Genomic DNA, 122,892 nt, shown 5'->3' on the forward strand with positions numbered 1-122,892 from the left:
TAGAAAGTTACTACGGCGAAGAAGTGACGAAGTCAAGTGGGGTCTTGTTTAGATGCACTCAAAATGTTATAATTTTTACACTCTCTCTCCATCACATCAATTTTAGGACCCATGCATGGAGCAGTAAATGTATGTAAAAAAATAACTAATTGCACAGTTTAATTGTACATCACGAGACGGATCTTTTAAGCCTAATTAGTCCATGATTAGATAAAATTTATCAAATACAAACGAAAACGCTACAGTTCCAAATGTTATAAAGATTTGCAATCTAAACGGGGCCTGGGTCAATAATTCAATGGAGATTTTCCATGGGAGATTCCATCCGATGGACCCTCCTCCCAGCTTCACTCCAAGAAGTCCCTTGTGGAATTGATTGAGGCGAGTACCAGTGCGCCGGTGGGCCAAGCATAATGAGCAGGGCACCGTCCAACTATTTCACCCCTCAACCCCTCAGGAATCATGACTCGGGGGAGGCAGGATTCATCAGGAAGCAAAGCACACGCACCTGCACCATGCCTGTAAATTCAGCACCGCGGCCAGTGCTCATCTTTAAATTCACCGTCAGTAATTAAAATCACCGCTAGAAAGAAGAAACAACTGACAGAACGTACACGTACAGAGCAGAAATTCAACGGGCAGTTCAGTTGTCTTTTTTGTACGATGACTTTTGTACTGAACATCTACGATGACTTCTGTATCCTGGCTGCTGATGGTGAACTCTCTGACTGATGAGAACGCTGTACCTGCGTGAATAATGCCAGCTCTTAGCTTTAAAACAGTGCTTGCGGACAATTAGGGCACCGAGCTGTTTTTGTCAAAAGCTGTAGTAATTGTACCTATGACGATTTACCAAGCCGGCTGAACGAACAATACACAAACCTAGCACTCTTTCAACCTCTGACCAACAAAGAAAGCTTCCTATCTCTATCTCTTCTCTATCTCTATATATACTACTAAACAGAGGCTAAAGGTGACCTTTTTTTCGTCTACACCCTGGTGCGACCCTGTCGTCCCCGTTTTCGTCCAGCCTCGGATGATCGCAGATCGACCGATCCTCTTCCCGTGCGATCTGACCCCTCCAGACCCTCCCCCGACCGGATTCAGATCGTCTTACGTTGGCCGCAGCGACGTATGCCTGCAGTCGCACACATCGGACCGTCCATTCGCATCCAATAGTGAGACGCTCCGCGCTTCCAAATAGCAGGCCATGCGGCTAGTCCAGCCCACCAGTCCACCACCAGAGCACAAGCATTTTCTTTTAAAAAAGAGAGCACACACGCACGTCCCATGGGCGACTACTCCACCGGCAACTCGTCGTTTTCCTCCGCCGCCGCCTTGGTCATCGATCGACCCTAAGGTGCTGGTACCTGCGAGGTCACGCATCTGCCTTCCTCGCCTCCTCCCCACCTCGGCACTCAGGCAGTGGCGTGCCAGGTGCTGCCGATGAGCCGGTCCCTAGGCAGGTGCTTCTAGGGGAGTTTCCTGCCTTGCTCGTTGCCAGCACGGTCGCCGGCCGTTCGCCTGCCGCCGACCTTGTGCTCAAGCCACATCACTTTTCCTACGCTTATCGAGGTGGAGCCCCTGATTTGCGAGCTTCAGTTGCACTTTGCACCCCCACAATTTGAGCAATTTTTAGGTTGCAATTAAGCAATTTTTAGCAGGCTGCAATTAGAGCAATTTTCAGCATAAGTGTTTGAACTGGGAATAACAAGATGCCATGCATGAGGTGGTCGTGCTTGGATTGTTGAATACTTATGTTTGTGTACCTTTTTCTAATCTCAAAGCCCTTTTGACCTTTCCATAGGTAACCCAAAACATCCAAACCTCTTCTATGGTACCAAATTCCATGCCAAGGTGAGGCAAAGCAAACCCTTCCTACAAGAAAAAAAATGATTTTGTGGTAAACTGAACAACTAAAATAGAGTCTCTCTCTTCATGAAGAAAAATAAATCAATCATTATATTACATACCTATTTTCATCCATCTCAAATATGCAGATTTTATTTTCATGCAGATTCCTTCAATCAAGTTCAACACATCTAGGAAGGGCAAAGCCAACTAAATTAGAACACTAACAAATCTAAGTACAGAGAAAGGTTCAGAAGTATATAGTATCTTATCTATTTCTCGGATTAAGCACGAGCAGTTGAGAAGCAAGCGATCGCCAACGCATCGATCCCTCGCAGCTCCAATTCTTTACGTAAAACAGCCGGTCCCGCCAAAAGACTGAGCGGCCGCGCCAAAATAGACCTGGACGTCGCAGGTCATCACGTGCATAACAGGCCGTGCCCATGGCCCACGGGCCAGCGCAGGGTGGAGCGCCTAGAATATCTTGGTCCGTTGGATGCCAGCCAACGGCATTGATTCATCGACTGTAGGCATACGTCGCTGCCGCCGATGCCAGACGATCTGAATTCCCCCGACCCTCCTCCCGCCCCGCACGCCTCCCTCTCCCTCGCTACAGCCCGCCGCCTTCCCCCTCGCTCCGCCCCGACGCCCTCCCCACCCTGTCGCGCTGCCGTCCCGCCATCCCGCCGCCGCCTCCTCGCGCGGGCGGACGGGGACCTTCTCACGGCGGCGAATGGGGGCACCAACACCTCCGCAGGTGAAGGGGGCGGCGGGTTTGGAGGCGTGCTCGCTGGTTCCCGAAACCCTAACCCTAGCCGCCGCGCAGCAGAGCAGCTGCGATACCACGTCCGACTCCAGGATCCCCGTTGCGCGCGGTCGCCTCCCCCACACCAGTCTCCTCGGCGCGCGCCCTGAGCGCCGCCCAGCGCGCTTCAGGTCAACGACGCGCGGAGCGGCACCCGGGCCGTCCCTGTCGTGTGGTGCCGCGCGCCGTCCGGCCCGTCTCCGCAGCGCGGGATGCTGCCGCGCGGGATGCGGAACGGCCGCCGCCGGGCCACGATGCCTCGCGGATCGACGCTGCATCACGCACCAATCCTGAAGGTGCCGGGTAGGAGTTTTCTCCGCGCTACCGCCAGAGCTCGTGCACCGTGCGCTCGCGCCCTCGTGCACCTCCGACGTCGCGGCAGGCAGCCGCGCGTGGCGGGACGCGCTGCGGCCGCTCCGGGAGGCCGTGGCGCTGCACGCGTTCGGCCGTCGCGTCAAGCGCGGCCCCGTGGTGGGAGCCGCCGCTCGCGGGGGCGGGGGCGGGGGCGGGGGCGGAGGGCGTATCGAGACGGAGAGGCATCGCGCGCTGGGACTGTTCCGGCAGGTGGCGAGGCTGGGCTCCGCGGCGGTGATGGTGGACGCCGGGCTGATGGGCTGGGAGGAGGGGTAGCGGGAGGAGGCCGCGGAGTACTACTGGAGCGCGGCGGAGCCTGGGCACCCTGTCGGGATGTGCAACCTTGGGGTCTCATACCTTGAAGGTACCGTGGATTTGGCTCAGTGTAATTAGCTTTCTCTTGGAGACTTGTTCTCGGTGGTTGTTGAAAGATTTGGAATTCAGGGCGGATATGGCTTGTTTACAATTGTCTTGTATTCAATGCGCATTATCAGTTTTGTTCCCAGAGCAGTTGGAATCATTCAATATTTTAGGGGAATGAAGCTTTGTCTGTGCTCTGTCGCATTTGTCTCTTGCGATTCATTGTTTAGGCCCAACTCAAGCTTACTCAAGCTTGTTATTCCTTTGTTAGCAACCAATTGTCTTGTTTGTTCCAAGGAATTGCACCTGATATTGCTGCCAAATATTTCTGCAGCTGATCCACCTAAGGCTGAGCAAGCCATCCGATGGTTTTATCCATCTGCATCAGCAGGCAATGCTCGTGCTCAATACAACCTAGGCCTTTGCTTGCAGAACGGGAAAGAGATCAAGCGTAATCAGAAGGAAGCTGTAAGATACCTCTGCTCTGTTGCACACCCGCAGTTTGAAAACTCTTCCTATAAGAGAAATATTCTGGTTATCTAAACGCACTCAATTGTTGAACCACCTAGGCAATCCATTGTTACAGTACCTTATGCACACATCTCTTACTAACATCCCTTATTTTTGTGCAATATTATCTGTTGCAGGGTCTTGTTCTAGCTACTGTTTTTCTCTGGATGCTGACAAAAACTTGATATTACTTGCTGGCTGATCTACTTTTATTCCCCTAAGTCCCTATCAATCTGCTTCAACTTGCTACTTAGTGCTGTCCATAATATGTAAATATGTGGCTTGCTGTAGTTTATTTCGTGTTTGTTGAAAGATGAATCACAGTGTGTCCTGGCCTGCCACTGAAGATCTCGCTCTGCAACTTCCTCTCCGATCAGATGCTTCATTCACCCATTGCCCTAGGGCATCAAAGCCATGGAGTCGCGAAAGGACAGCATCGCGACTGCCAAGTCCACAGCGGCAGCCGATCCATCCCCAAGCACAACGCAGGTGAGTCACGCTGATTTCTCATATTCTGATCCCACCAACCTGCCCCTTGCCCCCTTCCCCTTCCCATCTATCCAAGCCATATATGCACTTTTGTATGTGTGGTAGCAAGTGTGCATTCATCCCCATCTTGCTTTTCTATTTGCCTTCTGAGAAGACTTGCCATTAGCTCTACAAATATACTCCTATCCACTGAACTTTCTCAGTTTGTCATTGTTTATGTGTGTACAATTTGCATGTCTATATTATTATCTTGATTCCTCTTACATTTTTCTCAGGTTGTTCCCAAGTAGTTAATTTTTTTTACGGGTAGTTCCCAAGTAGTTAAGTGTAGGTACTACGCTTATAGTCTTGGTGCAACTCTGGATCGGAAGTAAACACACCGATCATATGTTGCTAGGTTCAAACAAAAGGGAATGCGCATACTATTTGCTGTTCAATTACTGAGTTGAGCAGTATAGAAAAAACTAATGAATTTCTTCAGCATTTTGTTTCAGTTATTCTATTTTCTGCATTCTGTTTACTGATAATGCATCGTGGCACTATTCCAATGGATCTCTGAATCGATATTCAATTTTCTAGTTTTGTATATTTTAGATCGAGATTTATTCAGAAGTCAGGACATCGAATCTGTAGCCACACGTCCTTTCCCAGCGCACTCTCCCCCGATCCATGTGAACAACCGTAGCACCAGCCACCACTCTGCCTCTCACCATCTCTGGTAACTGGTCAAACCGAAGATGAGTTTGTTGTCGTCTATGTTAGTTTAGCCAATTACCGTATAAAGCAGTACCACATACTATATTCTGTCGAGCCTCTGCACACGCCGCCATCGTGCATGGCGCGTGGTCTATGTCGCTGGCTTTGGAGTAGTACCTGCAGATACTACGGCATGCTTGTAACTGGCCTTAATCTTGTAGCACTTTATTTCCCACCCAGATGCTCTGAATCCGTGCAGCTCTGAATTCGAATTCGTCCAACTCTGAATTAGCGACAATGTGGGGAAATTTACTAGCTAAGTAGCACTAACCATAGGTTAGCATACAATTCTTGGGTTTAGCATCCTCAAGACCGATAGCATTCTTGACATATCAGGGTGATGATTCAAAGCCATTATTATACCCGTCTTATATCATGAAAAGGGCTATTGAATTCAGAGTGTGCATTATTCTTTCCAATGGCAAACTGATTCAATGTTCAATAGTATATTGTTGTTTTCCAGAATCACATTCGTGTAGTGTAGTGGTCCTGATGGTATAGCTATTGTCTCCTTTTTCACATACCTTTGTGACTTTGAGACTGATTTCTGATTCTTGTATAAATGAAGGCACAGATGTATGATTGATCAATTCGGAGGCACGACACATACAAAGCTGTGGCAGTAACAAATCCTAAATTAAAGGACACTAGGTAGGAAAGGATCACCAGCCATCCCAGGTATAGTTCACCAAGGTACACTAATAAGCTAGGTTTTACTTCACTAGCCTTCCTAGGTTTTAATTCACCCATGAGATTGGCCATAATTTTTGACAATCAAGTTGTGCTATGGTGTCTCCAAGAAATCCAATTCTGATAGCAGTAAGACTCTGGGAATAAGGGCAAAAGATTGGAAAGGATGTGCATAGTGCAGCAGTAATATGGCAGAGTATAGTTGGGTTCATTTCTTTTTTGTATCAAATGGTTAGTGATCTTTTTTCTTCTGGTGAAACGTTAGTGATCTTCAGTTACCTCAATGTTAAGTTTACATGCATTTTTTCATTTTGTGTTTCAAAAGGATTAGGTAATAAGTGTTCGTGTAATGATGTTCTGCGTAAGTAGCATTTGCTTGCTAGAAAAAACATACGTCGTCCTTTGATACGATGAATGTTTGCTTTAAGAGTTCTCCCATCACTATGGCTACTATTTAGAATAATATATGATTTGACATGGTGCGATTCTATATATATTTTTACCTTAGCTTATTAGGAACCACAATCTTTAAATAGTACTTGAAGCTAATAACAAGTTGAAATATTTTTAGGGGAAAGCAAACCAATTAAGACCTAGGTGTTTTGGCCTGCTCCGACATCCAACTTTTGTTATGCCATGGTAATATTCTTCGAGCCTAACGAGTCGGCGGCAGGAGGCAGTGATGCATGCTAGCACGAAAAATTATTGTTTATATGATTGCGTGTGGAATGTTCTATCAGTAGGCTTGTCAGTTGTCACCACCTTTCTGGCACATCAACAAGCAAAACATCAGTTGGTGAGTAATGGCAACGTTTGTGCATACATGATTAGTCTTTAGGCTTCTTAGCTTAGAAGCTACTACCTTCAAGACGTGTCATGTTTACCCACTAGCAAAATCTCTTCCTGTGTGTTTTGCAGTATGAACCGATGAATCGAACAATCCTACCGCAGGATTCCACTGCTTTTTTTTTTCTGCGTGTCAAGTGCTAACACAAAATTCACCATTAGCCGACTTTGTGCCGATGTAGATTTTGATTTTTGGCCATGGAGAATCCAAAGCAAAAGAGGTCAGAGACTTTTCAATCGTGTCTATAAAATGTATGCAAAATTGGGCCTCTAAAGACACACAAGCCCACACCTTTGCTGGCCATCCGCCTTGCTATTGGGCCTCAATTGTGCCCAACTGCTCGTGACAAGAGGCCCATGTTGACTCAGCACCATCCACGGCCCGTGAAACGTGTCGCAGGTTGTTTTCGCTGGCAGCTGGCAGCCATCTATAAGACAGAGGGCTGGCTCCACGAACCCTAAACCCACCATTCTTATTTTCTCCGCCGCCGCCGCATCTGCTACGCCTCGTCATAGCTGAATTTCTCTTCATTTTTCTTCTCTCCTGTTGCTCTCTCTTTCGGATCTAGTTTCTGGTATATTGCTATCGAGTTTGTTCGATTTGTTCTTCATGAAATTTGCTTGTCTTTCTCGGTAGGAAGATTCATTCCTCTCTGATTTTTTCCGCTCACGATTTGAGTGCGAGAGATCAGGCTCTATATTATGAGTCAACAGCAGGCGCCGTTCGATGGCGTCCTGACTGCCGCATGGAGCCCAGATTGATGCCAGGAAAAGACTGTTTGGAGATCCATCTTCTTAGTTCCAAGCCACAATACCTGGTGACACCGCGACATAAAAACTCGCCCAAATGATCAATTTTATTGTTAAAAACCAATTTTTTTGGTTCGCTTGTGAGAGCGCATCCGGATTTGGATATGATCTTTGTGCTGGACTGCAGGGTTTGTTACTGGGACGGCATTGTTAGACGAACGGGTGCCGTCTTCTTTCACCATGGACGAAACGCCCTTTGCAAGGTGCCCAGATAAACGCCCATACACGATTGGGTGGGGCCATAGTTTCGATTGCCTCATCCAAATTAAATGCGGCAACAGTTTCCATTGCAGCGTCTCTTTTTGTTGACAGCTCTATTTTGATTTTCCCCCTATTTGTGGCAGCTCTGTTCTGATTTGTGGTGTTCTCCTGATTTTGCCCCAGTAGTTTTTTATTCGAGGTGACTTCATTCTCGTAGGCTCTTCCCATGACTGAATTAGTTAGCAGATGAACCACAGTCGTGAGACTGGACGGAATGTTAAACAGATAAAATACAGTGGTGAAAGAATGGACAGAATGTAGGGTCATTTAGAGCCTGATTGGTTTGGTTCCTAACTTTGCCTTGCTAAAGTTTTGGTTGGAATCTAAAAAAAGTAGGCCACCTCACAAAGCACTTTGACAAAATTTTGGCAAAAAAACTCTTAAAGCACTTGCCAAGATTTTGGCAAAAAACTCTTGCCAATATTTTAGTCTGCCTTAGTTTTGGCAAGGCAAATTTTAGAATCAAACCATTCAGGCTCTTAATTGTCACCGTGTATAACCACACGCTCACTCCACGATGATACAAATTTGTTTCCACTTACCACGCAAGGATAGCAAATAGTCAATTATTCTAATGTTGGAGATAGCATAAATAAGCTGAAACTTGGATAAATATGAAATGAATATGGTCATAATTTGAATTGTGAATGTTGATGTCACTATGAAATCTTGTGAAAATTTCATGTAATCGACATAAGTGTTGTTAAATGGAAAAGCATCATACTGAAGTAATTTGACATGATCACACAACATTCCATATTTATCTGTACACGTCCACCGGTTCATTCCAGTACAAGGTTGAGAGGAAATTGACACAACATGTAACACAAGGGCGGATACACTACACTATCTGCAGGGTCACAGGACGAGTTTTGATCTAAACTCCAAGCCAGTGACACTACTTCAGATGGGCGGGATGTTTGAAAATGAAAAGCCCTTGTAACCTTTGTATGCATAGTACGCGATTCGTGTGTAGTAGAACCCAGGGATGAACATCACAATACCTAGAATCATAAAGAAGATTCCTATTCCAAGAAAGAAAAAACAGTCAGTTTAGGTAAACGAAGAACAAGCCCTGGCATTCAAGCAAAACATATCTAGATTGATGAAGTTCATGACTGTTGTCCCATGAAAGCTACTGAAACAGTTCACATTGCATCAGAAGGCAAACTCTCGAGTTTCCACACATACATCACGACTTGTTACAATTATAGATATATGATGCATCAGATTCCTAGGATGAACTCAAAACCTACATTTGCGCATACTAGAGGCAAACATAAGCAATGTCTATAGCTCTCAATTATTGTCAATAAATTTCACATAAGTGCATCCATATGAAACCATACCATTAAATCTTTGTTGCTTCAACAATTTGTTTTATGGATCATTTGACTACAGGTTCAAAAGCACTTGATCCGGAGATGGCTTGTTATATATATGTAATCTAAACCTCGTGTAGCTTCTAATACAAATAATTTCAGAACCTGATAGGTAGATAAGCACCTGCATTTTCCTACAGTGGACACATAACAGTTCACCCAATTGCCATCCAGTCAACTAAGGCATGGCACCTACCCCCCAGATGTAAGCATCCAACCAAATCGGTAGTATCCTAATGGATAGTAAATAACTAGGAAACTAATCAAAACATTATCTCTTTGTCCTGTATCCTCACCGTACTTGCGCAAGCTAGGGACAGAAACGATCAAATTACTCTGTTGAATTGGCACCAGAAACACAAAGACCACTAATGGCGAGCAACCCGACTGTAGTAAACTAAGCCAATTTCTTGAACCCGAGGCACTTAAATTAAACACTTAAGCTAAAATCCCCCAGAGATCTGGTAACAATCAAGCGAATTCCAGGCACATCAAGCACCTCACGGGTGCACGGAGGAAGGAAACCTAAGCTGCTCGCATCGAGACGAGAGAGAAGTGGGGAGCGGAAGAGCAAAGGGGGGCGCGGCGGCCTGAGACTCACCGTGCGCGCGGTCCCCTCCGACCTGGTTGGCGGCCATGAACAGGCCCCCGACGGCGCCGAGCGCCCCGAAGGCGAGGAGCGCGGCGGCGAAGGCGATCTCCTTGACGGGCGCCCCGCGCGGGCCCCCGACGGCGCCGCCGATGAGGTCGTCCTCGTCGGAGATGGAGAAGGTGTGGTCCACGTACGCCATGCCCCCGGCCGGCGCGCGAAACCCTAGGCTGGGCGGGGAGCGAAGGTTCTGGAGCTGTGTTGTTTAGGTTGCGGGCGGGGCTGGATGAGTCCGGCTGCGAAAAATGAAAGCGGTGGCGAGCACGGGTAGGAAAGGAAGGCCTGCGACTTTGGGGAGGGGAGAGAGAGAGAGAGAGAGAGAGAGCCTCGGGTGGGTCGCTTTACGCTACGCAATTCCGCTGCTGGGGCTCGCGGATTTAGATTTGGTCAACCTCGGCTGCATCGACGACGGGCCGGGGCGACTGATGATGGGCTTATGTTGGGCCGTGTGACCTTTGCTTTCGAAGGAATTGGTGGTTCATTTTCTTCATCTGTTTCTGCGCACAATCACATAGCCCAAAGCATTGGTGGTTCATTCGTTTCTGGGCTCAGCTATATAGCCCAGTCGCACACTGAAGAAGCTTAGAGTCGGGCGGAGTGGCTGGGCGTGTCTCCAGCCCACGAGAAATCAGGTCGACACTTTTGTGAGGTCTTTGCTAATGAAATGCTACTCGTATAGCCATCTGTGATTTTTCATACACACACTCAAGCTTCAAAGGGCACGCATGGAAAGCCTCTTCAGTTAGGCCCTTCATTTGCGCCATGATGCGCAGCAATTGTTGACTCCCACTAGACCACTACGCTCAAAGTGCGTCCTACTACATGACGTAGCCAGTAGAGGGTATAGGAAGTTCCATTTTCCAGCTTCCATGCCTCACACAAGCCTCTGGCTTCTGGGGGTTGAATTCTCATCTTCGCCGTAGTACTAACTGGCACCTCCTTTGTGCGTGGAGGGAGGAAACAGATGCCAGCGTCGTCATTATTGGAGTTACAAGGTGGGGAAGGGCATAATTAAAAAGCGAGCTCTCTCTTTTGTGGCCAAGAAAAAGAGGTTGACAGGAGCCGGTAAGAAAAGGGGCCTAGGCCGAAAAGAGAATTGCCTTTTACTTATTACCCAAAGGCGTAAATGTTTCGCAGTATATAAACATTACGCATGCAATGGTGGGGGACATACGTGCATGGATACACCAGTCTCTGTCCAATATTATCAGTACGTCCTTGTTGCTGGCCATGGAAAAAAAATATTTAGTACACATATAAATATGTGTGGATCCACGTAGTAGTACGTGTGCCCCACCACTAAGCAATGTGCAGAGGGAGAAGAAGGTGCAGCGCAGCCTCGAGGTGGAGGAGGAACATCATTTATCACGTAGCTGCACCGGCCATTATGCCTGCCGTCGATCCATGGAGATCGTCGATCTCATTCATGTAGCCATGGACAGTCACTTCCACCTGCATGGAGCCAGAGGCACTGCTGTCACTAGCTCTGACAGCTCAGGAAATGGTACGAGTACCCATTTTGTGCTGCTGATGAAAGGGCGTGTCGTGAAACTAACTTCACTGCAAGTAAGCACGGAGCACCGATCAGTACGTGTCAGTGATCTATCTTTCTAGAAGAAAATTTTCTCTTGAAACTTTAGCAAAAATGGGCTACCGTATACACTTTATTATCCATTTCTTTTCAAAAGGAAAGCATCCTATGCTTCGAACACTGGTGCTGCGGATCGGAACGTACAGCATTGTATACATCTAGGTCCAAACTTACTTTCGAGAATGTCCTTTGGCATTTGGCAACACGCGTGCTCGCATACAAAATACTTTTGTTTCTATATGCATGAGCTGCTTATTGTGCGAGTACTGGGTACGTAGTCAGCTGTCGATCTTGAGACGCGTGTAAACTTTATTCTACATACCTTTAATACACAAGATGTGCATCTCTCCAAAAAAAAAATTGCTAGTTATTGATAAAATTAGCAACTAGAAATGCCGTAATCGAACAGTAATGTAGAGGGTGGAATTTTGTATGGCTCGTACTCTACTTCAGTTTAACTTCTCCAAGTATTTGGAGGGTGATGCAATGCTACACCTACAACTTACCATCTGTGCTTTTTATTTGCCACAAACTTTCTTAGGTTTTACAAAATGAACACGTATATATGATGGACTTTCACTACCAACCAAGCTGAACTTTCTGCCAGATGCTTTTTCCAGAAAATGCAGCAGCAGCAGCACTAGCAGTAGAGCACAGACAGAATCATTGAATCCCCTGCAGAAGTGGGCCCACGGAATTCAGATCTGAGTGGCATTAACCGCCTTTTCTCTCCAGATCTATTCTCCTGCCCCCTCTGTGAATTGCCCTGCCCCTGCTCATGCATGCATCCCTTTTTAGGTATCAAAAGGACCATGGCAATTGGCAAGAGGACACCCTTTGGAAGCTCTGCCAGGCCCCTTCCCTCTCCAGCCATTACCTGCAAATTCTTCCTTGTTCCCTCCTCTTCTCTCTCATCTAGAAACTAAACCATCATGCTTAATTGATACCATCATGCTTAATTGATATGGACTAATCAACTTTATTAAAACTTAGAAGAGAGACACAAGAGTCAATAAATCTGTCAACACAAAACACAAGAGATTTCAGTTGGTTGATCTCAAAATTAATGGCCTTGACTTGGTTTTTTTATAAAAAAACTTAAATTACTATACCTGGCCTTGCAATAAGCTCAAGGCTCAAGAACCATGTCACAGAAGTAACGTGTCATAGCAAGAAATGAATTCAACTAATCACAGAATGATGACTAGGAGAGCCAATACACAGCAGAATCATATGTCTCTAAGTCCATCTCTTATCAAATATCATCATGAACTTGATGAACTACTAGCTTTAGTAGGAGCCAGAAGTTGGGTCAGCAACAATACATATACAATTGTGTGGTCATTCAAACCCCAACTTAAACTAGACTGAATTGAAGTGAGCTAATAATAAGCTAGAGTAGCTGCATGCTAAGCTAAACTAGACATGCATGCTGTGGTCATCGCTTCAGCTCTCCCTGGCGAGCCAAGAACTGCATGGGCAGTGCTATAGCCAGGGCGCCATGGACGACCTCAATGCATCTGCATGTGCACCTATAGTACTACTCGAACAATGCAGCTGCGATAAAGGAAGCTCCGCGCGTCCGTCAGCCCACGACGTGCACGCGGATCTTCTTGCTTGCTGGCGGCGACGTCGTCGGGCACGGCACCGACGCGGCGGGCCGGGCGACGAACACCGCGGCGAGGACGTCCTGGGGCACGGAAATAATCCACCGCACAGGCGCGGGTCGCAGTGCAGCCGGTCCGCAGCGATGGCCGCGGCGCTGCAGCTTCCTTATCCTGGCTGCCGGTGCCGGCCTCGGCTTCCTCGGCGCCGGCGGGCACACCAACGGCGCCGGAAGCACGCTAGCCGCCAGCGTCGGCGTGGAGAACCCATCAATCACGGCATTGTCGCCGCCGTCGCCCAGACTCGCCGCCGCCGCCACTGTCCGTATCGGCGGGAGCTGGCTGGGCAGCAGCTCGAGCTCGAGCCCCATCAATTAACTAGCCGAGGAAAATAGTGTGGTGGAGTGATCGATCGATGGCAGTGGCGTGGCGGTGGCAGCAAGCAAGAAAGAAGCACGGTAGGGTTGCGCGAGTGGCACTTAAGTAGACGAGAAGCGAAGAGAGAGGGAGCAGGCGTGGAGGGGAGGAGGGATGGCGGTGATGATGGCGGCGATCGAGGAGTGAGAAGCGGCAGTAAAGGGGGAGAGAACAGAATTATATTGCGCGAGGGCAGCCTGCACCCTGCGAGGCGAAAGGCGCTTGATGAGAGAGAGAGAGAGAGAGAGAGAGAGAGAGAGAGAGAGAGAGAGAGAGAGAGAGAGAGAGAGAGAGAAAGAGTGAGTTTGTGATGCGAATGATCGCGAGAGGAACGAAAGCAGGGGTGGATGAACTGAAGGAAGCTCGAATTTTACCCTCTTTCGAGGCGACTGGATTCAGACTAGCTATGCCTCTGAATTGGCGGCTTGGCGCGGTAGGAAAGGAAAAAAAAAAGGCTTCTCGAGCTGATCAGTTTGGCATGCAGTTCTTCACTGACCAGATTACCAAGTGCTATCATTACTACTGGAGACCGCACCTTTGCCGAGTGCAAAAATTTTCGCCGAGACTATTTCGTCGGGCACTCGATGAATAAGACCTTTGCCGAGTGCCGCACTCGGCAAAAAGAAACACTCGGCGAACAATAGATTTGCCGAGTGTCAAGCGCTCGGCAAATAATAACACTAGGCAAAATCTATTTTGCCTAGTGCCCTACGCTTGGCAAAGACAGATACTCGGCAAAGCTCCATCAGCTGCGAACGACAACAAACGGCCGTTAGCTTTGCCAGTGTCGGTATCACGGACACTCGGCAAATGTGTGATTTGCCGAGCGCTTTTTCTGAGCACTCAGCAAAACATATCTATTTTTTTCTTTTTCCACCCAAACTTTTTCTGTTGTGATTCTAGATTATCTTGAACTACATATGCAAGTTTGGCACATTACTCGAATTGTTTGCTATATTTAGTCAATTTATTTTATTTGATTGAATTTCTTGGAATAATTCAAATTTGAATTGCAAGTCATTCAAAGAGTGAAAATAAATGAATCAAAAAATGATATTTATATTATTGAGCCTACTTCAACACCATATCCATGAACAGACAAGAATTTCAAACATCTCATATTCACCAAGCATGACCACAAACTTGGGATCCGGTTGTTTTTAAATTGTATAAAAAGCAAATTTGGTCAGAAAATCATGAAACTTGCCCAGATGTAAGGATATCATATGTGGAGGCTGTGATAAAAATTTGGCTAGGTTTCGTAAAAGTTTGTCAGTTACGATGCTTAACACCTAGTTGGCCTTCACATGAAATTATGAAACTTATTTGGACATGTTTCGGTTTGTAAGTATCGTATGTTACAACTTTCACGAAACTTTATCAAATTTTTTATCACAGCCTCCACATATGATATCATGACATCTGGGCAAGTTTCATGATTTTCTGACCAAATTTGCTTTTTATACAATTTAAAAACAACCAGACCCCAAGTTTGTGGTCATGCTTCGTGAACATGAGATGTTTGAAATTCTTATCTGTTCATGGATAAGGTGTCGAAGTAGGCTCAATAATATGAATATCATTTTTCGATTCATTTTTTTCCACTCTTTGAATAACTTGCAATTCAAATTTGAATTATTCCAAGAAATTCAATCAAATAAAATAAATTGACTAAATATAGCAAATAATTCGAGTAACGTGCCAAACTTGCATATATAGTTCAAGATAATCTAGAATCACAACAGAAAAAGTTTGGGTGAAAAAAGGAAAAATAAATAAATATATTTTGCCGAGTGTCACGGAATAGCGCTCGGCAAATATTGTCTTTGCCGAGTATCCAGTTCGTGGACACTCGGCAAAGGTTGTCACATTTCAACAGTTCATGCTGATTCGTTGAAAAATAAAAAAAATAGAAAACTTTGCCGACTGCCCGTGAGCGGGCACTCGACAAAGGGTTCTTTGCCGAGTGGCCGAGTTTTAGCACTGGGCAAAGATCCCTTTTGCGAGTGCCTGTGATCTGGCACTCGGCAAAGGATCTTTTATTCCTTCACAGGCTACCCAAACACTTGTGCACTTCGTCGGCTCTTTCATTCCTTTCCTCACCCAGCTCCTCGCCGCCGCGTCCCGGCCGCCGCCGCCCCGGCCCCGAGAACTGTGAAGCAGGTTAGTGCGTACTGAATAATTAGAATATCTACATAAGTCTTTCTTGAAATATGGCATGAATGCATATAACTTTTCTTTATGATAGCGTAGTCAATTATAAATTTGGAATAATATAGCTTTTTTGAGTTATATAGTATCAGATTTTGAAACAATTTGATACCTACAAAATACAAATAGTTCTAGTGTCCAATTGTAGATCATCAATACTATACTAGAATAATCATTTAGAAAAATCTACAACGGATTCTTCCCCAGCACATATATAGGTTAGTTGTATCCTCTGGTTAGTTGTATCCTCTGCCTAGCAGCCTTGGGTTGCGATTGTGTCACTTTATTTTGTTCATGAAAACTTGTATCATATGCAATTAATATTATTCTCAGCTATATATGTTTAGGGGATGGAAGACTGTGAGTGGATGTACAGTGGCTGCTTAGGTCAAGGTCAGGTCACCGATGAATGGATCGACAAGACCGATGCTTTCTTGGAACGGGCGTTTGGCGAAGCTGCTAAAGGAGCGGCGTTTGATGATGCCTGGTGTACCACACTATCAAGGCAACCGCAGCCTCAGCGGATACGCCGAAGTATGGGTACGCGAATTTATTTATTTAATCTAACACTCAATTATGCATGATTTCTAATTGTTTTGCTGGTTTTCTCGCAGTCGTCGTCACAGGGTGGCCAGCCTTGCTCCCTCTTCAAAACATTTGCTATGGCCCACAAGGGCAAGATGACGTTCGATGTCAACTACAACTCGGAGGACGGGCCCGAGGCATACAGCAACGCGACCGCCCACAACCGCCTCAGTGAGTACATATCGATGGCAAGGGAAGTCCATAGTCCAGATTATGATCGGACCACCGAGGACCTTGACTGTGAAGTCGTCATGAGGGTCGGAGGAGGTAAGAAGCATGGGCGGTACTGGATTGCCGACGGCGCAATCGACTCGTCCTCTACTCCTACTCTATTTCATATTAGAGCAAGGAGCACCAGCGCGAGCCCAGCCATACGACCTCGGCAGGACACTTCACAGCACCGGATACAGGCACTCCAGGTTATTATTTCTTTATATGTCGTTTATTGATTATTATAGATCTTTTCTTTGCATTATTGTAATATTGGGGTGAAAATTTTGCAGGACCAGGTAGAAGAAGAGAGGAGGCTATGTGTGGACTTGGAGGCGAGGATGAGGGCCGAGCGGCTGGCCGAGCAGCAGAGGATGAGGGAGATTCTTGCATACATGGAGAGCCTTGGCGCCGCAACGGGTGTTGCTCCGCCAGCTTCATTGTTTTCTCCACCTCGACCTCCACCTCCACCTCCACCTCCTGATCCGTTTTCTACTCCTGTGAGTATGGATATGTTTTAGTCATGTATGATCGTCATTTTTCTTGTCTCACACATGTAATCTCTTCTACTTTGTGCAGAATTAATCGTCGGCCTCAAATCATCCTCATGTTTCTCCAAATCAATCTAGTTGGCCAACTTGGTGATAGTTTTTGAAATCAGTCAAATGATCCTTTGTTGTGAACTTGTTGTAATCAGTGGTTTTGAGAACTGTTTGTGAACTTTATGAATTTGTCCGTTGAACTCTTGTAAAACTATTTTGCATTGCTTGTTAACTTCGTCGTTAAACTCTTGTAAAACTTGTGGTCGATCAGCTTGTTTGATGCATTTGTGTAGCTATTGTGAACTTGTAAAACTATTGTGTGAGGCTTCCCAACCGGGGAGGGAGAGAAAATAGACGTTTCCAAAAAAAATTTATACCTTTGCCGAGTGCCTCTCACGCGGCACTCGGCAAATAAATCTCTTTGCCGAGTGTCACTCCACCAGCACTTGGCAAAGAGGATACGCTTTGCCGAGTGTCACTACACCAGCACTCGGCAAAGAGCATACACTTTGCCGAGTGCTGACCTAGGACACTCGGCAAAGAGCATACACTTTGCCGTGTGCTTCTCTCAGGCACTCAGCAAACGTCCGTCACCGTTTCTTCCGCCGTCACGTCCATTTTATTTGCCGAGAGCAGGATTAGGCACTCGGCAAAGTCTTTAATTTGCCGAGTGCCCGACAAAAAACACTCGGCAAAGAGGCATTTGCCGACCCTTTCTTTGCCGTTTCCTCTTTGCCGAGTGCAACACTCGGCAAAGTGTTTGCCGAGTGTTTATGTTGTTTTGCCGAGTGTGTTAGACACTCGACAAACGAGGCTTCTCCCGTAGTGCATGCTCCTGCAGGCATGTACGTCAGCTCAGCTCAAGTGCTTACCACCATTATCGAAACCGCCTGGAAAGATCAGATCACACGATTAAATTTTGACGGCCTTAATGGTGACTGTAGCTGATCGCTATTAGTCAACAGTCATATTTCTGACAATTGGTCTCTTTCAACGACACGAACCGGCGATGGCCGGCTGGTGACCTCGCAGTGAACCCTGTGCCACGGGGTCTTCCCATCCGAACGCAGTTGCGAATCCAGAAAATATATATAAAAATATATAAAAAGAGATATCTCTTCTTTCTTCTTCCTTCCTCTATCTTCTTCTTCCTCCCCTTCTTCTTCATTCTTCCTTCCAAAAAATAGAGAGAAACTTCTAGAGGGTATCCATTGATCTGAGAAAAATAGAGGGGCTTGATCCCTCCTAACCTCCCTTACATCCGCTCCCTGGCCGGACAGATAATTTTCACTAGAAGGCAACGAGAGCATTGTTTATTTTTTGCATTGTACAACAAACCGGTAAAAGCAAGGACTGAAAGGTAACGAACATTTTAGTCTTTTTGCATCTTAGCTAGTGTGGTATATTAGCAGCAGGTAGCTAGCTATTATTTCACCTCCCAAGAAAATAAAAATATCAGCAGGTAATTAATTATCGTTCAAACATTGGATTCGATGGTGTATACAGTTCAATTTGGATATAAAAGAATACGGCAGCCCTCCATACCGCGGTGCTCATCGACCCGGCCGACACATTGAATGGTATCTGGCCGCTGTTCTGCAAGCTGCCAACGCCATGTCCGGCAGCGAGCCGTCGTACGTGCAGTGCTCACGAGCACGTGTAATATGATATCCAACATTCACCATCGTCCGAGCAGTGCCAAGCTCGCCGGGCCCCTGTGGCCCGCCTGAATGTGGATGGCGATCGAGACGAGACGAGGCACAGGCGCACGGCAGCATCGGGCCGTACGGGGGCGATCCTGAATTCCTGGCGGGGTCGCCTAGCTCGTGCGCGCGCGCGTCGCTAGACGCCACCCCACCGGGTGCGCGTCGGCACCCTGCGCGCATGCAGCATCCGATGGCCGGCCGGGGCGGCGCGCGGCGCGTGTTCGTGCGCGCGCGTCTCGTCGCCTGCCAACCTGAAACTCTGAACCGATCGATGCGTCTCCGATCCTCCCCTTGTCGTCACGTCACCGCGCCGCCGTGACTACGTGCGTGCGCTGGCTCGATGGCTTCGAACGCCCTCCGAGTTTCGGCCGTCGCGTCGCGGCGGCTAGCGCGCGAGCAAAAGGTTAGCTGCGCCTGCGATGCGTACGTGCATGGGTGGCGCTACGTTGTCTCGGTCCATGGATGCGTCTAACGCCCCTCATAAATTCCCTCTTTGTCCGTGCGTGGAGGTACAGACTGAGACGGCAGCGTGCATCATGGTTCGGGACCAGATGAGTATCCACTGTGAACCGAGCAGAGGATCGGAAGTGACTAGTAGTGAGGAACAAACTACTGCGGCAAGTTGCTCCTGCATGGCTGCGAGCCTGCCTGCCTGCCTGCAACCAGTCCTTACGGGCGGGCGGAGGACAGGACCAACAGATTTAAAACGTATTCGTCTGAACCTACTACAAGGTTTACACGACCTTCCGGAAACTAAATCAAAAGAAACCTACTACAGATAGAAATTCGTCTGAACCATACCCCCTCACGTGTTTCATTTTTGCTTATCAGTTTATCTCTGGCTCATTGAATGGGATATTTTACGTTAAAAAAAATGCGCTATTTTGCTATTGTACTGCCGTTGCAGAGTAGTGACGGTACGTTCTGACTCCGCCCCTCTGGCAGCTGCTCCAACAGCCTGATGCATGCCTACATGGTTCCCTCCTCCCTGGTTCCTTCACCCGCAGGCTGCAGCAGCTCCATGACGATGGATGGCAGAAAGCCTGCATGCATGTTCAGAGTTCTTTCGCCAGGGTGCAAACATGTCCGTACGCAGGCAGGCACGCCACAGCCCACAAGCAGCATCCGGAGGGATGCGAGATCCAAGGCCCATGGATCTTGTTAAGTAGTAGTAATTAGTACTACCGTGCTATCAGTACTCCATTTCAGTGAGCTAACCAAGGTTAGATGCAATAGGGATATCATAGGATCCCCTCTTAAGTCGTACCCTAATCTCCCTCGCCAGTTCCCATTAGCTCTCCGCTGCTCCCGCTAATGAAAGGCGACCGGGCATCTCGTCCAGGGAAGAAGGGAAAAGCAAGCATCATGATTTCTGTGGTGGGGGGAAGCATGGGCACTATGCCCATGTGCCCTACTTATTGGCTCCGGGACATGCTTAGGCGCGTCCCCCCGTAAACAAATCGAGAGGCAATTTGCACACAATGCATGCCTTGCCTCGTTGCTTTTTGCAAAGGCCTCGTTTGATATTTCGACCACTCAATCAAGCTTTGTGATAGAATAGAACCCTTCTGCTAAGTTGCACGTATCCAGCTGAAAGCTGATTCTGAAAGAATTAAATGAGAATGGCTTGCTGGGAATCTGCATTATAGTACTGCGAGGATACAAGTCTAGGACTTGCAAGGACAGCACGGCCACGACTGTCAATGAAAACTCTTGGATGTATAAAACTGGCAAAGGAGACATGCAGGAAAACATCATGCTAAAGGAGCTCTTTAAGCTGCGACTCCGGAAAAAGGCTTGGGAATTTGGATGGCCGTACCTTGTGCTTACGGCTAATCATAATATCGTGCAAAAATTTGGGTGCCCTGTGTTCTGAATGATGCCCGACAATAGGATTTGTTGATCTCAGAACACCATTTGTGCTTTCCATAAAAAGGAACTGCTAAACGAATCGCAGCCAGAACATGCACACTGCAATTCATCAAAAAATAAAAGTGTGCGCAGCCAATAGCAAATCAGCCAATGTACATTGCGAAAGTCAAATCTTTCAACCGCACCCAAGTAGCATTCAGATATCAGACTTTACACCGAACACCAATATCCGGTTAGACAAAATGTTCTACTACTTGGCAACTAAAACCAATAGGGAACCAAGCTACACTCCCCTGTTTATAGGGACTTCCCCAGATCAAAACATTCTAAGACTTCTGGCACAACTTGCGCAATTAACTACAGAAGTACTGAACTTTGTTAGGCTAAGACATATTTTGTTTACATTGACTTCAACTCTAGATCATGACCCAGCGACAATGTAGCATTGCCTTGATCGCTGACCACAGCCTCAGAATTTATAGCCAGGGATCAAGGTAGCATGGTTAGAAGAAATCAGCACACAAAATTAATCAACACCATCTATGTGCAGCAACACTATATTTCAGCACTAGATAAATCTGAACACTTGCCCAAGCAGCTTCACACCTGTGATTCTGATCTTCTCTCATCCTGTCCCTGTTGTGCTGCTCCCTCGTCACCTGGACATGACGAGATCCAAACCCAACACAAATAACTCCATTTCAATAAACAAGTAACATAAAGAAGCCAACTGCAGTTGGTGCAGATGAACCATATTTTCAATATCTCACAAAAAAGAAAAAGAGCAGGTGAGATCCTTACGTTTGGGCCAACACCTTAGAATGAGATCCTTCAATTGAGTCTTTGGAACTGGAATGAATTTTCCAACAAAAGCCAAGGGCCAACTGCATGACCAGGCAGTAGTTAATTACAAGCAAGCTACAGTCAATCTTCTATGACACCCATCAAAAATAAATTCCCAGCATTTTTAACAAACTGCTTGGAGATAAACAATTCTAAAGTAGACTGTTGAGAGAAAATTAAGAAACTAAAATGCCTGAAGTCACTGGAGGCTGTGGATCAGGTCAATAGTGCCATTTGTGAGAATAAGAATGAGAAAAATCTAGTGGAGTCCCGACGTGCACCTTCGAATCATAGCTACAGACTGACCAGATCATAACAATTCACAAGAGGGGCAAAGGCATCAGATCACACATCAACATAGCAAAAACCACCAGCAACACTAGCTTAGGCTAAAATGTATCTGATTAAAGTTCAGGAGTAGGATGCCTGATTTTGCATATCAGGTACTGGGATGGACTTTGCTCAAAAGTTCAGGAGGTTATCTAGACTTTCTTCCAAAAAATTATTCAGGAAGCATAACTCATCCCTACAACACAATGATGGTTCTTAAAGTGGAAAAGTATCCAAATGTATCTTACCTTACAAAAGCAATAACTACAGAAACAAGCCAAAGCTCCCAATTCAGTCTCACAGTCGATGTAAATTTCCCAAGGAACTCAATAATTATCACCTGATATAAAAATGACATGCCAGTCAAATGCTATATCCTTAACCTAAAATTTAAAATTTACAGATACATTTACATAAAATCCTTTCTTACCTGCATCACAATGGTTATAGTCACTACTCCCAAGAAAAGATGATTTCTTGAAACTCCACTAAAGATGTTCAGCTCTTCTGGTTTACGAGAATTGAACTCATTAAACACCTATTGGAAAACGTGAAAAGTCAATGTTTTGTCAATTCCCAAAATGGCTTACACGTATGCTAACAATTACTAACATTTTATATTCCTTGCTTCAAACGGAGGGAAAAAGTTACATTCGTAATGTAACTTCAAGGTTATGAATATGCCTTCAAATTGAGTAAAAGAGAAAGCAAAATTAGTTACCTGACATAAGACAAATGTATTGAATATAACTGTATTTTTCACTTTACTGGAGTGTTCTAATGTGTCTTGAGTCAAATGCAAAAGATTCCGCCCCCTGAAGTTGAGGGTAAGAAGAACAGCAACTTGAAAGACAGCCTGCGGTTACACAAATGTCGGTATCTAATAAAAAAGTAGCTCAGTAACAGTTCAAAGTAGCATATGGCAGGACCTTAATACCTGAATAAACAAGTTTCTCCACATGATATTAGTCACAAGAGGTTCTCTGCATCAAATTCACATGAATTTTAGCCATTTAAGCATGTATAACAATTTTGTCAACAAGCAATTGTGAAAAGAAATGGCCGGATCCTTTAGTTTAACTTAAAATTTGGAATGCAAATGATCCAAAGAAACACTATTTCTTGGTGCTGCTTTCACCAGGAAATTACATTTTCAATGCCAGCACAATCTTGCCTTAAGACATGCCAAGCTGAATGGTGAAGTTCAGGGAAAGGTTACACAGCCCCTGATAAACCAGTAACAAGTAATCAACTAAAAAATAAGAGTGGCAAATATGTACCAACAGTAAACACAGAATACTTACTACTTCCATTACAGAAATACATAACATAAAAAAAAAACTCGATCAACCTTGGAGGAACTAAGTGGCATTGTAAAAAGTGATATAAGGTCCAGTTTACTATCCCTAACCAACTCACTTTCTCCACTTCACCCCATGAACGAAAATTTAGATTGAATTCACTCAACCAAGCTATTTCAATCGGTCGAATTTACAACCTAATTAGATTTGTCCCCATTTTCCCCTGCGCACAAGGTGGATTGTAAATTCAAATTTTGTGAGGTGATTGTCTGATAGAGGACATGATAGTCTATGTTAGAAAATACTTCAAGAATTTTCCATCACTTCATGCAACTTTGTATCTATAGGGTTAATTTATAATTAGATGTTCCTAACCTTTAAAATATAATCATGAAAAAATCTTAATGAAGTGTTAATCGTTTTTTCAGCTTGGTAGAAACTTTGATAGGCCAACAATTTTCTTCTGTCTTATGAATCATTCAGTACCTTTCTGGGTAAAAGTGGGTTACTAAACCTAATGTTGGACCAAAAATACAAAGCAATAATCTTTCTTTTTGACCCAAAAAGCAATAATCTTGAACATGTGCAGACCACACCTTACAAACTGATTCAAGTATCCAATAACCTTTATTAGCAGAAGAGAGTTATGAGATCCACAATTATGTCACTGTAGGTTGATTATTGAAGATTTTAGACATAAAAGGTTTACTGCTAAGTGCTAACCAAATAAAAGACAATATTTACAGAAGAATAATGTAGAGATACAGATCTTTTTACAGATAATGTTTCAAGAGCAAGCGACCTACCTCCGTCCAACAGGTGGCCGCCTCATAAGTTGATCCGTTGGTGGTTCAGTAGCCAATGCAAGAGCACCAAGTGTGTCCATGATGAGATTAACCCAGAGAAGCTGTACCCGAAACAGAAGGAAGCAAATATTTGTTGATGTCCAACTCAAATAAAAGCTTAATACTTCAACTACACTTCTGTTCATTAACAATTTGATTTGGCCAATGTCAAGTTGGCTATATTATTTTTGCAGTGCTGATCCTTGACATTTCCTTGTACATAATTTTCGGAAAATTATGGGCTTTACATGGCATTACTCAAAAAGAAATTATGTTATAATATTTATGACATCGCATTTGTGCACACAACTTTAAAAGTTACCTTTGGATTATGTTCCTCTAACAAATTCTTGTTTACACATATACCTCTTATTTCACCAAGTCAAAGAACACCACAATAAACTAGCAGGATTTGGTTCACAATAGTAGCACAAAATGGAGAGCAACTAGACTAGACTAAGTGTACAATGCTAGCAATTACATACTAAAGTACAATCCTTTCATTTCGTTCAGGAAACTGGAAATTGGGGAAAGTGGGCACAGCAAGACTAAGTTAACTAATCTCTAAGTATTCAAACTTGGGTACCAGCTAAAATATCAATATGAATGGCACTAAATATATTATTTGGTATAGCAGAAATGATAAGGAAAGCATACTGCAGATGTTTATACAAACCTGAACAGCATTTAGAGGAACATTTCCTGAGGAAACGGCAGCAACAACATTTATGACAAGAGCTGCAACATTTACAGTGAGCTGGAACTGAATAAACTTTTGGATATTTGCATAAACGGAGCGGCCCCACCGGACTACCTAGAATATAAAACGTGAAGAACATTTAAGGCAATCATTGTATTAGGTGCAGATTAAGAAGATAGTTAGATTCTACAAACTTTCCTAACCTTCACAACAGAAGAAAAATTATCATCTAGAATAATTATGTCTGAGCTCTCTTTAGCTACTTCTGTTCCTTGGATGCCCATAGCAAGACCAATATCTGCCTGAAAAGGGGAACAATGATAGGTTGAAGGGGTGAAAAACGAAGAAAGAAACCTCATCACGTTAGTAGGACCAAATAGTGCAGAATACCATCACATGCATGGCTCATTATTTTATTCATTCAAAATATGAACTCTCAATTTGAATGTACCTCATGCAATGCAGGAGCATCATTTGTTCCATCACCAGTAACAGCAACAACATGGCCTCTTTTCTTAAGAGCCTTTACTAGGAGAAGTTTGTCGTTAGGAGAAGATCGTGCCATCACCTGCAGTGCATTGAAATATGGTTAGTCCCAGTAGAACAGTCAAGTCAACAGTAAGAGCACATATTGAATAATATAAAGTATGTACATGATGAAATAAAGAGTCAGAAATGCCTCGACAAATTCAGCTAAAGATAACCAAAAGATGTCAAAGTTTTGTATCACTTGTTTCAAATTTTCATATTTCTATCTACCATTAACAGTTGCGCATGAGACAAACAGAATTATAGAACATAGGATATCTACCTATGCATCAGAAGTTAGGAATAGGGGCATTAGCAGTTAAATTAGAGAAACAATGGCAACCACAAGAAGCAAGATTTGCAATGAGAAAAACACCGCACTCAAATATCCTTGAATCTGATCTTGAAGTTTAGAAAGTTGTGGATTAGTCGATAAGATAAAGGCAATAAACCAAAACTAAAATATGTTGCATAGTATAAAATACATATTAGTAATATACATAACTACGAATGACAAGGAAAATGTGTTGAATTAAACTATGCAACATGATATCAACTATATAAACAATAGGCCCAGACCTTTTTGTTCAACCAAAACAGACAATAAGGTAAGGCTAAGACAACATGCACAAAATATTAACATCTCAGAATGATGAATCAACCGAAAACCCTAAAACATGTCCTTACATTGATAAACTAGGGACATGTCCCTAATTCATATATATTGTTTTAAGCACAAATGATGGATGTGGTCTTACAGAAATCTTCTCGGCAACATCCTCCCTTTCAGTATCATTGTAAGCACGGAAAACTCTTCCCTCTATTATAGCTTGTGCAGATGCATCAGAGTCCTCAAGTATTCCACACTCAAGTGCTATTGCTCTAGCTGTCTTCAGATTATCTCCAGTTACCATCCGTACCTAGCATAAGTCATGCTAGAGTCAATGAGCAGGCACTCTAGTACGTAGAAGAAATTTTAGGAAAAGTTAATAGGGCCAAAATTTATGTGCCTTCACAACCACTAAAGACAAATAAACAGCTTGAGTTTCTTTGGAAGATTCACTTTATCATTTTGAGTTGAATCTCAAAAATTTAAAAAATGGAATTATCAAACATCAAACTAAGCTGCCCGGTAAAAAGAATGCAAATTCATGAAAATTGTAATGAAATCTTAAGTTTATGGAACTTAAATACATCTAAAATTTTATTTTTTGACATGGGTATTATATGATTAATAATATTTAATAATGAAACATTTTGCAAGAAATCACAGCACACTAATTTTCTGAGACAAATATGGCTTGTATTCTTTCTAACAATCCCCATGCCCCTATAGGCATGAACGCAACACACATGCACACCTTTACACCAGCCTTTTTGCACAATTCAACAGCCTCTCTTACTTCAGGGCGGCAAGGATCCTGCAAATAAAAGGGGTAACTCAGCAACAAGCAGGGAACTACTAGAGCTAGAATACGCAACATAATTTACCATTTGCAAATTCTTGAACATATACCTTCATCCCTGCAATTCCAATAAGAGTCAGGTCATTATCTGGCAGTTGCCAGTTGATTCTTTGTTCCTCACTTGGAACATCCTCCAGATCAAGATTTCTATAAGCAAAAGCAATACATCTAAGACTTTGCTCAGCCATATCTTCAATAAATTTCCTGAGTTGATTAACCTGAAAGGTGAAAGTGGAGATGAGAACTTTCAAAATACATCTTCTGTTCTCGAAAACTGACATTCTAGCTTTCTTATGTCGCTTCTGAGATGATTTTTACCATATTTTCCTTATGTATCCCCAACCCCTCCTATTTACTATAATGGAGTAGCTTAAAAATCATCCCAAGAGCAATAAGTAACCTGACAAAGGCTCTGCATGAAGGTACTGCAGTATTCTATATGTGCGCATAGGTTGTTGTACATGTGCAAGATCCAAGAATGACATCTATTTAGGGATGGAGGTGGAAAATTTGGAAAGGGGCCAGTGTTTCTACCTTATCAGGTGTCATTTCATGAATTGAGCCATCCGCGCCAATCCAACTTGTGCATAAGGCAAGAACAATTTCAGCCGCTCCTTTCCAGTGTACATGAACATCCGAATCACTCTGAAAATGGCACATGAACAAGTTTACTGCTCCCTTCAGTAGAAATTAAGTACCTCTGCGAATGCTTCGAGTCAAGATAATTCAAATTGGCCAACAATATATTGAGTACTAGATCTTCAATATGAAAAATTATACAAGTACATTTGTCTCAAGAATACTTCCACGTGACATATTATTAAGCTTTACAAATTATTACAACATAAATTGTCCGCCAAATTTATTTTTTTTTCCTCCCCCCAAACAACGCTTTTGATCAAAGGGCACATAACATAGCATTAAACAACACTTTAAGATCATGTAAAATAATGGCACTCTAGCTAACAAAATTAAGAAGCCAACATAGTTGGAGGTTCACAGGATCTGGCAAATTCTCAAGTAAATCAGCCTATAAAGCATTTTTCATTGGATCAATTAAGTTTGCTCCCTGGAAAAGGATTTGGAAATCACTGGCACCTCTTCGCTGCAAGTTCTTCATTTGGTTAGCAATTCTTAATCGATATTGGACAGCGGATTGATTGGCCAAGGGAGACCTTCGCCACCCGGCAGCAGGTCCTCTTTGTGACCAGGCTGATGAAACCATCCAGCATCTCTTGACTCTTGGTACCTTGTGTGTTTGCTTGTCAGGTCTGGTATGAATTATTTGAAAAAATTGGTCTTCAGGGTATAGCTCCTCAGCCATACACTAATGTTGTTTTTCCTAATTGGTGGTGTCATTCCCGGAAGATGGTCGATAAGCAACTAAGGACAGGCCCAAATTCTCTCATAATTTTTGTTGCTTGAGAAATTTGGAAGAAAAACTACGGTACAGAACCAGTTCAAACCATGACAAAAATACGAAGGAAGTGCCATATACTAATTAAAGATACGACCAACATAACCCAGCTTTAAGCAAACAGCCTAAGCCCGAATGCTCCAGCTGAACACCGCAAAGAAGCATCCTTGTTACCTCCCCTAAGAATAGAACTGACACAAGCTCTCCTGAGTATTTGAGAAAAGAAAATGATTTTTGAGCCTGAAATGTAGTCTAAATTTGTTAAACGAACTTTTGTTCATGTAGGCTAGTTAATTTAGAGCGCACAGACCTATTCAAACAAAAAACACACTAAAATTCAACACAAATTCTTTAATAAATAAACAAACCTCTAGACATGTTTGTTAAAGTTTCAACATTACTTTCTTTAAGGCATAATTATCCAGTAAATATATTTTCGAGATTACATATAGGTGTCAGAAAAATGTCAGTACTCCAGATATTATTTTGTGAACCAATAGTAAGTAATGGAGGATGGTTGAGAAAATACAAATGATCTCAACATGTAAGATGCATCAATTTATCCTAAAGTGACATTCCGAACTCAACAAAAACACAGAAACAGAGAGAAAAAGAAGGTAAATTTCGGCATGTCATATGCCTAAATAAAATATGTAATGATTTTAAGTTCTATGGAGCCTTGTATTCTTAGCAAAGTCCCTCTATCAAAATACTTTGGCAACACAGAAAGTTGGCATCGATCAGTTTCAAGAAATAGGATGCCATGAGTAATCTAATAATAAACTGGAGCTCGAGCAAACGACATAGACACGGTGAAAAAAAAATGAGGATAAAATTACCACAGCCACTGCAACCCCAGCACGCTTTTTTTCAGAGTTGAAGGGAGAGACATGAATTATAGCAGATCGTGATCTCTCCTCTGAAAATTTCATCCGAAGCTACAGGCACCAATAGGTTAAGAAAAAATTGATATCAGAATGAAAGAGAATTTTTAACAATATCACCAGAAATAGTAGCAGCTAAGGAACTTTACTTCAAGACCCCAAGCAAGGATAGCCTTTTCCGTTGGTGAGCCAGTTATCTCGACGCTACCATCCTGATAAGCCACAATTTATAATGTTACAGTAGGGGTGCAAATAAGGAAATATGAGATTTTATATTCAAAAAAATATGCCACTGTAACTAGCATAAACGATAGCAGAAGCAGTAAAAGAAAGAAATCGAAGATGACAATTTGCTAACATTTTCGATATGCCACAAGTAGAAGACAAGAAACATCTCAGAAGAAGCACCTCAACAGCTTCAACAATCACCAGCAACCAAAACTGGAAAATTGAATATATCCTAGTACGCCAAACTGGAAATGGGATAATTTTCTACCGTATTGATTATACACATAACCTTCTTGAACTATTATGGATTTATGGTATGCTGAGGTAGAGAAGGGCAGATACCCTCATGTCATCAGGCCTCTTCTGTCAACTAGAGGCTCCGATGAAACCAATTCGGTGGGTAAAGCCCTTTGCTGTATTATTGCTCAATTCTCTATAGGAGCTACGTGGGTCTCTCTTTTACAGAGATGACTAGACTCCTAAGTCCTACTTAACATATCTTTACTTCCCTAACAAGCCATAAATCTCTTACTTCCTAACTAATAGATATGATCCCAATGAAATGGTCTCTACTCTTTATTCTAGGAACTATGCAATTAGATATAAAGTACTTGGGTATACTGCTCATGTGCCTGTGCCAGCTACAGTAATAGGCCACACGTAAGTCTGAGTTAAAAAATAAATTGCAATTGACTTACAAAATTATTTCATAACAGTAATTCAAGATCACATATGAATGAGGTAAAACGAGAGCATGCGACATTACCTGCGCCTCAAACACACTTCCTGAAGTATTCTGTGCAACTCCTTCAAGTAGAAGTGAAACTACAGTAGGTGACAGGTTATCAACATTAGCAGGAGCTTGCAGCTTCACCCCGCCAACAGTCGATAGCACAACGGTCATCTTGAACAGCAAAAAGTTCCAGATAATCAAGTAATTACAAAATCAGAGGCATTGCAAGGCCCATTGCAATCTGAGAGAAAAAAAAAAAGCTAACCTGATTTAATGTTAATGTACCAGTCTTGTCACTACAAATAGTCGTAGCCGAACCCATTGTTTCACAGGCAGAAAGCCTCCGCACCTGAAATTGACATGTTTAGCAACATGTGATAACCAAAAGGATAAAGCATAAACTAATCTGGAGAAGTATGTACCAGTGCTTTGTCAGCCATCATTTTCCGCATGGAATAAGCCAGACTGATGAAAGGGGGGAAAAGACATTGAGAAATTAAAATAAAATGGAATATGAAAAAGTCAAAATATATTAACTCACGTTAGTGTGACAGCCAGTGGTAGGCCCTCAGGCACAGCGACAACAACAATGGTCACCTAGATAAATTCAATGCAGTATGAGATTTAATAAAAATTAGGTGCTACAGATACAATAAAAATACCCACTACGTACTGCAACAGTCAGTATCTTTATTGATCCAAATATTGCAGATTTCACACTTGTGCGCCCCTTGACAAACTGAACAGAACCATCTGAATTTGTGGTATGTCCTGAAAAATACCTGGAACAAGAAAAAGATTCTAATTACATGTACCTGCAGTGGATATATATATGTGGCAGAAAAAGATTTGTAGTATGTCCTTGCCTTAAATCCTTGTATTATCCATTACATCTAAGATCAACATATAATTTTTTAAGTATAATCTAGTCAAACTTTCTAATATCAGCAATCTTATATCGTACCTGCATTCATATGGGGAAACTATGGGGAAAGACTAAAAGGGAAAGAATAACCTTAATTATCATTGTAATAAATTCTGATGTCATCTGTGTAGCATATAGATCAGTTCATTTAGGCATATGTCATTTTTAATAGATAAGGAATATTATGTTGTCCGTAGTGTCTTCAATATGCATTGTAGCGCTTTAGCAGTTCCAGAATACTAAGAGAACATAAGTTTAGTGTTGTGAATCAGTGTGACAGCCTGCATTTGAACTGTTTGGTTAGTTACCTGACCTATTCAAATTTAATCATCGAAAGACTTAAAGACATTGTTATTACCTTGCAAAGAGGACTACGAGGACCATTGCAGCAACAGAAAGCCCTACGATACCTATGAATGTTGCTACTCCATTCAACCGTACCTTAAAGAGAAAAGATAAAGCCATGAAGTAAACCACAAAATGCAGCTGAGGTTTCACAGTTTTATATCACAATTCCTGGTCAAATCATCAGTAAAAGATAAAAGGGTCAAACCTGCAAAGGAGTTTCTTCGTTGTTATCCTCTGAAATGCTGGCCATTAATAAACCCCATTCAGTGTTAAGGCCAACTGCAGTTACCTGCAAAGGACTGAAAAAGGTCACATACACAAAATACCCAGGGCCTGATTGCAAAGCCTGTTAACAAGCACATCTCTTAGGGTGGCAGGACCTACCATGCATTAATTAAAAACCCATAGACACAAATGAACAAGGAATATGAAATAGATCTATTCAAATTCTAATCCCCCCCAAAAAAAAAAGAAAAAAGAAAAAGGTGTAGCCTTAGACATTCCAAAACAGGAATATTTGCACCCTTATATGGTTCTAGGTGGCGATTTTGCACCATGAATCCAATTCAGGGCTATTTTGTCCACATCAGTGATGACGTCTATTAGCACCTAATCATCAAAAAGGGCACTAGGAGAGAGACTGAAGGAGGCCTACTTGCAGATGGCCAGCAGAGCTAAATTGATAAAGCGGTAGAGAGCTGCTGGAGCCATACAACGGTATCTCACGTTCAGGTAGGAACTGGCATACTAGAGGAAGGGAACTGCATGACAAGAGCTGTGAGAAGAAGAAAAGAAATAAACGGGATACCCTTTTGTAGTTGTAAGTGAACCATTGGAAAGGTTCTCGGGACGGGGTAAACGAAGACTTAAATAATCTAATTAAACAAATGGCATTTATGCCCTTAACAGACTATTTTTATTTAGGAACATGTAAGTTTCAGAACATAACAGAAGAATAAACAAGGAGGCAAAGTATGATGACTCACCAACATGGTACCATAACCATCAGCAACTTTGCATCCAGCCATTAGAAAAGGTGTCTTCTGATCCTTCATAACCTAACAGAAGAAGCATTGTTTAGTGTTAACCATGGGAAAAACTGATTCTAGGTAGAGTGTAAACTGCAACATGCCACTTACAATCTTGCTTTCCCCAGTCATACTGGACTCATCAATGGCAAGAGAATGACTGCTGATTACAACACCATCAGCTGGGACCTAAAAGCTCATTTGGGTTCCAATATAAGGTCAGAAATGCAAATACTAGTCATAAATCAAAGCAAAATATGTTTGCTTGCTTACCTGATCACCGATTTTTAAAGCCACTACATCACCAACTACAATATCAAATATTGACACTTGAATCCTTCTGCCACCCCTAATAACCTGAATACAACAGAATGATGAAACAAAATTAGAGCGCTAAAATCTATGGACCACAATTTTGCATGGTTGTTCCATATCACAAACCTCCACTTGTATGTTTTTCTTCTCCTCATTGAGGTGTTGGAACTGCAGGGACTGCTTGTAGTCACTGACAGCTAGCGCAATAAGAGAGAAGAAAATAGTTAGGGGCAGCATTTTTATTCTCAATGGTTTATCGATCAGCGAAGGCAAAAAAAAAATGAAGAGTACAAGAAAACACTATACAGCAATCTGGCAGCAAAGATCTATTATGTATCATCCAAAAACCAATACAAAAGGCAAAGTGCAAACATATTACTGAAGGTGAAGGATAAAAACAAATCTGGATTTTATCTCCCAAAACTACAGAATTTACTCAGAAAGCTCAATAACCATGAGTAAAGCCACGATTTGCATCATCCTATTAATATCCCTACTATTTCATTGCTAATACAAAATCAGCAAGTACAGGTATAAGATGTGAAAAACAAGCACCATACCAGTAACAAGTATCACAAGAAATACAGCAAATGCAATACTTGTGCCATCATACCATCCTTCTTTGACACCCTGGTGAAAACTTTGGAGTTAGAAATAAATAAAATATATGACTAAAAGTGTAACTGCATAGGTAAGTTGCTCAGCTTAAACATTGTTTATGAAAGCTTATAAAACAGATTTCAAATACACAAGGGGATAAGCATAAATAACAACCTCTGTTGCAATGCCCAAAACTAGAGAAATTACTGCAGCTACGATAAGGATAACTAGTGTCATATCCTGGCAGGCCTCCCAAAGAAAAACCTGTAGTCACAAAATGAATCCCCACCAAAAGAACAAACAAAAGTTAGCCATTGAAATAGCAATAACTTTAAGTAGCGTAATCACAGTTAAATTGGTAAAGAAGCTTGCCCAAAAGCTCCTTCCTTTCTTTCGAGGATATCTGTTAGCCCCGAAAGCATTTGCCCTGCATGACAAATCTGCCTCATCGCCATGAATTCCCTTCTCTAAGTTGGTTTTCAGTAAATTTGCAAGCCCTTTAACCTAATTTTCAAAGAAGACAGGCATGCCTTAATTGGATGTCCATAAATTGCAGACTTAAATTTACTTTCAAAGATGAATGATACATGCCCCTCCATATTCTTGCAGAGCAGAATAATTATGATCCCTAGTCATCACTGTCAGCTGCTCCTCTCCAATTCCAAATCCCCGTGGTAGAATTTCTGCATAGAAAGAAAATAATAAAGTACTACAAAAGTAGTATTGTCATTTTTGCACAGCTACATATCAAGATGCAGTTAGGTCCTTAACTTAGTAGCAACCAACCAATCCTTGACAAAGATGTTGATCATGGGATAAATGTCGGTCAAAATTACAACTACGATAATGAAACTCTGTTGTCTCAGTGAAACCTAAAAGGCATCCATTCCCAAAGCAGTTACCTTGTAATTCCCTGTCACCATTCTGCTTTTCCCCAGCCTCTTTGAAAAGTAATGCAGCCTGATTGTATTCAAAATTAAATTCAACAATCAAGAAAAGTGTAGCATTATATAAAAATACATTTCAGAAATAACACGGAAATTAGAAAGTATACCCGTATGACTTGAGCATGGGCCCTAATCTTCCTCCTTATTTGCTCCTTCTCCTCCTCCTTTTTTAGGTCAAGCGTGTATCTGAATCGTCGAGAAGCATTGAGGACAAGTGCAGCTTGCTGCAAAAGGGGGGAAACATAATAATAACATGTAAAAAATAGTGCACAGATTACAACAGTCATGACTGCATTTCATTAGTTCAAGCAAATATTTGGAACAAGCATATTTAAAGCATTGGAAACCATGCATGAACTCATTAAGGATTCTGTTTCCCTCGATTGTTGTCAGTTAAAATAAGAAGGTACTCCATCTTGTCTTAAAAGAAAGGGTGTTTCCCTGCGATCTTTGTTATTAGAATCTGTGCACTCCAGCTATTTGGCAATCAATCTAAATTGGCCATATGCCCATATGCAAACTACATCACTTGATGTTAACATATTTTTGTAATATTATAATTTTACCAAGTTTTACGAATATCATATGCTTCATCCGCAAAGTAATCAACATTTCTTCAAAAAGAATGCTAATATCAGTTTGGCAAGCTGTCGTGTAAGGGTGGACGTCTATCCAAATCGCAAAGCATAAAAGACGTTAACTAAGAAATCAACTAGCTAACCTATGGGTTGCTTCAGTAATGGTACCCATTTTTTTCAAGAAATTGCAGTTAATTGTATTTTCCTTTCAAAGGAGAGAAGGATATTAGAGATGGAAAATAAACATTACGAATTATTTTAAAAGAACACATTGCACATAAAACAGCAGGCCTTCGAAAAACAAAATGGATGCTCCAAATTTAGTTACAGAGCAGATAACCCACTGACAACCAACAGAGCCAATAAGAGGATGAATGGTCATTAGGTTGGATTTTGTCGTGTCAACCTTCAAGTCCACTGGTTTTTCGTTGTGTCCATTCTAACGTTGTTAGACGGTTTTGTAGTGCCAACTCCTACAGTTCATCTGCCCCAAATTTTATTCATTCTAAACCTTCATTCTTTTAAACTTATCAACAAGCAGCAACACGGTATTTGCTTCAGGTGTTAAGTCTACCCAATAGACTAATCGAACAGCAAACCAAATTCTGACTTAGTGGTCCCTGTTGTTGGCTCTACGCAACACATGCTACCAAAGGGCTAAGGAGGTGTTGGGATGCTAGGATTACTCACACTATATTGAGGAAACTAAACCTTTCAGGATTTGTGGGGGTAGTGGTGAAACACTTCAAATATCATGTTCATCTAGTCTTTTTGTTTCTCCGGTTGAGTGAGTCCAGAGTATCTCTTTAGGAAACAAAAGCAAGAGTGCACCATCCGGCAGTTCCCAAAGAGAACTAACTATTAGACTTACCAGTGCTAGTTCATCTCACTAAATTGTAGGTTGGGTGTGAAGTGAATTGGGACAGTTAAGGTTTACAACATTCAGAACTACAAATAGTTTACTTACTAGACCAAACACCACGACAGCATATACGCTTCACTAAATCAGACACCAGCACATACATACTAAATTACTAATAATGGCCAAAATCATGTATGAGACCAGCTGATATCTAGTAATGTGGACAAAATTATACAGCATTGCGTAGAATTACATCGAACAGCTACACCAAAGCAAGCATCCAGGTGTTGAGTCTACCCAATAGACTAATCTGATCAACAAAAACGAAAGGGTGTCACCGAATTCTGGCTTAGTAGTCCCTGTTGTTGGCTCTATATAACACATGCCCCCGAAGGGCTAAGGAGGTGTTGGGATGCTAGGATGACTCACTGAATATTGAGGAAACTAAACCTTTCAGGATTTGTGGGGGTAGTGGTGAAACACTTCAAATATCATGTTCACCTAGTATTTTGCTTTCTCCTGTTCAGTGAATCCAGAGTATCTCTTCAGGAAACAGAAGCAAGAGTGCGTCATCCAGCAGTAGCCAATGAGAGCCAACTATTAGACTTACCAGCGCTAGTTCATCTCACTAAATTGTGGATTCGGTGTGAAGTGAATTGGGACAGTTAAGGTTTACAACAATAAGAAGTACAAATAGTTAACTTACTACACCAAACACCACGACAATATATGCTTCACTAAATCAGACACCAGCACATATATACTAATAATAGCCAAAATCCCGTATGAGACCAGCGCATATATAATTAGTAATGTGGACAAAATTAAACCGCATTGCATAGAGTTATACAAAATGATTACAAAAAGGCAAGCATTCAACTCAGCGTCCTCAAACTACAGCAGAGGCAGAGAGCACAGCATAGCGAATTCAAATTGTGGCCGGAAAATGGGGGGTCAGGTACTCACCCTCCAGCGCCGCAGCCGCTCAACTGGGGCGCGCTTGGCGGGGATGTCGAAGGGGTCGGCGTCCGGACCCCGCACGTCGATGCCGAGCACGTCGGCGCAGTCGTCGTCGATCTCGTCGCGGCGGCGCTGGTACCGCCCGGGCGACGCCTCGGGCTGCTGCCCCCCGGCCATCGCCGCGCCGCTTCCTCAGGAGAGATGACACCGCACCCCTCCCCGATCTGCAGCCACATTCACAGTCCAGCAGCGCATGAGCAACCCAACCCACGAATTCCAAAAAAAAAGCAACAACGAGCGGAGCATCCCCCGCACGGCGAGCGGAGTGCCGTACGGCAGCCACCTCGGGGCGGGCGGGCGCGCGCGGTGAGAGCTACAGGGCTCCGGCTCCGGCGACGCAGCGGAGGCGGAGGGCGGAGCTGGTCGCCGTGGCAGGGGGAGGGGTGGCCAGGTGGGGGTGGGGGTGGGGGGGGGGGGAGGAGGAGGACGGAGGAGGCGTGCGGCGGAGGAAACGAAGCGAATCGGGCGCTTGTCTCGCTCGCTTTCGGGGTTTCCGCGTTGCTTCCCCGCTGGCCTGCCTTTTCCTTCCCGCTTCACGCTCCCGAAGCCCTCGCCCGCTCCTCTTTTGCTTTTTGCCCGCCGCGCCTTTAACCCCCGCGCTCGAGCTCGCGCGGCGGCGGGGTTCGGGTGACGGATTGGCTCCCTTTCGGCGGACGCCGAGAGGGACGAGACGGGGGCGGGCGAGACGAGCAAGAAGCTCCGGCGAGCGGCGAAGGAAACGGAGCCCGGGGGACGACGAGGCCGCTGGGCTGGACGGCGAGTCCAGTCGCGGTCGTGGGTGGCCTCACGAGCCCGTCACGCACAAGGCACAACTCGCAACCGAACCACTAGTCCCGCCCGCCCGGGTGGCCCGCGTACTACTACGTGTTGACTCGCCTCGCACTCGCGCGCCTGGCGCGGCGTGGGATCGACGCGGCTGTCGTGGGTAGGCGGCGTGTGGGAGACCGAGGGGACTGGGCGGTTTGGAACTTTTGGATTTTGCCAGTGGAGTCGCGAGTCACGCCTGCTGCATGGGTTTCGCTTGATGGAGATATAAAGCGGCGCTGCGTGTGTTTGTCTTATGGAAGAGAGTCCGATTATTTTAAAAAAAATCCCTGCTTTCCTTTTCGTCTGATGGCGTCAAGTAGACAACCGGAGTCTAATGGCGTCATGTAGGCGACAACTTGAAAAGCATGGTTTGGTTACCGAACCAAGTTTTCATGTTGTTGTTATGCTATTTGTAATTGTGCTAGTGTAGTTCTTGATGCTTTTTAAGTTCAGTGGCCAATATAATTTCCTTCTTCTGCATTTAAAACGTCCAGTGATGTAATGTTTAGTCACTCGGCTGGCTCATGTTGGTTTTTGTTTTAAATTTGTACTGAAATCCTGAATAAGTAAGCGTAAGCGTCCCCTTTCAATGTGCTGCATAGCAATAATAGTATGCTTAGGCAGAGGTGGGCCCAAGATCTGTACAGTGTGTGTTCAAAAATTTCAAAAGGTAAAGAAATTGACTACTTAAACAATAATGTTCTACTGTCTAGTATAGGGGTAATTGTAGAAATAATGGGTATTCAATTAATACCCTTGAATAGGCCTGGGTCCGCCCCTGTGCTTAGATTCTTCCTGAGAATTTATAGTATGCTTCGTTTTTGAAAAAAAAAAATAGTAGTATGTTTAGTGAAGCAAGGGCATGTTTGGATCCGGGTAACTAAACTTCAATACAGTCACATCGTATGTTTGGACACCAATTAGGAATATTAAATATAGACTAATTCACGAGATGAATCTATTAAACCTAATTAATCCAGTATTAGCATATGCTTACTGTAGCATAATATTGTCAAATCATGGACTAATTAGATTTAATGAATTCGCCTCATAAATTAGCCTCCATCTGTGCAATTAATTTTGTAATTAGTTTATTTTTATTAATTCTAATTAGTATCAAATATTCGATGTAACATGATTAAAATTTAGTCGGGTGGCCTGAACAAGCGCTAAAGTATAGACAAAATAAACGCTCCAGATTGTTTTTCAGACTCGAAATCCAGCCATGCCCAAAGCACGTAGGCTGCATGTGAACCCTATATGTTTTGAAAATAAAATATTAAGTTTGCGACGCGTCGAAACAAGAGAGCTCCAACTCCAAGTGACATGGAGCCAGAGCAAGGTATCTACTGACTGAATAATGTATAGTCCAGTCTGACCAGCGTAACATGTACTCGCCCTGCAAACCAACTGAGAAGCAACCATGCCAGATCAGCAATTCAGCATCTAGCCATGCTTCAACGGGGAGACGCAGCGACCGGACAGCGAGAGACTGACCGAAGTGAATGGTATAATCAAGAGCGCGTAGAAAGACTCGGCAAGGGACAGGAGAGAGACCGTCAAGTGATGGACCTCGGCTTCCAGACGAGCTCCTTCTGAAATGGTTAGCTTCTAAAATATTTCTTTAATTTTTTTGAAAAAATTCGACTTCAGTATTTACAGAATGTTCTGATTATTTATCGGATTGGTTCGACGTTTTACTCGCTGGAAGAGTATAAAATGGCACGCTATACTAGAGTGTTCGTGGGCCTTTATCGGATATCGATGAAGTCGAACTTGCCAGCTGGGCCCGGTTACGTTTCGGCCCAAGCCTGGCCAGAGTCGAGCCCACCCCACCCTCGAAACCATTTTGTATGAACACGAACTCGCTCTTTTCAAAATACGAACAACGCAGGTACAAAGAAAATAAAAAGAAGCAGCAGATGAAGTCTTTGTACTTTTTGGTCTTTTATTTACTGTGCCTCGTGGACTCGTTTGTAAACCGTAAATGCCTGACTGACCCCAGGACGGATCACTTTGATTGGATCTGCGCCCAGAACGAACCTCTCGGCGATCGATGCTTGCCCCCAGGATCAAGCAAGATCCTTACAACACACCTTCGTAAAGCAAATCACAAAGCAAAAGGCCAAAAAAGCAAAACGGGAAAGCGAAGGAAGGAACAGCAGCCGGCCGGGTCACCGCCACCGGCGCCGGCGCTATCGGCGCGCATGCGCACACATGCCGCGCGGCGCGGTGCCGGCCGTCGGCCGGGAATGAAACACGTCGCACGTACCTCGGTTAAGCTGCTCGATCGGCCGCGGCGGCGCGGGCCGCCGGAGAAGAAACGGGCACCGCAAACTGAGAGCTCGATCAGGAGGAGCTCGGAAGCGCACGCCTGCTGCTGGACCCTCACCCTTTGCTCGATCTGCTAGCTGCTCTAGCTAGCGTCTCTCTTCTTCGGAGTAGCACGCTGCTTGGCGCGTACGGGGACGACACTGTTTTATATAGGGTTGTGTTGTGTCTCAGGGCAGCCGCAGCTTTGCTTAGCCGGAAGCCTCGGCTGGCTTTGGTTCTGTGAGCGCTACGACTGGTCCCGCTAGGAGGAGGGAGCTTGCTTGAGCAGGTGAGCAAAGAAGCAGCGCCATGGCTGCCCTGCCGCTCCCAGCTGGCGTCGCCGCCGCCTTTAGTTGCTATCTACACTTCTTGCTATAGCCGCAGTTGTAGCTTTTGGAATTTCGCGTTGCTGGCCGGTGGCGTTCCCTTTTTATAGACGACCCACCACTGCTACCTTTGGCGAGATGCGGTAGTCAATTGGTTGGGTAGCAGCTGGTATATATGCTGGTGTTTTTGGAGTATTTTGTTATTAAGTTGTTGATTATTTATTTATTTATTTATTTTATACGGTATGCAACAATGTACGGTGCTAGTGTTGTCTTCAGTCTACATCGGCGTGGCACCGTGTTACGATTGTGCAGTAGGTATCTTGTTGTATTGAGTCACTTGGCTGTTCCCTGCTTCATGTTGGTAGCTAATGTTCAATGCGGCTGAAAGGAATCTCTAAGGTTCAAGAGACGGGATCCAGGAGGAATCATAAACCCTGTACGGTATTGGATATAGGATACATCTTGTCTATACCAACTCGAACGATCGATACAGATTTGGAATTCTAGATGGATGATGTGTCAGTAAGCGCTTTTGTTGTTTTTTTTTCTTCTCTTATTTGAGTTTGGAGCTGCTAGCACTCGGATGTCCGATCTGGACGCTAACGTCGGACGATCGAGCACAAAAAAAAAAAATTCCACCGCAATGCAGCTAATGTTGCATGCAACATCAGCACAAAAAAGAAATCCACCGCAATGCAGCTAATGTTGCATGCAACATCAACAGCGCAAAACATACGGAAAAAAAATGCTATTGCAACAATATGCAATTGTTTCATGCAATATTTCATCAAAAAGGATTCTAACGTAACTCATTTGTTCCCTACTATTTTCTGCAAACACATCAATACAACATCTAAACTTGCTGGTTGGCTGGTTGCAACATGTAAATAAAGTAATCCCCGCATGTAGACTCACTTGCTGCAACATTCAAAGAAAATATCAACACCCAAACTCACCGGCTGCAACATGGTGAAGAGGCAATCCCGGCATCTAAAATCACTTGCCGCAATATTAAAATAAAAAGCTAAAAGCAGCATCCAAATTCACACGCTGAAATAGTGAAAAGCAAATTATCGCAACATCAAAAATCACGCGGTGGGGGAGGTGAGAACGAGGGGAGATCTCCGCCTCCACCGGCATTAGGACCCCAGCCATCGAGCATGGGCGTCACCGTCACTATGCTCATTGCTGCCTCCTCTTGCAGCATGACTGCAACACACCGGATCTTAGGAAGGAGTCACCACGATGCGCAGGCATGAAAGCCGGGTGCGCGGCAGCGAGATGAACGGCGGCGCAGCCCCTCTCGTAATGGAGCTATGCAATGGGGCACAGCTAAAACCGGACGCGATGGGTCTCTTGGACGGGCTCAATCAGGCGGGGCAAGGCCATGGTTTGCTGCGCACCTGTATGGAGACGCCGGAGAGAGAGGGATGCAAGTGGGCAAGTGGTTGGAAGTGGTTGGGAGAAAATAGAGGAGTAACGTTGCTGAGGAAATAATATTTGGATGAGATTGCGCCACGTGACCATCCGAAGGAGAGACGTGCGTCGGATGCACGGGTCAGAGCATTACCAATTTGAGTTTGTTCGGTGTTGTATGCTCTGCGTTGCCGCGTCGGGGCTTTTGCAGTATGTACCGATACTTTTACTTCTTCTCTTAATAAAAAACGTGCTAGGTATAAAAAAAATCGCGCAAACCTGTCAATGAGGCAATGGCGCCTGCAATGACATTTCTTTGAAGCCATTGGATTCCAATATGATGGAAATCTCAAGGCAACTACCCGTTGTCATGATGGAGCTAGGTTGTTTGATCTGATCGAGACTGCAATGCAGATGACTAGATGAGTGGTTGTTTGTCCAACTCCCATCCGACCACAGTACAGTGCACTCAGAGTCACAGCAGGCAGGAGTCCCACACGATCGAGTACATGACCCAGACTCAGTCGTACAGGAGTCTGGCGCAGCAATTTCGTGTATGATCATCATGTACCGTCGGTATCGAAGATGCATGCTGATTGCTCTGGTTCTTTGGCACCATTTATAGGCTGTTTGATCCTCCGGAGTTTCATCACATTAGATGTTTAAACACTAATTAGAAGGATTAAATATAGATTAATTATAAAATTAATTGTATAAATGGAGATTAATTTGCGAGATGGATCTATTAAATCTAATTAGTCCATAATTTGATAATGTTGTACTGCAGTAAATATAGGCTAATGATAGATTAATTAAGCTTAATAGATTCATCTCGTGAATTAATCTCTATTTATGCTATTAGTTTTATAGTTAGCTCATATTAATAATTTAATAGGAACCGGAACTAAATATTAGCTCCTGCATTCCAACAACCCTTGCAGCTGTTAGTAATACTAACCATTGCCTATGGCTGTCCTCTTCTTGGGCAGCGTGTGATGAAGAGCACGGAACCGTACGGTTAAAAGCTGCACAGTCCTACGCATGCAGGACATCAGGAGGCTGGCTGAGGGTGTGTTCGTTTCCGGGTACCTAAATTTTAGAGGGGTCACATCAAAGAGAATCTTATCATTTAGAAGTATTAAATAAAGTCTAATTACAAAACTAATTGCAGAACCCTAGTGCTAATTCGCAAGACGAATCTAATGAGGTATATTAGTCCATGATTAGCGAATAATTACTGTAGCATCACTGTGGCAAATTATGGATTAATTAGGCTCATTAAATTTGTCTCGCGAATTAGCACCTAGCTGTGCAAAAAGTTTTATAAACAGATTTTATTTAATACTTCTAAATAGCAAGATTCTCTTTGATGTGATGGGTCTAAAATTTAGATAGCAGGAAACGAACAGGCCCTGAATCTTACCGTGCTAGGTCATCTGCGAAGACTTGAGGAAGTTGCGAGTAAATTTGCTGGTCTAGTCGCCGTCCTCTTCTTGTCAAACCGATCTAGCTGCCCGCCGCGCAGTTAGGTTGATACAGCTTTCGGTAGGATAAGAGAATCACAGATTCACAGTCATCCAAATTAAGCTTTAGCGAAAGAGAGATAGAAGAACTCTAGCGTGGTCGAGGCATCAAACTTTATATTTAGCATCCGTTCTTTTAATGGTAGATGACGCGTCAGTCAGTGAAGCGCGCTATCTTCGATGACTTCGACATCTATCTATTTACCACACACATTATATGGAGTTGTCACTTATCAGCGTACCCTGAATCGTATGAACGGTTTTCCTTGAAGGTTTAAACCGATACGCACGCAGCAGCTATAGGCTCTCAACTTGTTACATGCGTCGTCGCGCATTATTTACATATCCGACTCGAAATTTCGCAGAAGCTTCGGCCCTGGCGTTGCATGAATCAGGCCAGCAGAATAAAGCCACTTGACTTGCGATGGTTGACGAGAGCATCCACCTCCTCTGGTGCCTGGTGCAGTCTGATGCATGTACTGTAGTAGCTTGCAGGAACCGCTGTGCTGTGGTGCTGCAGGCAGCGGGTAGAGTTAGAGCCTCGAGCTCCAAGCTAGTGTAGTGTTGTTCTGGCGACTGCCGCAGCGGGTCCAGTTTTTTAAGATTATCCTTGGCAACTACTCTTGAACTAGCCAGTGGTGTTAGAATAGATTCGGTGCACGTAACATTGTTAGTTTTTGCGGATTTATCGTGTTACAGGTGCAGAAGCATTTGTACCGGAAAGAGCGTGTAGCATTTGTACCGTATCCACAACATATATGGAGGCAGGTGAATCGTGAGGGTCACCCGCCAAGCGGCAAAATTCTCAAATCTAGAGCGCTGATGCCCTGAGTCGTGAATACATCCTCTTACATGAATTTTCACCCAACCTTTCTTCCTCGCCTCTCCTCCGTTGGCAATCTTTCCGATGGATCCTTCATCACCACCAATGGCTGCTGAGGCTTGCTTCGGGGTGGTAAAAAATCTTAAATTTTAGTCTAGATAATTTAAGGACCGGGTTCTAAAAGAACTCTAATTTTATATAATTTTAAGCTAAATATATATAAGAATCAAATTGGATTGTAATAGAGCACTAGGGCCATGATCCTTAGCCACACGCAAAAAAGCATGAGGTCATCACATATTCACATGGGAGGATACGATGATCACTTACTATCGAGGAGGAGGAGGAGAGCACCGTGGTTGAGGAGGGCGCGTGCATAGAGGTGGTCCCGGGAATGAATAACAAAGCTCATGCAGTGGTGGTGGGGGAGGTGCCCATGAGGAGCTTTGACGCTTGCTTGGCCGAGGTCTATCACTACTTAGGTTTTTCATTTTTCATATTTATTCCGGTTGATGTTGGGTCCGGAACTAATGTAGGCATTAGTCCCGGATTCAACGGAATAGGGGCAGAAGGGATCTTTAGTCCCAGTTGAAGCCTCCAATCGGAACCCGGATTAAAAGATGATCCTTTAGTCCCGGTTGGAGGTTTCAACCGGGACTAAAAGTCAGTACCGGACTAAAAGATGATCCTTTAATTCCGCTCCAACTGGGATTAAAAGATTTTTTTAGTCCCAGTTGGTGTTACGGATCGGGACTAAAGGGTCATCTACGGGTTAATTCAAAAGAAAAGAATCCTACCTGAAGTCACGTACGCTGTGTAGGTAAGGTGCCAAGTAAGCTATACATGAGGCGAGAGGTCTCGGATTCAACTAGACTAAATATGATTTCTGTGCTGGTATGCTAACTAACCGTTCAATAAGTTGTAGTAAATCGATATTTTTTCAGCTAATTAATGAAAAAAAACATGTTGTATTATGAATGGTCACCGTTAACTATATTATATATAGCTCCTTAGATGATCATATATATTCTCTTTGAACCATATATTTAATTAATTATGGTTCATAAGGAACTATTCTACTATTATATCACATATTATACACTATATATACCCTAGTTGAAGTGTTGACATTCTCACATCCACAAATAATGCTAAGTTCCAAAAATTGAAAGGATCAATGAGAAATGGATATTTGACAATGGAATGATAAAAAATTTACAATGTAATTCATCATAATTCTGAGCTTACCATTTCTTTCATATGTTCCCGATTTTTTTTGCGAGAACATATGTTTCCGATTTAACCATACAAAATTATTTATTGTTAACTCCAACCCTTTTGTTAAGGATTTAATTTAGTCATTGATCAATATGTTTAAGAACAAGTCAAAAGGAATTCTTTTGGAACAATATTACATATACAACCATTTGAGTACAACTTAAGATCCAACGTTTAGAGATTTTCTTTGCGGGTGAACGTTTAGAGATTTTGTGGTCATGGCTGGCTGGTGGATTGAGTAGGCTTGTTGTCGATTTCTTAATACTTTAATCTGGTTCTTATAGCTTTTTTTTATTTGGACTTTACGACGAATTAACAATTCTAAAAAATAATCTTTGATGGTTTTTTTATAAAAAATGTGACATATGGTGATATTTATCTGTGGCAGGAAATTAGTTCATCTATGCTGGGACGGAATACATCTCACGACTGCAAATTCGTGGCAAATGGGACCTTCTCAACCATCCTTTTTTTAGAAGTGGTGCATCAACGCATCAGCCTCAACGGCAACTTCCCAGCAGCTTCCAAGAAAGATCAGATGAGCTCACGAGCGTCTGCAGTTTTCAAATTGTACATATTAAAAAATAATCTGGTGCAACCACGATTTAAATGTGTGAACATATCAGATTGAGATTGGAGATAGCATCGAACCTATTGAGTATAACCGCGCGACTTGAACTTAGTTAGTTGACTTCACTTGTAAGCGATGCCAATGGCTGCTGTTGGCTCATAATAATATATACACCAAGATTACATGCTTCCACGAAATTCTACTAGCATATACGTGTTTTCTTCTTGCATACATATTAAAACATTGCAATTAGTTATGTGGATAGCTTTCAAACGTTTTTTTTTTGGCAATCTACGATATTTAACCCATCATGTATCAATAGTAACAATAATTCAATTTCACGCACTACCTAACCACTGGGTTAAAGTGCAGGCCATGCACAACTGCTCTGCTTGAGGTGACTAGCTAGCTGAGTGAGCTAGAAAATGCAACTAACTACAAGTCTACAAAGAGGGGCTGCTTAATCTATGGACAATGGAAGGTGTTGTCACAGTGTCATCTCTGTCTGAACTTTAGTTCATGTCATATATGCACACTTCACACTTGAACTTTAGTTAATGTTGTTGTCATCTTTCATCAAAAAAAAATGTTGTTGTCATCTATCTGATCACCATGCATGCATGTTTAGTCGATTTGCTATGTGCTCGCTTGATCAGAAGCAAAGGGGCCAGTGTGGGCCGCTGTTGCTGCAACCGGATGCGAGTTCATCCTCAAAGTCACAGCCACAGGCTCTCACGCGGTTTCTGCTTGACGACCTGCAAATTAAAGGATATGAAAGGAGCGAGGTGATAGATAGACGGAGTGAAAGGTGAAAGCAACTAGCTAGCCAGGGCCACGCAGCTGCACCGCCAAAATGCGCGTCCTTTTGGCATCTATCTTTTCCCAAAGAAAAAAGGCCGTGGATCGGAGAATGAACGGGCTAACGGTTTAATTAAGTTCCCTTTGGAATCTCGGACTTGTTCCGATCCCATGCATCTATATATCCTCTCAAAGGCACACATGCCCATGATTGGGAGAAATTGACATGAAAATTAGTTGATTTTCAACGCCAATCCACAAATGAATGCTTTGGATGACAAAACCATACATAAAAGCCCTCATATTTTCTGAAAAAACGCCGGTCCGCGTGAAGCCATGCAATCAAAATATCCTAAAGTACTGCAGCATGCATGCGTCACCTTGATATGTGTACATGCTTCTAGCTGTGACTATACATGGAGCACCCTGAATTACTGTTTATTTAGCCTCACTACATACATTATCTGTGAAACAACTGCTCCTCCTGCTGTCGTCAACAGACACCAATGTTACGTTACCGGTACTTGTCTTTCCCATGAAGTCACGGGAGGAAGAGTGTAAACAATGCAAAGCCCGAGCTCCCAACCTGCCTTATCCCATCGCATGTCATTCTTCTCTGGGAAAGCTGGCCGAACCTGCTGCAGAGAGCTACGGGCGGTGCTGTGCTCGGTCGCGTTTGGGTGGGGGGCAAAGCGAGCTGGAGGCTGGAGCCCGCGGGCGTAACGGACCTACGGCTGGCCGCCATGGTCACCTTTGGAAAAGCGTGGTGGCCTGACCGTAGCCATTGGGTGTGTTTCCAACTCGGCAGGCAGCCACGGGACGCTGCAAAGGGACGACGAGCCCCCAGCCGGATGATGCCAAGTGCTCGACCGGAGCAACGTGCGCGTGCCGGCCGGCGTCGAGCTAGCTGGGCTTGGCCCGACGTCGCTGAAGCCCACGAGAACGCCGTCAGTCGGATGGGCCGAGCTGCGTGTTGGGGCTGGGGGTGGGGCCAACCTGCCTGCTGCTGGGGCCGGGAGGATCGGGATCAATCACATCGCGCCTGGATCGCCGTACCAAAGCGCGGCGGTACGTACACGTACGTGCTCCTGGCATCAAAGCCCCCGCGCCTCCGTCGCCATCGCCAGCGACCGGCCGCCCTGTCCCAACCGCCATCCCGGGCGCCAAACCAATCCACCGATCCAGGGGGTCGATTCGATCGATCGCGCATCGTCATCAACCCATCATGCGCGCGCCATCTCGATGCCCCACGGGCCGCGGGACATGCGCGCACGCACAGCGAATCGCGGCCGCCGCACGTGAGCCTCGACTCGCCCGTCGCGATCCGCCCCGCACATGCGCGGCCGATCGACCGTACGCGCGCCGGCCTTGCGGGGATCGCATCGAATCGCGAGCGAACCGTAACGAACGAAGCAAAGCTCTCTGGCGATGGAGGCGCGGGTACGTACTTGGCGCGAAGCAGGAGGGCGGCGGCGGCGGCGTTGATTAGCGGGCGCCGTGGCAGGGCCGTGCGGGTTTAAACGCCACGCCACCCGCGCCCGCGACGTGATCATGTCGTGGATTGGATGTCTACATAATAAATCCGACGCCCCATTAGCAAACGCTAGCTATGGTGGTGGTTCCAGCTGCGCTAGGAGCGTAGTAGAAGGCTAGAAGCAAAGCCGGCAGCCGGGCGTCGAGCGCAGGTGTGTAGGAGGCGCGGGCGTGTGGCACGGCACGGCGCGCGCCTGGGCGGGAGAGGAGCCACGGCGAGGCTGGGACGACGCGCCCGGCGGCCGGCGGAGCCGCGCGGGGCGGCGGCGCCGAGGATCGCCGTGCGGGGCCGCGCCGTGGCGTGGTGGCGCGCGCGGGTGGTCGCGCCGGCGCGCCGCGCGTGGCTCGCCGTCGTCGCGGGGCGCCGCGACACGCGACGCGCCGGTAAGCGCAGCTCACCGAAACCTCACTTTGTCTGTTAATCGCTTTCCTGGACGTGCATTCCCCGATCGATCGAACTTTCTACACACTTAACTCCGTGACGATTTATTTTTAGTTCGAAAAGTTTGTCGTCGTACTCGGAGATTCAAATTTTGATGCGCAATGCTGCGGTAGTTTTGCAGAATACGATCTAGCTAAGTTCCTCAGCATTTTGATCGTCACAACTCACAAGAATCTGATGAACATCAAACTGTGTAAAAAAAAAAAAGATTTTGTCATTCACGAGAAGCGATTTGGCATTGTTTTCACCTCCGTGGAGACTACTAGTAATTCCGACGCCCCATTGCTTTCAACGGCGTTGTTTGGCCATACGTGCGCAGCTTGTGCCTTGGAGCCAATTGAACTTGTAAATCTCTATGGTTCTCCACTTATCAATCTTTTCAGCATCAAGGAGCCATTTGGCTGGCATTGCTTCTGTTCTGCCGCCCCTAGTAGGTACGACCCATTCCTTTCTCCCGTGATGCCACACAAAACTCCCCCGTGACCTTGTCACAGTGAATTTGAAGGGTACATCTTCTGCTTCCAAAATGTCCGGCCACTAGTATATGAACAGTGACGCACTATCGAGTGGTTGCAAGCGCTATGCCATCCAGTGTCCAGTCCACACTGACACTTTCCTTCTTTTTCTTTGCACATTGCCGGCAACGCAGAGAGCGGCGGGATCGTGGACCTCCACAGGGACGTGCAGACCTGCGGGTACCACGACGTCCAGGTGATGTGGGACATGCTGGGCCTGGAGACCGCCGCCGGGGCGCCCACCGCCCCGGAGCGCCGGAAGCGGGCGCCGCCGTTCTGGACGCCGTCGTTCTGGCACTTCCTGCCGTCGCGTCGCGCCGCGGCGGCGGCGGCGCGGTGAACTGCGCGCGCGCCGGCGTGGCACCGTGCGGCACATGACATGACTAGGCAGTGTTGTGTTGACGTGTCTCTGTATGCACTGCGCGTCCTGTAAAAGGACGTCCATTGCTGTGAGTCCGCTGCGACCATGGCGAAGATGTAGAAGGCCTGGGGTTGTGGGAGAGATTATAGTTTGACTAGGAAATGGTGTGCTGTGTATGTGCAGCTAGCTCTACGCCTCTACTGCGTTTTGTAGAGAAAAAAAAACAAAACCTACATTGAAATAGTCCTCTTTGATCTCCCAATTTCCTTTGGCTCCAATGGTGTCCACTGTTTAACTTTGTTCTGTGCTTCTGTGATTGACTAGTCGCGGCACCAACACATCAGCAATGTAAGACATGTAAGCATTTTTTTCAGAGTTAGACCTACCTACAGGGCTTGATGTGAGGCAAAACTCTGTGCCAACAGGATCCCCCCTGATTGAACCTTGCCGCAACAGTAGCGTGATGCAGAACTGACAGCAGCTACATGATCCATTTTCTCCAGGCAACACAGTGAACTTGAGCAATTGGCTCTTATGATACCATTCAACCGTATGGTATAAGATTGACTACTGGTGTCTGGTGACATCTACGATCCCAATTCCCAAATGAGGGTGAGAATTCCCCATCCTTTCTAGTATTTAACAAATTAACAGGATGGTAATTGCAACTCCAATGCCCTAAAAGTCGTGGGAGTCAATTAAAAAAAGCATTGAACAAAGCTGGGCCGTGTGAGTCCATATTTGAATTGGTCCGGTGGAGGCCCGAGTCGAACAGTCCAGGAACCGGCTTGGGCTGAATATCCCCAAAGCCCTAGCTGCCTCTCTCTCTCTCTCTCTCTCTCTCTCTCTCTCACTGCACCCCCCCCCCCCCCCCCATCGGCGGCGCGCGCTACAACCCGTCGCTCCTCGCAACCATCCTATTCCTGCAGCGGCGGCGCGCCGGCGAAACCGGAACCGACCTCCATGGCGGGGGGCAAGATCCAGAAGAAGCGCCACGGCGCGGCGGGGGGCGCCGGCGGAGGGGGCGCCCGGCTGCAGGGCGGGATCCCGTTCGAGAAGTCCAAGGGGCAGCACATCCTGCGGAACCCCGCGCTGGTGGACTCCATCGTCGCCAAGGCCGGGCTCAAGCCCACCGACACCGTCCTCGAGATCGGGCCGGGCACAGGAAACCTCACCAAGCGCCTGCTCGAGGCGGGGGTCAAGGCCGTCGTCGCCGTCGAGCTCGACCCGCGCATGGTGCTCGAGCTCAACCGCCGGTTCCAGGGGCACCCGCTCTCCTCGCGCCTCAAGGTACCATTCCTTTTCCAGCTCCTACTTCCGCTATATGTTGAATAAACTAAAGGTTTCCCTGAATTTCGCTCAAGATTTTTTTTTTCGATTTTGGTAATTTCATGTCTCGTTGACTGCAAATGGAGAGGGTTTGTATTGAGTTGTAGTGTAGTTTCCTTTAGCGTGAATTCTGTGCTAGGGACAACTGGATTGTGAGGGCAAATTGAACAACAATAAGTTGGGCTTGAACCCAATTCAATTCGCCGCCTGTGTTTCTTATCTTGTTTTTCATTCTCGCGTAGTTTCAGTTATGAACATATAATCCTGAACTCCTGATACAAGATGTTGACACATGTTGCAGGTTATCCAAGGAGATGTCCTCAAATGTGATCTCCCATACTTTGACATATGTGTGGCAAACATCCCGTACCAGATCTCATCTCCCCTTACGTTCAAGCTTCTGTCACACCGTCCAATCTTTAGGTGTGCTGTGATCATGTTTCAACGGGAATTCGCCATGAGACTTGTGGCACAGCCTGGAGACAGTCTCTACTGTCGTCTCTCCGTGAACGTGCAGCTCTTGTCACGAGTGTCACATCTCCTCAAGGTTGGGAGGAACAACTTTAGGCCTCCGCCCAAGGTTGATTCATCAGTTGTGCGTATCGAGCCCAGGAAGCCCCTCCCTCCTGTCAGTTTCAAGGAGTGGGATGGACTTGTCAGGATCTGTTTCAACCGGAAGAACAAGACCTTGGGCTCCATCTTCAAGCAGAAACGCGTCCTTGAATTGCTAGAGAAGAACTACAAGACTATGCAGTCTCTCCAACTTACTCAAGATGCAGAAATGGGCGAGGAGAAGATGTCTGCAGATGACGTTGCGTTGCTAGCTAATATGGTTGAAGATCTGAGCATGGAGGCCGGTGATGAGAAGGAAGATGATGAGATGGAAATGGATGATGCGGACATGGAGGGAGAAGGTGCTGCCAGCTTTAAAGAAAAGATTATGGGTATATTGCAGCAGGGTGATTTTGCAGAAAAGAGAGGTTCCAAGCTAAGCCAAGTTGATTTCTTATACTTGCTGTCTCTCTTCAACAAAGCCGGTATACATTTTTCGTGATGGATTTGCTAACGGGTCAACTACTATGAAAATTGACAAGTTTTCCCCGTTTCTTTTTGTAATGCAAGTTGTGTAACTTGTTTTAGACCTCTAAGCTTGTGCTTATAGAATTTTTGGATTGGCTGCTCCTTGTTGGGTAGTCCTCGAGTCTTGCGATAGTTTGAAAGAGTTGCAATGAAAGAAATTCGAAGTGTTGCCTGTGCTACATGTTTGACTCATGTACCGATTTGCCACACAAGTGTCATTGATTCACACCAGCATGAACACTAGAGACTGCTCTACTCGAGACCTGCTCTCATTTTATGACCGCACATGCTCTCCATATCTAGAAAAATCCAACAAAACAGTAGCATCACTTGTTCAAGCAAAAGAAAATGCGACCATGCTGATGTACCTAACGATCACCTTAACTCTACATACATTACAGTCTTGCAAACTGTAACAATGCAATCGTGACATGGTGCAACCGGAGCTGCAAACAAGCAAATTGGAAACCAAAGTAGGAACATTGCAGCGATAGAGTCGTACGAGCATAAGAAGTCTGGCTAGGTACAAAACGTCAGGACCTATTCATGATAATGTGCAGACTACTGAAATCAACCTTAGCAATATAGGCGTGGGGGCCAGTCACTTGTAACGAGTTCAATTTTCCCTTGAGCTCTGCTCTGGCATTCACTCTTGCACCTGTCCTAGAACTGCCTGTGCTAGGAACTGAAGTGCTGACGAAGTGCTAAACCGAGCTCAGATTGGCAAATGGGATCCGATAATCTTTTAAAGCTCTGGTGTGCAGCTCAGATCAGGGCATCATGCTGTATTGCTGAGGGAACCAGGCTCTGTACCATGCACCCTGAAGCGATAGATGCATGTAAGTTCCAAATTCCCATGGTTTGAGGAGAAGTCAAACCGAACCATGTTGACAGCTTGTGGGTTGGCGCTTCTCTCTAGTTGGAAGGTCTGGGCATTGCTGCTGTCAAGGCTATAAGAGAACTCTCCTAAGGTAGCCATCACACTTGAATCCTTGTCTGAATCATCATGTGTTCCTTGGTACCAACCACGGATCTGGAAATCCTTTGGAGCACTAGATCTATCGTAGGCCACACTCTGCACACACAAGTCATGATATCCATGAGTTAGTATGACAGATCTGGAGAGAGTGACTGAATTAAGAAAATGGCATCCACCTAGCCCTGACCCAAGGAACGATATATAAATATAATGTTCAATAATTTCTTTTATGATACCTCACTCAACCAAAGAACACACAGTACCAAGTTGAGTTAGTCTTGGCAGCTTAAAATTGGATCACATGTGATGGTATGGATATGTATGTGAGGGTACATCAGGATGGTAGAAACTCTAATTACCAAATCCAGGTTTAGTAATAATAAATAAGATTTTTCTCACAACAAATAATAAAATAATAACACCTTGAACAATCAATAATATTGTACTACCTCCAGTCAATTAACGTTGGCGTTTCAGACAGGATTGTGTATTTGCACGTAGGTCAAATTAGTTCTCTATTTTTTTTAAACTGGAAGATCATAAACAGTATTCTTCATGATTTTTCATGAACCAGTAATTAAGCTGCCGTTCATGACTCTATTTTACATGTCCTGTGATCATAATAGCACAATTGGGTAGAAGATCAAGGGAACAGAGAGTTATTGAAGTTTCCCAAGCCTAGTCATGTGAGATAGCATAAACAGCACGCTTGATGTTGACAATCAGTATGCTCTTACAATCTAATAACGAATTCAAAATTTCATATGTCAATTCCATCTCACATGCTCAGATCAACCCCACCAAAGAAAACAAATTGTAGCACATCCAATCCGAAACAAAATATGTTCATGCTGGAAACGGCATCTATGCTTCTAGTCTAGCCTTGTGGATTGGATTAGGAGAGAGAGCAGACAGAGTGAGATCATTGCAGTAAAAGCCAAGGAAGGATTGCTGATCAGCGACCATTTAATGGTATATGCCACCAGGTGAAAAAGAGTGACCAAGTGGTGCAACTATACTGAGACTGCACACAATTCTGATAACTTTTTTCTAAAGTGACTAATTAACAGAAGAAATTAAATTAGCTTTAAATTAGCTTGACTGATAACATAGCGCAGATGCCTTGTGGCTGAGTAGATACCGACTATGTTGCCACAGGAACCTTAGCACTCAATTAACTAGCTATGACAATATCAAATATACCCGTTTAGATAACATGAATGTTTGGCACAATAACCTTACCTTGTCAACATGCTCTATAGTGACCGCCTCAGGAATTATTCCTGTTCTTAGCTTCACGTCCACAAACCCACTACTTCCCTTCAGCGCAAAACACTCTCCTGGCTGCCCAAAGCTTGGCTCCAGCATCTTTTGGGCTGTTGCATGGACACTGCTGCGACCAGACAAATAGTTCTTGCCATTCATGAAAGGCTTTGAATGACTTACTACTTTGGCACCGCCAGATCCCAGGGCATAATCCACCATACCAAGGCCATCAGCGGAATGCCTTGCTATCTCGATCTCAACTATCTCTTTGGCAAATAGCCGTATATCGTCCAAGGTTATGTCATTGTCTGTACCACCAAATCCCTTCTTTTCCTTCAACTGACTCAAAATCTCCTCAAATTCTTTCTTAGAAAGAAATCCCATGTCCATAAGCTCAGATATTGACTTATCCAACTTGCCAGTTTTGTCTACCAATGTCTTCATCTTTTTCTCTAACTCATTACCCTTGGCCTCAAATTGCTTAGTGATATCCCTTTTTGCTTTGTCAATCTCATTTCCTAGCTTCTTATCCAAAATGTCCAGCTGTACCTGAAGCATCTTGGTTGTCTTCCTGAAGCCCTCCACCTTGGATAGCCTGCTCTCCATATCCAGTGTTGTAAATGATAACTCACCATTTTGCCATCTCCAGGCCAACTGCCCCATCCAAGTGATAGCTGAAATAAGAAGGCATAGTTTCACCAGCACACTTAAGGCAGTTACCCACTTGGCCTTTTCTTGTTTAGTAGAGCTTTTCTTTCGACGTTCAGCAGCTGCTGAAGCAACCACATCTTTCCTTGCCTCTGATGAATATTTTGGCTTGTCAAGAACTGATTCTCCACGGATAGTATGGCTAAGATCCTTCTTGCTTGTAATCTTATCTTCTGATATCCCATTGACTCCACCTTCAGCGAGAAGCTCAGGCGAGGCTTTCTTCTTTGCAACAACAACTGTTCGCCGCCTAACATCTTGGCTAGAATGTGAGTCCAAACTTAATGCATGGTTCCCATTTGTGTTCGCAGTTGGAATCGCAGCAGTGGAGGCTGACATTGTTGCCCACTATAAAGCAGACAGTATTCTGGAAATAATGATGCTCCTGTAATTTAAGGTAGCAGCAATTTAGTAAAGTCCAACATAGAATATTGTAGATAATCTCTGCAGAAAAACATGAAAGTAACAAAGAAAAAAAATTGATCATACTATCATACATGCCAAGTAAAGTTGTTTAGGAGAATTGTACTAGTATCAATAACTGAAGCTATCTGCAGCTAAGTGTTCACATAGCTAGCTTAAAACAAAAGGCAGTATCTGCATCCACAAGATGCCATGCTAACATTTATGAACTTTAATAAAAAGATGAAATCCACCTATGTTATCATACATCATAACTTCAGGTCAAGGATACACCTCAGAGTTTAAAAAGTAGAAATCCAGACATCTATGTAGTTGATAATTTCATACCCTTCCCAGCCGAGATAAGAACAAATGAAGATAAGGAATCCGGTAGCATATTTGTAATCGGCCAAAAAAAACATACATGGTGCCAGAGGCGAGGAGTAAAGGGTACATACCTGCAGCCTGCAGGGGTTTGGGCGGTTGCCCGGCAGCGGGCGTGAGATCCCCTCACTGGTTCTCCACGCTGCCGGCGAGATGGAAGATGGGCACAGAGCTCGAGCCCGCAGGATGCGCCGCCTGCTTCTCCCCCGACGGGCGCCGGCGGCTCGATTTGGACAGCAGGAGCCCGTCCGCTCGTCCAGATCCAGCTAGGGCGCAGGAGGAGGACGCGTCGGTACGAGCGCAGGGTTGCGGAGGGCCGCCGGGTGCCTTGCTGCTTCCAGATCTTGGCCGGATTCGAAGAAGAAGATGGGGAGAACAGAGAGAGACGAGGGAGGTTTCCTTTCAAAAAGGAGATTGCGAGAACTGACGAGGATGATCCCTTGATAATTTGCCACTATTCACGTTTTTGCCCTCGGCTCCGCGTGATTAGCTTTCCTCTCTTTGCCAAAGGCCTTTCGCGAGATTCCAAAGGTCAGCAAGGTGTTTTGCAAGATTCCAAACGTCTTGTCCTTTTTGCGAATGATTCCAAATGTCCGATGCCCATGAAACAGTATTATCTTGTGATTTGGAAACGCATTGCTGCCTTCCGTTATTATGAATAAAAACGGCTACTGCGCCCTCCCTTGTCATAGGCATCATATATTTAAGAACGAAATACAAATCAAGTTGATCGTATCCCAACCGTAACTAGAGATGGATGGAAGAAACATACAGCCAGCAGTGTTCAGATTTCATTTCTTCTTTTCTCTCCACCACCATTTTGCTTTGTTCCGTGACGTGACACTGACATGTCACGATGTAGCATTTCTGAATTATTGGACCTGAATACATAGAATACGTTGTGCCAAATAGAATCCCTGATCGAGCCTTTCGGTCAGGAACAGCAGTGTTCGGTGATAAATCATGAACAGCAGCAGCTCCATGACCCATTTGCAGATTCGCTCTAGGCAACACAGAATGAAAAGCGTACGCTTACAACATACAATACAACTCAAAATTAATAGTTTTGTTTGCCACAACACAAAGCCCACAACCAGAATAAACTTGGGCTCCCTCCCTTTGCAATACAATATACAACGAGGTTTCATGGAAAAAAACCCGTACGGTATAAGCTTGATATGGAATATGGATCTCCATATTTTCTAATATTAACATGGTGGTGATTTCAATCCCAATGCTGCTCCAGAAAAACTACAGGCTACTTTGGAATTGGACAGGAAAACAGAAACTTGAAATCCACGGACGACATTTCAAAACTATCAAATTCAGAGGCACCGCGCACGAGAGTCTTCCTGCAGGATAATATTGCAACTTAGAAAGTTATAAAAAAAATACACAGCTAGCAGAGATCATTTGAAACAAGAACTATTTTGAAGAAATACTCATACTTTTAGCTCTAGGGACAAACAACATGTAATTAAGATCTAGGGATATGTCGTAGTAGTTTAAATGGAGTTAGCGGTAGCCGGTAACAAAAGTATGTCGATCTTGGCCAGACAGCTACTAAAGCTAAAGCTAGATACTCCCTCCGTCCCAGTATATAAGGCGTAATCACATCTAGTTCAAAGATCAAGGAACGTATTTAATTCTCTCTATCAACACTAGTATTATTGCATCAATATACGTGTGTATAGAGAGAGCGCGCCTTATATCATAGGACTTGAATAAAAAGTGGTTACGCCTTATATATTAGGACGGAGGGAGTATGATTGATTCGATGTACTGCCGACATTGGTTGCCAGGGATGGACATATATGAAAAGAAGGTTTACATGAAGCATTATATAGTTATTAGTTATATCCTGTGAGGACCAAAGTGTTATACATGAGCTCAAGTAGAAACTGTTTTCTGACTACGTGCCTATTTTGCACCATTTTAAGAGAGAGCCACACAGCAACAAACTATTAAAAAATTAAGCATCGAAGTCATTAACTATATCTTGTATTATTATGCGCTATCTACGTTTGAAAGGGTTTACAAGTAAATAGGTGGCTTTATAATTTTTTTTGCCAGGGATACACAACTTATTTGCTTACCCTTACACAAGAGCTCAAAGTGAAGTCCAGAATACTCACATAGGAGGCAATAGTCGAGAAACTTAGATTGTGTGCATCCGACGAATGACTTCAGGATCCAATTGTCCGCTGCTGTAACTGGATGGTACAGCGGAAATTTCCTGCTTTCCTAGCCACTCTTCACCAGACTTTAAAGAAATTGGCTTCTCAATAGCTGCAGCCCCTACGCATAGCATGTTCTTGTACTCATCATCCCCAAAATCTGGCATTGCTTTTGCCTTCTTGTCCCAAGGGTTCCAAACGACTGCGAAATGAGAAGTGATAACAACAATACCATGGGAATGAAAAAAGGGACCAAAAGCAATAGCTGGACAATGGAGACAGAATTTCACAGATCAAGATTGTAATGTGAGAAAGAATTGGCCTAACGCACCAACATCTGGAAGTCCCTCTTTCCTCAAAACAAGCGTTCTTTTCTTCTCATGGTCAATGATCACAATCTTCTGTGGAGCACTCAAATATACCTTGTCCACCTTACTTAACATGAACATAATTAGAGTTTTATTGGCACTTAAATGGCATCAAACCATGAAATTTAGTAGAACACAAGCTTACTTCAGACTCAAATACAACTGCATCTCCTTGTTCGGTACAACGATTCTTGGATTGCAAGTTGTCAAGATAGTCCAAGGTCTCCAAACCTTCTACCCGCACTTCACTGGAATGTGTAAGCATGTTTCAGGGAATGGAAACAGAAAGTAGCCAATTGTCCATGTAAATCTATCTGGTGATCTGCACGATCTATTTGCATAAACGATGGCTATTGATAAGCACAAGGTAAGGTTATAATGGCTGAGGTTTTGTATTCAAAGAAAAGAAGTTCCTCATATACAATATCTTTGTTTTTCAAAAGAAAAGGACTTGGATTTCCTCAAAAAATAATAATAAACTCGGAGCCTGAATCGAAAGGTGATAAATTAAACATCACTGATGTTCGAAGTTTGATGTCAGTCAGTATTGAAGCAAATTTCCTATCAGTTATCAGTTTTTCCACACAGGAACATAAGAGATGCTGAAAATAACTTGGTGGAAACATAGGGCAAACAAATGCCATTTTGTTATGTACCTGATATCAGATACCGAAAAGTAAGTATGATATGCAAATGTAAATTGGAATGGCTTGCCATCTGAGCTTATATTTTTAATTCGAGATGTGAGAAGAAGATCTCCCCTTGGACTAAGTGCAACTCTCAGACGAAATTCATAGCTGCAAGTCATGAACAATGAACATAATTAGTTCAGTGGGGTGGCCAGATGAATATAGTGATACTTTTTAATTTTTTATCTGACATAGCAATTAGACAATTCAAAGTAGATGCTGACCTATATGGCCAGATCTTCAAATCCTCCTGAGATGACTTGAGTATCAAGTCAATATGACAATTGGAAGTAGCAACTGGAAAAGGAGGTGGACTTTCATCAACACTCCAGAATCGGTTCCTTGCAAATCCATGCTGTTCAAGAACTCCATGGCTACCTAACTGCAAGATGAAATTATTCATCTGGGTGTCAGTAGACAAACCGCTTCCAAAGGAAACATGACCAAAACAGCTTGATGACCATACTTGAGGGAAGCAAATTTGGATGCCACCACGAATTGCTTTTGGTGGTTTAAAAGTAGCCTGGAAAGAAATATTGAAATTTATAATTATTAGGATAGATGGAGTCAAACTCAAAGCACATGATATTATGAAAGCTTGCAACACTTTGAATAAAAGGAAAGTAGACTTAACATAAAACTTTCTCCTACGCATGAGACATTGGTACTGACATAACATAATGCTGAAGGCTAAAAGGTAAATAAAATGGTAGCCTACTCCTAACATTGTCCAATGCCAACATGGTAACAAAATGAAGAATAGCATCAGATCTAATAAACATAAAGCACTCTAAAGAGCTATTGGCATACACAAATGTTGTTCTTGAAACTAAAAGGTCTGAATACCTTGTTACTAACAAAAAGCAGTTGGTGACCGAAGTTATTTTTCCAAAATGTCACTTGACCTCCATATAAATATACCTGCAAATAGTTAAAATAAAAACTGAGAGGATGCCAGATGGAAGATGCTTGTTTGGGATAATATCTCTTACAAGAATAGCATCAAAAGTAAGCAGGCAATGGCCACGGCATTAGGTACCGAATTCACTGCGAGCAGTAATGTTGTTCTTTTCACTCTCACATTGATTTTTCAAAAGCTGACCATAATCAAGATAGACTTGTATCTCAGGCCCCGGTTGAATTATAATTGTTGTAAAGATCAGAAATAAGCTGTCAATTAGATATTAGTTCTTACATACAATTGTTGGAGCTGGACAGCTAACACACTTGTAAGATCATACTTTGTGTTACAATTACACAAAGAAAAATAATCTAGTGCTAGGAAAGCAAATTAAGGTTTGGAAATAAATTTAAGAAAATGGCCCATACTACTAGCCATTGAGTCTTCCTTAAAGATTGTATAGAATCAAATTTCCAGGCGAGCAGAGTGTGTATCTCCATGTCTAATTGAGGCGAAATACTGACTATTCAGGAGTATTATAATTTCTAGTTACTCTACACCATCGATGTCGTGCGAACAATTATGGCGTGCACTTCCAAATATAAAAGAAAAGGACGCTGATGATTTCGATACAATGAGATATCCAGTTCTTCGCACCAATGTTGACATGCCACGAGTGTCAGGTCAATGTCCAATAGGATACAAAACCCATAAGTTATCCAGCTATCTCCAGAACCTTAACATAAAACAGAGGCACATAAAACAAGAGACATGACATGGCCATTCTTTTTTCCAGAATATGCCAGGCCCAACCCTCCTGCATATTCAGAATCTAGAATTCTGCATATACATCAAAATATTTTTTTGGACAATTTCCAATCATGACCAAGTAGCTATGACTGGAAACAATAATTGACTAATAAATAAATAAATAAATAAATTCAAAATGCTATCACAAAAGCCAAATATTAACTAGTCCAGGCGAAACCGCAGCTGAGCGGAAGCATCACGGCAGCCCACCCACGGCCAACCATGCTGTATCCACATTGCTGAACGATCAATTCAACCGATAATAATTTATGGAGCGCGAAATGCTCCGTCGACGAGCGAAGGGTCAAACACTAGGTTGGCGTTGCCTCTGACCAACCTACCTCTCACCACTACATGGTCGCAACTCGCAACACGTACTGCTCCTTGGCAACCCTACGACCACCACCATTCCTCTAATCACTCTCAATTACAGAAGATCAGAATCCTTCTGAAATTCTAACCGCCCAATTTACCCAACCGCAATCGAGCCTAGCGCAGTTCTCTAATAAACGAAACGGGATTAACTTTGTGGGGGCGGCGAAACGAGGATGGAGAGCAGATAACTTTTCTGAAGAACAATCGAGCAATACAGAGTTCGATAATGGAGGTGACGGTGCGGGACAGCGGGAGGGTGACCTGACCTCGACGGAGCTGCCCCGGGCCTCGCGGAGGACGAACTTGTCGAGGCCGGTGGCGCGGTCCTTCACGCGCTCCACGGACGCCGCCACCCCGGCCATTCCTCGGTCTCCGACCGACGGAGAGGAAGCGCCGGATCGCACACCTTCGGCTCCGACGGCGAGGAGATGAAGCGGCCGGAGAAGGAATTTTCAGCATTCGTGGGAGGGCTCATTTATAGGCGGCGGGCCGGGGCGGCGGCAAAGCGACCGTCCGCCAGCGGAGAAAACGGGCAACGAAGCACGTATCACATCTCGTGAAGCGTATTCTAAAAGTACGTTTCCAGTTGCTGTTCGAAAATCTATACAGATAAATGCCTTTAAAAATTATATTAGCAAACTCAATTTTTTTGTAAAATAAATGCGAAAAAGTATCTCTGAATTTTATAAGAAAATAATTATTTTTAGTTAAGGAGTAACGGGATATTTTTTTTAGATAATGAATTAAACCGGTCTTCTATATCCATAAGTGGATATATACAGCTAAACATTACAATATACTCCAAACCTCAAAATAAGAGATTTCATAAATACAAGAAAGAAGACTCTAAAATAAAGAAATAAAGGTAGAAGACTAAGCTGCAATCTTTTTCTTCGTTCACGCTTTAATCTTACAATTTTTTTACGCAGAATAAATTCATCGTCTGCTTAGAAATTTGATGTCTGAATTATCTACCGCTTGTTAAATATTTTCTTGTAGAAACTATAGAAAGAATCTCGCCCAGTGCGTGAGTTCGAGGAGATCTCGATATTGCCTCATGGAGGAGGTGGCAACAAAAGGTGTCATCGATATCGACGCTAATATAATCGGACTGAAATTTCCTCATACAGTTTCTCTAGCACCTGGCGTTAAACGGACCAGCCGATAGGGCAGCGCTTCGGCAAAACCTTCAAGAAAGAAAGCGGCGTAAGAAAACGTCGTCGTTGCCGGGCGGTCGGCGTGAAGCTGAACTGGGATTACCCCGCGCTCTCCATTTCTCCAAACCTCATCCACACGCCTGCACTATACGGCCGGATCATGAGGCCATCGCCCTTCACGCCGCCGGCCAGTACCGCCACATCGCCTCCTCCCTCGGGCATGGCTACCCCAAGCGCCAAACAGGGGCGAGGGCGCCACGGCGGAGGACATGACTAGAAAATCTGAATTTGTGGGGAAATGCTTCGTGGTATCGATATGAATACGCCATTGTTGTTGACCGAAAAAGCCATGGTGCGTTAAGTCCATTGAATGAGCTAGAGGTGTGACTCTGACCACTGACCAGTCACCAGTTATACATGGCAGGTGGTTTTGTGCGGGAGAAAATGAAAGAGGCACAGCTACAGCGAAGAATCAAAAAACGTTTTCGCTGGGCCTCACTAAAAATCGAGCGAGTCCCCGGGCAAGTTTCTTGAAGTGGCCCATCTCTCCGGATACCACCACCCTAGCCCAAACGCGATCAGATGCCGGCCCAACTATGTTTCGAGTCCATACATCGGCTGCTTAAACAGGTGCCGCTGACAAAGAAGTGAATGCTACAGTGTTCCGGCAACGGCTCTGCACGAACGAGCAGGCTAGCAGAAGGACCAATGCATGGCCATCGATTTTTTCCGGTCCAGTGGCTGGGTAAACGATGCGAACGATTGTAGCACGGTGGTTTTTACATTCTAGCACACAGAACGAAGACCAGAACATACATACAGTAGTCAGCTATGTCACGACGTGAACATCTTGTCTTTTTTGCCACGCTAATTTCCACTTTTGCCAAACGTGGTCGAATTGGGAAAGTTAGAAAGGTAAAATCCCGACTCTGTAAAAAGGTAATATTATGTGTAGTGTGTGCTCATCAGTTTGGCGTTGAATTTCTTGGCGTGCCGGTTTGATCCCAAGATCGTAGCAAAAGCTGGGGCGCGGATCGGAGGGAGAAAAGCAAGGTTGAATGCGTTCGAGATCCCATCTCCAATCGTAGCTCGCTAGCTAGCTGCGCTTCGGGACGAGCTAGAGACCACAGGAGGTGACAAGCCCGAATGCCTGATCAGTCTGGTGCTGCTGCTGCCAATGCAATCAGCACCGGCCCACCGATCGACTCTGCTCCACTAGCCTGGTTGTGCAAAGGCTTCACGTTCAATTCCGATCCGTGCGCAATCGGAAAATGAGCAAAGATTTCCAGGGACAGGGGCAGCATCAGACACAGAGACACCTGCCCGTACGCATGCTCTCTTGGAGCTTTGGTCGCTACCAGTTCTCTTCTTCCCCACCTCGAGCTCGCGCTCTCTCCAGGGCCCCAGGCATGGCTGGCCCCTAGCGCATACTACACTAGCACATGGCGGATCGAATTACTGCTGCGCGCGCGCGCGCGTCCATTAATAATGAGCCAACATGGCACTAAATTGCGGAGATCGCACGCTTGAATTGAAGGATCATATCGGAGCTCTGCACGCATGCCGTCCGGCCGGCCCGCCGGCGACGAGGGTCCGTTTGTAGGGGGCCTCCAGCCGCCGCGCCAATCATCGCCGGCGTCACGAACTCCGCCAGCTAGCTAGCTGCCGCCGGTTCTGATCGCGGCGAGCTGCTAGTACCTGCTAGCAGCTAGCTGCCGCTGCCAGCGTCGTCGTTTCTAGCTAGTGTACCCGCCGGCACGTAGTAGCTAGCTCTGAGCCTCTGAAGACTCTATATATGCCAATGGCAGCTAGCTACGAGCAAGCCATGCCTGCATGACTCGCGCACTAGCTATCTAGCCACCCTTGCACCGGTGAGCAACTAGTGCCGCACGCAGCTACATAGTATGACGCAGATGCACGCATAGCCTGATAGCCCTGCAGCTGAGAACCTCTCTCGTTCTAGCATTCTAGCGCATGCATGCGTACGTGCACTCCGATCCATCTCTCCGTCCGACAATATATCCTCAACCTAATCGATCTCTAGGTTTTGCAAGAGATCGATCTATCTAGGTATGCCGATTAAACCAGCTGGTCCGGCCAACCAAACAAATGATGCGCATGGATCCAGTATACATACATACATACACCGGGGCCGATGGAGGTATAATAGTATAATACTGCTGTATACATGTGTGAATATCAGGTATTCAGGCGATGATCCTCTGGTGGTGTTTGTATATTTAATTATTTATATATATAGATATAGGTATACCTGCACTGCACATTGATCGCACACAGCGCTGAGCTGACACAAAGCTGGGTCGCTGAGGGATTGTCCGTACCTGTGTTCGTTGATGACTGGAGGAGCAGCCGAGCAGTGCATGGGCATGTCATAATGGGATCGATAGACCGAGCGATCATCCATCGACCGGCTTTGTGTGAATTCTGACTTCGCCTGACGAGGTGAACAGTATTGTACAATATGACCAGACCATGCATGCAGCAGCCTTCGTCGTCCCAGAGGCCTGGAATTAATCGACCAATCGATGCAGCGCCTGCGTTGGCCGGAATGTGCTCGTCAGCTCGTGGCACCTGCCTCCAGACAGAGCAGCCGCCGGCCGCAGCTCACCATCTGAGTATCTGACGGTGCATCATGCAGTGAATGGAGCTCGATGCATGGAGAAAGCTACGGCAGCTCCAAACAAGCTGCTACCGGTCAAGGTGCATGCGACGGGAACGGGATCGAACAGGGTAGGTAGGTAGCTATCTAGCGCTGACGGCTGATCGCTCAAATCTTATCTGCAGGGCCTGCAGCGAAGAACTCAGCGCGCTTCTTCAATGCTCAGAATCGATCGGTCTGGGTCTGATGTTATTATTAACAAGGCAATATGCGATGCATGTTTATTATATATATATATATAAATATGTTAGCACAATGCCCGTGAGTTACTACGGATAATATAAATTTTATCCGGATCTACATGAGACCATCAAATTTATGGTTTTTTCACTTTGTACAGGCTGTGCCATGATCACGTGAGGTATTGATTGTCCGGGTTCCGATTGGGATTACGATTAATTTGCCTGGGTTCCGATTAAGATTTTGATTGATTTGTCCAGAATCGGATTCACGGAACAAGAAATTATTATTTGTTTTAGAAATAGTAGAGAAGAGACAGAGAAGAGATAGAGATATATCTGCTGCGGCCTGCATGCGGGCCAGCAACACGCATCTATCAAGGAAGAAGCAGCAGTTTACCGATTATATATCGTTGGGCGCACACGAACGACCAGTACACGTTTTGAACTAATACTAGCTGCTACAGTTCGATCAGATGCGCGGTACTCCTACGACGAGCCGTGTCTTTGGCGCGCGCGCCCAATTTTGATTTAATCGAGCTAATTAAGCGCGTGAATTAATGCGGCGTACTTGTGCTACATATATATATAGTGCATGGATTAGCTAGGGGTCGTACCAGGGTGTAGGGTTTAAATTATTACAGTGCCTCCAACATTGTATCCAGGGGCGGAGCCAGAATAGCTCTGCAGCCCGGGCTAAAATAGTGGGCAAGTGTTAGGTTGATAAAAATAGGCCGGTGCTAGTGTTCTTGATCTAAATACTACATGATGTATAAGAGAGCACACCCAACACGGACCTTGGCTCCACCCCTGCTAAGTCCTTATTTCTTTTTATAAGCTGGGGAGAACATTTTATCAAAAAAAAAGCTAGGAAGAGCATATATAGTTTAATTTATTGGATCATCGGATTATAATAATCCGACATGTGGATTGTTGTAATCAAGCTATAATCTAATGCCAATATAAATATATGTTTCAACTTACATGATGCACATATTTGGTGATCGAGTTTAAATAGCTAATTGCACATTTTGCAATTTATTGGACTAAAGTGATATATATATGACCAGACAAGTTATTATATGATGGGTGCAATTTACTTTATCCTTGTTACATGTGACATACTGACATTATTTGTACACTCATATTCTTGTTTAGATTTTTGAACAAAACCATGATGTAGTTTGAGTATTTGAGAGGTTATCTTGTGCTATCTCTTGTTGCCATGAACAATCTTGTATATACTAGCACGTTAGCTTTAGTGTTGAGAGCGTTCCTGTATGTACGTACCAGGAAACCCGGCCTGGTTAATTCTGCCGGTACCAGCTACCGCATGTACTAACAGTACGCACCATTAATCCCCTTGCATCAATAGCGCCGAAATTAATTTGCATATCCTTACTTGATCCCATGCCACGTTAATGCCACTTCTCCTGTGGTATATGGCGCCAACGATGTGGCCTCTAGATAAAGCAAGATCCCATGGTAATGAGTGCATCATCTATCATTAAGTGGCCTCTCTCTCTCTCTCTCTCTCTCTCTCTCTCTCATTTTGAAAAATCAAGAACGACATGCATTAAAGGGATGTGCTCAATGCATGGTGTATTTCCATGTGATTTAGTTTTTTTAATTTGCTTCATACAAAATCAAGCCCCGATGTTAGCAAGCCATAGAGTTAGCAAGCCATAGAGAGTGAGGAATCCTGGTAGCCGCTAGGTAACTTGCCCCACTCAGATAATTCCTACTAAGGTCCGGTTTGGTAGAACTGCTAGAGCAGCTTCTAAACTGAATCTAGAAGAAACTCTGCCAATAGTTTTATTTGAGAGAAGTGATGTTATGCTGATTCTGTGAGGTGATTCTCTAAAATAGACTAAGTTGAGAGGTGAAGAAAATAACTTCTCCTGATTCACTTCAAATAATGGATCTGTTTATCGTAAAGTTAATCTTGAAGAATCATTTTCAGCTAGTGAATCACTCCTATCGAAAAATCAGCTCCCGTAGAGAATCAAAATCGGATGGAGCTATACTAAATTGGCCCTAATAGCTCAATCAAACTGAGCCGTGGTTGTTACGCCACTATCACCAATTTATCTCGTTACTTCTGTTTGGACGTAATAAATTTGTTTAGGAGACATCTCATTCATTACCCAAACGAGTTTTTCCTGTATAAACACGAATTAATATTTAGACCATTTAATCACATCCTACACTACACCTAGTAGCTACCACTAGAGCCTGCCCAGTAGAATATTGAATGCCCCGGCCCCTTGGCTTGTCGTGAGACGTCAAATCCTCTCCCGGTCCCTTTCCCTCTGGATTTCACCGAATTCTCTTGCCCTCGCTCCGCTGATGAATGAATACCACTACTGCATCTGGGAGTACGCTGCACATGCATGTGTATACCTAGTATAGCACAGGGAAATCAATGCACGGTTTACGAGGGCAACGCAACTAGCCGCAGGCTATACGTACGTTTGGACATCGGTGGGGCCCAGTCGGTGTCGTCGTAATTAAGTCTGGCACGTACACACAACGTACGTACGGGGGTATGTGCGTGTACGGCCCAACGGGCACGATCATTCCCTGCAACCAAGCTGGCTTTGGTGTGCAGTGCAAGCGTACGTACGTGCATGCGTACAAGCATATGGCTGCTACTGCACATCTCTATCCAATGCAAAAGGGTATTCGGATCCAAAGAGCTAAACTTTAGCCTATTTATTTACATGCTAAATAGTAGGACTAAATATAGACTAATTGTTGATCCCATTACACAGATGATGGTTAATTGGTTGTTAGATCCCATTAGCTCTTGATTAGCTCTAATTAGCCCATGCATGCTTAACCCCATTAGCATATGCTAATAAACTTTAGTACCCCTATTTTGCACATCTAAACACCCTCTCATTTTGGAAGTACGGCCCCACTCCCACTTGAAAAGAACACAATGAGTGCGGCCCCACTCCTACTTGAAAAGAACAGATTAACCATTTGATGGGGAATTGAAGCTTACATCACGACATATTTTGGGGAGAACTAATTGACCAGCTTATTACCAGATTTATTTTGTATATATATAATTCCTTAATCAAAAGGTTTGGAAAAAGCGCGCAGACACACATAAAGCTAGAAAAATGGGCTTTCGTCCCTTCGGTTAGTACCGGTTAACTTTTGGTCCGGTACTAAAGTTTCCACGGAGGTATTTTAGTACCGGGTCCAAATTTGAAAGCCTCCGGAGTACCGAGCCAAGACACCCGCCGGTACTAAATGTCGTATTTTAGAACCGGCTGGTGTTTTGCCTCGGTACTAAAATGACGCGGCCATTTAGTACCGGTCAATGACACCACCAGGTACTAAAATACGATATTTAGTACCAGCCAGTGTTTTGGTCCGGTAGTAAATGGTCCTCCACGGGTCAATTCAAAAGGAATGCATCTCCCACCTAGTCACATGTGATACATAGGTGAGATGGTAAGAAAGCAACGCGCGAGGCTAGAGGTCATAGGTTCCCATTGTCTCTGGGTAGTGCGTTTAGTACCGGATGCTGCAACCAGTACTAAACTGGCAGCTATTTAGTACTAGCCAGACGGTACCGGTCGCCACAGCTGGTACTAAGGGGGTTTTACACCCGGTATTAGAAGTCATTGTCTAGCTGTGACACATTGATGAAATATTTGCCCGCTCGCTAGAAACAACAAAATTTTAGCCTCAGAGCAACGATGTGAAAGAGTTTTTCTTTAATGCCGAGAGTACCATGCACACATGAACGCACAGCAAATTAAACATTACTATCATTTCAATCTCATTAACATTTTTTAGATTTGGTGTCTCCTTTTGTTATGCTGCCATGGCAGCTATGGACAAAAGAACAGCGACAGTAACTCCCCGTACCATCAGCTGGTGGTAGCAGTGTTTGTTGTAATGATGATTTGCGATGATGGTATGGTTACATTAACTACGGCAATTATGTGTGGCAGAGTACATGTTTTGCCGCGGCAGCATATTTATTGTGTAGTTATGGACATCGCAAAAACATATATATTTATTGTGTAGTTATGGACATCGCAAAAACATATATAACTTTGCAATTCTCCGGATGGTTTCTATACCATTAATTACATTACCATATAGAAGTTTTTTCTTAGGCCTTCTCCAACAAGACCACTTCAGCTGCTCATAGAAATCCAACTCATCACTTTGTTTACATGGAAGAAAGAGAAGGTGAGGGAAGAGTGTGTACTATCTCTTCTTCAAGAGCTAGCTCATAGGGAAAAAGTGGGCAGCCCACAGAGGTTGTGTGACCTAAGATACTTTAAACAATATGCTATAAGACAAACCAATGGCGAGGTAATTTTTTGCTATCTAGGTGGCAAGCTTAGAGCCAGTGCACTAGCTCAACCATTGGAGACGGTCTTATGTGGCACTATAATAATGAGAGAGAGAGAGAGAGAGAGAGAGAGAGAGAGAGAGAGAGAGAGAGAGAAAGAGATAACAGAGAACGGAAGTAACCGAGCCTCATGCAAGACTTGGTTTCAATATGAAATTCAATATACTAGACACTGCACTACCAAATTTGTATTGGGAAAAAATTATGTCTTCATGATAGATAGAGGACAAATGTGATAGGTGGGGTGAAGAGACTAAATTTATTAGAGACCACAATAAAAAAAACTATGATTATAGAGTGTAGTTTCTAAAGAAAATATCTAGATATATGACAGTATAGACATCACAAGTGGATACTATGGGCTGGAACTACGTGCTCCAATAGTGCAAAGCAAGGAAACGCACTTTGTTGTCGCGCCAATCATTTTGGCCGGCCGGCCCGCCGTGTGTGAACTGTGAATTCCGAACTGAAGGGCCCTGCAGTGATTGCATGCTCGCTCGATCACAGTTCACAGCGCGACTGCACCTGCCTGCCTAGCTTCATGTGTTTCCGTTGCGCGCCGGCTGGAGCAGAAAAGCCTAGGCACGCCCCATCCCCAGCCCCTTGCCGGAGTCGCCATCACCTTTCTGATCTGATCAGGAAGATGGTGTGGGTAACATGACAAAATAAAGCCCACATGCATTATGCCCTGGCCCGGCCCACCCCGCCCGGCCGTCGTACCTGCTTCAAGATGTTACCATGTGGCCACGTCGTAATAACTCGTACGTACCAGCATTCACTGTACGCCTGCGCAGAGTTTTCACCAAAATGGCTTGAGAGAGGGCGTGTGTGTTTCACCAAAAGGGATTGGGAGGAGGGGGGGGGGGGGGGGGGGGGGAGCACCAACAAGTGAGTAACACCTAGAGCTCTCTCAAGCACATGGAGTAATGTCTCTTTCTCTCTCCACTGTCGTGGATCAAGCCTTTTTAACCACCCACAGGGACCCCCACGGCTTTACACAGTTTCCACACGCGCATATAGGTGCTCGTCGTCCCTTTCCTGTGCTCCGATCCAGCCTTGCCCTGCACCCAGCCATGAAGAGCAGCAGCAGGATGATGATGAACACCAACACGATGGCTGCGCCAACCAACGACGTCGACTTCTCCTTCGGGGCCATGCAGGCGCAGCCCTACGCCGGCTTCGACGCCGGCGCCATGGCCATGCCCAGCGTCGAGCGGCCGCTGCTCCAGCACCACCAGAACCACCAACTCTACGATAGTTTCGACCTCGCCGCCGCGGGCTTCCCCCCGTTCCAGGAGCCGGGCCTCCTCCCGCCCGCGAGCCTGCCACTGCCACCGAGCATGGTGATGGCGATGCCGTCGCCGCTGCAGCTGCCCCTCCCGGGCGTGCTCACGCCGGCGGAGGTGTACCCCTTCGGCGGAGCGGGAGGGGCGGCGGCGTTCCTGAAGCGGGAGGACGGGCACCACCAGCTCGTGGACGCCGGCGGCGGCGGGACGATCGGGCTGAACCTCGGCCGGCGCACGTACTTCTCCCCCGCCGACGTGCTCGCTGTGGACCGGCTGCTGACGCGGTCCCGGCTCGGCGGCGGCACGGGCGTGGGCATGGGCCTCGGCATGGGCATGCTGGGCCTCGGTCTCGGCGCAGCGCACCACCATCACCAGCACCAGCCGCCACGGTGTCAGGCCGAGGGCTGCAAGGCCGACCTCTCCGCCGCCAAGCACTACCACCGCCGCCACAAGGTCTGCGAGTACCACGCCAAGGCCGCCGCCGTCGCCGCCGGCGGCAAGCAGCAGCGCTTCTGCCAGCAGTGCAGCAGGTACGCGCGCGCCCCTCCCGGATCCCATCCCCTGCGTGCATGCTCGCTTGCTGCCCCGGGTCGATCACGATCAGGTACGGTGGCCCTGTGAAGTGAACACACGTGCCCCTGTTCTGGCCAGCGCCCTTCACGCCCGGTGGCTGACTGGCTGCCAACGTGTGCCGCGTCCGGCCACTGTTGACTGTCGAGACACCTTTATTTTCTCGTTGTCTCGCAATGTCGTTTTTGCCTTGTCACGTAACATGTGGGTGGGCACGATCTAGCACGTGCTAGTTGCGCGCTACTCTCCTATCCTGAAATACACAAGGCATTGCATTCTTTGTCGAGAGGACACGCGAGTAAAAGCAAAGCTCTGCCACATGCATGCATGGCATGGCATGGGCGCCCTGAGCACGATGGTGTCTCTAGCGTGTTGCACGTACCAGACGTAGACTGTAGAGTGGTCGTCTTCCTCTCCAAGTCTGGCTCACTATCATCATGCATGCGAGCATGCCACTGTTCCTCTCTCTTTCTACGGGCTATAGTGGTAGCACGTAGTGGAGTACGCGCTAGCAACAAGACAGTTAATGCATGCATGGAGCTAACGAGGAAAGTTGGGGGAAAAGGCTGCAGGCTGTCGAGTCAGCACTCAGCAGCTAGCTGCCGCTCGACTGACGCCGGCGATCGTTTCAGATGATGATGCGCGGCTCATCCCATCAGCTGTGATGAGATCAGATCAGATGGGCCGGGCCGGGCTGGGCCAGGTCTCGATCACATTTTTCACTTCACCACTAGCTAGCTGCATTGACCACTGCGCCACACACTCATCATTGCAACGGATCGTATATATATGCATATACGTAGTCATATACATACGCATGTACGTATGTATGCACAGGTCATGTGCATGTATAAATTAAATGCACCTGATGGTGATGTTCACATTTAATTTCTCATGGGGCTAGGTTTCATGTGCTCGCCGAGTTTGACGACGCCAAGAGGAGCTGCCGGAAGCGGCTCACCGAGCACAACCGCCGCCGCCGGAAGCCGGCCGGGGCACAGGGCAAGGACTCGCCGCCGCCGCCGCCGCCAAAGAGAGCCGCGGACACTTGCGTCGCGGCCTCCCACAGCAGCGATCATCATCACAAATGTAAGAAGCAATGATTGCATGATGTGCAGCAATAATAATGCTGATTTAAATTTACCCATTCTCATTCATAAATATAATACATATTGATTTATCACTAGCTAGGTCCTCTTGCTTTTCAAAAACGAAATCACTTTTTCTCTCACGTACTGTAAATTAGGCTTTCTCCAAGCTAGGTAGGAGTATACAATATTACACAAAGCTAGCATGTAGCACGGCATCGTAGAATCCAAACTGTTCAGTTCAGCAGTAGTACAGTGGATGTGCAAGCACACGTTACAACGTTCGACCAACTGCCATGCCATGCACCTACTGACCTACTACATTCTACTTCATCATGTATCTGACCTGACGTACATGCACTCATGCATGCGTGCATGGCGCCAAAGTTTCGACGTACTATACGTGTGGGATCACCTCTACTAGCTCCTACACTAGACATGTAGATGCCAGCCAGCCCTGCAGCTACTTGTGATCAGATATATGCATGCATCAATGTGCTCCGATCACCACTACACTTTCGCAAGCCTTTTTGGATGCTACGTACGTGCTGACGTGGCTACCGTCTATCATTGTGTGTACGGCGAGCAGGTGCGAGCGCCATGGCGGCGGCCAAGTTGACGGCCATCTCGCCCAACGGCAGCGGCGTCAGCTGCCTCGACGCCATGGACAACGGCCACTCGAGCGGCGGGGGCGCGGCGCCGACGGCCCTTTCTCTGGCGGCGCTGCCGCCGCTGCACGACGAGAAGGACGACGGCGGCGGCCTGGACTCCATGCTGATGATGCGGCAGGTGCAAGGCCGCGACGACGATGAGCATCGCCGCTTCCTGACCTCGCTCGTGATGCAGCAGCAGCAGCAGCAGGACCACCAGCACGACGACGGCAGCGGCGGCCACGACGGCGTTGGCGGCGGCAACATCTTGTCGTGCCCGTCGGTGTCAGATCACCAGAACGGCGGCTGCAACGGTTTCTTTGAGGTGGACTTCATCTAGTGCCATGCGTTCACGTACGTGAAAAAGGAGGAGGAAAAGCCTATAGCATCGCTGCATTATTATGAGAGATGCGTGACGTGACGTGAGAGAAAGGAACAACCTATTAGCTAGGTCAGTTGCACCACACACAGCAGCTAGCCTTTTCTTTTTACTGTATTAGTCCTTTAGCTATAAAGTAGTGTTGGGCTTTTTTTACTAGAAGGGAAATTCGGGTGCAGGTGTATTATTTTATTTTTTTCCTTTTGGTAAATGTACATTATGTGTATGTGTGTTAATGTACTAATTTGGGGTGTATGGTGCATGACTAGCTACACGTATGTTGTGTGTCTTGGGTAGCACTTCTTACACCGAGTCTTGACAGTTGGAACCACTTGCTTGTCCATGGAGCTTATAAATCTTAAAAATCAAATTAAAGCTGATGAAGTTTAACCGCTCAAAATCCGAAACATGAAAAAAAAATCTTTGACGAGGGTCAGATTTTGAAAAAGGTGCGTGTGATTTTGTAACTCTGCGTCTTAAGTTTCCCTTTGAGGCTGCATGCATCGTTGTATTTGTACTCTTCTTCTTAATGAAATACGTGCTCAATCACATTCTCGAAAGGTGCGTGTGCAACTGCTGCCCTGATTTGTTGAACTACTGGTCACAAAAGTAGAGTAAAGTCGATGTCATCATCACAGTACTGCAATCCTTAATGATCAAGAAACGTTCTCGTCCTCATTACTGGCTCTGAACACTGGATCGGAGGATTGAAAAAGCTAGACGCGCGATCTTTCACAGCGATCAGGGTGCATCTTGCGTATTAAATTAAAGTTGGGACCGTCTCGCATTTATTTACGGCGTCGCTGTAGCAGGAGACTTGTAATAAGATCAGGCACTATATATGGATCCAAATTAATAGGGAATTAAAGAGGAAAGTACGATCAAGGGGCCGGGGGACCAGGTGTAGCCGGAACGGAATCGGCCCATCCATGCTAGCTCCGCTCGCATGGATTCATTGTTGCAAGTTTAAGTCGGGGTGGCGGGCCTGGAGAGAATTCAAGAGGGGCTAGCTAACTATATATAGGACTATCTGCAGGATGAATTTAATTATACTAGCTAGTATATTACATCTACATGCATAGCTTGCTCTGGACAGTGTACTATGTGTGTAGAGAGGATCAAAGACATATTCGTAACTGCCATCATTTTGAATATCGACTTTGAATACTATCTTTTTACAGCATGGAAAAGTTGACAATGGCTTTCTTTTTTCGAAACAAGGCAAACACACTCATATATACATGCACACTTGTCTCTATGAAGGTGGTCACACATATTCTATCTATCTATGATCTTGAAACTGGATTGAAATATTTTGAGATTGACGTCGTCTCAATTCGTTGCCGATAATGGTGGGTGCGTCACCTATAGACACGTACTAGTTCCATCCCAAATTACAATTTATTTTAGCTTTCCTACATGCATATATTTTGCTATATATGCACCTAGATGTACATTATATATCTAGATACATAGCAAAAACTATGCATCTAAAAAAATCAAAATGAATTGTAATTTAGGACGGAAGGAGTAGTACCACTTAAAATAATTGTAAGCTGTAAATATAAGAACGAACTGATGGTGAGTCAGTACACTCAAACCTAGATGGACAAATTTCACCCTAAGAAACCTAATTAATAGACACCTAGTAGTAAATATAAGAACCGGCGTTGAACTACCAAACTCAAACCTAGATATAGCCAGATTTCACTATTAGAAACCTAACCAATAAAGCTACACACGGTTTGATAACAATATATAGCTATGTATGAACTTAACGGGATTGTGGAGTAATAATTAATGACTTCATCAGTTCAGAGTTACATGCGTGATGCGTCCTCCTCCTCTCATTCAGGTCTCGATCAATACGGTCCAAAAGGATATGATTTAAAGCACACAGGTTCGTTGTGTAGACTTAACCTATAGTTACATATATACCCTAGACTTGACAAAAGCTGGCGATATATACATGGACGCATATACATATATACATATATATATATGTATATATATATATTGTAGTAGATCGACTCGTAGGCCGTGCAAGCTAGAGCCGAGCCGACCATATGCAGAAGCTGCATGCGTAAGCTAGAGAGCTAGCTAGCTGCAGCAGCGAGGTGACACGGCGGTGGAGTACCTACCATTTAGCAGAATATATGTGTGGGGATCTACTCTATTCTGAATGAAGCGGGAAAGATGCTACACATGCATGGCTAGCTCGGGAAAACGGTTTGAAATCTAGGGATGCATGCCGCAAGCGGTTCTCTGTCCGTGAGCCTGTAAATCTACACACGTACGTCGCAACCCTATCTCTTCCTGTTTGGATCTACCCGCAAGCGGTTCTGGAACCTGAGGGATTCCAGAGCCGGCCGGACAGAGAAGGGCGTGGCGCTCGTCAGCGGCTTCTCCGAGAGCCTATGCTCAAGCTGTTCCTCGACGGCGGCGGCGTACGTCATCAGCCCCAGGGCCGTCATGGAGAAGCAGGCCATCATATCGCCGGGCCGGAGTACCACAAGCTCGCCGTCTTCGGCTGAAGCCGAGAAGAAGGGTGGGGCTATACATCACTTATGCTACAAATTTTAGATCTATCATCTAAAGAAAATTTCTCCGAATGATTAGCTCTAATTCAGCCCAATAGACTGTTTCGGCCACACACAACGGCTCGCACCCCGTGATTCCATACATGGCTCCTGATTTATTATGCATGCCACGTGCTATTGATTCCGCAGATGGCTCTTGATTTATTATGCATACATGCATACCGGATGCTATTGATTCTGTAGATGGCTGCTGACTTTAATATGCAATCACACGCATGCAGCCTATGCTTGAGTTGCAGGAGTAGTTTTTTCTTCTCTTTCATTTTCTTTACTCTTTCTATTCTTTTCCTTCATTCTTCTATTTTCCTTTTTTCTTCTAAACCTGCATATATAAAATCTTTTTCCTTTCTCCTTTTACTTATGCTTATTTTCCTTTTGTATTCTTATCTTGATTTTTCTTTCTTTTTCAAACTAGTTTCTACTTATTTTTTCATAATTTGTATGATTTGTATTCGTTTTAATGATTTGCAAGTTATTAAATATATATTTGATTGGATTAACTGCCATTAAACTACTTATTCATATTGAAGAATGATAAATTATAGTATAAAATTATTTGTTCACATTTAAGAGCGAGTCATACTTATTGTATACTAATTTATTTGTAGTGTAGATTCATAAATTGATGTGTGAAATTATTTATTTCCTTTGTATGCTAACTTGAAAGATATCTAGACCCCTAAGTGGATTTTGGTGTTTAGATGACAAAATACATATACCTTTAATCTCATTATCTAGCATGTGTGCAGGTGCTAAAGTTGAACAAATAAAACATATGATGAAGTACGACCCCTCAAAAGGAAATGAAAAGACGGTGGTTGAAGTTTACTCGAAGAGTAGACTTTTATTTTATTTTTTGAGTATAGAAATCCCGTACTATCAAGAAGGACTTTGATTTGCAGGTTTTAACTTAGAACTAGTGCTCAAGAGAACCCATACAAATACTTGTGAGCCATAAAAACCACTTTAAAATGATATTCTTGAGAGTGTCCCTAATCCGGAATGTCCGGACACAAAGTTCGGAGTATCCGGACATATACCCTGAGTCTTCGGGTAACTGTTTCCGTCATCATATTTCTCTGGGTCCGAAGTGTCCGGACCCCGGTGTCCGGAGTATCCGGATATATGCCCAGAGTTTCCGGACACCTCTTGCTCCAACGGCTAGTTTTTGGAGTCGGGGTATAAATACCCCCCTCCCCGTACCCTCAACAGTCACCTCTCTTGCTCATTTTTGTGCTGCATACACTACCGGATTCAGACCCTTTGCCGAGTGTCTGGGACACTCGGGAAAGCCCTGATTACACTCGACAAAGGCTTTGCCGAGTGTAACACTCGGCAAAGTGCACTGGGCAGCGATTATATCGGCAAAGACGTCTTTGCCGAGTGCCTTATGTCGGGCACTCGGCAAAGGCTTTGCCGAGTGTCAGGGACGGCACTCAGCAAAGAAAAGTAGCCGTGATGGCGTTTTGGGCCGTGACGGCATCTTTGCCGAGTGCCTGGGACGTGGCACTCGGCAAAGATCCACGTGGCACTCGGCAAAGTTTAGGTCACTTTGCCGAGTGCCTTTTTTATACACTCGGCAAAGTGTTTTTTTTAAGATTTTATTTTGTTTGTTCCCCTCCATTTTACACAGGCACATATTCATACAGGCATATTATTTGAAATTTCACATACACAACCAAATTCACCCAAGTCTTATCGTCACACAAACAAATTTACCAAAGCCTCATCATCACACAACTAAAATCACATACACAAGTTCACCACACAAGTGTTAACAACGATAAAGGTTCATTTGAAGTTCACCACACAAGTTCCAATGTCACATACGAAGATTTCGAGATGGTTGATTTGGAGTTGCCTGATTTGGAGATGGCGTAGCATGCGGATCATTTGATGCCGCCGATTGTCTCTACATAGAGAAGAAGAGATTGCATGTGCGGCAAGATAAATGACGATCATACATAAATACAACTTATCCCCACTCACAGGAGTAGAGTACGGATCAGGTGGTGGAGGTTGCGCGAACAGAGAAGCTGGCGGAGGTACACCCGTTGCAGCGCTAAGACTCTGCATGTAAGTAAGTACATCACTCATCCTTTGCTCCAACTCCTGTCGTTTCCTCATCTCTTCTTCGAAAGTATATCAAGCACCTTGTTTGATGATTCTGACAGGACCGAAAGTATATAAATGAAATCATTTGCTCACGTCGAAATTAAAAAACTAAGCAACATACTTATAAGCTGCACCATAACCAATAAGATACATGCAAAATATTTTCTATTTGAAGTTAGATATGAAGAAAATGCCATGAAAAATATTGTACATTTAAGATTGGAACTCCTAATGTAGTCAAATTGACAAGCCTGAGGTGAAGCGAGCAAATTGCAACTGAGAAGATCTGTGACAAGCTAGTAAGGTTGGGGCAAAACTTAATTCTAGCACAGTTATGTGGCGAGGACAAATAGCTTGAACCACAGTTATTGGAAAAGCAGAACATACCTAATGGCTAACATATAATTATGATAGCTGCATAAATTGATGTGCTAGTGAGAAAAAAAGGAATATGATCCCAAGGATTGTTATTCCATCTAGTTAGGAAACGTGCTTTACTTTTGTATGAACAAAAAGATGGAGGTAATAAACTTGTGTTTACACTTGTGCACTTCCACAGCAGAAATACTTCAATGATTAATTCAATTAATTCAGAACTGATACACATAGCAATCAAACCAGTTTAGACTGATACACATAAACTAATCAAAGAAGTGAGCATAATAGCATGTTTATTTATGAAATAATGACAGAGTGGTGCACTCATTCCATGTGTATGTATCAGTACATGTTTTTTTTCAAAACTATAAACAGAATATCCCCTAGGATAAGATTAGTGTCCCAGAGCAGTACCTGCGGGTGCAGTACCCGCGGCGGCCGGGGCGCGGCGGAGGCGCGGCCGGGGTGGCGGGCGGGGCCGCACGCGGGGCAGCAACACGGACACAGGGGGCGGCGGCGCACGGGGGGGGGGGGGGGGGGGGGGAGGGCAGCCGCGTGGGCCGCGGGGCGGCAAGCGCGGGCAGGGCCGCGCGGGGCACGCCGGCGGGGGCGCGGCGGGGGTCGGGGGCGCGAGCGCGGCGGCGGGCGCGGCCGCACGCGGGGCAGCAACACGGGCATAGGGGGGGGGGCGGCGCACGGGGGGTGGCGGCCGCGTGCAGGGACGGCCGCGGGTAGGGCCGTGCGGGGCACGCGGGGTGGTTGGCGCGGGTAGGGGCGCCCGCGGGGCTGCGGGGGCGGGCGGCGGGCGCGGCGGGCGCCGTGGCAGCGGGCGCCGGGGCGGCGGGGGCGGGCGCGGCGTGTGAGCGAGTGAGCGGGCGCGGGCGCGGCGTGTGAGCGAGTGAGCCAGTGAGCGAGCGAGCGAGTGGGTTAGATATGGCCCCTTTTTGCCGAGTGCCCCAGATCTGGGGCACTTGGCAAAGGCTACTCTTTGCCGAGTGCCCGGATACGTCACTCAGCAAAGAAATCTATTTTTTTAAAATATTCACATTCTTTGCTGAGTGCAACAGTTTTTATTTTTTTTTCACTTTTTGGCACCGAACTTTTTTGTTGTCATACTTAGATTATATGCAACATTATATGCAATTTGTGCCCATTACTCGAAGTGTTTGCTATATTTCGTCAATTTATTTCATTTTTATTGAATTTCTTCTAATTATTGAAATTTGAACTACAAGTCACACGAATAATGGAAAACAATGAATGAAAAAATGATATTCATATTATCGAAGCATGCGTTGAGACCTTATCAAGAAAAAACCAGAAATTTCAAACTTGTTGTCCACGAAACATGACGACGAACTTCTTGTCCAGTTGTTTTTAAAATGTATAAAAAGTAAATATGGTCTGAAAATCATGAAACTTGTCGAGATGTAATGATATCACATGAGGAAGCTGTGATAAAAATCCGACGAGGTTTCCTGAAAGTTACAATATACGATGCTTAGAAAATTAAGAGTTCTCCAAAGAGGTGTATGATTTTATGTGAAGCTCGATTAGGTTTTAAGCATCGTAGATGTGAAACTTTAATGAAATCTTATAAAAATTTTATCACAGTATCCTCACATGATAACATGACATCTCGATAAGTTTCATAATTTTTCGACCAAATTTGCCTTTTATACAATTTAAACACGACTTGAACATAATTTAGTCGCCATGTTTCGTGAATAGTAGATTTGAAATTTCTGGTCCTTCCTTCGATAAGGCCTCAAAGCATGCTCATTAACATGTTCATTCATTTTTTCCACTATTCAAATGAGCACGCAGTTCAAATTTGAATTATTCAAGAAATTCAATAAAATAAAATAAATTGATGAAATATAGCAGACACTTCGATAAATGAACCTAAATTACATATGTTGTTGAGGAGAATGTAGGATGATAATAGAAAAAATTTTGGACAAAATATATAAAAAAATATGTATATTTTGCCGAATGTCTCCTCTTTGCCGAGTGTCTTCGACTAGTCACTCGGCAAAGACTTACGCCGTTAATTGCCTGGTGCTCGTTTGCCGAGTGTCTGCCTTTACCGAGTGCTCGGCACTAGGCAAAAAATTCTTTGCCGAGTGTTTTTCTTTGCCAAGTGTGTGGTACTCGGCAAAAGAGGAGTTCACCGTGTGTTTTTCTTTGCCGAGTGCGGCACTCGGCAAAGGTCTGGACACTCGGCAAAGGCCGCGTCTCCGGTAGTGATAGTTTGAAACACGTTGAAAGAGCCATATCACACCTCTCCTTCCATTGGGGATTCAAGTGTGAGTGTTGCTAGAGGAGAGATTTATGCTTAGTGAGCTATCATTCAAATCCCTTGAGCACTAGGTTCTTGTCAAGCCGGTGATTAAAGTTTATTACTCTTGGAGCTAAGTGCTCCTAAAGGGCTAGGCGTGCTTGTGAGTGCTCAGCTGTTTTGTGAGCTCCACAAGAAGTTTGTACTCGCCATCCTCTCGGAGGATTTTATAGTAAGTGATCTTGGGCTTGAGCGTCGGACTCGCCCTTAGGGAGAAGCATAAGCATTCTTGAGCACCATCGTCTCTTGAACTCTTCCTCAACGGAGACGTATCTCCTTTAGGAGTGAACTCTGGGAAATAAATCTTTGCCTCTCTGTGTCACCTTACTTTGAACAATTGGTTATTTGCTTGTGAGACTAACATTTTAAGGTTTGTGATCGATCTACTATTATACAAATATCTAGAGTAAAGACAACCGATGAGAAACACTTCAAAGGTACTACTACCTCTTCTAAATTTATTTGATCTAAATTAGAACAACAATATCTTTATTTTTGTGTACATTGTTTTATACCTGGACTCTCCGGACAATATCTCCGGAGACTCCGCACACAAAGTCCGGAGTATTCGGATATATATCCGGAGTATCCAGACATCTGTGTTACTGATAGTTTTTAAAGTGTTTTAAGTTTCAGATTAGTCTATTCATCCTCCCTCTAGGCATCTTGAGGTCCTTTCATAACTTGTATAGCACGTGTATATATGCTTATAAGAATATTTTTTACGATGTAGATGCATTTATTCTTCATGTAAAATTATTTTTCTTCATGTAACTAATTTATTCGTAATTTCAAATCATTTGTTGGCTCCGTAGATTAAATTGTTCGGCGATATTGATTCATTTATTCGCAATACATATTTTATACAATCATATGTTTATCATGTTTATCTATCGTATACAATCAAATGTTCGCCATGTTTAACGTTTTTGTTCGTAGTTCTTTTTTCATCATGTTTAACTTTTTGTTCATAGAAATAATTATTTATTCATGTTGTTAAAATATTTGTGCCCAGTAGCGGAAATTAATTATTTACTATTAAAAAATATATATTAGAAATATCATGTAAACATAGGCAAGTGTTGTCTCATTTTGAAGATCTTATCATAAGAAAGATAATGGTTCAATTCAAATTTAATTTGGATGCTCGGTTTAATAGCTAAATTTTTTTTAGTTTCAAATTTGTATGCATGTGGGTGCGTTGTCCTTGCATGCATCCATGCATAGGATCTTTTTCCTCTTTTATTAGCCGTATACACTTTTATTGGCCGTATACATGCATGCACGCTGCGGGGTTATTTGGATTTCCGAACTGAACTTGTTAACATTGGATGTTTGATACCAATTAGGAGTATTAAATATAAACTAATTACAAAACCAATTGTATAAATAGAGGCAAATTCGTGAGACGAATCTATTAAACCTAATTAGTCTATAATTTGATAATATTGTGTTACAGTAAATATATGCTAATAATGAATTAATTAGTCTTAATGAATTCATCTTATTAATTAGTCTCCATTTATGCAGTTAGTTTTATAGTTAACTTATATTTTTTTAAATAAAGTAGGAGCACTGCAAGGCATTTAAGAAGAAAAGCAAGTGGAAGGTTACGGAGTTGTGATTACATAAAAATTAGATTATATATAGTCTAGCATCCAAACATTCTATATGACCCGGACTGAAAATTAGTCACTGCATCCAAATAGCCCCTATATTGTATTGGTGGGGTGATGGTCCATCAGGTGATGGTTGGAGGGAGCCATAATATTAAATTAATTTAGCTCGATGATCTAGTAATTAACTTTAGCCGACGCAGGAGGGCGCCGATGATCGGAAAATCTGTCACCTGCAGTGACATGTAACCACACCCTAGAAGAAGCGCATGCATCGCGGGACGGCAACGCATTGCGCATCAAGAGCTGGGCGAAAGACTTGCTGAATCTAGCATTTCCCAAATGAGTTTTTGTTGGCTTGATCCGTAACTCAATTTTGGGGGAAATTCGTAAAGAAATAGAAGTTTCTCGAATTTGCTCTGTGAGTTTGCACTTTGCACTAGAACGCAGACAGTTGACCAAGATGCTAAACGCCCGAAACCAGGTCAGATGAAACGAGGACAGCTCAATCCTATCAATCAATCTCCATAGGCACCCCGCGAATTGAACTGAAACTCATCCATTCAGTCCAAAAAGATAACACAAATACACAAGACACTGAAACTGAAACTGAACCCATCCAGTCCATAGAGACAGCTTTTTGTATGCTGCACTGAACATCTGAACCCAGCAATTTGGGTTAACCGGGAAGAGAACACAAAACCCAATCGCACAGTTGCATCAACCGTGACACGGATGTGAATATCCTTCATCGGAGCGGCGGCGCGTGCCGGCCTCGTGCACTGAGGGGCAGCTGGAGCACCTCCGGGGCCCAACGCCTATGGCGGCATTGTCATCCTGGCACGGAAAGGTGCTGCTCTGTCTGTCGCTGGAGGCATATCGGTCGCCCGGGAGGGCGGGCGAGTCCATGTCCGGCCGCCGTCTCCATCGCTCCAGTCCCATCCTGCTTTCTCTCACCATCTGCTTCGAAAAGACGCCGCCTCCATCTCTCTAATCTCAGGATACGGCCGCGCGCAGGCGTCGATGCGGGTGGCGACAAGCGGACAACTGGTGAATCCCGGCGCGCGCGCGGAGCGGGGCTCGGGGAATCAACGGTGAGTTCGAGACGGAGAAGGAGATGCGACGGCGAGGCAATTTCAGCGGGCCCGGGCTGCGGCGACGGACGCCGCCGGCGAAGCAAAAGTTTCAAATAGCCCTCTGAAGTCGATCCAGTATTTGCAAATACCCCCTAAAATGGATTAATAACCGCGATCCAATTATTTACATATTAGCCCCTATATTTTATAAATATCCCCCTAAATTGGGTCGCGATTAATAGTCGCGATCCGAATATTTACATATACACCCTTACTATTTCCATATAGGCCCTCGTTTCGTTCTCGTTTTCGGCGGCGGATTGAAGCAAGACAGAGGCCCGCGGATGGATGGCGGCGACGAGAGGCGCCGTGTGCATCCCTGTAGATGTCCGATTGGTGATGGCCGGGGGTTGAGGATGGCTGCGGCGGCCGCGGCGGCGGTGTCGTAGAAGCTTGCCATTGGGGGTTAATTTGAAGGAATCAGGGTTCGCTAGCGGTAGCGGTAGCGGCCGGCAGGAAGGATGCCATCGGCGCAGCGTAGGTGCTTGCCCACGGCGCCATGCCCATGACGCCGGCGGAGAGGGGGATCGTTGTCTTGCCCACCTGACCGTGCTGAGGAGGCTCAGGACAACACGACCATGCCGTCGTCTTGCGCCGGCGCCATTCTTAGTTGATGCTTGGCGGCAGGACGGCACGCGGTGGTCGGGAGCGTGCCATCTATGCAGCGGAGGTGCTCACCAGTTGCCATGGTGCCGGCGGCGAAGGGGATGCTATTCTTGTCCATCTGATCACGCTTGCGAGGCCAAGCTGTCCAGTCCTCTTGCTGAAAACAGCACATCTCAAGTGTGTCCCAAATGTGGGTGGCATGCTGGCTCATCAAGGGCAAATTTCCTCCCCAGCCGCGCAGAGAACGGTAGTGAAAAGATGGCTGCCAATGGTGTCCGCCACCGCACCCCGTCGTGAGGTGGACCACTGATCTGGTAAGATGGCCAGCTTACTTGGCATCGTAGCTTGTTTTAAAAGTTTAAGTTGGCAATAAACATTGTCAACCAAATTTTTTTTAAAAGGATTGTCAACCAATTTGAAGCACCCTGATTTCGGCATCGCCCCAATTTTGGCCTGCCGCTCATACAGTCCGTTTTGGCACAATACAGACATGATCATAGCTTGCCAAAGAACAGCTATCTGCACGGAACTACGGCCATAACTTACTGTGCTGGCAGGCAGGGCAGAATTCGATCATATTGAACTTCCAGCCGATACAGCACTTGCTGGGAGCAGAACAACAAAACCAAAGCAGAAACTACTCTACCCAGGAGGAACCATACACAGCATACATGACAGCAATTAAAGTTCACGAACTTCCTTTTTTCTGATTAATTTCCTTTTGTTTGTAACGAAGCATCTATGTACGGCACAATATGGGAGTTAGATCTAGATGTTTGCCAAGAGAACATGACGATATTCACAAGGGAGAAGCACCCGCAGGTTAGTGCTATTCAAACACCAAGTCAGTCTGATTTTGGAGAAGCTTCATATCTTCACCTCCCTAACGTCATTTTGTCCGAATGGGGTCCCACAGCCAGGACATTTCCGGTGGCGAAGCTCAAGGTTCCTCTGAATGCATGGTGAGCAGAATAGGTGGAAACATTTGGTAATAACAACCTGTTAACAAATAAGCAGAGAAATAGGACCTCGTCAGCTTAGGCAGCTAATAATCTGGTTATCCAGCATCCAAGAGATTAACAGCAAAACAGGATCTTCATGGAGGTAAGAATGGTGTAAATCTCTGCCATCTTGATTAAGAAACAGGTTTAGATCATTCAAAAAAAACAAAAGCTGCACAGCACATTATATGTTACCTCCTTAGGCCGGTCAAAGCAGACACCACACTTGAGAATAGCCTTGCATTCTTTTATTTCATCCTGTAGCTTCTGGATAGTGGTCTCTTCAGTCTCAGATGTCAGCTCCATAACTTCATTTTTCACCTCTTCATATTGTTCCTCAAGCCGCCGCCTCTCACTCCTGGAAAAAGTAAAGGTAACGTGAAAGTGGTTAGATGCCAGCAGCATTGCACGATCAATTTGTAAAAGAAGCTTAACAGCGGCCTAACCTCTCATGCTCTAGCAAAATCCTCAGCTCAGAAATCTTTTGCTGAGTCTGGTCATATTCTTTCTCAGAGGATCCAACAGAGGACCGAAGCCACTTGAGCTCCTTCTCTGTGTTAGATACCTCCAGCGCAGTCCTTTCCAGGCTAATTGTAAGATGTCTGTTTTCAGCTGAAGTTTTTATCGCTTGTGCCACACAAATCTTCATCTGTAAAATCATTTCAGTAAACCACTTTCAAAACTGGTTCAACTCCCAAGTGTAAACACTAAGATCAATTTACATTTTTGAGTTGATGTTTGCTATCACAAAAATTTCTAGGAATGTGTTGCCACATAATTTTTTTTTTGAAAACTGTGTTGCCACATAATTAATTTTAGTGACTGCAGGTTACCAACAAATGATACTATATAAAAGAAGTATTATTACAACAGAAGTAGGAAACTACCTGCTCTTCACCACGGATCATTTTCAGTTTGGATGACTCCAGGGAAGTATTAACTTGCTGGAGTTGCTTCTCTAACATAAGCTTTTCAGAGAGAAGGGAACTCGAAGCTTGTTTCATCTTCACACTATCCGATACCAGCTGTTAGATGAGAATTAAGTTACTGATAGCAGCCAATAAGAAAAGCAAAGCTAAGATTTTGCCAATGAAAAACTGCAAACAGAGTTTTGTAAACTTGGTTGATGTCCTTAAAGCTCCAGAAATAACTGGCTAATAGACACAGAGAGGTAGTTAAACAGCCTTAAGTGAAGCTCTTTGCCTCTATGTCACTAAAACATTCTGCAAAAATACACCATAAAACTGACAAAACTGGTAGACGATGTCTCTAGATCCTTTTTCCTTGCTTGCCAGCAGTTCACGCCTCATTGCACACCAAAATATGGTTGAATGTTTAGATACCTATCCTGCTGTGCTATGGTAGAACTATTAAGACTGCCTAAGCTTACAAAGCAGGCAGTGTTATGTGAACATTAGCATCAAATACTCTTTGCATCCGTACACCATGAGTTTGCAGTTTTGACGTAAAAGGGATTAAAACAAGAACTAATAAATACCTTTATGTTAAAGTCCTCTCTATCCGCGAGCTGTTCAAGAAGATGCTGATTTTGTGTTTGCATGTCTTCATAGGCTTGACCGATTGTCTGTATGCAAATATCATAGGCTTTCATAGATACCCTCAAAAAAAGGTATTGATAAGGAAAAAAAAAAGTAAATTTACCTCAATATCAGAAATATAGGCATCTCCTTCAGCCTCTTTAATTCTTATTGCCTCCTTGAGTTCCACAACATCTCTGAAAAACAGATCATACAAGTGACAGTATGGCTTATAGACATAGAAAATCAAATCTTCACAAAACAATCTAATATCCAGTAGGTTTGCAAATATAATATATAATACTTGTCACTTTACATCACAGATGAACCCATCAAATATTGATAGTTCATATAACTATAGAACACTAAACTGGGTACAAGATACAACTTCAGAAAAGCATGATTTTTTTTAGATAAGTTGAATTAAAAGAATCAACAACTATCAATTGTTCTAGCTTGTAGACATAACGTTGTTCCCTGGAGCAGAAAACCAACCTTTCAGAAGCATCTACTTTGGCCCTTAACTCTTCCAGTTCTGCTTCAGCAAAGGAAAGCCTTTGCTGGCATGCAGCTTCAGCTTCAGTTGCTGCTTTCACTCGAAGCTCAAGACTATGCTCCTCTAGATTGCTCTTCAAATATTCAGCCTGATTGCGAGCTCGGTTTTCTGATTCTTCAATATCAGCAATTGTTCTAGATGCACAGTATACATAGAATAATGTTGTTGTGAATGAAATATACATGTATGTTAAAAGACTACGACACGCATGTAATGTGATTCTTGCACTATACATACACTTTTTCGATCTAACACTGTCCGTCCCAGACAAACTGCAAGTAAATATGCAGTACCATGGCCATACCCTTCTAATTTTCTAAATGTTTACATTGTAAATTACCTGAACTATATTTTTCTTTGTGCAGTTAGCAACAACATTTAGAGGCCTATATCAACTAGTCCACCTAATTGCACCTTGCAGGTCAAATCAACAGTCATTGTTTTTCCTCAACAACTTGATTGATGTTTGATCAGGTCATGATTATTCAAAAATAGCACACTAGATAGCTAAAATTGACAAACATAAATGAAACTCAATGTGCGCCACAAATAATAAAGATTTTTTTTTATAAATTTACAAGGTGCATGAACCATAGCCTGGGCTCAATCCCCATTTACCACTACTATTATTATTGTTACTAATACCTCTTTGTTTTTACTACCCTGTTAACTTTTTTTTTGCCATATGTTGGGTTTCATCTCTAACCTACCCCAACTTGCTCGGGAATAAAAGGCTTTGTTGTTGTTGTTGCATAATTACATAAATGAAATTAATTTTAGAATATGGGCAAATATAGATCTACAGTAAATCTATTTATTTAGAAAATTATTACTTTGAAGAGAGTTCAAAGAATTATAAAGCAATCACATATATTTTTCATATACTATATCTAAAAATCCTGAGGTATTGTATATCTAATTTTAAAGAAGATAGACATCCTATTGAAAATTGACAAATAACCAGAAATCCCATCAAATAACCAGAAAATTGGAATATAATTATGAGGACAATTGACCAGTGCAATTGCAAACCGTTTTAAAAGTGGCATATCTTTTAAACATCCAAAATCGATATTAAAAATAATGGCCAAGATTACCTTGACTCAGAACATTCTTTTGCGTACATATCTGCAATAAATTGCAGCTCCTGCTTTTCCTTCTCCAACTCCTCAACCTGTTGAAAATTGAAATTTCATTGACGAAGTAAGAATGAAAACCCTGTCACCTCTTTTAGTAGCAACTTCATTTCACCACGATTGGTGCTCAAAATTTGCATCCATGAATGCTAAGGGCCTGTTCGGATGAATGGGAAAGAGAAAGAGAAAGTGCAAAACTTTTGCTCTTTTGCACTTTTTTTGCACTTTTGGATCCAAACACCCCAAAGTGCAAAAGGGCAAATGCTACCATAATTTTGCTAATTATGGATTAATTAGGCTTAATAGATTCGTCTCGTCATTTAGTCCTCATCTATGTAATTAGTTTTTTAATTAAACTATATTTAATACTTCTAATTAGCGTCCAAACATCTGATGTGACAGGAGCAAAAATTTTACCATTTGCCCTTTTGCCATTTGGGGGTGGATCCAAACAGGCCCTAATTACTCTTTAGTTTCTAAATAGAAAAAATATATCATTCATGATCAAGCCATACAACAGTAAATAGATGGTCCGACTGTTATTTCATAAATATAATGCTGCTATCTCTACTATCATTGCAAAATACACAGCCTGTGCATGATTTTACATTGGATGCAAAAGAAATACAATAGTGTCATATGGGCCATTGGAAGAGAACATTGTTTGCAAACTAACTGTAAAGCTACTTACATCTTGATACTTGAAACTGAAAGACCAGGTACTATGTTAATTGATAATATATTAGTGTATTTTCAGAAACTAGGAATCAAGGCTAGCACTTTGCTAACCAATCAAGCTCTTAACCATTATAGTGTTGCACGTCCTCGCTAGTCACTATGACAAAACTTGATATATTTGCTATAGATATTCTGATATAAGTATCACAACTTGTGGAGAGACTAAAGAAATACACTGACTTTCCCTGGGGATGTGAAATATATGTATCAATTTCTTAGGCTCCTAGTACCACCTTAAAGGAAACAGAGATGTTTTCAGGATAAACATACCAATGCTTTGAGGGACTTGATCTCAATTAGTTGTGAGTTGTATGTATCAGATATCACCTTTTGTTCCTCAATCTGAAAATCCAACACATTTTCAGCACATGTACTAGATATTTTGCTAGCTCTTTAAAATGTCTGCAAAAGAGCACAAAATATAGAACTCTAATACAACATATAAACTCTACTTAAACATTTTTTTAGATGGCATCAAAGTATATATATAAATCTATCGCACAGTGGTCCCACATATAACTCTGCTTTGACATGAGCAGTAAGATAATCTGAATTCAGTAAACCAATAATGATTTCAAGTGATCCAATATTCCAGACCCATTATTTACACGCAGTGCTTTATGCTCACAAGATATCCTATGCCTAGAGTTAAATACTCAAACATAGTCATCACAGTCTAATAAGGCATATTGACAGATAGATGAACAAGGAAACTTATGTCCAGAGAAACCAGTGGAAATTCAAAATCAAGAACTGAAGGACCGGATGAAGTGCATGGAACCACCGTCACGTGCTTTCAGTTGTGACGGGGGCGTGAGCTGGCACCACCACCCAGGATCAGTCCCAAGAGGCCAAGAGTGGCAGGGTGGAGAACCACCCATTACTCAAAACTTTGGGGAGAAAAAGAACCAAAAAAACTCGACCAGGGGGAGAGACGTCCCCCTGATTTTCATCTTAAGAATTTTGTGCCGCGACTCGAACCCAGGCTGGCTCAGCGAACCGCTTCTCCGGCGTGTTCAGCTGACCAGTTACACCGTGAAGTGTTGGCGGGAGAAAAAGAACCGAGTGGAAGAAATACGCATGAATATTCATTAGTGCATGGGAAGTAAACTTCCCATAGGGTAAGCTTTAAAACAACATTCACAGGCATGAGTAAGGTTACAAAACAACTTGACATAGGCAGAATAAAGAAAATACAAATGCAAGAGGAATGCTCGACCAGATTGAATATAGACCTTCTTAGCTACTAATGATGTTAATGACTCCGCTTGCTCACGTAATGCAAGTGCTTCAGAAGCGGCATCCTTTGATCTACTCAACTGATTCTCCATCATTCCCAGCTCATTGGAGAGTGCTGCAGCCATAACATGAATCTCATTCTTGAAGTCTTTCTTGCCTGAGGAGAAATGAGAACAAAGTATATTACATTCTGCAAGAAGAGATGAGCCACTGTCCACTGATCCCCTATTAAATATAAGCAATGTGCGAGGTCCCCTCTACCTGAATCTTGCAAAGTTTCCTCAACCTTGGTCTCAAGATCATTCTTTTCAGATATGAATATCTGAATTTGATTTTCCAGTTCTTCAATTTTGGTCTCATAAGTGGCGATAGTTTGTTTAATACTGTCGAATGATTCTGCTTTTGCACAAATTTCTTTCTCCTTTTGCATGAGCTGGTCCTTGTCATTCTACATTCACACAAAGAAGGAAAGCTGGAAAATGGAAAACGATACTAATGCAAGTCAATACAACAAAGGACAGATATCATACCTGTAAAACTTCAACTAACCCCCTACAGCGCTCTATCTCCGCATTCAGATTCTGTAATTGATCATTAAGAATTGCGTATGGTTTTGATACTAAAACATAGTTCTCATCTTTCAATTGCCCCTGCATACATAGATCAATGAAATAAGAAACACAAGGATCCAACTTAAGATACAAATATATGTCAATCATCCACTACAAATCAAGGTACCGACCTCAAGATCTCCAAGTTCCTTGGACAGTATTAGATTATCCTCTTGCGTCTGATGGAGTTCTAATAGACGGTTTCCTGCGAGGGTCTGCCCTCAGTTGGGAAAATCCGTAAATTAGCAGTAAAAGATCAAACGTACAACTAAAAGATGGAAGGGAAGATAATACTTCTAAAGAACATCCATCCGAAGAAAATTGCAGATTCGTTTGACTACAGTTCACAAATACCTTAGCTGCATCAACAGCATCTTTGAGGTCTTGCCAGCTCATACTTTTGTCCGAAGATTTATCAGTAGAAATGCCTCCATTCACAGCATTTGCATCGGATGCATCCATGACAGAACCATGTCTCTGCAATTGGAGCACAACCAACTTCCGTCGACTTAACTCAAGCTCGGCCATGCTTTCCTCTAGCTCACCTGCAATCCAATGAGTGCATATGCATTATGGGTTGGTTTCATTTATAGACCAGGTTAGCCAAAACTACATTGACCAGACTTGGTAATTTAGCATGCATTTATTTTTTGCTACTTCATGCGCAACAGAAATTTGGTATGCATTTATTTTTCGTTCATTCATGCGCAAACAAATATTAGTACAAATTGAACGCCCTGCTAAATAAATACACAAAGCATCGTATAAAGGTCCATTGCAAAAACAGGATTTATTTCATATAACAGGGCAAATTTTAATTATACAGCAAACAAAAATTGGATTTATTCCACATTCACATATACTCCTTCCAGTCGCTAATAAGTGACTTTGTTTTGGGTGGGGTGGGGTGGGGTGGGGGTGGGCAGGGGGTGTAAGTCAACATTCCAAGCTTTGATTCCAAATTACCTTTATTGCGTTGAGTTTTGATATTTGAAAATGATAAGGGTATATTTGTATCGGGAAGTAGTTTCATGATAGTACACTTTTGCTATGTATTACACTTATATAACAAAAATTAGTCCAAAATGTCACTTATACATTGGAGGGAGTTAAGTAAGATGGAAAAAGCAAGAACTGTGAATAAATTGTCTTGAATGCAGATGCAGCAAACTTTCACCCAGATGGGAATGGGTGAGGGAAGGATATTTTTTAACACCTGAGATGCGCTTAATTTCCTGCAGCTCCCTTGAATGGTTGCTTTTGGAAGCCTCAATCTCATCCAGATACCTTTTGTGCTTCTCATTAATAATAGAAATAGCTTGACTGGCATTCTCAACAACCTCTTTCAAATGGTCATTATGGTTTTGAAGGGCAACGATAACATCTACAGAAAATAAGTATGGTTTCATCAAATGTGTAATGAGTATAGAACTTAGGTGCAGAGTAATGAGAAGGGAAAGGGTACAAGATTTCCATTTTTCTACCTTCATTTGACTTTTGTCCATTAAAAGCCAAAGCTAAATATTCACTTCTAGCCTGATGTGAACAAATTGCCTCTTGCAGGGACTTCATGAGAGTAACAGTTACCGAACGGCGAAAAGCAAGAGTTTCTTCAACAAATTCCAACAAGCTATTTTCATTGTTATGTTTGAAATTGCTGGACTTCAAGAGCCTCAAGAGAAATATCTCCTCAGAAGGACATGACTCAAAAGAATCTAAGAAACAATGAGCACACGATAAGGTTAAAAAGACATCACTACTGAAACAAAATGGACCTTACAAAAGCGTTTGCCGCAACCTTCTGATAACTCTTCATGGTCAAGTGCTTGCAAATTGCCCAAATCCCCACCAGCCCGTACCCCAAGCAGGACCAAATCATCAATCAGCTATATATACATAGATGTAATGAGATGTTGGACTGGAAAAGATGCATACACAAATTTATCAGACACAAAGGAAAGCACCTGATTCCACATTTTATTCAGCGAAATCAAAGTCTTGTCATAAGAACATTGCTCATCTCTCAGCTCCTTGAACTTGCCCTCCAATGCATGCATTTCAGACTTCTGTGCCTCCAATTGTTGCACCAACTTTTGGTTTTCATATTGAAGAGCTGCGGAATCCATCTATAAAAAATACAATAATAATGAAAATGAAAAAATTCATCCTACAACAGTAAAAAGGGAAACTTCAAAAGGGCGACAAAGGAACATACAAAACCCAGCAACCAAACTTTCAAAATTGCTTACGTAATCTGATGAGAGCAGGTACTCAGTTATTACGGTCAGCTTGCAATTTTTTTCCAAGCAAATTACAGCTGAAATTTAAATTATATATTGACAATTTGATATAGCATATTTCTAAGGTCTCTTTGGTTTGTGATGCTGGTGAACCAAACAAAAAAAATTTGGTAATACCAAAACCTGTGCGAGAAAATGATGTTTGGGTTGTGGCTGTACCGATTCACGGGCAATGCAAAACATAGCTACTGTCCTTTTTTTTAAGTTATTCACTGGAGCAATTATATAAGTCAGGCGGAGGCAGGAAACCGGTGTTTGGACTGCAACCATGACGCAGTTTGCCAAACCTGTGAGTACAACAAGTACCAAAAAAAATTTGGGCATGAAAACACAGACAGCATAGGTCTTAAATTAATTGATTTAATTGTAAATAATACGACTGTTCAAACAGATTGCATCAGAAAACAGAGACAGCATAGGCCTTAATTAATTGATTTAATTGTAAGTAATACGACTGTTTAAACAGAATGCATCATTACACATCAGATGCTTGGAGTGTGCATTAGAAGATATGTTCCTAAGAAGTTTGATAATAAGAAAATGATGTGCTTAAACAGCCAGCCACGGGGTGCCATCTAGCTTTGCATGCAACCAGGCCAAGATGTGAGCGAGCCTGCACGACGTGTACTGTAGATTTGAGTCGCCCACTTTTGTTTGGGCATTGCCAAACTTTGGTTCTAAACCAGACTGTAGACCAATTTCAGGAACAGTGCAAAATTTTTGTTGGCTCAGGTTGGCTGAAAATCCAGTAGCCCCTTATAAAGAAACTCAAATTAAACAGAAGGCTTCGATCTCAGATCTTTCACATGCGAATCACAAACTCCTCAGTCGTATATACTAATATACCATGGCAGCAAATATCTACAATAGAAAGGTTTCAAATGACCATCTAGCGCCGGAATTCAACATGACAGCACAGAATATTTGAGGCACTTCACTGGTCATTATATAATATTGATGTCTATTATTATCGTTAGTGGCATCTTGTCCACTTCCAGTCTCCTGGATGTCAAAAGGTGAAGGAAAGGAAGGATTCCAATAGGAATTCAAGCCCATTCCCCCAGTCCGAAGGGATACAGAAGAAGGAAAAATATCCTAAGAGAACTCTATTGAATTCCTGAGAGAACCCTACATTCCAACAACCCCTCAAGCTCTTAATCATAAAAGGTAAGGAAATAAAAAGGAAGGAGGGAGGCAAGTTTACGCCTGTAGCATCCTGCAACCAAGTCTGGAACTTCTAATTTCACTAACAGATAATAGTAATTTAAAGACAAATATGAAGAACTTTCCATCAAGTCCATTTTTCTCATTAATGTTCACTGATTGCAGTCTACTGGCATCCAGAAGTGATAAGTGCACTGCTGAGTAAAGTGGAAGTTTAGGGTTAATTTGGAATACAGTACCGTTAGCTTTTATTTAGTCTAACATAACAAGTGCTTTTCAAAAAAGTAACCTATGAGATTTGATCCTAGTGTTTTTCTTTTTTAAAAAAAAAGGTAAATGCTCTAATATAGCTGGAAGTAGTTGAACTAGCTTTCCCTGTAAACAAGCCAGTGACATGATAAATGAAACATCCTTACTTATAACGCGCAGTCGTGTGTGAAGCTGCATTAATTTAGAACAACTAACGTTTTCTCGGCACCCAATTTCCGTTATCGTCGACAGCTAAGACTGTAAGTAACCTTACAGAATCTCCAACTACGGGTCATATTACCGCCCAGCTTCCACATCAAACTGAAACTACATGGGGGAGGATGAATCAAATTTATTATGCCAATATCCAGTCCAGATTTGTTAAAGAAGACCATGAGCATAATATATTCAAACCATTGAAACGCCAGTTAAAAGAAAATCAGCGCGTGACCATGACGCACAAAAGGACCAAGATGGTTCCAAGGATCAATTCCTGTTATGATAGATCGATAAACGGGCTAGTCAATCAGTTGGACGAATGCAGCATAGGTGCAACAGCAGGTTGCACCTTGCAGCTAAGCAAGCACTCATTGCGAGGTTTACGGCGTGCGCAGGTGGGTTTCGATTGAACTTAACAATTTTTTTGGATGGGTGGATTACCGTTCCCATCATGCAGCAGTGGAACCCTCTACTACCATAAGGAGATAAAAGTGATTAATGTTTGATTGTCCGAGCTCCCATAACAGAACCCGACTAATCCCACCAAACAAGTTAGGGTTTTTTACCGGCAAACGAATTCAATCCCTGGTGTGGGATGATCTCCACTCCAGTCGAGGCCAACCCAACCCCTGGAGTACGACGAGGCCGTCGACGGCGAAGATGAATGCGAGGAAACGAGTCCCTCCCTCCGTGGCTGGCGAGCTCCGATGGGATGAAGCAGGAGGCGGGTTCGACGCCGCCGCGCGCGCTCGGGCGCGGGCCCGGACCCAGGAGGACGCTTGGGAAGGAGAGGAGGAAGGTAAGCGTGCCGCAGCCGGGAGCTCCTCGTGCGGCCGGCTGCCTTCGTTGGATTGCTCCGAGAGAAGAGGGGTCGGCCGGCGGCGGCGGGGGCCTCGTCGGAGCAACGGCGAGACAGGAGCACTGGGATGCGGGATGTGTGCTTCCGCTCACACTAGAGTGGGTCCCTCAGGTATGTAGCATCGGCTAGCTCAGCAGCCCAGGTATGCCTTTCTTTTTCGGTCTCGGCCCGACTCGGCCCATCCTAGGTTTGTTCATGCGAATTGCGCACTCGGATGGATGTGGGCTGTCCACGAGCCCAGCTGAAGCGAGACCACGAGCGAAAAGAGAGGCCGAGGTGATTAACTCGAACGGCCCACATGCCTCCACTTCCTTCAAAAGGCTTCCGAACCACAACATGGGGACCTGCACCGCACCTGGGCCGTTCGAGTTAATCAGATGCCTCTCTGGTCGCAGTGGTACCGTCTGAAACTACTCTAGTGATGGTAACAGTACGATTTCTCTCCCTGCTTGTCGAATTGAATACCACGTTGAAGCCGAAACAGAAAGTGCAAAGCCTAAAATACGCTACGGGTTCTCGAACTTGCCTCGGGGTGCCATCCGATCCTTAAACTTTCAAAATGCATATTCAAATACTTAAAATATTTTAAGTCATATCACGGAGATCCAAATCACAGTTATTTAAGCTAAACCAAAAGTTATATAATTTGTTCAAATAAAAGATTATATATGCACAAAATAATTCATACCAATTTACTTGTATAAATATATTTAAATAAAAAAGATCTATATAAAAAATTGTAAAATAAGAAACTCATATGATCAAATTTGTAAAAAAATAGAAAATAAAAAGGAAAAATTTTGGAGGAAATATTGGAAAATAAAATATTAGGCATAGAGTTTTGAAACAATATTTTGGAAAAAAATATAAAATATAAGATTTGAGTAGAAAATTTCAAAAATAAAATTTGGACCCACATGTAAGCTCTATGTAATTCGAACACTTCCACTTTACGTGATACGATTAGCAAGTTTGGAGATCTAAATGTACATTTTGAAAGTTTGGGGACTGGAATTACACCCTGAGCCAACTTCGAGGACCGGCAGTGCATTTTACTCCAGTACAAAACTAACACTAAGTATGTAAGCGGGTATCAATAATATTTTTTGTCAGATAATTAATTATAATGGCATACCATTCTAATTCATTTTATCAACATTTTAGATCGATCCAATGACCCAAAATATATATAAATTACGTCCCCAACTAGCACCCTTTTGACCCCTCACGGCTAACATAACACACAGCAGCTCGTGGTGGATTCTCGAATCACAAGAAAACGCCATGGCCGAATTCCTCGATCACAAATCCATCACATATGTCCATAAACCAATGTGCTACTGCAGACAACATTTCCGGCCAAACTAAATACTGGACATGACATATACATTATGCCAACAATTACCTGGTGTTCGTAGTAATCTGGACTTCGCTTTACAATAGTAGCCTACGTGTATCTTTTTTTCAGCTTTCGTGACCTTCGTGACTGAGAATGCATACTGGGGTTATCCTTCACCTTTCAATATTTTTCGATCGTAAAGTAAACAGAGAATACGGATGTTGGATTCACCTCCTCACCTCCGCTCTCTCCTCGGCCTTCCGACCGGCCTCTTCGCCTGAATGCGGCCTGCGTCGGGCTCCTGTCCCGCCGGCGCCGTATTGTTCAGCTGCGGCAGCCAATTCGATGGTCTGGCTGTCTGGCGATTGTTTGGGCGACGACTTCTGCTAGCAGGCACCGGTGACCTTGTCTTCGTAGGAATGTTGCTCTCCAAGTTGAAACCCCTCGTGTAACTTTTGGAGCTGTTGACTGGATGGAAGCCCATTGATGCGCTGAAACAGATAGTTTTTCCATTTCAGAATGCAGCAGCTATTTACAGAAAATTCCAGCAGCTGTAGGACTGTATCTATATCGACTAAGTATAATATCAGGGAAAAGATCATAGATAAAAAAAGGGGCCAAAACTGAGACCACGGCCACAGAACATTGGCCATCTGAAACTAAAATAACTGTCATTGAATATACCTGGGTGCAGCCTCAATGTCTTCCTGAAACATCAGTTTGGAGGCAGAACAAGAGTCATTGCCCACGGTGAACTCTACAGATAAACGAACAACATTATAAGAAAGAGGTAGTGACTTGAGGCTCATTCTCGCATAAGTGCATAACTAGATAATTAGTGTGGCTGAAGTATGGCGACATACTGTCATTCTTTCCTGAAGTGCTGGATCCATTTTGCTTTAGTCTGACTCTTCGAGACTCTTCAAAAGTAGCCCCTATGCTGGAGTACCTTCGTTTCATGACCTGCAGTATCGACTATGACATTGTGTTTATGTACTTCAAGATCGAACAGACAGTAGGAACTGAAACAAAAACAGGAGATTTAGCAGTGTCTACCCTACCTAAACAGTTTAGCATGGCATCAACAAGGTAGTAAACACATTACTTCAGCTGAAAACATTGCATCAGGAGAAGGTCGTTACAGAGGCACAAGAACTGTTTGCATAATTCCAGATTTGAACAAGCGGTAAACAAACAAGACGCAGCAGTGTGTACTCCATCTAAAATTTAGACACGCCACCAAAGAAAGAAGAAAACTGTAAAGTCCAATTGTCGATACCAGAAGGTACTCAAAATCGCACAAAACTAGAGCTATTGTCAGAAGTTATGACACTAAACAAAATTTATACTAAGAAAGCAACAAATTAGTAACAACTGAGAAACCTAAGCAATATGGCATATTTGTGTTTTGCAGCATCTAAACTAGTTAAAACATATTGTACATCTACATATTGACAAGGCACATACAAGTATAGTGAAACACACAATTGTTGGATTCGATGGGTATGGTTGCTAGACTTAGGATGAGTTATAATTTCTGAAGATAAGAAGACTCACAGGCTGACTCCTCTCATGATTCTTGGTGCCAAGGCCTTTGATACTAGTTGAACTTTTCTTCAGCCATTCCTTCTGAACAGTGTTGTCAAATCCTGGACTATAAGCTGGAATCTCCAAATCCTCCTGTCGAGAGGTGTTTCGACTTGAAGAGTATGCAACAGGGTGTTGCTGAGTGCTAGCATGCCATGCAATGGGAAGAACAATTTCAGGTTCATCTACACCTGGGTCTGAATCTACCACCCGCTCTTGAATTATCTTTATTAATTCATCACATTCCGAACTAACATTAAAAATACAGGGCAGAAGTCAAACATCCTGGTCCAATCTATCCAGCAATTGGCTAATATAAATAACCATTAGAACAGCAAGTTTCAGATCTTTGTGTCAATGACTTCTGTTTTTGTTTCTGCAATATCCTATGGAGAAAACAATGGGACAACAGTCTTGAATTTTTGTGTCACAGATTTGTCAGTTTTTTCACATCCAGAAAATGTCAGTTATGAAAAGAAGACTGTAAACAAACAGATTGAGTGCTTATTCAGCAAAGTGGCTCTATAAATAATCCATAGAAGGGTGTTTCAGACGGTTATGTCAATGCCATATGCTTTTATTGCTGCAAGATCCTAATGATATAACAATGGAACAACATCCTTGAATTTTGGTCTCATGAATTTGGCAGCTTTGCATTTCCTAAACAAATTCAGTGAACAAATGGAGACTGTACAAAAACTGACGAAGTACTAAAACACAGTGAAAATGAGACCAACATGTTTGTCGTTTGAGCATACAAATTTAAACAATGAAAGAGAATAAACAAGGTTGCACATCTTAAGATAAACAATTCAAGGAAACAAGATATACCGTGAGTAAGTATCCTGTATAAGTAACTGCTTTACAGCTTCTTTTGGGTCTATTTCTGAGACAACTGCAAAGGATCCATTGCTAGAATCTTTCAAAACGATCTCCTTTCCACTCTACAACAGTAGGAAAGCACTTAGCTTGATGATACAAATTTCTCCAAATACCCGATTTATCACTCTGGTGGTCCAAGAGAACTACTTGTTTTAATACTACCAAAATGTAAAGAAGACATATAAGGTTGCAGATGCAGAGAATGGGCTTACCAAGTTTAACTGACAACTATCAGAAGCAATGCACGTCCCAGTACCATCATCTGTTTGATAAGAGAAATATGAATCAGGAAACTCACTAAATCATTGAGAAAGCAACTTTTACAAAGTTCGTCAACATATACGACCACATTGAATTAACAATTGTCATGGAAGTAGTGATGGTGAGATTTGCAGTACACATTCATAACAGCGAGATGGTCATCTATACCATTCCCTTCGTCTTGAAGTTTTGAATAAACCCCTACTTAACACATAGTATTTAACATCAATGCAAAGGTTCTCCCGATCAGGAAACACGACAGAGAACCTAGCGTTCTGGATTTACCATTCGGGGTATATTGAACGGAACCGCTCAAGCACCCGATTCCCTTTCTATTTTCACGCTAACTCGACTTCATTGGCTCACTACATAGTTTCGAGTTAATCAAATCAAGCACCTACTTCCCCCAAATTGCGCTCTGCTGCAAGGCAAGGGAAGCACCTGCACCACCATCTCCACTAATCGGTGATGCCACACGCGCGTACACGGATAGAGAGGATCGCAGCGACGACGCGGGCGCCTCACTGAACACCAGCAGCGCGAGGGCGGCCTCCACGGCAGCACGAAATTGGGGCGCGAGCATTTCACGAGGCTTTTGGGATTGGGAACGGGAGGATAAAGGAAGAGCGAGTACCAGCAGGGACGAGGGCGCGGCGCGGCGGCGACTGCGACGACTCCGGGGAGGAGGTCGTGGTGTCGGAGGCGGAGGAATCCGGGTCGAGGGCGGCGGCGAGGAGGCGGCCGGCGCCGCTGACGAGGCAGGAGAGCCACCCGCGAGGCGGCGGCGGCGGCAGCGAGGGATCGCCCGCGGCGGAGGAGGCCATGAGCGGGCAGAGACGCGAAGACAAGGGGGAGTGCTGGGCAGCGGTGGCACTGCGGAAACGGGGAGAATTTTGAATTCTCCGACGAACAACCGGTAGTAATCACTCTGAGGCGTTTACGCGTGGGGTGGTTTCGCTTTACTGAAAGCGTACTCTACATATTATTGTGTCACCAAACCACGTCTTTCTTGAGGGAACGCGCATTTATCTTTTTTACCATCACATGTTAAGGGATGATGTATCCAAGTTCAGTACAGATGCGGGGATGCCTAGCTATACAGATCAAGGGACTATTGGCCTGTCTGAAGCATATTGATTTTACACATTTTTGAAAAAACATCAGATTAATTTCAGAGCTAAGAGCCTAAGATTGAGAAAAATCTGATCTCAAATACTCAAAATCAGAGACATTGTCTGCTAAAGTTAGTATGACCCAATTTTTATTTTTTGAAAGACTGTATGATCCAATTCTGATATTTCCAAATATTCAAAATCAGAGACATAACCGCTCAAGATTATGCTGTATAACCTCTAGATTCAGCAAATGGAACTGCAATCTGTGCGATCTTTCCACAAGACATAAGCCACATATTACTCGCTCCCGTTCCCTTTTTGATCCGTGTCCGCCGCGTGAACTGGTCAGACACCCAACTGTCCAGACGCCCTGCATCACTCCCTTCCCACTCCGATCACCTCACATGCACGCTATATATGCCCGGCGAGCTCACTGCCCCACTGCGCTCACATCTGCATGCCTAGCCGCATGGCGCCCTGCAGCAAGCTGCCGCCGCTCCTCGTCACGCTCGCCGTCCTCCTCCCCGCGCCGCGCAGCCTCGGCGCCGGCTTCGGGGTGGGCGCGGGCACCATCGACGTCACCAAGGTCCTCGCCGGCTTCCCGGAGTTCAGCACCTTCAGCAGCATGCTCACCGAGACCAACGTCGCGCTCGCTATCAGCAGCCGCGACAAGGTCACCGTGCTCGCGCCCGACAACACCGCCGTCGCAGCGGCTTTCAGCGGCACGCTGCGCGTCCCGCGGTCCCTGCTGGTGGACCTCCTCGCGCTCCACGTCGTGCTCGACTACATCGACGAGCCCAGGCTCGGCGCGCTGCAGCACGACCGCAAGGGCGAGGGGTCCGTGGTCACCACGCTGCTGCAGGTCCTGGGCGCGCCGCCGCGCGGCGTGGGGTTCCTCCGCATCTACTCCGGGGACGGCGGGCGCGCCATGCTCTCCTCTGCCACGCCTGGGGGGCTCGGGAGGAACGCCACGGTCGAGAAGCTGGTCACCGCGAAGCCGTACAGCGTGGCCGTGCTCCAGGTGAGCGGCTTCGTCGTCCCGCCAGGCATCAGAGTCCAGCGGGCGTTCCCACCGAGGACGAGCAGGCACATGGCAGCGCCTCCGCGCAAGCCGGCTGCGCCGGCGCCTGCGTCGCGCCGGCGCCCGGACCCGCCCCGGCGCCCTCAATCGGGTCCGGCCCGCTGGTTCCGAGCCCGATGAAGCCGGTGCCTACGCCAAACCTCGTAGATACTCCCGCGCCGGTGCCTCAGGAGACACAAGTCATTCCGATCCCTAGCGTGCACGGTGGCCTTGCGGCGAAGGTACCATCGGCCGCCGGACGCAGTGCGGCGAGCTGGTGGAGTGGTATCGCCGCCGTGGCCGTCGGGATGACGAAAACGACATGCCTGCATTTGCATTTGTAAGTAGGGTAGCATGCGACAGAAAGACGGCCGTGGGTCGTGCACTCGGGTGTGCTTGGATCAACTAGTTAGACCCATTTGTCGTTTCCATTTCGTGATCTGTAGCCAGTTTGCTATAATCTGCAGCACGAAATTTGGTTTGATTTCATTTTCATATGGGAAATTTGCTGTAATCTCCAGAAAAAACCCCGTTCATCTCTCTGGATGTTTGAGGGGGTATGCGGCCAGCAAAACGCCAATCATCTCTCTGGATTGAACAGTCTATCTCACCAAACCGAACCACAGCCTTGATGGCATCCAGTAGCGATATACAGCGTTTCAGTTGGCCACACTTGTGAAAAAGCCATGCAATAGGTGGTATCATTCTTCATAAAATGGTAGCAGGAGGGAACATGTTGCCGAAAGAGGTTTTAGTTTGTTTATTGGTTGGCCCTATGTTGTGTAGATGTATCTATATTGCTTTTTTACCAAAAGGACAAGGCTGATTACGAAAATACAATAATGTATACCATGTTTCAATGGTCTGGATTCATCTTACAAGTTACTATACCTCAACCACTAGAGGCTATAAGAGTAGGGGATGTTTGGCGGGGCTCTTTGTGGGGGGGGGGGGGGGGGGGGGGGGGGGGGGCTCCAGGAGCCGAGGCCATTTTGGAGGAGCCGCACAAAACGGCTCCAGCTCCTCTGTTTTTCACTAGAAACGGCTTCTCGTACAAAACGTGAAAAAGATTTTTTCATTTAGTGTTTAACACTCATTGTTGGATCTTATATTAACTTGCAATTCTCGCCTTCGATCTAAACTTTTTAGCTCTATCACGTTCAAAGAAACTTGCGAGCTTAACTGTCTGATCGTCAAACAGATGCAACTAGCAAGTTGACCCACGGAAATAGCGCGGCTAGATTGTTGTTTTATCTTTTCAAAATTTCCTATCAAGACTTTATAAATTAATAATTGATCAATACATAATTTCTAGATTTCTTTGATAAATTTATCTATCATAGTTTCACATGTATTTTCATGATTATGCTTCCATTTTCTCTTTGCCGCACAATTGATATTAGTGTCATCTCTCAATTTGAAAAACTGATAAAAAAAGCAAAACATAGAAAATAAAGGTTATATCTTAACTCCTGCAAATATCTCCTCCTGTTGCTAGTGTTCTATCCAAGATTTTACTCCTTTGAACAAAAGTATAGAGAGAAAGATGGAAGAAAATGAAGAGAAGAAAACACATGATGATAGAGCAAGTGAGGAGAGCACAAAGTGAGTCCATTTCTCGTTGCCTGTTGCATTGTTTATATGAAAGGGCATTGTTTATATGAAAGGAGAGAGTGGTTAGCAAAAAAAAATCCTGAGCCCCTAGTGGGTACAACATTTATAAATGGATCCTTAGCCCGTTACATGGATTATTAACTTGTCCTTACTTTTCTCATAGTGTTTTAATCTAAATTTAGTTATTGTAAATTATATTTTGTATGAGTCGTTAGTTTAGGTCTTTTTTATAATACTCATTTGGTTAGTTTTTTGTCATTAAAAACTTAGGTATTTATTTATATCTATTTGTCGAACACACAGTCATATGCAACTAATTTTAATTCTACCGTTTGCTCATGGACCTTTATCTTTTACTTAAGTCAAAAATTTTAATTCATATACTATTTTTATAATTTTATGAAAATCATGTAGCTCTTAAATTATTTGCAATAAGAATAAAGAATATGCTCTCAAGATACACCACTGGTCCTTTATTGTCGGTCATCATCTTCGCTCTGGGAAGACTAATTTCTTCCTTTCTTTCTCTATCTTTGAGCCTTTCTTTCCATCTCACCGACATCCACTAAGGACTCATGTGTCTAGTCTTGACTACAACAGCTCTCTAACTTCATCCAAGTGCTTCATGTGGTCCTTTATGTTTCTCATATATGCTCTAGTATTCTTTATTTAGATCACAATTAAGATAGAAATTTAGATTGTAGTGGATTTCCTCAACTCCACTTTATCATTGTATCATATTTCAAACACTTGCAGTATTCTAGTAGCCTCGGTTTCATATCCCTAAGACGTGTGTGGCACATATAAGGTAGTATCTCGCTTGGTTATTGGCATTGGACCGGTGTGGTTCCATCACCGATCACTCATTCTAGGGTGCCGTCACACTTCACACGATGATCATATTGCATTGGGGCCTCGTTTATCTTACTCTTCGTGGCTAGCATGTGTGCCACATGGGGCTATGCATCATGTCAGCTGCTGCTACGAATCTCATGTCATTGTTCCTCATGTCGTTGTTTCTGTCATGTCGCCTTTTCCACCTTCCTTTTGCTCTCCTAGTTCCTCGATGCATTGTTGTTCATAGATGCATGTCCACATCTCTCATGTTTTCCCTTCCTTATAATGCAAAGCTTTATCTTAAATTAGAGTTGTACCTTTATACTTTACTCTTCTATTAGAGTATAATCAAGCTATTATAATGCGGGCCACTAAGATCAATAGTAGAGAGATTTATATTTATTTCAATGATTAATATGGTAACTTACAGGTCCTATAATCAAACATAATATCTTTATTTAACATTTTGGTATTAAAATAATTAATATATAAGTTCTTTCCATGTCAACTCTGGACGTTGCTTTTTAATAATTTAACTTACTACAACTTCGTGTAACAATATCTTCATACTCTTCATCTACATCAAATTCTCGATATAGAGTCGTGAACCTTTCCATATTAGAATTACATTGCAATTGTGCCATGGTCACGACATGCCTTTCACTGATCTTCTCCTATCTTCTTATTATCGTTGCGATCACACCGTGAGCTGACAACTTAGCTGCTAATTGGGAAAATGCTCTTGTTTCTACCTTCATATTAACATTGTCTCTAGGTCAACCATAGATTTACTTTGGGTATAAAGAAGCATACCAAAATAAGGAGGAGAAATGGTCCAGATAGATAATTAGGACTTGGTAATGATGTAGTTCACTATATGTAAATCGATGGTACAGGTAATTTCTTTCTTATTCCAAATTTATATATTTATTAGTCGTATTCGATACGGACTACTCTTTAGATTAGTCTGCACCGTTAAATCATCGTAATATCCAATGATGTATATTTTTTCTTTTCTTTTCAATTAATATGGTATTTTCTAAGCTCTCTCAGTAAACGTGGTAGCTTCTTTTAACTCTGTTATATTAAGATAATAATAGATGTTCCGTAAAAACTTACATCTTCTTCATTTATGGTATAAACTTAGACGTACCAAGTCGAAACGTCATACCCTGGTCAAGCAATCCTAATCTTAGCCTTGACAACAAAAAGAGCCAAAATGTGTCGTAGCATACTCTAGCTCTCAAGCTCCTTTTTTTTTACCCCATGCCAAATGTGCCTCTGCAGGACTGCAACACATCAGAGCTCGCTCGAGCTTCCCTGCGATCCGTTCCACCCCAGAGCGCCTGCGGCCGAGGAGGCGTCGGGGCGGCGGAAGAGTTCGCGCGCGGAGAAGGCCGCGAGGATGGCCATACCCCCGGCGGCGAGCATGCTGCAGACCATCCCCGCGGCGGCCTGCTCGCAGAAGCGGGTGTAGATGTTGCAGAGCTTGCTCCACTGCAGGGCCTCCACGCCGATGAGCCCCACGAAGCACGCCTGCAGCGCCGCCACCGTCGTCGCGAACACCATGTACGCGCACCCCTGCACAAGGAAACCCACAGAAAACACCAGAGCAAAATTTCACAACTCTTCTCAGCGAAAACTCCTGCTGCAGAAATTGAAAGCACTGGCTGATGCTATCTTTGTCTGGGCAGTTCAAAGAAAGAGGTTTTGGTTATGCAGTTGCAAGTTGCAACTGCAAGAGTGAAGACGGCTCCTGTCTGTCTGGTCCCTCCCGTCTCCTACCTACGTGGAGCAGACGAAACGTGGCACAAAGAAGGACTGCAGCTCTGAATCTCTGATCACCAACTCACCACAAGTTGCCATTGCCATTAGTGTGTGCTCGAGCACGAGAGGGATCGCGGGCAAACTCGGCAAGCCACTCTGTCTGCGCAAGGTAGCTGAGAGTGACGGGTTTAAATGGAAACGGTTGGGGACAGGGCAGGGCCCTCTGCTCGGCTGTCCGGGAAAAGCGAGTCGGCAGAGTGAACGGAGAACAAAAGCGTGAGTTGCAACTTGCAATCGGGCGCCGCACCGTACCTTGTCGAGGAGGAAGGAGACGCACGCGATCTCTCGGCTGAGACGCCGGGAGCCGCCGCCGGCGCCGGCCGTGGAGAGGCGGGCCATGTAGAGGCACCGGGCGAGCTGGACGACGTGGTACCCCGCCGCGGCCGACGCGGCCACGATCAGCACCCTGCGCACACGCAAGAAGCTTTCGTGATCAGAAGGCGTGGAGGCTAGTCCGAGCGAGACAAAGGTGAACAGACCAGCGGTGGTGCGTACCAGAGCGCCTGGACGTCCTTGGGGACGGCCTTCTTCTGCACGAAGAGCACGGTCTTGGTCTGCGCGCTGAGCCCCAGCAGCAGCGCCCCCGCCGCCGCCATCGCCGCGCACGCGCCCCGCAGCACGTACTCCGCCCTCGCCGACGACAGCGGCGGCGGCGCCTCCCCGGCTGCCATCGCTATCGATCCCCTCCGACGCCTCGATCGATCGGTACGCTAGGCCGCTAGCTGACTAGCTCCCTCCTCCTACACAGCACACAGCAGCTTGCTCCTGTTTCCCCGGCGAAACGAGGGCCCTCTGCTCTCTTATAGCCTTGGCACACAGGGCTCGGAGACTTTGGGGACGCACCGCGCCGCCCGTCCACCACGCGCCGGTGTGCAACGTGTGCCCGGCTTCCCGGCGTCTCATCTGCCCAGCTGCTGCACACGAGCAACAAGTTCCGTTTGCTATCGCCCAGCTGCTCGTGAATCATGACCTCACTGATGGGCTGTTACAACGAGGAAACGTCAAGCTAGCTACGCAAGCAAGTTGTTTCCAAGACATCACATCCATGTTTATTGCAGAACATTATCTGTTAACGGTTAGCCGTCAAAATATCTACGGACATTTTTTGTGTGGTAGCGATCGTGTTACTTTGCATTTAGCCTGACAGAGAGAAGGTGAACATTTTATAGCAGTAGCACAACGCATTCTGAAGGGCTTTTTTTGCCCTTTTAAATTTCTACAGTCTAATCAGGCCAAAAATGTGAGGAAAGCACTTTTTTTTTGGCACACCTACAGGCCTAAATATTTGTGTAGACCTGTTTTCATTCATGAATTTTAATTGTATTATTGGCCATTTTTGAGAATGAGTATTATTGACCATCTGCCTGTCGAAAAATTAAAGTATCATTGGCCCTGCTGATTGGGGCAGTTAGCTTGTCGTGTAAGCCATTGGAGCCATCAGATTCAGAATTATATATCTAGTAGTATAGTTGTCTTGCAGGTCATCACATTAACCACAGCACAAGACTCGCCACAGCTTCAACTTTGAGCCTTGATGCCGCATCAAAGCCTCAACTGCCTGGAATGCGACGGGTTACCAGCTCATCAGCTCCTATGTGTAAATGCTCTGACCTGACATCAAAACGAAAAGAAATTCAGTTCGGCCAGCACACGTGCTATGTAAGTTTCATTAGCAGCTGCTAACCAAAACAGAATACAAACTTAAACTAGTCAGATCCAGTCAGGTTCGACGAGTCGGTCTCTTGGATTTATTGATCTGTCGATTTTTTCTTCGGGGACAATTTGATTGGTTAGAAGATGATGGCTTCTGCAGATGGTTCATCAACTAGGGATCCACGTCTCTCTAGTTAGGTCCCTAATATAAATGAAATATGTGCAAAAAAAACAAGAAATAGTATAAATCACCGATCAGATAAATGAAAGTTGAGCCTGTAAATTACATCAAAGACCACCTACAGGTGCGTGCAGCTAACCATAACGGTTGACCTCATCCACTGACAAGTTCACCAATCCAATTTTCCTGGGTTTCCCTTTCACTAGAACAGCGAACTGTCCCTCTTGACCTTTAACAGATTCTAAATGGGGATCAGTACTTCAGGTAATGACACATAGGAATCAGGATTGTGACGACTGCCAGGAAGGAAAGGGCACAGTAAGTAAAACATGCATCCAGAAGCAAATGTACTGGCAAGGTAGGCGGAGTGGTGAATGTGCGTGATATCTAGTAAGGTTTTGTTTAGATTCCAAATTTTTCTAACCCAACTTGCAAGTACATCACAGGGTTAGAAAATCTTTGAATTCCAACTTTGCAACACAAAATTCCAACTCTTTGAATTGCCCTAAGAAAGACTAGAATGCCCCTCCGTCCCAAAAAAAGTCCACCATGCAGCGTCACACATTGCTTGCATGTTTATATCAAATGCAACAGTACTCAGAAGCTCAGAGTTTTTCCTAATCCTCTGAACAGACAATATTACAAGTTATAAAAACTGGACCATAGTACAAATCGCATGCAACTTCTGAGCAAATATTTGATACAATCAATAAATATCCGAAAGAACTAGCATTATTATAGTTTGTGAACAAATAAATCTAAAGTACAAGTCCTTCAGGCCCGCCGCAAGCAAGATTATTACAAGTTCTCAGCAAACTAATGCAAATACAAGTCCTCAGGCTCTATTGTACAGGTGGTCAGCAATATAATCACGAAATGTATTCATCTGTGCAACATCTTCAAAATCTGGGACATCAACAGCTTCAGTCTGCTCAATAGAGGCGTCTGGCGGCACATAATGCACATGTTGATCTACCAGCCCAAAGTCATTATCGTCCAGCCCACTCAATCTTATGAAATTATGCAAAGCCATACAAGCAACAATAATCTTCGTTTGCGTTCCGGGAGGATAGCTAGGGATTAGCATCAATATGCGCCACTTCATTTTCAGTACACCAAATGCCCTTTCAATGATATTTCTAAGAGATGAATGGGCATAATTGAAAGTCTCCTTTTTACCTCGTGGTTCTGCGACGTTTTGGAAGTCTTGAATATGGTACATGGTTCCCTTGTATGGAGCCAGGTAACCTGGACGGTTGGGGTACCCGGAGTCCACCAGATAGAACTTCCCTACAGCAGCAACTACCTGTAAGTGTTAAGTACTTAAATTAGAAATGCTAAATGTAGTAGCACCTAAGACGCTACCTTCAGGTGGGTGAGGAAATTGATCCTTGTACGTAGTCATAGCATCATCAAACACTCTCATATCATGAACAGATCCCGGCCATCCCGCAAGGACAAATGTAAAGAACATGTCAAAGTCACAAACAGCCATGACATTCTGTGTCGTCACGCCCTTGCGACATAAGTGCTGTACAAATTTATCAGCAGGCACTACACAAGGCATGTGGCTGCCATCTATAGCTCCTATGCAGTCCTTGAATTCAGGGTTGAACCGAGGGTTAAGCACCCTAGGATGCGTAGTGCTAAAGTCTGGGTCCCGAAGTCTAATGATATCGTCCGCAAGCTTAACCACACACTCCAACACTCTATAGAATATTGCGTGTACTGTGCCTAGTGACCTCTCAAATCTGTCCTCAGCTTGCCTAGCTGATTGTGGAGCACCTACAATCCAGAGGAACATCCCTAAAGCCTCAATAGAGATCGATTTTGCAGTGTCCTTCAGGCCATACTCATTTCCTAACAGAGTATGCAAACTATAGAACATATTATTACTCATTCTAAACAAGTTGTAGCAGGAGGTTTCATTGGCTAGTTTGTCTTCTACTCATTCCAATCCAGTCATCTTAGGCACTCTGTGTTCTGCCCTATTGTAGAACTTGTCCAAATGGAGGGCATATTGAGAGTACATACCATATATGCAATGTCCTCCTGATCCTCCTGTGCCAGCATGCCAAAAAAATCCTTCTCCCACAGCTGCTTCCTACCAGCATCAGCATCCACCTCTGCTGAAGGTTCGTCAGCTTCCTGCACACATGAAACAAAGAGAAAAAGCTCTAATCAGTACATAATCACATATAGAAAAGGAATGATGCAGCAGAACCTTGCCTTATGTAACCTACTGTCACATGCACACAGCGCACATACAGGGACCCACATAACTTAAATATTCGTCAACAAGCAACACCACAATAAAGTTGCACAACACAACAAATTAGCACAACACAAGCGTACACAATAAAGTTAAGAACATCACAGGGTTCAACACCCACACAACCACACACAGGTGCATGCATGGAATAGAGGTTCTAGTTGCCGACCCCAGATAGGTGTGCAAGGATGCATTTTCTTCCTTCTTCATCTGCTTCCTCAAAAGACTCCATGTCCTCATCAGAACGGACTAACTTGAGAACTCCAACCCAAAGGCGGCTGTCTCCAGCTACCCCCAGCTGCCTAGCCATCTCCCTCACTCGCTTCCTCCTGGCTCTCTTCTGTTCCTCAAGTTGTTCCTCTCTTTTCTGCCTATCCGCCCAAATCTGGTTCTGTGCTGCAGTTCTGTTCTCCAGAATGACGTTGAGCTCCCTCATGTTGGACTGCATTGCACGCACTGCTGGGCTCCTGGACTTCTTGATTGGGCTGCTGCCGGTGCTGCGAGTGCTAAGGCTGCTGGAGCTCCTCTTGCTGCCACTACTGTGTGGAGTGCTCTGTGGAGTGGTGTCGCCGCCATCTTCATCTTCGTCACTGCTAATGGTCTGTGGCCCTTTGCGGCGGCCAGGAACATATGAAGTTTCCCCTGTGACACACACGCCTTGGAACATCTTGTCCATTTCTAGGAGGTAGTCAGGAAGGCCATGCTTGAGCTCCTTCTGCTGGTCCTGCAACAAACGCAAATGAATAGAGTTTGTCAGAAAACCTACAAAGCTAATTTTGTAGTTGTGTACACATACGAAGATGGTGCACCTGGCTGTTCTCTTCCCACCATTGTTCAGAAGCATTGACAGAACCATCAGAGGAACGGTCCAATCCGGTTTCCTTGATCTGGAGATCACGTATGGCTCTCCATTCCTTCTTCAGTGCTCGGAGCTTATTGCCAAAGATTACGTTGTCATGAACCAGCTTTGTCCGTTTGAAGTATTCCTCTGTGAGATTTTGCCAACCCCACTTAGACATCTGACCCCTGTTGCAGTACCCCATGTCAATCTGGTCACAATACAGCTGACAAAAGACCTGAGTGTGGTAATCACTCCATTGAGCCCTGTCAAGCTTGTTCTGAAATATTGAACAACCTCAGTGCCACAGAAACAGAATTATTATACTCGTTACAGAATTCCAATTAATATTTTTATTATTATCATCGCAGAACATGCAGTAATTCACAACTTCTTTGTTATAAAAGGCAGTGAGTTCAGATAGGTAGGGATTGCAGCGGCTAATTGCATCTGTCAACTGATTGAAGGTAGCATGTAACATGTCCTAACTTTTTAAACAAAAGACGGAAATTTAAAATTCAACTGGAGTCCTGCATCGCAATGCATACTGGATTCCAGTGATGTAAATTTCAAGGAAAGTTCATCGGTGTTGTTTAATGCTCAGAACAAAGATGCCATAACAATTTGCCAAGAGAACTTGAAAGAGAAAGGTCAAAATAAGGGAATGACACAAATAGGCAGTAGTATCCTTTGTCCTAGTTGCAACTTCCAATGTTTGTTTGTTACTCTGTCGTGTGCTTCCATGAATCAACTGGCTATTTGTTAAAAAAGAGAGAAGAGAATCAACTAGCTGCCAACTCTGGCATGAGCTGCTCCCCATTGTTCCTGTAGGGCAGTACCGTATTAAATTTCTAATGGTTTATACCTAGATGCAGCTTTTGGAATTAGTAGGGTCTGTGCAAAAGACGAAGGTGCCCAAATTGTGTTGAATACTAATTCCAAAAGGAGGACCAGAAAAATAACAGATCAAGTTAAAAAGAGCTGAGTACATGTTTGGAGGTGACGAAAGATACAATCACATCAAGTTAGACATGTTTGGAGGTGACGAAAGATACAATCACATCAAGTTAAAAAGAGCTGAGTACAAAGGAACACACTTGTTGATCCTATGAAAATACATTACAGATGTCTACAAGTAAAACAAACAAGTCCAATTGCTGCCAAATTAGAGGTGCACCCATCGTTTTGCCAACTAAGTTTCACTAACTCAGTTTCACATCGATGTATTAACAAAAAGCTCAGAGGACCAGTTCGATGACATACTGTAAAGAGGGAAATCGATCCATACCGGGACTTGGGGAGGAGGCATGCTGTCGTCGGGGGCGGCCTGTTCGAGGCGGCGACGTGCACCACGGCTCCTGGAAGAGCCAGCGTCGCCGGATGTGGAGCCACGTTGATGAGGAGGGACGCTGTCAGTACATACAGATAGGGGTACCTCCCGCTAGGGTGTCCAGGCCTTCGGATTCCCATAATCCATACTCCCCCTCGCCTCTGGGCCACGTGGCATACGGCCTCCGGGCCTGACAGCTGGGACCGCGGCCTCCGGACCCTCTCCCGAGCTCCATGAGGCCCGGGGTCTCTGCACACCCAGGTGAGCGGGAGAGCTCACGGGTAGCCCCTGCGGACCCGGCCTCCCCTGGGAGGTCCGGGGCCGCCACGTGTGATGGCCGGACCATCACAGGCCAGCCCGCTCCAACCGGTCTCGGCGGACCCGGGCCCCCCTTTTCCTGGGAAGGGGTCCGGCGCCACCATGTGTTGCCCAGCGGGAGGAGCGGGGCTGGCCCCGCCGTGTGCCTGCGGCCTGAGGACCCTTACGGGTCGTCTCTCCACCTACCAGCATTTAATGCGGTAGCTGAGTCGGGCGCGCCAAAGTCAAAAGGTGCGGCCTGCCACTGACACACGGGGCAGGTAAGCTGACACCGCGGTAAGCCCGCCCGTTCTGAAGGCGGCGCATCATATCACCGTGCACAGTACGCGGACTGTGTGCAGTCCCGTCACGGCGCTGCGCGCGTGATGATGGCCTGTAATAGGCAAGCCAAGGCGTGCGCTGTAATAGTGCGCGCGCCACAGGACAGCCCCGTCTCGCCCTCTGACCGAAGGTCCCATCCCAACAGTGACAGCACGGCTTCACTGTTGGGTAACGCTGACGCTGGACACTGTACAAGACAAGGCTGTACACGGCCATATCCTGGCTGTAGATACGCACATCAACTTCTCGATAGAGAGGACTACGGAGAGGAGCTGGAGTTGAAGATCTCTATGACTCTCGTGGAACAGGCCCTTGTAGGCCGGACCCACATGTCGGGGACCCGCCCAGTGTAAGCACTCCCCTTGGACTATAAAAGGGAGAGTGCACTCGTTAGAACACATCGAACATCCAGGGTCAAGGACAGATACACAAGCTCTAGTCCAGGCTAAGTTCCGTCCAGGGCTCTCACAGTCAATACAACACCAAAGTGGACGTAGGGTATTACGCTCCGGCGGCCCGAACCACTCTAAATCTTCGTGTCCTTCCTGCGTTCATCTGTCCACCGATCGAGCGCTCATAAGTCCCCTCCAAACCCATCCTTAACAAGGATTAGACGGGTGCTTTCCGCCACCCGGCTGGAGAATTCCTCCGACATTTGGCGCGCCAGGTAGGGGAGTTAGGTTTGGTTTGCGCTCGGTCGACCTTCGCGACCCCAATGGCGCAGGAAAATGGCCACCATGACCTCCTGGTCGGTGAAGAAGTGGCGTCAACAGCGCCACACGCCTCGCGCCATCCCGCCTCCAGGGTGGCCCCGCGTGCTGCTCCATCGTGTGCAGCGGAGCGGGCCTCTGTGGCTCAATCGGTGCTCCCACCGAGCGGGCCCCTCATGGCAGCCAGGGAGTTGCTCCGCAACCCTCCTGGCGAGGCAGCGTCACCAGACGCGCACAGGCAATGGCGTGACGACGTTGACCGCCTCCTCAACCTGGCACAGGTTTCCCCAGGCTCAGCGGGGGGGGGGGTCTGTGTCCAGGCAGCGCCGTCGCCAGGGCGGCGCATCTGGTTCCGTGCACTCACCATCCGTGAGGAGTGCACGGACCAAAGACCTCCGGGCAGAGCTCGACCGCAGGCATGCGGGAGAGGACGCCAGGGTCTCCATCGAGCGGGCGCGCAACCGACGACTCAATATTGAGGGACGGAACCTTGCGCCCGAGCTCGATGCGGCTGCGGCCAGGCCGCAGGGACTCCCCCAGGCGACGCTGACGGGTGTGGGCTGCGCAGCGCTCGCAGACCACCTCCGTGCAGTCGCCTGGCCGTCCAAGTTTCGGCCTCACCTGCCGGAAAAATATGACGGCTCCACCAACCCGTCAGAGTTCCTGCAGGTTTACATCACCGCCATCACGGCGGCCGGAGGTAACGAAGCCGTCATGGCAAGTTACTTTCATGTAGCCTTGACCGGGCCAGCCCGGACCTGGCTCATGAACCTTACCCCAGGAACCATCCAGTCCTGGGGTGAGCTCTGCGCGCAGTTCACTGCGAACTTCGCCAGCGCGTACCAGCAGCATGGCGTGGAGGCCCACCTCCACGCCGTGAGGCAACAACCCGGAGAAACCCTCCGGGCCTTCATCTCCCGCTTCACCAAGGTACGTGGAACTATCCCACGTATCTCCGATGCGTCTATTATCACGGCCTTCCGACAGGGAGTCCGAGACGAGAAGATGCTAGAGAAGCTGGCGACCCACCAGGTGGAAGCCGTCACCACCTTGTTCGCTCTGGCGGACAAATGCGCCCAGGCTGCAGAAGGCCGTGCATGGCACTCTGCAACCCAGGCAGGTCCCGCTCAGACGAGTGGGCCCAGCGTCGCTGCTCCCGGCAGCAGCAAGAAGAAGAACAAGAAGGTCCGTGGCTTCGACAAGTCACGGATTGGGGGTCCGGTCGTTGCAGCTGCGACGACCGGGGGCCAGAACTCCCGTGGCAAGCACCCGCGACAGCAGCGCACCGACCCCGGGTCGTGCCCTATTCATCCGGGGGCTCGCCACAGTGCCACCGAGTGCCGCGAGATCCAGAAGCTCGCGGAGCGCCTCAGCAAGAGGCGAGATCAAGCCTCCAAGGAAGGCTCCTCCCCGCCGCGCCGATCCGGTAAGGAGAAAGCCTCCGATGCCGATGCAGCTGCGACGGAGAGGGAGTTGGGGCATCAAGCCCCCAACAAAGACCTCAAGGGACTTTTCCAGCAGTCCGATTCCGAGTCCGGCGGGGACGAGCGCCGCAAAAAGCTGTACGTTATGTACGGCGGCAGTTCGGACCTCGTCTCCCGACGGGACGTCAAGGCCCTGCGCCGGGAGGTTCTCTCGGTGAAACCAGGGGTGCCGAGGGCGGCGCCCCACCAGCGGTGGAAGGGCACCACCGTCTCCTTCGGGCCATCCGATTGCCCAGAGAACATGGCGGGCGCGGGAGTGCTGCCGCTCGTTACAGCACCCACCATCGCCAATGTCCGCCTTCACCATGTGCTGATCGACGGAGGCGCCGGCCTCAGCGTCATCAGCTATGCAGCGTTCAAGCACCTGCAGATCCCGGAGTCCAAGTTGGCTCCATCGCGCCCATTCTCAGGAGTGGGCCCGGATCCCGTGTACCCGGTAGGGACCATCACCCTACCGGTTACGTTCGGGACGGAGGACAACTTCCGTACCGAGAACGTGTAGTTCGAGGTTGCGGAAGTTAACCTCCCCTTCAACGCCATCATCGGCAGACCGGCTCTGTACCGGTTCATGGCCGTTGCCCACTACGGGTACCTGGTCCTGAAGATGCCTTCTCCGTCAGGCGTCCTCACCGTCCAGAGCGATCGGGCCACTGCCGTTGTGGCGGTTGAAAAGCTCCATGCGCTGGCCACAGGACTCATCCTTGTAGCAGGCACCCAGGGGTCCGACCCCTCAACCTCGCGTGCCAAGGTTCCGGCCAAGGCGCCGAGGGTCTGTCCGTCCGACACGGACAACGTTCCCATGAAGACCATCCAGGTCGGAGCGGAGGCCTCCCAGACCACCCGTATCGGTGGCAACCTGGGAGAGAAATAGGAAAGCGCGCTCATCGCCTTCCTCCGGGCAAATGTAGATGTGTTCGCCTGGGAGCCATCACAAATGCCCGGGATCCCCAGGGAGGTGATTGTGCACCATCTGAAGATCCACCCCGGCGCCAGGCCGGTCTGGCAGAAGCCACGCAAGCAGTCCATTGAGCGGCAGAACTTCATCCGTGAAGAGGTCCGCAAGCTGCTGCAGGCTGGCTTCATCGAGGAGGTCTACCATCCTGTATGGTTGGCCAACCCGGTGGTGGTCCCAAAGGCCAACGGGAAGCTTCGGATGTGCATCGACTACACCAATCTTAATAAGGCATGTCCAAAAGATCCTTATCCACTCCCGCGTATAGATCAGATTGTAGATTCCACCTCCGGGTGTGATTTGCTATCCTTCATAGATGCCTATTCTGGTTTTCATCAAATCAAAATGGCTAGAGATGATAGGAAGCATACAGCTTTTGTAACAGTGGATGGTCTTTATTGCTATATAGTGATGCCTTATGGATTGCTCAATGCTCTACCCACCTTTGCTCGTGCAATGAATATCACTCTAGGTGATTTGGTTAGAGATATTGTAGAGGTGTATGTCGATGACATCGTTGTCAAGACTAGAGAGTCGTGTTCTCTATTAGAAAATTTAGCTCGAGTCTTTGACAAGTTACGGGCGACCTCCACCAAGCTTAATCCCGAGAAGTGCGTCTTTGGCGTATCGGCGGGGAAGCTCCTTGGATTCCTGGTCTCCCACCGGGGGATCGAAGCCAACCCGGAGAAGGTCCGGGCGATCGAGGCAATGAGACCCCCTGCACGCCTCAAGGATGTACAAAGGTTGACGGGGTCCCTGGCAGCTCTCAGCCGCTTCATTTCGAGGCTGGCGGAGAGGGCACTTCCCTTCTTCAAGTTGATGAGGGGGTCCGGCCCATTCACATGGACCGAAGAGGCAGAGTGTGCCTTCCAAGAGATGAAGCAGTACCTTACCTCCTTGCCGGTCCTGGTCGCACCGGACCCAGGTGAGACACTGTTTCTTTATCTTGCAGCTACGACCGAAGTGATCAGCATGGTGCTGGTCACCGAGAGGTCTGAGCCTCTCCCGCAGGGGGCCCCCGCGGACCCCCCTGCAGGAGAAGGAGGTCCGGCCTCCACCACTCCGGAAACCGGCCCTACTTCGGAGGGTCCGGCCGGGTCCCGACCTGAACAAGCGCTAAACAGCCTGGGGGCCGACGGGAACCCAGCTGAAGCCGAGGGCCTAATCCACCTGGCAGAGTCAGGACCATCCAAAGCCGGTCTACTACGTCAGCGAGGTCGTTCACGAGGCAAAGGCCAGGTATCCCGAGACGCATAAGCTTCTTTATGCCATACTCGTTGCGTCCAGGAAACTCCGCCATTATTTTCAGGCCCACAAGATTGTGGTGGTAACCTCCTACCCTTTGAGGGCCATCCTCCACAACTCCAACCCACAGGCAATGTCGCCAAGTGGGCAGCTGAGCTCGCAGGATTCCAACTTGACTTCCAGCCGCGCCACGCGTCAAGAGTCAGGTCCTAGCTGACTTCGTGGCGGAATGGACACCAGCGCCAAGCGCCTCCGGGGGTCCGGACCGTGGGACGGACCCCCACGTCCGGAGGCCAGCGCCCCGGTGTTCACCGGACCCCACTGGACCTCTTCTTTGACGGGTCCGCCCGCAGCAAGAGGGCCGGGGCTGGCGTGGTCCTCTCGACCCATGACGCGAGCAATTGAAGTACATGGTGCACCTCGATTTTGAGGCCACCAACAACATGGCGGAGTATGAAGCCTTAATCTTTGGGCTCACGGCGGCTCTGTCCCTGGGGGTCCGGGAGCTCCTGGTCAAAGGGGACTCCCAACTCATCATCAGGCAAGTCCGGGGGGAGTGTTGCTGCAACAACCCCCAGCTCGCAGCCTACCTCATCCATGTGAAGAGGCTGAGAAGGACTTCGATGTGCTGAACTGCAACACGTTCCACGCGAAGGCAATTCAGCAGCTGATGCCCTCTCCGCGAGCGCATCGACTCATGGCCCGTGCCTGAGGCGTCTTCCAGAGGCGTCTGCTGAAGCCTTCCGCCCAGCCTGCCGATTGGGCGAGGGGGGTCGGACTAGCACCTCGAAGCTAGCGGTCCCGGCGGTGCTCCATCCGTGGTACCCGCCAAGGGCCGTGTGCACCCTGGAGGGTCCCGAAGACCTCAGGGAGCCACGCCCAGTTTCTCAGGAAGGTCCCGATGCATGATCTCTAAGGTCCGGGACTACCTGAAGGATAACTACCTTCCTGAAGATCAAGCATCTGCTGAGCGCATTGTCCGGATGGCTAAGCGGTACATGGTGGTAGAAGGGGATCTTTATCGCCGTGGCGCCAGCGGTGTCCTCATGCGGTGCATCACCCAGGAAGAGGGCCGCGACTTGCTTGCGGAGATCCATGGAGGCGAGTGCGGAAGTCACTCTTCATCCCGCACGCTGGTTGGTAAAGCCTTTCGGCATGGTTTTTACTGGCCTACAGCACTCCAGGATGCAGCTGAGTTGGTAAGGACCTGTAAAGCGTGCCAGTTCCATGCAAAGCAGATACACACTCCAGCTCAGGCACTGCAGATGATTCCTCCCTCTTGGCCCTTTCCGGTATGGGGTTTGGATATCTTGGGACCTTTCCCTAGGGTCGTCGGCGGGTACCGGTACCTCTATGTCGCCATTGACAAGTTCACCAAGTGGCTAGAGGCAACCCCAGTGGTCAACATTACCAAGGCGTCGGCAACTGCTTTCCTCAGGTCAATTGTGTGCCGGTTTGGGGTCCCGAACCGAGTCATCACCGACAATGGGACCCAGTTCACGAGCCAGTACTTCCAGGAGTACTGTGAGGATATGGGCATCCAGCTCTGTTTCGCCTCAGTGGCGCATCCCAGGAGCAATGGCCAAGTTGAGCGGGCCAATGCCGAAATCCTCAGAGGGCTCAAGATCCGAACCTACTGTGACCTTGAGAAGCATGGCGCGAGGTGGATTGAAGAGCTTCCGAGTGTGTTATGGGGGAATCGGACCACACCCAGCCGCGCAACAGGGGAAACCCCTTTCTTTCTGGTCTACGGGGCCGAAGCGTGCCTTCCCCGGAGATCACCATGGGCTCTCTGCGAGTCCGATCTTTTGATGAGAAAATGCAGGAACAGGAGCGTCGCCAAGACGTGGACCTCGTCGACGAGCGTAGGTGGCGAGCAGCAGTCCGCAATGCACGGTACAACCAAGCGCTCCGACGCTACCACCAACGGTTCGTGCGAAGTAGGGAGCTCCGGGTCGGGGACCTAGTCCTAAGGCGAATCCTGAACCGGGAAGGCATGCACAAGCTCTCCCCCAGCTGGGAGGGGCCCTTCAAGGTGACAAAGGTGTGCCGACCCGGATCTGTTCGCCTGGCTGCGGAGGATGGAATGCAACTACCCAATCCATGGAACATTGAGCACCTCCGTAAGTTTTATCCCTAGGACCCGGTTGAGAGGAAATTTTTCCTTTGTAATTGGTAGCATTGCCGTGCGGATCAGGGCGGTAGAGGTCCGCCTCATAAACCCAGCCCCTGGCGTACATCGCACAACTCTTCTGTACCAATTCGTCAAGGAAAAATTTATTCTCAAATGCGTCCTTGAAGTCTATGTGACCCTGTATTTTTTTGCTTCTTATTACGCTAACCCCCCGCGTGTTCTCCACGTCTGTGCTGTGCCTAAAGCCTCGTCTAAGTTGCTACGCAACGTCTCTGCATCGGACCTCTGTTTCACAGGAGAAAAGGAACCGGACCCCTGTGAACGGCTTCAGGGAGACGCGCTCGCCCTTTGCTGGGGTCCAGGGTTGTGTAGCCGCTTAGCCTGGTTCCGTACCCTAAGCCTACACGCCTTGCCCTCCTAGGGAGAGCGCCGTCGTACCTCGAACCATGTACCAAGGGACCGGGACCCCTTTTAATCCTCGAATGTAGGTCCTAGTGCTCTGGCTTGCTACGCAACTTAGGCGGCCTTTGCTGGCCAGACTGAGAACCCGTGGGGACGTCTACTAAGTGTCGATCCTAAGTCATGTGCAGGACCTCGGCTCTATGGCAGCTAGTCCCGACCTATCGCGACTACCTCCCAGGGGGCCACGGGACCTCGGTATGCCCAACAGCACTCTGCAGATCGACAATCAGGAAAACAGCTAAGTTTTTCGCGAAAAGTAGACGCATCCAATACTTAAACGCATTGTTAATAATGTACACAACATTCTAAAAGCTATATTACAATAACTAAAGTTATGTTACAAAAGAGATAACTAAGAAGATACTGGCGCTACTGCCCTGGCGGTCCGGAGGCGTTTCCACCTTTTGCAGGTTCAGGACGGCGCCGGAGGCGTGATGCAACCATTCCTGCTGCCTCCAGGACTCCTGCCCGCGCGGCGGCCGCCGTTGCCCGGATGGGTCCGACCAAAACTGGAGTCAGCTGGATGGAGGGGTCATGGCTCCGGAAGCTGGTGAGGATGTATTCAGCCACTTCCCGAGCAACTATCCGCCCCTCCGTCTCCAGGAGGTCCTGCATCCCGGCCTCCGCGTCCTGAAGCCGCCTGGCGGTGGTGTCCAGCAGTTGGAGTGCGGCACCAAACGGAGAAGGGGCCTCCGGCACTCGGATGGGGTCAGCTCCGAGCTCCTCTAGTAGAGGGTTCACCGCGCTGACCCATCTTGTTAACCGGCCAGTGCCGGCTTGCTGCTCTGCCAAGAGCCCCTCCACCTTGGCCTCCCTCTCCTGGAGCGCTGCCTCGCGCTCCTGGAGCCTCCGGTTCCCGGCTGCCAGCTCCTCCTCCATGGCCTCTTCCCGCTTCTGGAGCTCCTGCAGCCGGACCACCTCCTCTGCTTCTCGGGCGGCCAGCTCTTCTTCTTTCTTCGCTGCCGCCGCTGCCCGAGCCGCGAGGGCGGCCTGTTGCGCCTCGGCCGTGGCAAACGCCTCCCTCGCCGCGTCTGCCAGCTCCCGGGCGGCCCGCTCCCTCTCCGCCGCCGCCTCCTTCTGCCTCTCCACGGCAATCAGCCCCTGGAGAGCCTCTGCTTCCCGCCGTGTGGCCGCCAACTCCCGCTGGCGCGCTGCTGCCTCCCGGTCGCGCGCCTGCTCCAGCTCCTCCCGCAGGAGCTCGCGCCCCGCCACGAGTTTGGCGCGCTCCTCGGCGTAGCGGGCGGAGACAGAGTTGATGCGGCCCCCCAGGCGGACCTCCCAGTCGAAGAGCCGCTGGCGCTCCGCCTCCAGCTTCTCCCACTCCCGGCGCATGCCAGCCTCTAGCTCCTGTTGAGCTTGCTGGCATCTGGCTATGAGCCGGGGGAGAGGGACCTCTGCTGTGCTCGGGAGGAGGCGCCTACCCAGCACTACCTCCGGTTCCTCCTCCTCTGCCGGTGGGGCGGCGCTGCTGGCAACTTCGGCCACCTCTGGTGCCGCCGCCTCTGTCGCCCCCGGTACAGCCACCTCCGGTGCCGCGACCTCCACCGCCTCCGCTGCCTCTGGCACTGCAGCCTCCACCGTGGCAGCGGCCCCCTCTGCTGCTGGCTCAGCAGGAGAGGGCCCGACTTCGACACCCGACGCTGTCGCCGGCGCCTCGGTCGTTGCAGCGGACCTGGTGTCCTCCTCCTGGGGGGCGGCTTCAGGTTGTGGCGGTGAGGCAGCCTCTGGCTCCGGGGCCACAGGTCCGAGGTTTCTGGAGCTGTCTCTGGTGGGGGCCCTGCTGGGGTCGGCGTCGGGCCTCCCGGCGCTGGCTGGGGGCCGGACCCCCAGTGGGAGCATCCGAAGACTGCGGCCTGTCGTATCACCTGAATGGTTGAGGACCAGAGGCCAGGAGAGATAATGAAAAACTATGAGAAGGATGCTTACGCGTAGCCGTACCACTCCCACCTGCACCGTGCCGCTCGGGGGAGTTTCCTCCCTGCCGAGGACCCCCCGGACCCTTGATGGGGGTCCCCGCCCTTCGAGGCTTCAGGTGGCGGAGATGGGGATTGTGGCCTGATCTCGGACGGTGGGGGTGGTGTCTCTTCCCGCCGTTCTGGCGGTGGAGGCGGAGGAGTCTGTTGTCTCGGGGCAGGCCGGTGTCGCGGTGGAGGAGGTGCAGCCCCGCTCTGCCCCTCCGCTCCCGCGGTCTTCTGGCGCTTGGGCGCCGACTCCCCGACCAAGGAGCCATCGCCTCGCTGGAGCCTCCGGGATTTGCTCCCTCCGGGTTGGCAGCTCCGGGCCGGTGCTGGCTCCTGGGACTCACTGCGTCCTTCCACCGGGGCGGCCCCGGCGTGGCCCTTCTGCCGGTGCTCTGGCACCGGCGCCTTCTCTTTCCCTTTCCCGCTGGGGGCCGGACCTCTGGGTCCCGGCCCCCCGGGACTATCACTGGAATGTTGCTGGCGGTCCGGCGTGGCGCCAGGGATCTGGAGCCCGCGGTTGGGATCACCCCCCAGTTGCCGGACCGCCAGGCCGCCCTCATCCAGGGTCGGCATCGATGCCAGGACCGATGACCGCAGTGCCTGGTCCTCGCACAGGGCCTTCACCCCGCTCGGGAGGACCAGGGACTCTGGAATGAACGCCTCGCCGGTCATCGCCCGGATCGCCGCCTCAAGCTCCACCCTGGTGAAGTCGCCGCCGGGCCCGCGCGCGATCCTGCAGCAGTCGTTTAGCCCCGTGTACACGTAGGCCATCCGGGACCGCTGCTGCAGGGGGGCGATTCGCCGCTTCAGGAAGTCGCCCAGCACCATCATGGAAGTCAGGCCGCTCCTAGCCAGCTTCTTGATCCGGCCCAGTACCGGGTCGAGCTCCACCGGTATTGTTGGCCTGGCCTTCCATGTGCCCCGATCGCTCTGGGGGCCTTCTGCCGGCAGTTCCAGGCGGTCGTGGGGGTCGGTTACCGCGATGACCCAGCCTTCTCGCCACTCCTCCCACTTGGAGCTGGAGAAGGCGGCGATGTAGGCGCTCGCCATCCCGTGCCGGAGCTGGAAGTAATACGCGCCAATCTCGCCGCGCTTCTTCCCGGTCCCAACCAGGGAGTAGAAGTGTTTGAAGATGGTGGTGCAGGGGCGCACCCCCAC

At 45.8% G+C, this 122,892-nt stretch overlaps 10 protein-coding genes and 1 pseudogene across 16 annotated transcripts; 4 read left to right on the forward strand and 7 right to left on the reverse strand.

The window, feature by feature from the left end:
- Positions 1-2,950: 2,950 nt before the first annotated feature.
- Positions 2,951-6,305, forward strand: LOC112884929 (annotated as a pseudogene).
- Positions 6,306-8,401: 2,096 nt separating this feature from the next.
- LOC112890765 (transmembrane protein 230-like) lies at positions 8,402-10,042 on the reverse strand. Its single transcript, XM_025957624.1, has 2 exons — positions 9,716-10,042; positions 8,402-8,757 (listed from the first exon to the last, which is right to left on the reverse strand). The coding sequence occupies exons 1-2, from the start codon at positions 9,903-9,905 to the stop codon at positions 8,636-8,638; spliced, it is 312 nt and encodes a 103-aa protein (XP_025813409.1). The 5' UTR covers positions 9,906-10,042; the 3' UTR covers positions 8,402-8,635.
- A 10,595-nt stretch (positions 10,043-20,637) lies between these two features.
- Positions 20,638-39,980, reverse strand: LOC112880796 (calcium-transporting ATPase 5, plasma membrane-type-like). 5 transcript variants are annotated; one of them, XM_025945548.1, is made up of 35 exons: positions 39,479-39,977; positions 36,346-36,563; positions 34,047-34,163; positions 33,895-33,952; positions 33,584-33,675; positions 33,365-33,496; positions 33,167-33,256; positions 32,953-33,022; positions 32,519-32,589; positions 32,351-32,434; positions 32,189-32,266; positions 32,036-32,107; positions 31,255-31,338; positions 31,060-31,142; positions 30,450-30,558; positions 30,318-30,373; positions 30,199-30,241; positions 30,042-30,125; positions 29,810-29,947; positions 28,965-29,027; positions 28,771-28,869; positions 27,049-27,159; positions 26,565-26,732; positions 26,410-26,469; positions 25,807-25,968; positions 24,972-25,088; positions 24,724-24,822; positions 24,497-24,634; positions 23,782-23,882; positions 22,612-22,657; positions 22,396-22,530; positions 22,105-22,212; positions 21,923-22,014; positions 21,303-21,385; positions 20,638-21,160 (listed from the first exon to the last, which is right to left on the reverse strand). In XM_025945548.1, exons 2-35 carry the CDS (start codon positions 36,514-36,516, stop codon positions 21,102-21,104), a joined length of 3,273 nt encoding a protein of 1,090 aa, XP_025801333.1. In that variant the 5' UTR covers positions 36,517-36,563; positions 39,479-39,977; the 3' UTR covers positions 20,638-21,101. The 5 variants fall into 5 exon arrangements, 3 of the variants coding, with proteins under 3 accessions (XP_025801333.1, XP_025801341.1, XP_025801348.1); XM_025945556.1 differs by lacking the exon at positions 39,479-39,977 and adding an exon at positions 36,683-37,562; XM_025945563.1 differs by lacking the exon at positions 39,479-39,977 and adding an exon at positions 36,674-37,562.
- Positions 39,981-49,972: 9,992 nt separating this feature from the next.
- LOC112883531 (ribosomal RNA small subunit methyltransferase-like) lies at positions 49,973-51,709 on the forward strand. Its single transcript, XM_025948840.1, has 2 exons — positions 49,973-50,398; positions 50,739-51,709. The coding sequence occupies exons 1-2, from the start codon at positions 50,072-50,074 to the stop codon at positions 51,489-51,491; spliced, it is 1,080 nt and encodes a 359-aa protein (XP_025804625.1). The 5' UTR covers positions 49,973-50,071; the 3' UTR covers positions 51,492-51,709.
- A 138-nt stretch (positions 51,710-51,847) lies between these two features.
- On the reverse strand, positions 51,848-55,715 carry LOC112883523 (SUN domain-containing protein 2-like). The gene is made up of 3 exons (XM_025948828.1): positions 55,331-55,715; positions 53,739-54,855; positions 51,848-52,592 (listed from the first exon to the last, which is right to left on the reverse strand). Exons 2-3 carry the CDS (start codon positions 54,807-54,809, stop codon positions 52,296-52,298), a joined length of 1,368 nt encoding a protein of 455 aa, XP_025804613.1. The 5' UTR covers positions 54,810-54,855; positions 55,331-55,715; the 3' UTR covers positions 51,848-52,295.
- Positions 55,716-56,271: 556 nt separating this feature from the next.
- On the reverse strand, positions 56,272-61,110 carry LOC112883541 (putative glucose-6-phosphate 1-epimerase). Its single transcript, XM_025948850.1, has 9 exons — positions 60,843-61,110; positions 59,337-59,411; positions 58,957-59,013; positions 58,715-58,872; positions 58,458-58,598; positions 57,947-58,049; positions 57,765-57,864; positions 57,392-57,635; positions 56,272-56,608 (listed from the first exon to the last, which is right to left on the reverse strand). The coding sequence occupies exons 1-8, from the start codon at positions 60,936-60,938 to the stop codon at positions 57,415-57,417; spliced, it is 951 nt and encodes a 316-aa protein (XP_025804635.1). The 5' UTR covers positions 60,939-61,110; the 3' UTR covers positions 56,272-56,608; positions 57,392-57,414.
- An 8,957-nt stretch (positions 61,111-70,067) lies between these two features.
- On the forward strand, positions 70,068-72,910 carry LOC112877853 (squamosa promoter-binding-like protein 5). The gene is made up of 3 exons (XM_025942230.1): positions 70,068-70,792; positions 71,737-71,921; positions 72,510-72,910. The coding sequence occupies exons 1-3, from the start codon at positions 70,068-70,070 to the stop codon at positions 72,908-72,910; spliced, it is 1,311 nt and encodes a 436-aa protein (XP_025798015.1).
- An 11,512-nt stretch (positions 72,911-84,422) lies between these two features.
- On the reverse strand, positions 84,423-95,434 carry LOC112899307 (E3 ubiquitin-protein ligase BRE1-like 2). 2 transcript variants are annotated; one of them, XM_025967731.1, is made up of 19 exons: positions 95,059-95,434; positions 92,525-92,686; positions 92,359-92,446; positions 92,045-92,275; positions 91,777-91,944; positions 90,915-91,105; positions 90,692-90,775; positions 90,480-90,599; positions 90,211-90,397; positions 89,946-90,106; positions 88,981-89,052; positions 87,934-88,010; positions 86,776-86,970; positions 86,405-86,477; positions 86,241-86,327; positions 85,630-85,767; positions 85,189-85,391; positions 84,938-85,100; positions 84,423-84,740 (listed from the first exon to the last, which is right to left on the reverse strand). In XM_025967731.1, exons 2-19 carry the CDS (start codon positions 92,684-92,686, stop codon positions 84,609-84,611), a joined length of 2,532 nt encoding a protein of 843 aa, XP_025823516.1. In that variant the 5' UTR covers positions 95,059-95,434; the 3' UTR covers positions 84,423-84,608. The 2 variants fall into 2 exon arrangements, with proteins under 2 accessions (XP_025823516.1, XP_025823523.1); XM_025967738.1 differs by lacking the exons at positions 91,777-91,944; positions 92,045-92,275; positions 92,359-92,446; positions 92,525-92,686; positions 95,059-95,434 and having other exon boundaries at positions 90,692-90,765; positions 90,915-91,078.
- A 1,210-nt stretch (positions 95,435-96,644) lies between these two features.
- Positions 96,645-100,266, reverse strand: LOC112876518. Of its 2 annotated transcripts, none has more exons than XM_025940657.1 (8): positions 100,055-100,266; positions 99,372-99,421; positions 99,109-99,221; positions 98,248-98,422; positions 97,554-97,665; positions 97,375-97,447; positions 96,930-97,181; positions 96,645-96,837 (listed from the first exon to the last, which is right to left on the reverse strand). In XM_025940657.1, exons 1-8 carry the CDS (start codon positions 100,242-100,244, stop codon positions 96,816-96,818), a joined length of 987 nt encoding a protein of 328 aa, XP_025796442.1. In that variant the 5' UTR covers positions 100,245-100,266; the 3' UTR covers positions 96,645-96,815. The 2 variants fall into 2 exon arrangements, with proteins under 2 accessions (XP_025796442.1, XP_025796435.1); XM_025940650.1 differs by having other exon boundaries at positions 97,554-97,653; positions 98,248-98,527.
- A 738-nt stretch (positions 100,267-101,004) lies between these two features.
- On the forward strand, positions 101,005-101,939 carry LOC112884949 (fasciclin-like arabinogalactan protein 3). The gene is made up of 2 exons (XM_025950599.1): positions 101,005-101,707; positions 101,764-101,939. The coding sequence occupies exons 1-2, from the start codon at positions 101,005-101,007 to the stop codon at positions 101,937-101,939; spliced, it is 879 nt and encodes a 292-aa protein (XP_025806384.1).
- A 3,176-nt stretch (positions 101,940-105,115) lies between these two features.
- LOC112899440 (CASP-like protein 2C4) lies at positions 105,116-106,858 on the reverse strand. Its single transcript, XM_025967921.1, has 3 exons — positions 106,369-106,858; positions 106,126-106,279; positions 105,116-105,627 (listed from the first exon to the last, which is right to left on the reverse strand). Exons 1-3 carry the CDS (start codon positions 106,542-106,544, stop codon positions 105,346-105,348), a joined length of 612 nt encoding a protein of 203 aa, XP_025823706.1. The 5' UTR covers positions 106,545-106,858; the 3' UTR covers positions 105,116-105,345.
- Positions 106,859-122,892: the final 16,034 nt, after the last annotated feature.

This window comes from Panicum hallii, chromosome 1 (genome assembly GCF_002211085.1).
Source record: "Panicum hallii strain FIL2 chromosome 1, PHallii_v3.1, whole genome shotgun sequence".
NCBI classification, from domain to species: domain Eukaryota; kingdom Viridiplantae; phylum Streptophyta; class Magnoliopsida; order Poales; family Poaceae; genus Panicum; species Panicum hallii.

Bases quoted from the DNA above. Each gene is read 5' to 3' on its own strand.
- LOC112877853 (XM_025942230.1), top strand. From the start codon at position 70,068: ATGATGATGAACACCAACACGATGGCTGCGCCAACCAACGACGTCGAC. The intron at 70,793-71,736 runs GTACGCGCGCGC...TCATGGGGCTAG, and splicing joins TTCTGCCAGCAGTGCAGCAG to GTTTCATGTGCTCGCCGAGT. The intron at 71,922-72,509 runs GTAAGAAGCAAT...TACGGCGAGCAG, and splicing joins CAGCGATCATCATCACAAAT to GTGCGAGCGCCATGGCGGCG.
- LOC112880796 (XM_025945548.1), bottom strand. From the start codon at position 36,516: ATGGCCGGGGGGCAGCAGCCCGAGGCGTCGCCCGGGCGGTACCAGCGC. The intron at 30,559-31,059 runs GTAATAACAATG...TTCTTGTTCCAG, and splicing joins CTCGTAGTCCTCTTTGCAAG to GTATTTTTCAGGACATACCA. The intron at 23,883-24,496 runs GTTTGTATAAAC...TTTCGGGTACAG, and splicing joins TTCCTCTAAATGCTGTTCAG to CTTCTCTGGGTTAATCTCAT.
- LOC112899440 (XM_025967921.1), bottom strand. From the start codon at position 106,544: ATGGCAGCCGGGGAGGCGCCGCCGCCGCTGTCGTCGGCGAGGGCGGAG. The intron at 106,280-106,368 runs GTACGCACCACC...GCGTGTGCGCAG, and splicing joins AAGGACGTCCAGGCGCTCTG to GGTGCTGATCGTGGCCGCGT. The intron at 105,628-106,125 runs GTACGGTGCGGC...TTCCTTGTGCAG, and splicing joins TCTCCTTCCTCCTCGACAAG to GGGTGCGCGTACATGGTGTT.
- LOC112899307 (XM_025967731.1), bottom strand. From the start codon at position 92,686: ATGGATTCCGCAGCTCTTCAATATGAAAACCAAAAGTTGGTGCAACAA. The intron at 86,971-87,933 runs GTAATCTTGGCC...CTGTGCATCTAG, and splicing joins AAAGAATGTTCTGAGTCAAG to AACAATTGCTGATATTGAAG. The intron at 85,392-85,629 runs GTAGTTTCCTAC...ATGATTTTACAG, and splicing joins TGATCCGTGGTGAAGAGCAG to ATGAAGATTTGTGTGGCACA.
- LOC112883523 (XM_025948828.1), bottom strand. From the start codon at position 54,809: ATGTCAGCCTCCACTGCTGCGATTCCAACTGCGAACACAAATGGGAAC. The intron at 52,593-53,738 runs GTAAGGTTATTG...TTGTGTGTGCAG, and splicing joins CTATAGAGCATGTTGACAAG to AGTGTGGCCTACGATAGATC.
- LOC112884949 (XM_025950599.1), top strand. From the start codon at position 101,005: ATGGCGCCCTGCAGCAAGCTGCCGCCGCTCCTCGTCACGCTCGCCGTC. The intron at 101,708-101,763 runs GTCCGGCCCGCT...CAAACCTCGTAG, and splicing joins GCCCCGGCGCCCTCAATCGG to ATACTCCCGCGCCGGTGCCT.
- LOC112876518 (XM_025940650.1), bottom strand. From the start codon at position 100,244: ATGGCCTCCTCCGCCGCGGGCGATCCCTCGCTGCCGCCGCCGCCGCCT. The intron at 99,422-100,054 runs GTACTCGCTCTT...CTTATCAAACAG, and splicing joins CCGCGCCCTCGTCCCTGCTG to ATGATGGTACTGGGACGTGC. The intron at 98,528-99,108 runs GTATATCTTGTT...TTTTAATGTTAG, and splicing joins ATACAGGATACTTACTCACG to TTCGGAATGTGATGAATTAA.
- LOC112883541 (XM_025948850.1), bottom strand. From the start codon at position 60,938: ATGGCCGGGGTGGCGGCGTCCGTGGAGCGCGTGAAGGACCGCGCCACC. The intron at 59,412-60,842 runs GTCAGGTCACCC...AACTATTTGCAG, and splicing joins CCCGGGGCAGCTCCGTCGAG to GTATATTTATATGGAGGTCA. The intron at 59,014-59,336 runs GTATTCAGACCT...ATTTCTTTCCAG, and splicing joins TGCTTTTTGTTAGTAACAAG to GCTACTTTTAAACCACCAAA.
- LOC112890765 (XM_025957624.1), bottom strand. From the start codon at position 9,905: ATGGCGTACGTGGACCACACCTTCTCCATCTCCGACGAGGACGACCTC. The intron at 8,758-9,715 runs GTGAGTCTCAGG...TTCTTGGAATAG, and splicing joins CGGAGGGGACCGCGCGCACG to GAATCTTCTTTATGATTCTA.
- LOC112883531 (XM_025948840.1), top strand. From the start codon at position 50,072: ATGGCGGGGGGCAAGATCCAGAAGAAGCGCCACGGCGCGGCGGGGGGC. The intron at 50,399-50,738 runs GTACCATTCCTT...CACATGTTGCAG, and splicing joins CGCTCTCCTCGCGCCTCAAG to GTTATCCAAGGAGATGTCCT.